This window comes from Schistocerca cancellata, chromosome 5 (assembly GCF_023864275.1).
Source record: "Schistocerca cancellata isolate TAMUIC-IGC-003103 chromosome 5, iqSchCanc2.1, whole genome shotgun sequence".
NCBI classification, from domain to species: Eukaryota; Metazoa; Arthropoda; class Insecta; order Orthoptera; family Acrididae; genus Schistocerca; species Schistocerca cancellata.
This window is the reverse complement of record NC_064630.1, coordinates 484,780,536-484,924,714: the sequence shown is the minus strand read 5'-3', so window position 1 is coordinate 484,924,714 and position 144,179 is coordinate 484,780,536.

Sequence of the window (144,179 nt, the reverse complement as noted above, 5' to 3'; positions counted from 1 at the left end):
AGAGAACTGTATTAAGAAGTCGAGCAGTTATCAGCTAATAATTTTATAGAGCGGCTAGAAAATGAAAACGAGACGCATGGAGAATTGGTTCAAAAGTAATCGCCGTAACTATTAATGCATTTCTGTCACTATGACACAAGACTATAATGCCTTCATGGAAAAATATTTGCGTTTGCCTGCGCAGCCACTATTGTACGCAGGCATGCACCTCGTCTTCCGAAGTAAATCGTCAGCCACGAGTGTCTTTCTTAAGACCTCCAAAAATACGGACGTCGGGGAGAAGGGGAAATCAGGACTATATGGAGGATGTGTAAGGGTTTCCCAGTGAAACTTCTGCAGCAACATGGTGCCAAAGTTGTTTAGATTGTGCTGCAGAAGTTTCGCTGGGAAGCCCTTACCAATACTCCATAGAATCCGAGCTCACCCCACGCGATTTCCATATTTTTGGAGCTCTTAAGAAAGACATTCGTGACCCTCGACTTGCTTCGTACAACGAGGTACGTCATGGTATAGTCTTGGTTACGTAGGCAACCCCAAACATTTTTCCATTAAAGCATTGGCCGTCTTGGTTCACAGTGCGATAAATGTATTAACAGTTATGGCGATTACTTTTGCAATACTAAACAGCTTATTTACTTCTTTCCCATCTGTCCCGTTTCATTTGACTGCGTCTTACATAATTTGTTTCAAAGTCCTTGTGACAGCTGATTCGGTTTTGAAACAACTTTCTCCGTTTAGAGACACTCACTCTTATGGTTTTCTTTTTGAAAATCACTCTATCAGTTTCATGGGGTAGATAGTAGGCCGCACACCTGGTTAGCAGATCTGCTAGCTCGGTGAAGTCTCGTCTTCCCAAGGCCAATGGATATTAAAAAACGCGTAGGCCCGATGGGAAGCGTCAGCGAACAGTACACCTACAACAAAAGTTGTTTCCCATGACTTGATCTATTATTTCCAGACGTTTGTCGCAAAGACTTTGAAATATCCGCATATACACTGAAGAGCCAAAGGAATTAGTACACCAGCCTAATATAGCGAAGGGCCCACACGAATATGCAGAAGTGCCGCAACACGACGTGGCATGAACTCGACTAATGTCTGAAGTAGTGCTGGAGGGAATAGACATCATGAATCCTGCAGGGCTGTCCATAAATCAGTAAGAGCACGAGGGGTGGAGATATCTTCTGAAAAGCACGTTGCAAGGCTCCCAGATATACTCCATAATGTTCATGTCTGGGGAGTTTGGTGGACAACGGAAGTGTTTAAACTCAGAAGTGTGTTCCTGGAGCCACTCTGTAGTAATTCAGGACATGTGGGGTACCGTCTTGTACTGCTGGAATTTCCCAAGTCCGTCGGAATACACAATGAAGATGAATGGATGTAGGTTATCAGACAGGGTTCTTACGTACGTGTCACCTGTCAGAGTCGTATCTGGACATATCAGGGGTCCCATATCACTCCAACTCCACACGCCCCACACTATTACGGAGCTTCCACCAGCTTCAACAGTCCCTTGCTGATATCCAGGGTCCATGAATTCATGAGGCTGTCTCCATACCAGTATAAGTCCATCAGCTCGATACGATGTAAAATGAGGCTCGTCCGACCAGGCAATATGTTTCCAGTCATCAACAGTCCAATGTCGGTGTTGACGGCCCAGGTAATGCATAAGGCTTTGTGTCGTGCAGTCATCAAGGATACACGAGTGGGCCTTCGGCTCCGAAAGCCCATATCGATCATGTGTCGTTGAATTGTTCGCACGCTGACACTTGGTGATGGCCCAGCATTCAAATCTGCAGCAATTTGCTGTATGGTTGCACTCCTGTCACGTTGAACGATTCTCTTCAGTCGTAATGGGTCCCGTTCTTGCAGGATCTTTCTTCGGCCGCAGCGATGTCGGGAATTTGATGTTTTGCCGGATATCCGATGTTCACGGTACGCTCATGAAATGGTTATACGGAAAAATCCCTACTTTATGGCTACCTCGGAGATGCTGGTTCCCATTGCTCGTGCGCCGACTATAACACCACTTTGAAACTCACTTAAATCTTGATAACCTGCCATTGCAGTAGCAGTAACCGATCTAACAACTGCGCCTAACACGTGTTGTCTTATATAGGTGGTGCCGACCGCAGCTCCGTATTCAGCCTGTTTACATACCAGTTTCTTTGGCGCTTCAGTGTATAAGTAGAAGATGAGAGTATAGCCGTACTTCTGTGAGGGGAACTGATGTTACTGAGTAAGATATATGTGAATTAACGAACAGTGTGAGACATAGCGAAAGTTGAAACTGGTTCCGATGAAAGAATCGAGGTAAACTAAGCAGTGGGTTCTCCGAAATGACAAATTATCAGTGTAGATTACAAAAGTGAGGGTATCGAAAAATAAATTAGGAACATTCATTGTTGGGAACCAATAAACTAAGTTTATAGACATCTTGTTGTCTTTTATAACAGATCCTGATCACATGTGATTAACAAGTCGATTGCCATTCATTACAGCCGGCCGGTGTGGCCGAGCGGTTCTGGGCGCTTCAGTCTGGAACCGCGCGACCGCTACGGTCGCAGGTTCGAATCCTGCCTCGGGCATGGATGTGTGTGATGTCCTTAGGTTAGTTAGGTTTAACTAGTTCTAAGTTCTAGGGGACTGATGACCTCAGCTGTTAAGTCCCATAGTGCTCAGAGCCATTTGAACCATTAATTACAGACACTTCACAAACAATTTGCAGACACTTTGTTTCTTTGTAGCACGTGATGCCTTATGAGTCCGATCGTCAGACGACTAAATAAATAATGATATATACAAAATTCAAAAAGGAGAGCTTACAGAAGATACGTGAAATGTGACGATCACGTAAAATCTGTGTTGAGGAAGTTGAATTGAAGACATAGATTTGTTGGTCGAGTTCCAAGAAAAATGCAAAGCATCTTTAAAGGAAATCAGTAACAAGACGTTAGTGCGACCAGTTTTTCCAGTACTAATAGCAGCCATGAGAACAGACATCGTTCGAATTCAGAGATCCGATGCTGGTATCGTAATAGGTCCTTATAGCCCATTATGAACTGAAAAAAGGAAACAGACCCGTGATAAAATGGAACAGGTCAGGAGCAAGAAGCGTGTTTAGCTTCACAAACTAAGAGAATGAATAGACCGAGAGGAAACAAATGAACAACGAGACAAAATTAGAGAAGAGGATCGAGTGACACACTCATCAAGCTGACAGAGAAACAGCTGAAAAAACAAGATTACAAAATAGACTAGCAGAGTTGCAATGAGTGAAGGAATGTGTTGTATGAGTGCAAAAAGTTGATTAGCGCCAGTAGAAGTGTCTCTCTCAGAATTAAAACATGAGTGGAGAAACTCCGGTATCTAAAAATTTTCTACGAAATATGAAAGCATACAATGCTTGCTTTGAAGTGACTTCATTTGGCGCTACTTCCATGAGCAGTGAAGAACATCAGTTCAATCCTGTGTTTTCGATTAAATTAGAAGTCTGTCATAAAATGGGATCATACCAATGCCAAACGAATCCCATAAATTTTTGCATGTACATTTCATTTTCGAGGAACAAACGAAATTTCCAGAGTTTTCTTTAACGTTTTTGATTATTACTTGTGATTGTCTTGAAATGTTCCCCGATGTTTTACAATGTTCTCGAATACTTTGGGATATTCGCGGTGTTCTATAAACAAATAGTGAGTGCTATAATACATTATTTCAATTTAGATTACGGTTTACAGAATGAGATTTTCACTCTGCCGCGGAGTGTGCGCTGATATGAAACTTCCTGGCAGATTAAAACTGTGTGTCGGGTCGAGACTCGAACTCAGGACCTTTGCCTTTCGCGGGCAAGTGCTCTGCCATCTGAGCTACCCAAGCACGACTCACGACCCGTCCTCACAGCTTCAATTCTGCCCCAGTACCTCGTTCCCTACTTTCCAAACTTTTAGATTACTGTTGAATAGGTGAGTGAATTTAAGAGTAATGGAAAGTATTTTTGAGCATTCTAGTGTATTTTTGAGTGTTAGAGACTAAAATTTTATCATTTCTTTGAATGTCCACTTTAACGATGCTCTCAAATGTTTTCGGATTATCTGGAATGGTTTCGGAAAACAATTTAAAATAAGTGCCAAGTGAAAAGGGACCTTTTCAGCTGGTATATAATAAATGCAAGCGCGGTTTGTCCGTGCTTGCTGGTGTAAGTCCGCAACCCACATCTGCAGTCCCGCGCGGATTAACAGACTTGGTAGCTGAAGCTAGACGTATAGGACATTCCATTTCGTAAATCGTTAGAGAACTGAGTATTTCGAGATCCATAGTCTCAAGAGTGTGCCGAGAATACCAAATTTCAGGCATGACCGCTCTCCACAGACAACGCAATGCCCAACGGCCTTCACTTATCAACCGAGAGCAGCAGCGTTTGCGTAGAGTTGTCAGTGCTAACAGACAAGCAACACGACGTGAAAAAACTGGAGGAATCAATGTGGGATGTACGACGAACATATCTGTTAGAACAGTGCGGCGTTAATAGGCTATCGCAGCAGACAACCAATGCGAATGCGTTTGTTAACAGGACGACATCGCCTGTAGCACCTCTCCTGGGCTCACGAAAATACCGGTTGGACCCTAAACGACTGAAAAACCGTGGTCTGATCAGATGAGTCCTGATTTTACTTCGTAGGAGCTCATGGTAGGGTTCAACTGTGGCGCAGACCCCACGAAGCTATGCAACCCAGTTGTCAACAAGGCACTGTGCGAGCTGATGCTGACTTCATAATGGTTTGGGCTGTGTTTACTAGGAATGAACAGAGCCCTCTGGTTATGTTCGGCTACTGAGACCATTTGCAACCATTCGTCATGTTACCAAATAACGATGGAACTTTTACGGATGACTCTGTGCCAGGTCACCGGGTCACACTTGTTGGCAATTGGTTAGAAGAACATTTTGGAAAGTTTGAGCGAATGATTTGGCGACCCAGGGCGCCCGAAATGAATCCCGTCGAACATTTATGGACGTAGTTGAGCGGTGAGTACGGGCAAAAAATCCTGCACTGGCATCAGTTCCCGCAATTATGGACGGCTATAGAGGCAGCATAGGCCAATATTTCTTCAGGGGACTTCTAACGACATGTTGAGTTCATGCCACGTCGTGACGTCACGCTACGCCGTGAAAAAGGAGGTCCGACACGATATTAGAAGATATGCTATGACTTTTATCACCTCAGTGTAAAGGGTTAAGAAGGTTGAAGTTTCCCGTACGAAACGCAAAGGCCGTTGAGAAGAAAGGCCGTACACTGCTGGTAAAGTTGATTTATCAGAACGGCAGCAATAGCAGCGCAGTATGGTTTGAGAGTAAATCGGAGAAAGACGAAGGTAATGAGAAGTAGTAGAAATGAGAACAGCGAGAAACTTAACATCAGGATTGATGGTCACGAAGTCAATGAAGTTAAGGAATTCTGCTACCTAGGCAGTAAAATAACCAATGACGGACGGAGCAAGGAGGACATCAAAAGCAGACTCGCTATGGCAAAAAAGGCATTTCTGGCCAAGAGGAGTCTACTAATATCCAATACCGGCCTTAATTTGAGGAAGAAATTTCTGAGGATGTATGTCTGGAGTACAGCATTGTATGGTAGTGAAACATGGACTGTGGGAAAACCGGACCAGAATAGAATCGAAGCATTTGAGATGTGGTGCTATAGACGAATGTTGAAAATTAGGTGGACTGATAAGGTAAGGAATGAGGAGGTTCTACGCAGAATCGGAGAGGAAAGGAATATGTGGAAAACACTGATAAGGAGAAGGGACAGGATGATAGGACATCTGCTAAAACATGAGGGAATGACTTCCATGGTACTAGAGGGAGCTGTAGAGGGCACAAACTGTAGAGGAGCCCGCATCTCGTGGTCGTGCGGTAGCGTTCTCGCTTCCCACGCCCGGGTTCCCGGGTTCGATTCCCGGCGGGGTCAGGGATTTTCTCTGCCTCGTGATGGCTGGGTGTTGTGTGCTGTCCTTAGGTTAGTTAGGTTTAGGTAGTTCTAAGTTCTAGGGGACTGATGACCATAGATGTTAAGTCCCATAGTGCTCAGAGCCATTTGAACCATTTTTGAACTGTAGAGGAAGACAGAGATTGGAATACGTCAAGCAAATAATTGAGGACGTAGGTTGCAAGTGCTACTCTGAGAGAAAGAGGTTAGCACAGGAAAAGAATTCGTGGCGGGCCGCATCAAACCAGTCAGTAGACTGATGGCAAAAAAAAAAAATAAATAAATAAATAAAAAAAATAGAGGAATAGCGCCGATAGAAAGAGCTGTGAAGAGGCCCCATGTCAATAAATGGGACACAAAATATGATCAAGAAATCTGAAGAAACGGGTGAATTAGGTGGTCCAGCAGGGCCATTTCCATGACGGTAGATGATGACGTTGCTGTAGCTATGGCCGTCCGTGCAGCACATGCTTCAAGTTCTGCAGCCAGTGCTCTAGATGTGTCACTCGAATTGTCACTCTTCTGATCAACAGTTCAAAAGATTCGGTGGCGCATTTTACACTGGTATCCCTACAAGATTAAGAATGTGTACCAAATGAGGTCCCAAGATACGATACCACGTCGTGATGTTTCCCTTCTTTTATCGCATGCATGGGAATGCATGGGTCGTGGCAGGTGAATATTCATAGGATAGACGAGTCTCATTTTACCATGCGCGTTGCCTTGAATGCAGATAACTGTCGCATAGGGAGTTCTGCTTCGTCACGTGTTGTGCAGGAACAGCGACTTCACTCATCTTATATGACAGTGCGGTGTGGCTCCAGAAGTTTCTTTATTCTCAGTCCGCTTTTCTTCGAGGCGATGGCAGCTCGCGGATCTTTTAGGTGTACAGTGACATTTGCACATGGTAGCAGAAAGTGGAAGTATTTTTTTTCTTTCAGCATACTCCGCGAGCGCAACGATTAATGGACCTATCTACGATGCCTCGGCGCCCTCAGTGTATACAGCCCGCACTGCAGCACTCAGAACACCTTCAGTTTAATTTTAACCACCCAGTAAAAGACGATACGACATAAAGAATATTTTTGAGCACTCGAGAGTATTTTTGAGCGTGAAGTATTAAGATTATACGATTTCTTGAATATTCATTGTTGCGTTGTTCTCGAACGCTTTGGAGTGATGTGGAATATTCTCAGAAAATAAATGGAAGGAATCTCTGAGCCGAGCGGGTCTTTTTCAGTTGGTAATAAAGAAAATAGCCTAATAATAATAATAATAATATAGAATACATCACATACATTCAGCAACAGAAAGATTCACATTAAGCAGAAAGGAAGGAGGAAGGGGATTCATCGACATAAAAAACCTACATTACGAACAGGTAGACAATTTAAGAAAATTCTTTCTAGAACGAGCAGAAACTAGCAAAATACACAAAGCAATCACTCATATAAATACATCGGCTACACCACTGCAATTTCATAACCACTTCTACAACCCTTTAGATCACATAACATCAACAGATACGAAGAAAGTAAATTGGAAAAAGAAAACACTACATGGCAAGCACCCGTATCATCTAACACAATCACACACATCGATCAAGACGCATCCAACACATGGCTAAGAAAAGGTAATATATACAGTGAGACAGAAGGATTTATGATTGCAATACAGGATCAAACAATAAACACCAGATATTACAGCAAGCTTATTATTAAAGATCCCAATACCACAACAGATAAATGTAGACTTTGCAAACAGCAAATAGAAACAGTAGATCACATCACAAATGGATGTACAATACTAGCAAATACAGAATACCCCAGAAGACATGACAATGTAGCAAAAATAATACATCAACAACTTGCCATAAAACATAAACTAATAAAACAACACGTTCCCACATACAAGTATGCACCACAAAATGTACTGGAGAATGATGAATACAAATTATACTGGAACAGAACCATTATAACAGATAAAACAACACCACATAACAAACCTGACATCATACTCACCAATAAAAAGAAGAAATTAACACAACTAATCGAAATATCCATACCCAACACAACAAATATACAGAAGAAAACAGGAGAAATAATTGAAAAATACATCCAACTGGCTGAGGAAGTCAAGGACATGTGGCATCAGGATAAAGTTGACATTATACCGATTATACTATCAACTACAGGAGTCATACCCCACAATTTCCACCAGTACATCAACGCAATACAGCTACATCCAAACGTATATATACAACTACAGAAATCCGTAATTATTGATACGTGTTCAATAACCCGAAAGTTCCTAAATACAATGTAACATATACTGTACAGTTAAAAGGAAGCTACGCTTGATGAAGGTCCGCGTCACTTTCCGTTTTTAACCAGACCTAAGGTCTGGGAAAAATAGAAATAATAATAATAATATAGAAGCGACTAAGAAATAAAAGAAAACATTAAATAGACAATAGTGGTTGTTATTTGCACATTAGAAATTAGTTCCAACGCAGTAGCGCTAGAACATGGCGTACCGTTTTGAGGCTTCCAGTGTCCGTAGTGCTGGAAACTGGCGAGGCCATTGTCTTAAGCTACGAGGCTCCTGTGTGCCTCTGCCTCCGGCAGCTCCAGCCCTGCGCTCCCCCGGGTTTTACGTGCTGCTGGGAAAACCAAAGGCGCTCGGCCGTGGAGAGCGTGAGGCGTGACAAGGGCGCGAGGCACGACCGGGCTACGGAGCACGCCTTGATTTGCTGCCCCGCTGGAGCAGCGCTATGGCAGCGGCCTTTGTGTTCAGCTCCGCAGCAGAGCGTTTAGCAGCTCCTAACTACGCATCGGCAAGGAGGTCTGCTTAGTCGGAAAACTGAAATCGCATCCTGTCAAACCTGCTCTTTACAAACAAGACAAATTCGGGCAACTGTTTTGTTGTTGACCACACCGCAATGCTCGTTTCCGACGGGACGTGAAACTTGAATCCGTCTTTGTTTCTTTCATTCTTCCTTCCTATGGAGTCACTGCATAAGGGCCTATCAAGTGATTAAAACAACTTGTCATTTATTAATTGTTCGGTGAGGAAATTGGGGGAGCATTGCACCTGTGCAAACCGTACCCGTTGGCATTACCCGTCTGAAATATCTTTACAGGTGGTAAATACACTCTAAAAGAATAAAATAAGAAAATAAAAAATAATCGGATGATTTATTCAAGAGAAAGAGCTTCACAAATTGAGGAAGTCAACAAAGCGTTTGTCCACCTCTGGCCACTACGCCAGCGGTTATTCAGCTTGCCAATGAGTGACAGAGTAGTCATCCGTGGCACCATTACAGCACACCACTAATTGTCTGGCATTCTGTTCCCCGTTTTGTTGCCTTCATGGCTATCCTGAGCTTACATTTCAGCAAGATAACGCTCACCTGCACACAGCGAGATCTTCCGCTGCTTGTCTTCGTGCTTGCCAAAACCTAACCTTGGCCAGCAACGTCACAGAATCTCTCTCAAATTGAGAACCTTTCGAGCATTATGGCCAGAGCCCTCCAACCAGCTCGGTATTTTGACGATCTACCGTGCCAGTTGGACAGAATTGAGTACCAATCTCTAAAGAGGACATCCAAAAACTCTGTCAATCAATGCCAAACCGAAAAGCTGTTTGCGGAAGTGCCAGAGGTGAATCAATACGTTAGTGACGTGCTCAGTTTGCGAAGCTCTTTCTCTAGTATATATCGTACAATTTTTCTGGAATTGTAATCATTTGTTTGCCTGGACATATACACTACATCTACCGATTTCCGGATAATTCTTTCGTCGTGAATAGTGTTTTCTGTCTTAGAGTGTGCAAGTTGTCGGAATCCTGGGAGTAGCGGAAAACACGTCTGCTCCCACAAGTAAATGGAAATGAGCGTTTGGCGTCATTGGCCGGGAGGCCCCTTTACGGGGCAGGTCCGGCCGCCTTGGTGCAGGTCTTCTTACATTCGACGCTACATTGGGCGATTGGGCGACCTGCGCGCCGGATGGGGATGAAATGATGATGAAGACCACACAACACCCAGTCCCTGAGCGGAGAAAATCCCCGACCCAGCCGGGAATCGAACCCGCGCCCGTAGGACGGCAATCTGTCACGCTGATCACTCAGCTATCGGGGCGGACTGCTCCCACAAGTGGCTGGTAAAGTCTGTAGCGTAGCATTTATTCGCATGCACTTCAGGATGTCCCCCCATATTTCTTCGTTACATCAGTGGAATGGTGACAGATACAAGGAAATCGACACAAGTGATACGTTCTCAGAGTGGAAATTCGTGTACAATGCCCTTATATTCAGTATGGAATAGAAACAGAAAGCCCTCTCTATTCTGTTACAGTAAGCTGTTGAGTTGCACAGTACAAATTACTACATAGGTGCGTTATAATGTGGCTGATGGGAGTTGCAGAATTAAGAATATCGAATGGTATTAACTGCTTTTGGTTTCTGCCAACTAGAGGTAGCAAACAATTTATTCACTAGAATGAGATTTTCACTCTGCAGCGGAGTGTGCGCTGATATGAAACTTCCTGGCAGATTAAAACTGTGTGCCCGACCGAGACTCGAACTCGGGACCTTTGCCATTCGCGGGCAAGTGCTCTACCAACTGAGCTACCGAAGCACGACTCACGCCCGGTACTCCGCTGCAGAGTGAAAATCTCATTCTGGAAACATCCCCCAGGCTGTGGCTAAGCCATGTCTCCGCAATATCCTTTCTTTCAGGAGTGCTAGTTCTGCAAGGTTCGCAGGAGAGCTTCTGTAAAGTTTGGAAGGTAGGAGACGAGGTACTGGCAGAAGTAAAGCTGTGAGTACCGGGCGTGACTCGTGCTTCGGTAGCTCAGTTGGTAGAGCACTTGCCCGCGAATGGCAAAGGTCCCGAGTTCGAGTCTCGGTCGGTCACACAGTTTTAATCTGCCAGGAAGTTTCAATTTATTCACTGTACCTATGTGCAAGAAATCAAAAGTGACGCATGGAGTTAACAGTCACTGGAAAGTAATTTAATATGAAATCATTTATTGACGCCTTAGATACATTAGTGGCAACGGCCTTGCCGCAGTGGATACACCGGTTCCCGTCAGATCAGGAAGTTAAATGCTTTCGAGCGTGGCCGGCACTTCGATGGGTGACCATCCGGGCCGCCATGCGCTGTTGCCATTTTTCGGAGTGCACTACACCTCGTGATGCTAATTGAAGAGCTACTCGACCGAATAGTAGCGGCTTCGGTCAAAGAAAACCATCATAACGACCGGGAGAGCGGTGTGCTGACCACACGCCCCTCCTATTCGCATCCTCAGCTGAGGATAACACGGCGGTCGGATGGTCCCGATGGGCCACTTGTGGCCTGAAGACGGAGTGCTTTTAAATACATTAAACACTACGCTGTCTGCTAGATAAATTTGGTAGCGACCAATAAGCAGCCAATAACGGTCAGTGAAACCCGGCCGTCTCTCAAACTTGGGCGTAGCACGTGAACGATTGTTTCAGACTAACAGTACTGACTACTTCTACAGACGCAATAGGGTCATGCATATTTATGGCCGTGATTACAGTTCAGAATAACACATAAGAACAATACTGAGAGTTAGATACTGAAACACACAATATTTATGTTCTAAAATAATATTTTATTGCTTGTTAAGAACCGGCTTTCGGCTATCTAGGTCGTCCTCAAAGAACTCAATACCAATAAGCATGCAAAACATCAACGAGAAGCTGTAGCTATACAAAAGTTATTTTTCAAAAGATATGGATCTTTTACGGCTGTATATCTATATGAAAAACACAAGTATACTGGAATATAGAAGGAAGCTATAGACAAATAACGCTTATACTGTATCTGAAGATTAAAAGTATGAGAATGTAAAGGCCAAACCATTACACAACTGACTACTGGGACAGATTACATGGACAAAATAATTACATGGACAAAATAATTGGTTAATGTGATGTACAAGGGAAAAAAAACGGGGGCTAGAGAGGAGGAAGGAGTCAGTGGAATGTGGGTTGGGCAACAGTTATACTATTTGCAAGATGCATGTTATCTTATGACAAAAAATTATTAACTTTCTACTGCTACTTTAGCAATGGTGAAAAATGTAACTTTATTTCATCAAAAAAATGGCTCTGAGCACTATGGGACTTAACTTCTGAGTTCATCAGTCCCCTAGAACTTAGAACTACTTAAACCTAACTAACCTAAGAACATCACACACATCCATGCCCGAGGCAGGATTCGAACCTGCGACCGTAGCGGTCGCGTGGTTCCAGACTGTAGCGCCTGGAACCGCTCGGCCACCGCAACCGGCTAACTTTATTTGGTCATTAAGGATTAAGTCAGATCCTCTGATTGGTGTTTATTGATAGCCAGAATTTCAATTAATGTTAGTTTTCTGACTCTAGGGAGAATAACATTTAATGTTATAAGAATGACATTCGTTGAGGACCACGCCGTAGTTCAAGTCCTCTCTCGGACATGGGTGTGTGAGTTTTCCTTACCGTATGTTGAAGTTAGATTAAGTAGTGTGTAAGTCTAGGGTCCAATGACCTCAATAGCTTGGTCCCATGGAAACTAACCAAAAATTATAATTACTGTAAAACAGATATATTAACCATCTCCATCTTTATTCTTCTTGTCTACATATTTATTTCTCAACGTAGTCACCCTAATGATGAACAAATTTCTCCCAACGAGAGACCAATTGTTGATATCGTTATTGTATAGTACCGAATGACTTTCTTGACACAGCCAAAACCTCACCTCCGCTTGCACCGCTACATCGCCATCAATGTGAAATCCTCCGAGGTATTATGTAAGTTTCGGAAACGTGAAAATCGGATGAGTCGAGACTGTACGGAGGATGATTGATGACAGTGAAACCAACACGCTGGGTTGTTGTGGATGTCAAATGGTTCAAATGGCTCTGAGCACTATGGGACTTAACATCTGAGGTCATCAGTCCCCTAGAACTTAGAACTACTTAAACCTAACTAACCTAAGGACATCACACACATCCATGCCTAAGGCAGGATTCGAACCAGCGACCGCGTGGTTCCAGACTGAAGCGCCTAAAACCGCTCGGCCACTGTTGTGGATGTCGCAGCGCTCGTGTGTGGTCTGGCATTGTCACGCTGAAAGAAAGTGTGACAGATGTCCAGTGTCCTCTGTTTCATGTCAAGAGCGAGCATTCGAGGCACCAACCGCGCCCATCGTTTTCTGTACCGCTGCTTTGCAACGACGACTCTCCACGCTCTTCTGGTACGCGTGCTTACCTGAGAGCTGCGTCTGTTTTATCCAGTCAGTACGATTCCGATGGGTCTCGTAGGTTGCCGTAAGCGGTCGCCTACTCCGAGCTCTGTTGCACTCCTTGAAATTAGCACCACCGTTTTCTCGATCACGAGTATGGACAACCCAGCGTCACACATTACCCGTGTCGAGACAATCATCACCGTACACAACATTCATTCTTCTATGATCTTGAATTGGAGGTGCGTCTTCTGCTGTTAGAAACCGGTTACAGCACGCTGTTCCCCACACATCGTGACAGTTGCGTTACACACCGCCATGACACGCTAGCATTCAGAGCCCTACAACAGCAGAGGGTTACAGCTTGCATCAGCGAGGCGGGATTGTCGACCTAGTAGGATGCACGACATGTAATACCTCAACCGATATTGAGAGGAGGAGGAAAACTTCGGAGGCATTACTTTCTAGCACGACCTCGTATAATTTGCCACTTTGGTCTAAACGTGGAATCTTCTCTTTACTTTTGAACAGAATGTGTGCAACAGTCTTCCTAGTACACATAGGCGGTATATATTTCCTCGATTTTAGTGTGTTTCAAAGTGGCTGTAAATTCCTATACCCTCAGACTTCAAGAAGAATATAATAATTCCAATCCCAAAGAAAGCAGGTGTTGACAGATGTGAAAATTACCGAACTATCAGTTTAATAAGTCACAGCTGCAAAATACTAACGCGAATTCTTTACAGACGAATGGAAAAACTGGTAGAAGCCGACCTCGGGGAAGATCAGTTTGGATTCCGTAGAAATGTTGGAACACGTGAGGCAATACTGACCTTACGACTTATCTTAGAAGAAAGATTAAGAAAAGGCAAACCTACGTTTCTAGCATTTGTAGACTTAGAGAAAGCTTTTGACAATGTTAACTGGAATACTGTCTTTCAAATTCTGAAGGTGGCAGGGGTAAAATACAGGGAGCGAAAGGCTATTTACAGTTTGTACAAAAACCAGATGGCAGTTATAAGAGTCGAGGGGTATGAAAGGGAAGCAGTGGTTGGGAAAGGAGTAAGACAGGGTTGTAGCCTCTCCCCGATGTTATTCAATCCGTATATTGAGCAAGCAGTAAAGGAAACAAAAGAAAAATTCGGAGTAGGTATTAAAATTCATGGAGAAGAAGTAAAAACTTTGAGGTTCGCCGATGACATTGTAATTCTGTCAGAGACAGCAAACGACTTGGAAGAGCAGTTGAACGGAATGGACAGTGTCTTGAAAGGAGGATATACGATGAACATCAACAAAAGCAAAACGAGGATAATGGAATGTAGTCAAATTAAGTCGGGTGATGCTGAGGGAATTAGATTAGGAAATGAGACACTTAAAGTAGTAAAGGAGTTTTGCTATTTAGGGAGTACAATAACCGATGATGTTCGAAGTAGAGAGGATATAAAATGTAGACTGGCAATGGCAAGGAAAGCGTTTCTCAAGAAGAGGAATTTGTTAACATCGAGTATAGATTTAAGTGTCAGAAAGTCGTTTCTGAAAGTATTTGTATGGAGTGTAGCCATGTATGGAAGTGAAACATGGACGATAACTAGTTTGGAGAAGAAGAGAATAGAAGCTTTCGAAATGTGGTGCTACAGAAGAATGCTGAAGATAAGGTGGGTAGATCACGTAACTAATGAGGAGGTATTGAATAGGATTGGGGAGAAGAGAAGTTTGTGTCACAACTTGACTAGAAGAAGGGATCGGTTGGTAGGACATGTTTTGAGGCATCAAGGGATCACAAATTTAGCATTGGAGGGCAGTGTGGAGGGTAAAAATCGTAGAGGGAGACCAAGAGATGAATACACTAAGCAGATTCAGAAGGATGTAGGTTGCAGTAGATACTGGGAGATGAAGAAGCTTGCACAGGATAGAGTAGCATGGAGAGCTGCATCAAACCAGTCTCAGGACTGAAGACCACAACAACAACACATGTCATAGAGACCCATTTGTTATCAATATGATACAGTGCCTTCTGAGGATGCAGAAGCGTTGTTACCGTCCATCTCTTCTGTCTGTTACGCATGTTATCGGTTAGGATAGTATATGACCATTGTTGTATGCAGTTTCTTTAATTATTTTTAATTTATTTTAAAAATCTATCAAATAAATATTATTGTGGAACATCAAAAGTTCGTCGCCCAGTATAACATACTAGTTTCCTTCCTTTTTGTCTTATGAGACTCGCTTTCTCAACATGTAACAGCGAGCAGTCTGTGCCTCAAAAAAAAAAAAAAAAAAAAAATTGTAGAATAAGATACTGGGTAGATAAGCGGGTTTGGTTAACAGGTATTACAGAGTGAAGTGGTAGCATTTAAGATATGCAAATATTTATGAGGTTAGTGTTTGGCCACACAATCATGGAATGAAAACCAATGTGAGTACTTATTATTCTCGATACACTGTCCTGTTATTGGACTGGCTCCAGATACACGAACAGGCAACGCAAAAAGTCTGGGAATTTCCCATAGTTGTATTCGACAGCGTTCATCATTTTAAATTTCTCATTTCGTTTGTGACTGCTGCAGTTCGAAGAAACATGGCAGATAATTTAGTAGCGCTTAGCTTTATTGTGTTGCTACCGCCATCTCCACGTCAATTAGCTTTTTAAGGATCTCTACCCACACACTGAGGAATACTAGACAAACATTTGTTGACGAGAGGAAGATCGAAAGAGCTAACAACAATTCAAAACCTGAAATACTGAATATTACCCTGAAATATTAGTAAATCAAGTAATAGTAAGGCAACAAATGTTTTCACCATTCAAACACAGTACCTCCGGAAAAATTAGTCATATAGTAATCAGTCCTAGTAGAGTTGAAAAAGAAAACAGCTGAAATCGCTTAAAATCAAAGGGGTTTCATGGCATGACGGAATACTTATGGGATTCTATACAGATTGTGGGTGTGGATTAGCTCGCTTTTGCTCTTAATGTATCGCAGATCCCGTGAGCAGAGAAATGCTGCCAGCGACTGGATGAGAACATGTAACACACATTCACAGAAAGGCAACAGAAATGATGGACAGAACTCCCATCATGTTTCACTTACCTGTGTTTGTACGACAGTTATAGCGTATTTTCTGAGTTGAAAAATTATCATCTACCTTTAAAAAAAAAAATACCTTATTCATGGCAACCAGCATAGCTTCCCAAAACATCGAACGCGACATTGAATCCGGAGTGGATGATGGTAATCTGGTGGACTGACTGTTTATGTACTTTCGAGAAAGTTTTGATTAAATAACGCGAGGCCGCCTCATGAACATCGTATGAACTAGTCAGCCAGATTCGCGACCTTACTGAAACGCAGCACTCTATCCTGGAGCATAACGGGAAGACATAGGTCTCCCATTCGGGTTTGCAATTCAAATGGCCATTCGGCCATCCTGATATAAGTGTTCCGTGGTTTGCCTAAATCGCTTAAGGCAAATGTCAGAGTGTTTCTTTTAATTTGGACACGGCCGCTGTCGTGTTCCATCCTTCCCCAATTCTAGCCCTAACGATGGGACGTTAAGCCCTAATCTCCCAAATTTGTTATCCTAATCAGGCGGTCTTCCTCATATGCAGAAGTAATATCTAGTAGGACTTGTTAAAAATTTTATAGTTCAATGTTACAGACAAATGTGTAACATTAATAGCAGTTTGAATATGATGCGGGCAGCTAAGAGGTAGTTTCATCAAATAAAAATTGTACAAATAGCCAGTTAGATCTGGACAAAATAGTGGCTTAATGGAAGGCTAGCGATTAGATCCAACTAACTATAATGACTTGTTTAGTTGGGCATTTCGTGAAAAATTAGGGTTCATTATCTTTTGGCTACAAAATTAATGGCTCACAACACACCAGTCATGTCATACAAATATGTGATAGTAACATGGTGTAGGGATATGGAGGGCAATTATTACATAAGCTCAGTTCTGAGTGGAACATACGTACTACGGAAGTCTTCGTTTCACTGATACGGTAGCAGAAAACTGCAGTCACTCTATAAAAAAGTACCTTCACACTGGAATGCAGTTCAAGTGGGATGCAGGTCACGTAGGACAAAAACATACATATGGGGTGATTATAATTAAAGTGCAGCCACTCGCGGAGCTTCAGTGTGGGTTGTAATTATCGCGTGGCAGTGAAACTTAGACATGCTAATGCGTTAATGCGGAACGGATTTGCGCTGAAAAAAAAAAACTAGTTACAATTTTGGTCAGCAAGTGCAAATATTTCGCTGCACGCTGTTTGTATGACCGTATGACATCCACGCTATCGTATGACAAGCCATAACGTGAGTTAACAGCATGGCTATAGAGAAGGGAGACCGTGCGCTGTTAGTGAAATCGTTTTATGTGAATGGCGGCAATTACAGTGCTGCGCTGACAGATTAACGCCGTCTGAAAGGGCTGAGCAGAGGCTCGGCGACGCGAAACAGTTCAATGAAGATAATAATGACATTCGAAAACGAGGGTGAGCTTGGCGTGGTACCTGGAAGAGGAGGGCGTCACATCCCAGTGGAAGTTAATGACGAGGCTGTTGATGCTGTAACTGACCATGCAGCTCGTGCCCTGGATAGTGCCAGTGCTCATGCAGTTTCATGAGAATTGTCTTTCCCATGATCAATAGTGCGGAACGTTTTGCTGTTCCGTACTGCACTAGTACCCGTACAATATCCACGCGGTGGAGCGTCTGAAACCTCTGGATCTGCAGCATTATTCTGAATTTGCTCTTCGGTTTTGGCACGGAGCGAAGTTGAGGATATGTGGAGTTACGAGGCACATTTTACACTGCAGGATGCAGTGAATACACAGTGCTGCCGAATTTTGGGTACTGCTGAACCACGTGCTGGGCACGAAGAGTCATCGCATTCGTCTTATGTGACTGTGTGGTGTAGATTCACAAGCACCTTTATTATCGGTTCTTTCTTCTCTAAAGAGAGCACTCCTAGAGAGCCCATCCGGTGTACCCAGAAGTCTGCACGTTATCGAGACCTCCTTGTACACCAGTGACTGGTGCTTTGGAAGAGCGCAACTGTTGAAAACGACTGTTTTCATGCTAGATGGGGCAACACCTCATGTCACTTGCTCAGTGATCTGATTAATGCTACCTTTCGCGAACGTGTTATCCCCAGAGATTTTCCAGATGCGTGGCCTACAACGTCACCTGATCTGAATCCATATGACCTTTGGGTTTGGGGATATCTAAAATAACGCGTTCACCGGGGATTCGTTTGGTCTCCACCTGATTTAAAGGCCAGTATACAGGATCGCGTTGTTCGGATTCCACCAGAACTGCTGCTAACAAACGATGATCACTTCGTTTCACAGATGCAGCATCCCGCAGCCGTCTCCGGTGCTCATATTGAACAAACTAAGTAAGCGGAGGTTCTGGTTCTCCACTTGTTTGACCTTTTCTGATCACGTCCCGTTCCTAATGCATTACAAATGGAAACATTTCTGTCCGACTTTTTTGCATTCACAGCGCCAGATTTGCACCTGTTGCGCAAACTTTGAACTAGTTTTTTGCTGCATAATTCCTTTCCGCATTGACGCATTAGCGTATCTACCGAGTTTCGCTGCAATACTATTATTACAGCCTTCACGGGACCTATTTGAGCAGCTGCACTTCAATTACATTGCACAGTAGAACGGAACCTCGTAATTACCTCTCATCACTTTGCATAAATTTGAAATTTGGCTTAGAATTGCGTACAACCCTCCTATGCAACGGTGCTAAAGCAGGGAGCCCTGCGATGTCATCCACGGGCTTAGCGACGCTTCAAACAGCAACGTGTCAACACATACTAAGAGCAGGCCACGGCTAAAAAATCCTTGTGAGTTGTAAGATGGGTTAAGGATGTCACGTTGCACCATCTTTCACCAGAAATCTTTCTAACGCCAATGTCAACGTGTCACACTATGATAAGGTCCTCACAGCATCTCTTACCCCATTTCACCCTTTATTTTGAAGCGTCTGCGGTGGAGGTCAGAACCGTCGCAGGGCGGCATGCTTTCACGCCGTTACAAAGGAAGGTTGTACACACCTCGGAGCCAAATTTCAAACTCATGCGTCGTGATAATAGGCGATTAAGAGATTTCGAAAAAGTCGTCCTTTAATTCTGTTGCGCAGTATATAACCACCCGGTATATGCAAAAATGGACATCGCGGGTGGTCAAGAACTTATCAAACTGACGAGCTAGTGTAACAGAAATACTGTAACAATTAACTGAGAGACACTCTGAATTTTTAATTTAATTGAATCGTATGGCTAGGGCCCCCGTCGGGCAGACCGTTCGCCGGGTGCCGGTCTTTCAATTTGACGCCACTTCGGCGACCTGCAGTCGATGAGGATGAGAGGATGATGATGACAGCGCAACTCCCAGTCCCTGGGCTGAGAAAATTCCCCGACCCAGACGGGAATCGAATCCGGGCCCAAAGGTCTGACAATCCGTCACGCTGACCATTCAGCTACCGGGGGCGGACAACATTCTGAATGTCGACCCAAGGGAATACCGACCCAAGGGAGACCGTGAAGATAAAATTGAACAAATAAATCAAGACACAAATGAATTAAAGACATTAGCTGCTAGTGCGCATAGATTTATACCGGACCGGGATTCGAACACGGATGTCCTGCTCACTGGGCAGATACTCTGACCACTTTTTTAAACTCGTTTTGTTAGTTATCCCATGGTACCCGTTCAACATCATCGTTAATCCATTCATTCAGAAGTTTCTTTCTCTCTCTCTCTCTCTCTCTCTCTCTCTCTCTCTCCCTCCCTCTCTGTCTCTCTCTTTCCCCCACTCTCTGTCCTTTTTTTTTGTTTTTATAGAGGACAGCTTGCCCTCCGACCGAACGCGCTGAGCTAACGTGCTGGCCGCCCACTAAGCCACCCGGACACAGTGGTCACGCAACTGCACGGACTACCCTAGCACGCCTCCCGTCAGACCCACATTCTCAACTTATACCGCACACTACTGGTGTAGTGCCTCATCTCAGTTATTCTCATAAGCTCGCAGAATTTCGCCAAATCCTCTAAGATTCGAGCATGGTGTGTATCCATGCTGAATTGATCAATGGTCTTTCTCACCATAATTATACATATGTGGTATCTGTCCTTTCGGACATGTCCGAAGGGACAAACACCACATATACAAACAAATCGAGCTGGCAAACAGTCGTACAAACAATTATTCCTCCCACCCTCCACCCGTTTTGAAATGGGGCGTGAATTGGCGGCCATAGAATGTGCGGCAGCGTTAAGACTACATGCAACGAACATCAAATTGGCAAGAAGCGTGCTTTTGTTGAAGTTTAGAGAACATACATTGACCGAGGAGTCAAGTAGTATATCGCTCCCTCCTACGAATATCTCGCGAAGAGACCATGAGGATAAAATCAGACAGATTAGAGCCAACACAGAGGCATACCGACAATCTTTCTTTCCACGAACAATAAAAGACTGGAATAGAAGGGAAAACCGATAGAGTTACTCAAAGGACCCTCCGGCACACTGCGTCAGGTGGCTTGCGGAGTATGGATGTAGATGTAGAAGTAGATATGCTCGGACATGCAAACGATTATTAGTTTTGAGTAAACATATAAAGTAGATAGGGGTAACGCTATCAGAATCTTGGACATGAAGAAAGATTATGTAGCAGATTTTATGATTCAGAAATTATATTTGAATGGTTGTTGATTGTGAGAAAATTGTGTAATTTCTCGTATAAGAAGGCGAAACTTCTTCCAGTACGAGTCGGAATTCAACAGCGGCAGGATCGTGGCCCATCGAAACTGCGGAGTGCGATTTGTCGTTCTGCGAAATTGTTACTGGCGTTGACCATAGTTCCATGACCGTCATGACAGAATGGAATGAAAAGGTCCAGGAAAACCACACTCAGCACCGTGCAGGATTCCAACTCCATGTTGCAACTAGCGCCCCAGAAGGCAGACGTACTGTTCGCTCGGCAGACCAGGATTGCACAACCACGTTATCCACCATGGCTGAGAAATGAGCTTGTTTGTAGTCAGACAAGTACCCACACGGATAGTCGCACGGCACCAGCAGTATCCCGGACTGACAGCACTACGATCGTTGTTGCTGCTTCCCTTGATGCTGGCAACAGAGGGTGTTGCGCTAAACGACTAAACATTGGACACAAGAGTAGCACCCCTAGTCTTTTCAGAGGAGTTCCGGTTCTGCGTAGAGGATCAGGATGGATATACCCTTGCGGAAGGCTCCGAGGAGAACGATCGTTGCCAGATGGCATTTGTTCTAATTATAATAGATTCCCGCTATTCCGAACTAATTGGGACCGAACACTGTCGCGTTTATCGGGAATTCGGAACAGGCGTATTTCATTAATAATATCAACGTATAGACTTGTTAAGACGTAAATTAAGTGCGGGGTCATTTGCTAATGATCTTCGACGGCTCATCACACAGTCTTCCTGCCTATCCCTCTTTCTCCTGCGTTCCGAACACATTATTGCAAATTTATTGTTAAATTTTGTTTCGTGAGTCTTAAGTTACTTTACCGAGTCACTGTGTCTTTTTATTTATATTCGTTGTCCTTGACGTCAACTCTTAAACATTAAACATTGCAAATAAACGAAGTCGTTCTTCTTGTACTTTAGAACAAAAACTTGAATGTGAAAAAGACTGTAATAGGGAGAAACAGCTACTACTTTATCACTCGAATATGGTGTCGGAAGAGCAACGATTAGCGAGTGGAAAAAAATAACGTTAAAATTGTTTTCAAGTGAAAGAACCCTTGAAAAGTGCAAAAAACAACTGTCTTCATATGAAAAACTTGATGAAGGCTATCCTTGATGTTCACTCAAGAAAGAGAGAAAGGAATCCTCATTTCTGGTCCTTTGGTAAAAGAAAAGGCGCTTTAACTGAACAAGCTTATGGATGGTGACCCATCATTTTCAGCTATCTGTGGTTTTTTGGATCGTTGGAAGGAAACTCATGCAATCAGATAGCTCACTATTTCTGGGCAGAAATTGTCAGCTGACAATGAAGTAGCTGCAAATTACCTAAAATAATTTAAAGACCTTGTTTCTGTTAAAAACTCCTCACCCAGCAAGTCTACAACGCGGATGAAACCGTTCTTAATTTAAGGCGTTACCTACCAAAAGTCTTGCTTCGAAAGAAGAGAAATCTGTCCTAGGATTTAAAGTGGACAAACAACGTCTAATTATCTTAGCTTGCAGCAACGCCCTGGTAACAAACTTCCGATGATGATAATAGACAAATCGGTGAAACGAGCATTCAAAAACATTAACTTTAACTCACTTCCTGTGTATTGTAAGAATAAAAGAAAAGCTTATATGGAGCACGACTTGTTCAAGCAATGGTTCGGGCACCAATTTGTCCCTAAAATGACTGCGTTCAGCAGAGAAAATTGATTGCGTAATCGTGTTCTGCTGTTTATAGACAGCCGGCCGGAGTGGCCGTGCGGTTCTAGGCGCTGCAGTCTGGAGCCGGGCGACCGCTACGGTCGCAGGTTCGAATCCTGCCTCGGGCATGGATGTGTGTGATGTCCTTAGGTTAGTTAGGTTTAATTAGTTCTAAGTTCTAGGGGACTGATGACCTCAGAAGTTAAGTCGCATAGTGCTCAGAGCCATTTGAACCATTTTGTTTATAGACTATGCTGAGTCCCACTCAGAAGAAACGAAACTTTATGGAGACATCAGAGCATTCTTCTGCCACCGAATGTAGCTTCAACTCTTCAGCCTATGCACCAATGTGTGTTCAATAAAAATATAGATAAATGCTGCTTCGCAAATTACTTGAAGGGGATGAAAATGAAATCACAATCCTGCAAAAACTTAAGAAAATTACACTAAAAGATGTGCTTTAGTGATTTGCTGAAGCACGGGATAACATCACAAAAGGCGTATTAAAAGAGGCATGGAAAAATCTCTGGCCTACATTGGAATTTGTTGAAACAACTTTTACACCAGTGAAAGGCTATGACCTTCTTCCACTAGTCAAGAAAATCCCTGGCTGTGAAGACGCAGGACTAAAGCTTTGCTGAGGAGTGGCCTGCTGTTGACGACAATGGCCACCAGGAGTATGGAGACGAGAACGTCGTAGCAATGGTGCAGGGCCCATCAGCTCAGATCGACTCGGAGGAAAGGAAGGAGGAATTGAACGCTCAGACTAAACTCACACACACAAACGTGGCAACTGCTCTTGACCTCGCCTTGCGCTACGTCGAACAGCACGCTTCGTCGACACCGAATGATGTTATGTTCAGGAGGATATGACGAAATATTGAATCCTCAAGTCGATTTAGTGCTCTCCGTCAGAAAAAGAATGACTTACTTTATGTCTCAAGTGTGTGTAAACTGAATACTTTTTGTCTTTATCAGCGATTAAAAATTATTCTACAGAATTGTATAAATGGAGCCGACGGGTACTATATGTACTGTCCTGCAAGTAAGCAACGTTCATTCCAGTAAATTTCAGGCCTTTTCATCAAGCTTAGGATATATATATATATATATATATATATATAATATCCATTTAACCTCTTTGTATAATAATAAATGTACATTTTTTCACAATGTATTTTTAATTTTTCCTGTTCTTCAGTTTAAAAATTCGGTATTTTTTTTTCGAAGTAGATGGATTTTCGGAGCAGCGGCGTTCGGAACAGCGGGACTCTGCTGCATAATGGCCCAGCACGAGGCCTGATGTACGTCTAAATCTGCATACATACCCAGAAGGCAGCATACTGTGAATAGCGGAGGATACCACGTACCTTTACTGTTCATTTCTTTTCCTGTTCCGTTCACAAAAAGTAGAGCAACGGGAAAACGACTGTCTATATACCTCATTTCGTGGTCCTACGTTGCCCGTAGTAGAATCGTTCGGCAGTCAGCCTCAAAATCCACTTCTTTAAATTCCCGCAATAATGACCCGCGAAAAGGGCGTCGTCTTCACTCCAGAAATCCCCATTTGAATTCACAAAGCATGTCCGTAATATTTGTGTGCAGGTCGAAGCTACCGATAACAAATCTAGCTGCACGCCTCTGAATTGCTTTGATGTCGTATTTTAATCCGAACTTTTAGGGATCCCAAACACACGAACAATACTCAACAATGGGTCGCACTGGCGAACTATACGCCGTCTAGTTTGTGAATGAGCTACACTTTCCCAAAATTTTTCCAATAAAACGAAGTCGAGTAATCCCCTTCCCTATTACCAACCTGACGTTCTCTTTCCATTTCATATAGCTTCGTGTGTTACGCCGAGATATTTAATCAGTGTGACGGTGTCACGTAGCAACCTGCTAACGCTGTATTTGAAGGTTACAGGACTGTTTTTGCTGCTCATCAACATTAACTTATATTTTTCTAGAACCGGCCGTTCATCACACCAACTAGAAATTTTGTCTAGGTCGTCTTGTATCCTGTTACAGTCACTCAACGAAAAATGGTTCAAATGGCTCTGAGCACTATGGGACTTAACATCTGCGGCCATCAGTCCCCTAGAACTTAGAACTACTTAAACCTAACTAACCTAAGGACATCAGATACATCCATGCCCGAGGCAGGATTCGAACCTGCGACCGTAGCGGTCACGCGGTTCCAGACTGAAGCGCCTAGAACCGCACGGCCACACCGGCCGGCAGTCACTCAACACAACAGTTCCCCGCACACTACAGCGTCATCAGCAAACATCCTACTCACCGTGTTCATCAATTCATATATATATATATATATATATATATATATATATATACTCATATTCATAAATTAAGGATAATTGCAGAATGTGGTGCCACACAACGTGGCACTAGACAAAACTAGAGCTAATAGCATAGGCACATAGGGAACACACACGACACAGATCTGTAAGTCCACGGTATTGGTGATAAATTGCGAAAACCGTCCCAAAACACATGTGCCACAGAACTGTTTCCTGTGCATGTACTCGACATCAGTATGGGATTTGATCACCACGCACACATACACAGGCCGCACAACGGGTTGACATACCCTGGATCAGGTAGTCGAGTAGCTGCTGCGGTATAGCCTCCCATTCTTGCACCAGTGCCTGTCGGAGCTCCTTACGTGTCCTAGAGGTTTGAAGACGTGCAGCGATACGTCGACCGAGAGCATCCCAGACGTGCTCGATGAGGTTTAGGTCTGGAGAACAGGCAGGCCACTCCATTCGCCTGATATCTTCTGTTTCAAGGTACTCCTCCACGATGGCAGCTCGGTGGGGCCGTGCGTTATCAACCATCAGGAGGAAGGAGGGACCCACTTCACCCCTGAAAAGGCAGACATATTGGTGCAGAATGGCGTCCCGATACCCCTGACCTGTTACAGTTCCTCTGTCAAAGACGTGCAGGGGTGTACGTGCACCAATCATAATCCCACCCCACACTATCAAACCACGACCGCCATTCAGGTCCCTCTCATGGACATTAAGGGGTTCGTATGTGGTTCCTGGTTCAAACCAGATGAAAACCCGGCGAGAATCACTGTTCAGACTATGCCAGGACTCGTCCGTGATCATAACCTGGGACCACAGTTCCAATGACCATGTACTGTGTTCTTGACACCAGGCTTTACGGGCTCTCCTGTGACCAGGGGTCAGTGGAATGCACCTTGCAGGTCTCCGGGCGAATAAACCATGTCTGTTCAGTCGTCTGTAGATTGTGTGTCTGGAGACAACTGTTCCAGTGGCTGCGGTAAGGTCCCAAGCAAGGCTACCTGTAGTACTCCGTGGCCGTCTGCAGGCACTGATGGTGAGATATCGGTCTTCTTGCGCTGTTGTACACTGTGGACGTCCCGTACAGTAGCGCCTGGACACGTTTCCTGTGTGCTGGAATCGTTGCCATAATCTTGAGATCACACTTTGTGGCACACGGAGGGTCCGTGGTACGAACTGCTGTGTTTGACCAGCCTCTACCTCATAACGTCATCAATATGTGTTCTTTGAGCCATTTTCAACACACAGTCACCATTAGCACGTCTGAGGACGTCTGCACACTTACTGGCTGCACCGTACTGGGACATGCACTCTGCGTATGTGGACTGCTGCCAGCGCCACCATGCGACGACCGCAGGTCAAATGCACAGCATGGTCATACCCCGAGGTGATTTAAACCCACAAACTGCCCACCAGAGCGTTGTTTCACCATGTATCACCATTATCCTTAATTTATGAGCGGTTCTATCACACTACCCTGGGGCACTCATGGCGATATCCTTGTCTCTGACGAACCGTCGCCGTCGAGAATGACATACTGGGTTCTGTCACTTAAAAAGTCTTGTAGACACATATTTGGGAACCCAAATTGTGCGCTCGGACCTCCCCAACATTCTGTAATGGGGTACCGCGTCAAACGCTTTCCGAAAATCTAAGAATATAGAATCTGCCCGTTCCCCTCCACCCGTGGTTTGTAGGATCTCATGTGAGGGAAAGAAAAACTGAGTTTCGTACAAGCTCTGCTTCCTACATCCGTGCTGACTTGTGGACAGAATTTTTTTGTGTCTCGAGAAAATTTATTATATTCGAGCTCAGAATGTGTTCAAGAATTCTGCAGTAAACCGATGTTAAGGGTATTGGACTGTAATTATGCGGGCCAGTTATTTTACCTTTCTGATGTACAGCTGTCACCTGCGCTTTTTCCCAGTCGCTTCAGACTTCTCGCTGGGCGAGAGATTAGCGATAAATGGAAGCTAAGTAATGGGCCAAAACTGCAGAGTACTCTCTCTAAAAGCAATTTGGGATTCCATCTGGACCTGGCGACTTAATTGTTTTCATCTCTTTCATTTTGCCTCTCTGCGCCACGGACGTCTATTTCTGTGCCCTTCGCGGGGGGTTGGTGCAACAGTCAGACGACGGTATGTTTGTACGATCCTCCTCCGTCAATGATTTCTTAAACATCAAACTGATGACATAGGTTGCCATTGGTTGCACAACACGATCATCTCTGGTTCGCATAGCGGGCAATTTTGACAGTAGCCGTTAAATTTCAGACGTGGTAAGGCAGGTATCCTGTTTTTCAAGACTCTGTGACATTGTCTTTCAACACAATATAGCAAGACCGCATGTTCCCCATGCTGCGCTGAGATAACTGGGTACAGGTGATCTTCGACTGTTACCCTGCACAATCCATTCTCAACTCACTGAAAACATCTGCTCTGTGGTTGACGAGAGACTGGCACACATCTACCCTTCAGCCACTACGATCGATGAACGCCGCTACAAAGTTGAAACAGCAGCGAATAACGCACCTGCCTTCCAAACCAAAAATCGATGCCCTGCTGGGTTAGATCCAACGTTGCTGCCACAGGTAGAAACTTTTTATATTAAATTTTACAGCACGTGAAACCCTCGGATCAGCTACAAACTTAATAATCTGTTCTTCCTACTGTATCGTATATGATAAAGAACTGAAATTTCTTTATTTGCTCTCTTTCCTGGTGCTGCAATTTTACTGGCCAGCAGCGTAAAAATGATACAGCAGGGAAGGATACTCCACCATATGTTTTATTGTGAACTGCTGAGTGTAGAAGTAGAATCAGAAGTAGAAGTACACGTAGATAATAAGATTTGCCTGCTACGTGTCACTTCAGTTTCATCTGGATAGGACTATCCCAAAACCGGGAGTGTGGATTCTCTGCAAAGGCGCACCTGCTGAAGCATCGTGCTGGGCCACAAACAACATCTCCACCAAGCCTTCCCGCCGTCCCAGCTGCCCCACCTGTTGAAACTCAGCTTCACATTCGGGTCGCTCATAGAGGGTAGGCGGTGGCTGCAGTGCCGCGTAAAAGCTTCGCTTTCCCCATTACTTCTCTGCAGGTTCTGTGGCAAAGCGGATCAATCGCGATTCTTCGTAGAAAAACATTCTGGGCTGCACTTAAATCTCTTCTTGCTTTTTCCTCCCTTTACCTTTCTATCCACTGCCGTCAAGTCTGCACTTTTCTCCCTCCTCCCATTACCTCTTCACCCTTCATTTTTTATCCCTAACGTTCATTTTCTTTTTACCTAACTACCGGGCAATTCGTTTATCAAGGTCGGATCGGTAGCGAAATGGACCAAAGCGAAAATCAAAAATGATTTATTTGCAACAGTTAGCTACACTTTCCGGCTACTTTTTTACATAGTCGCTGCTCCGACGTTAACATCTGTGGTACCGTCGTACAAACTTTCCAATACTCTCGCCACAGAAGGCAGCCACTTGTGCTTTCCACCAGTTCTCTGTGTTGATCTACAGTTCGTTGTACGTGCCAGAATGTTGTCTTCGTGTGAGCAGAGATGTAAATCAGAGGAAGCCAAGTCCGGGCTGTACCGCGGCTATCAAACACTTCTCATCGAAAACGCTGCAGGAGCACCTTCATTGCGTCTGCAGTGTGCAGCCGAGAACTGTCACGAAGAAGGAAATGCATCACAGTTATTTTATGTGGGCTTCATGAAATGTGGCTAAATCTCTCAGCGGACACTCATACTTGGCGGGAGACACTGCTTTCTACGCATCTTTACATATTCACAGTGCGCTCAGAACTAAAATGGGCGACGTGACGCGATCAACGGGCATACTAGAGAGAGAGCCCCAACACACATGTGGAAGGCTTCGCCGGATCTTCGATGTGGTTTCCATTTCGCTGCCGATCGGACCTTAATAATACTCTCGCCTACACTAGCTTACAAATCGTGCAGCTCGAAATGTAATAGTGCAATGACAAGCGAGCAGACTGAGGAAAAATGTGCTGTGCCTGGGTGAAATATTTCGATTGGCAGCATCTTTACCATCTACAGAACTCACTTCCACATACGTTTTTAATTACACAGTTCTAAGAAAAGTCTTATCTGAAGTATTGTTTTGTTGTTCGTTGTAATTATAACCTTATTACGGGATATTAAAACCGAAACTGGTGCGAAAATTGCGTTACAGCCATAATTTACTTTATGTAAGGAACTGTTGAACTTACTAATGAGAACTTTCTGGTTCATAATGGTGGGAATTCTGTGAATTCACTAACCTGTACAAGCTGAATCAGGACACCTCTGAAGAAACTGAAAACTGAGGATTCATATTTCCTGGTGCCACTCAATTCAGCAGTCATCGGTAGTTTTGAACACAAGTTAGATGCAACTTACGAATAACCTAATATTTACAAAGTCAAAGAGGTAGGTTCTCTGTGTTGATTCCTACTTGGACACGCAACAAACATTTGATGTTGTCGATTTGTCCTATGGGCAATCCTTCATTTATGTAAGGGCTCGCTTCAGAGAGTTTTGTAATGATCTGTTTGCAGTTTAGATTATGATGTCACGAAATACCGAAATCGGACTAGATTTATTTGGTGAGCCCACGCTATTGCACTAACGTTTGTGAAAATTGTAACACCCAGAAAAAAATCACCTGAATGATCCCAAAGTCGGAGGAGTCGCAAAACCACTGGGCATTATTAAGATTGCGGATGGATGACAGTGTACACCCTGCAACGTCACCTCTTTTGTGCACGGGAAGGTCAGTGTTACGCCAATCACAGTCAATGAAGAGCCATCAAATTAAGTGGAAACGTGAGTGCTTCCTTGACCAAAAACAGCGGAATATTATCATGTGAACAGACAGTCTGCGAAGTATGACAAATATTCATAAGGCATACCACTAACAACAATGACTGTGGGGTGTCGTCCGAATAGCAGGGTCCGGTGTCGATAGTGCTATCTCACGACGGAACCACAAGTAAGGAGAATCACAGGTTGGCGCTGCAACGAGTGAGAGACGTCGGCGCAAACACGCCCTCCAGAGGTTGCATACGTCACCGCTGCTTGGAGTGTGCTTACGTCAACACAGGGCCCCTCATCCCATTCTGTAATCATCGCCTACGAAGACAGCATCTTTTTAGTCGGACCCAGCAGTGCGAGTTTTATTAGAAGCCAGAACTGTGTATCGAAGTTTGCAGTCCATCGAGCATTGAAATGATACTATTATTCTGTATTGTATCAAGTGATAAGTTATAGAGTGCAGCGACAATAACAAATACATAAGTGACACTCCTGTGGACTTAGATTGTTTCCAAGTCTACTGCAGATTGTTCAAGTTTTAATAAAATGATCTAATATTTTTTGTGTGCTGTAGTATCCGCTCGACCTCCTCCGAAAGTAAATCTAGACTTGCTCGAACCCCCTACAGTGTCGACGCGAATGTAGCAAGTGTTTTTTCGTGCGTCGCTGGAACCTGCGTAGAATCAGTGGACAGAAGAGGATCGTATGCAGCCAAAGCAGGCAGTGTGACTATACCGCAGTTCGCAGCGTGACCAGTATACCGTCGTCTACACTGACAGCTCACTGTTGGAGGAGTACAACAAGTGTTGACCTGTCTGCGTCGATTTTATGCTCCTGACTAGACGGGATGACTCTCAGGCCACTTTGGTAGCTGCCGTTTCCCAGGAATCACAAACACCGCAGCTTGCAATGGCTACTTGACCCCCGTAGCAAACGCGCTGAATGGCAACATGTAGTGGTTTCCGAAGAGTCCCGCTTCAACGTGCTCTGCAGTAACAGTCAGACGCTATCGCGGGGAGCGCATTCCGCCGTCCTGCACTGCGAAGCATACAGTTCCCAAGTGTCCTACTTTGGATGCCTCATGTGACGACTATTGTGTGCCGCTACGTCAGAGCGGCTTTGGAACCCGGTGTATTATCTGTCCTCACGCCACTTCAAATGGCATGCTGCAGCAAGGGAATGCCGGCCGTTTGTGGTGAACAATGTCCAGACAGTCATCGAATAATTTCGATTAGTGCTGTTTCCCTGACTTTGAAGATTCATGTGACATCTCTGTCACCGCACACATCTCCTATACGGTTGATCGGCCAAGTGCTTGTCAAGAGCATCCACACACAAATCTCGTTGAATGTATCTACTCAGGAACGTATACATCATCCCTTTGATTACATGTCATGTCAGCACGTGGGTGCTTTACATAATTGATTTCACGAAACCAGAGAACACGCAGAGTTCTGTAATACTAATACTAATACTAATACTGTCCATTACTTCCCGCATGACTAATAATATAGGGACAATAGTCAGCTATAAGCCGGCCGCGGTGGTCGTGCGGTTCTAGGCGCTCCAGTCCGGAGCCGCGCTGCTGCTACGGTCGCAGGTTCGAATCCTGCTTCGGGCATGGGTGTGTGTGATGTCCTTAGGTTAGTTAGGTTCAAGTAGTTCTCAGTCTAGGGGACTGATGACCTCACATGCTAACTCCCATAGTGCTTAGAGCCATTTGAACGAGGTTGCTCGCTAATTTAATCTCAACTGCCTCCTTCATAACACTGTCCCAATAGCTGGACGTGCATGCCAATATCTCGGTGTTATTATATAACATGGGGTGACCAGTATCCAAGCAATATTCGGCAATAGCAGATTTACTTGGCTGCTGTAATCGTGTGTGCCGTTTATGCTCAGACATCGGTCCTCCACGGTCCTGATAGTTTGATCAATATATGTCATGCCGCAGCTACAAGGAATGCGATAAACACCCGTCTTACGCAGACCAAGATCATCCTTAACAGAACTCAAAAGCGCTCTAATTTTAGATGGAGGTCGGAAAACACATTTCGCGTCGTATTTCTGTCAAATACGACCGGTCTTGTTGGCAGTACTTCCTATATAAGGCAAAAAGGCAGTAGACTTAGGTGTCGACTCGGAATTATCATCAATCACCCCATGTACAGTTGGCCGATAGCGCAACGCACGTTCAACCTGTCTATCACTATAACCATTTTAACGAAATGTAACTTCAAGATGGGACAGCTCAGCTGGCAAAGCCTCAGCGTCAGAAACGACATGTGCCCTGTGTACCGAGGTACGAAGTACCCCTTCACGCTGAGCCGGATGGTGACAACTGTTCGCCTGTAAGTACAAGTCGATGTGATAATGTTTCCTGTAGACTGCATATCCCAATGATCCATCATCCTTCCTCCTAACCAACACGTCAAGAAAGGGAAGGCAACCATCCTCTTCCAACTCCATCGTAAAACGAATGTTTGAGTGGATCCAGTTCAGATGTTCTAGAAAGGCATTCAAATTCTCCCTACCACGAGGCCAAACGACAAAGGTATCGTCAACATATCTAAAGAAACAGGCGGGTTTCAAAGGCGACGACTCCAATGCACGTTCCTCGAAGTCTTCCATAAACAAATTTGCGATCACAGGAGACAACGGACTACCCTTCGCAACTCCATCTGTCTGCTCGTAATACTGGTCATTGAATAAAAAGTAAGGGGGATGTCAACACATGCCGAAAGAGATTAATTAATTCAGCACCAAACCGAGCCTCAATTAAGCGCGACGAATCAAAGGAACACGAGTGAAGAGAGAGACCACATCGAAACTCATTAAAATTAAGCAGTTAGTTGAGATTAAATTAGCGAGCAACCTCATTATCAGGGATGGAGGTTTCTGTTTAAACTCTGTTTGGAACCCAGCTCTCTCCCTCGTCTAAAAACAGAGGGACAGAGTCAATGCTACCTCACCTGCGAGTTCGTAGTCTCACTATCGATAGCTCTGAATTTGGTCATCTTCGGTGGCACGAGTGTTCAGTGGGTTTGTTATCTTTCCTGCATCAGTCCGAGAACCGAGGTTTTAAATTTGCATGTACGTCACCTGTCCGTTGAAGTTTTCCTTAAAAATGATGGGGTGTTGTCCCGCCGAAATATCGGCGGTCGCTGAAAGTGCTACCTGGCTGAATTCGCGGAAGTTATTTGAAAGTTGTATACGCCAGGAGAAACTCAGATCTCAAATAGATAGATGTTTCTCCATCGGCTTCAGAGAGCACACAATCATAAGAGGGAACTGTGATCCTCGCTTATGCACACCTGTGAAACTACATCATGACACCAGTAGCGTTGAGAAATCTTCGAAGGGTTTTCTTCGAGGGGTTTTCATGGTCCAGGCGCTATGGTGTGGGGAGGTATAATGACGCGTGGATGTACTGACATCCGGCTCTTTGAACACGATGCGCTTACAGCTAAGTGTTATTGCGACACTGTACTCATTCCCCATGCGCGTCTTTTCAGGGGTGCATTCGGCCCTGACTTCATTTTTAAGGGTGACAACGTGGGACCGCATCGAACACCGCAGCTGGAGGAGCTCCTGGCATGATAGGATATTCAGCGAGTGGACCGTCCTGCTCGTTCCCCGACTTAAATCCCATGGAGTACGTGTGAGGTGCATCGGGGAGACGTATTGCAGAACGTCCACATTGTGTGGCGTCCCCGCACTCCAACCGCGTGCTGATATTGTCGACGCCGTAGAGCTGCTACTGCCACAGCTCTCGCAGTGGAGTTGAGACACGATGCGCGATGACGTAGGTCTCCGTTGGTGAACGGGAGACAGAAATGCGAACTCGTACGATGGATGCTTCTTCTGATTTAAGATTGAATGATTCATTGCCCGGATATGCAGTAGCTGTTAAATCTTATCTCATCCGCATCGTACACACCACCAATTGCGAGGAAACATTGTAATTATCAGCCTTCTCGTTCGCTGTTGGCTCGTTGCTATGGAGTTGCTGAACCTGTATGAAGCGAGATCCACAAATACTCTCTGATCACTTCTGAGTGAACCTACGCCGTAATGTTAAAAAAAAATGTTCAAAAGTTCTCTTTTCAATTAATGAAGTAGGTATTTTGATATTCAGATTAAATTGTCCCTGCTGAACAGTCGTTGGTTAACTATCATTGATTAAATCACTTAATAATGTAGTACACGCTTGATATTTCACTTGGAACGAACAGTTTATTGTTCCTTGGCCACTAAATACTTTATAACTTTCGCACCACACGCACACGCAGTTGGTTGGTAAAGTCAGTTCTATTCAAATTAAGTTTCTTGACAATTACGACAACTTGACTCTTCAGCGTAATTGTATTATCTTCGTGAAGTCGTGTAACTGTGTCCTACTCGAGACTAATTGAGTGTAGTTCAAAAATGGGTCTGAGCACTATGCGACTTAACTGCTGAGGTCATCAGTCGCCTAGAACTTATAACTAATTAAACCTAACTAACTTAAGAACATCACACACATCCATGCGCGAGGCAGGATTCAAACCTGCGGCCGTAGCGGTCGCTCGGTTCCAGACTGTAGCGCCTAGTTGAGTGTAGTCCTCTGATATACAATCCGCTCTTCTTTTAGTTCCAACTATTTGAAAGTCAAGTCCAATATACACTAATTTCGTCAATTAAGTTCAATTAACCCGTTATGCACTGTTAAACGCGTCTATCAGTTCCTGTCTCTGCTTAGAAAATCAATTTCCGAAGTTCGTGAATCACGTCACGCAAGAAACACTTCTGAACGCAAAACTATCTCGTCGCGTTCCGTACTCTCAATAGCTAAGACAAGAATGGTTCTCGCACGTCTTTACAGGACGAGAGCCAGCAAGCGACTTCTTCTGTGAAAGAGTATTGTAGGCGCATTGAATTTCTTCGTTGCGCTTACAACTCTCTTCCACATAAAAGTTATCTCTGACTAACATCACCTTGGACTTAGCTTTCAAGATATTAATTGCAATTATCACTTGGATATTTGTTCATTAATTAAATCTGAGGTTTCTTCCTCCTCTTTTCATAACAAAAACTCTCAGAGATGTATAATCTTGGTGTTAGCTTATCGACAAAGATGTATTTGCCAAGATAACTCTTCCCTACTTCATATTATGATATTCTGTCTTAATTGACTTTAAGGGGTCGTTAGGGTGTTATAACATGCACCAACGACCATACAGCAGCAGTCAACCGCTCTGGTGGAGGAATTCAACGCTCTATGACAAGAACCCCTTACCAATCTTGAGGCCAGCTTGTTTGTCCATTACAAAGCGTGCACCAGAATTCGTGGTTCTCACACACCCTATTAAGGACCATGGCCCGCGTCTTCTATTATTATTATTATTATTATTATTATTATCGTATGCATCAGTTACAGTAATACACATTTAGCAAAACATAGACATATATAAAAATGAACATGTGAAATTATATACAGTGCAGAAGTTTCAAAACGGCTCAGACTACCCTCGGATGTTGACGTACTCGATCCAGCGGAGTGCCTCGCGGGATGCTTGATGGAGCTTCTCAGTGTCGCCAGGGAAGCGTCTGATTGGACATTCATTCACAATGTGGCTCATTGTTTGGGTGTCACCACAGTCACACACACTGTCACTTGAAAAGCCCGACTTGTGCATGTTGTATTTGCACCTACCCTCTTAAATCCGATATCTGTTTAACTGCATCCACACCTCCCTTGGTTGGTGGAAGCCTGGAACTGGAACTTTTGGACTGTCTACAAGTTCGTAGTTTCGGGTTCTTGTGGCTTGTCACTCACGTTTCCACTCTGCGTCCTGGTCAAATCCTGTGGATAGCATTTGGACTCCAATTTCATATGCTCGTCTTCTAGATTTGAGGCGTTTCCTGGGCAGTGATAGCAAGTCGTCATGAAGAGGTATCGCGTTGTTTTCAGAGACTTTCTGACAGAGGTTGTAAAGAGCAGCCTTTCGACGGAGGTCTGGTCGACAGATGTTTGAAAGCACTGGTAGCCAGCAGGTAGGTACAGACCGGACTGTACCACTAATTACTCTCATAACTGAGTTCAGTTGGACGTCTACTTTCACTAGGTGGGCGCTTCGGAGCCAGACTGGTGCACCGTATTCTGCTGCAGAGTATACCAGTGCAAGGGATGCTCCTCGGAGGACTGATGTGGTTGCTCCCCATGTACTGCCTGCCAGCTTTCTCACAAGGTTCACACGTGTTTGTACCTTCTTGGCCAAGTTGGAAAGATGCTTTTTTTGTATGTTAAAGTTCTGTCCAGAGTGACTCCCAAGTACTTTGGGCTATGTTGTATCTGACTGTGCCAAGAGGGCCAAACTGTGGACTGATCTTTGCTGATGAAAGGCGATTAGAGAGGAACAGGCTTACCTCGGTTTTAGAAACATTTGGTCTCAGTCGCCATGTCTGAAAATACTCATTAAGTTTAGCAAGGCTGTTCGTTAGGTGTTCTTCACATTCAGAAAGGTCTTATTCTCTATGAATAAAAGTGTCATTTCTGTCCCCCACCGCGCATTTCTATCAGTTACCTTGTGCACGATATTTCAGAGTTCCTTTTCTATGTATGGTCCCAGTTTCATCAAGCTTGTTACTTGCCAGTGATACAGCATGCGAAAATTACATTCATCTTTAAGATTTGCACACCAGTGTTCGAGAATCACAATATCGAACTGGAAGTCAAGACGAGGCCTCGCAAAGAAAGTGTTTCTGTGCTTCAGTTCGTACTGATACACACAGGAGAGAGGGAGGATGGACAGTGACAGCTATGTATATTGAAAGCTACGTCGATTAATAGCTATGTCTGTTAACTAGCGAGAAACTTCCTAAATCTGATTACGTCGCTGGGTGTTGAACATCCATAGCTCAAACGAGATGGATAGGTCTGCTAACGTTTGACTGTCTTAACTATAAATATGTGAGCGTCTTTCGGACATACTATACGAACCAATAGAAAAATAGTGTTGAAGTCATTGTAGAATTAGCACGGAACGTAACGAAACGAAACCTTTGTTGCAGTTTCATGTAAATTGTTAAATATGAACTTGCTTAGTTGGAGTCGCTTTCCAAAGACTAATGCGCTCGAGTTTTAAAATCGCTTCCACCATCTGCTTTCTTGCGGAAAAATATGAAATGTGTGTGAAATCTTATCCACCCTTATTCATTATCACAATTGTTTTTTTAACACATGGACTAGTACTGACGCCGATATAGTATAATAGGGACATAGGCTACTGCCGCTGTATTGTGTTACGTTTTGAAGGAAGATTAGAGTTTAACGACCCGTCGACACCGATGTTAGTGGAGCACAAGCTCGGATGACGTCAAATAATAGGGAAGGGAATTGGGCGTGTCCTTTCAAAGGAACCATCCTGCCATTTGCCTGGTGCGATTTAGGGAAATCACTGATAACCTAAATCTGGATGGTCACACTTGGATCTGAAACGTCATCCTCCCGAATGCGAACCTAGTGTGCTGACCATTGCGGTGTGTTGTGTCTTGAGGTAGTTTGATGAATAATCGTGTGAAGTAAATTTAAAATTTGGAAATTTGTGCTAAAAACTTATGGGACCAAACTGTTGATGTCATCGGTCCCTAAGCTTACACGCTACGTAATCTAACTTAAACCAACGTACGCTAAGGACACCGAACACACCTATGCCCGAGGGAGGACCCCAACCTCCGACGCGGAGAGCCGCGCGAACCGTGCGGATTCCCCGCGCGGCGAAGTAAGTTTACTTCGACTCCAAAGCTCTTATTTAGATCCACCCTGTCACTAACATATGTATCAAAGTTTTTACAGTAATTACAACCACATTTTCATGGCGTGTGAATTAAATGAGTTTAGTTATCGAGGGGAATACAGAAAGAGTTCGCAGTAACGTCATATAATTCATATTATTTTGTCTACCCGATTCTCCATTATATGGATTAAATAACCTGCAAAATATAGATTGAGGTCCGATTCCGAGATTAAAATTAACAGTTAAGTGGTATTTCAGTCGTAACTTACGTCATCAATATTATTGTGCATTTTTAAGACAAACATTCTATCTCAGCTTCTCTTTATTCAAAGAAAAGAATACTTACTTTGTGTGTTTCTCATAATTTTACGTGACCTCTCTTCTATTACGTTTCAGTTCAGCAAGCTATACCATTTCTAGAAAATACACTCGTTGTTTTCAATTTAACGAGTGTGTGATGGCGGGCGAAGATCGAGACTGACTGGTAACAGAAATGTGAAATAAACGACAAAGTACTTCAGTTACTAGCAAATTTTCTTCGAGGAGAAAAGAACCCAACGGCATATGGTATCATTAAAGGAGAAGTTTTCTTGCTTCCTTACGTTAAAGGTTGGATGAGCAACCACTATGTCACCTATCCGGGTGATGGAGGAAAATCATACGAAACGGCTATCATTGTAGCCACGTGTAGGACAGAATATGTTTTCTGTGATACAACGGGGCCCGATCTAACCGCGAAAATAGAATGCTTTGTGCAGGAAATGGAAATATATCGCAATTGTATCTGCGAGCGCCGAATGACGTAACTCAGTGCCGGTAAGTGCACATTTTCATCTAACTGTTTTATAATAGCGTTTCGGTGCAGCGTAACAATGTGGTGCAACGGACGCTTCATTTTACTCGCTTCCTCCTACATTTCAGACGCATAATATTTCCACACCAGCGAAAAAGTGCCGTAACTATACGATCTGCAAACGTCACGTCCGATCATGTTTATTGCTGCTGCACCAAGGCAATAACTGCTTTTACCACTGATAACGTGACGCGAATACGTAGCCTTTGCTTCGTCATAACCAATAAAACACAGTCGCGCGATAAATTTGCTGAACGTAGAGGTAACTGTTGAGCGGAACTGTTATAATGTGTATTTTCCAGAAAACTTTACAAAAAAGATTTCTTTTTCCTCTGTTTCGTTCGTAATACAATTTTCATGTGTTTTCCTCAATACTACGTAAGTAGTTATCGTGTAGCCCGCCCGGTTAGCCGTACGGTCTAATGCACGGCTTTCCGGAGTGGGAAGGAGCGCCTGGTCCCCGGCACGAATCCGCCTGGCGGACTTGTGTCGAGGTCCGGTGAGCCGGCCAATCTGTGAATGGTTTTTAGGCGGTTTTCCGTCTGCCTCGGCGAATGCGGGCTGGTTCCCATTAATCCGCCTCAGCTACATTATGCCGGCGATTGCTGCGCAAACAAGTTCTGCACGTACGCGTACACCACCATTACTCTACCACGCAAACATAGGAGTTACACTCGTCTGGTGTGTGACGTTCCCTGGCAGGGGGGGGGGGGAGGGGGGGACAGGGGTCCACCGGGGGCCGAACCGAACAATAACCCTGAAAGAGTGGTTCGGTGTGGGGCGGCGGAGGGGTGAAGTGGACTGCGGTACTCGTCGTGGGTTTGTATACCACTGCGGCTGCGGCGGGGACGGAGCCTCTCCGTCGCTTCTAGGCCCCCGGTTAACATATAATACAATCACCGTTTGAAGATTTCTGAACAACAGAATTAAATAAAGCGGCGCTTACGGAAAACACGCAGCGCCGAAGGTAGTATACAGGGTGCTCATAATTAAACTTTCACTACTTGAGCCCGTGTAGACGGAAAACTATTTACCTTATAGGTCTCCAACTTGACAGGATTGATGCTCAGGCTGTGCGCTGCAGGATTTGCGTGTTAATAGAGTTAGTGTCATGACATGCCGGTAGGCAACATAGTATGGGGACATAGTGGTGTACGAGTAACAAAAACAACAGTTTGCATTACAGTTACAGACAGTCAACGCATGTCTGGACACGGTGAGCAGGTCTTTACTCGTAAATCTGTTTTATCAAAACAACAGCAGTCGTGCTGCTGGTCTTTCAGAATATCGACGCTTTGCTCGTGTGGTCACTCGGTTACTCCGCAACATATTTGGAGAAAACCGAATCACTTGCCGAACTGTAGCCACCAAGATCACCAGATTTGAACCCGTGTGATTTCTGGCTGTGGGGTTAACTGAAAAACAGAGTTTATCGACGGGACACTAACACTTATTGGAGATTAAACATGAACATAGCGAGGTAGGGAGTCAACATCCCTCCTGAGATGTTTCGGGCAGCACTAGAGCGATCTGTAGTGCGGTTACAGTCTGTCGTCGACGGAGCTGTCTGTCGCATTGAGCAACGTTTGTAGCCTGGAACGTAAACATTGTTATCAACTAAGAAATGTTACCCTTTCATGTGGAAATTAAAATATTTTTATAGTTATTTCTTATTCGCATATCACTATAAATGATTTCACAAAGTTTCATTGTTCTACGGTCACTGTTCTCATGGGGGCCCTCTTACGTAGCGAAAGTTTAATTAAAACCAAACCCTGGTCACTATCGGAAACTTTCCTGCATTTTTGATATCACAATTAACTGCTATCAATCGCAAAGCTATGTGTCTGTGAAAAATGATGTAGTTTGGTTTCTATGTTGAACTACTGGCGCACCAGAAATGACGCATTGCGCTTATGTGGACTGTTAAATAATTACGTGATTTTAGTACAGTTTAAAGTGATGAGAGTAGTACGATCTGAAGACCGTCATACGAGGGCGTGATGAACAGCAATGCCTCCGAATTTTTAATGTGACGACTCTTAGAGCTTTTTGAATAAATCAGACATTTTTAACATCTACATCTATATTCTTTATATCTACATATTTATCTCCCAACATTGCCATCCTGGCAATGAGAGACCAGTTTGTTGATACAGTTACTGTAGAATGTTTCACTTTGCTAACGGAGCCACTATCGCACCTCTGCTTGCACCGCTTCATCACTATGAAAGTGAAGTCCTCGAAGAAGTCATATGTAAACGTAGGCTTCCGGGGCCGTTGTCACAGTCAGTAAAATTCTTCTGGATTTGGGGCACCACTGTCAACCATAAAATTCCGACTTTTCGGCTAGTATTGCAAGACGCCTTCCTCAGGGTGTATTGCTAACTGCTGAATGAGCATTAGTTTCATTACTTATACAGGGTGTTACAAAAAGGTACGGCCAAACTTTCAGGAAACATTCCTCACACACAAATAAAGAAAAGATGTTATGTGGACATGTGTCCAGAAAGGCTTAATTTCCATGTTAGAGCTCATTTTAGTTTCGTCCACCTACGCTCAATGGAGCACGTTATCATGATTTCATACGGGATACTCTACCTGTGCTGCTAGAACATGTGCCTTTACAAGTACGACACTACATGTGGTTCATGCGCGATGGAGCTCCTGCACAGTGGAAGTGTTCGTACGCTTCTGAACAACAGATTCGGTGACCGATGGATTGGTACAGGCGGACCAATTCCATGGCCTCCACGCTCTCCTGACCTCAACCCTCTTGACTTTCATTTATGGGGGCATTTGAAAGCTCTTGTCTACGCAACCCCGGTACCAAATGTAGATACTCTTCGTGCTCGTATTGTGGACGGCTGTGATACAATACGCCATTCTCCCGGGCTGCATCAGTGGATCAGGGATTCCATGCGACGGAGGGTGGATGCATGTATCCTCGCTAACGGAGGACATTTAGAACATTTCCTGTAACAAAATGTTTGAAGTCACACTGGTACGTTCTGTTGCTGTGTGTTTCCATTCCATGATTAATGTGATTTGAAGAGAAGTAATAAAATGAGCTCTAACATGGAAAGTAAGCGTTTCCGGACACATGTCCACATAACATATTTTCTTTCTTTGTGTGTGAGGAATGTTTCCTGAAAGTTTGGCCGTACCTTTTTGTAACACCCTGTATACTATGGAGGAGTGCTGTCATTGGATATAAGGGTGAGGGGGAAGGGTATTAGGTGTTCTTTCATTGGTATTTGCATTGTATGTTGTCATAGGCGTTTTCCACTGGAATTTCCTTTATTGCTTGCATTGCTGTAAATCGGCAAATAGGAAATCGAGGGGTGACTGCAGCGTATCTTTGTCTACTAACTGCCTAGTATAGACAGCACTCAGTGTACCGTCCGCGTCTGTAGCCGACTGCGCGCCTGTTGCTTTGCGCGAGCGGAGGCTACACAGAGTGCTGACGTGCCTTAGTAGATACTAGGCAGTTAGTAGACAAAGCTACGCTGCAGCCGCCGCTCGATTTCCTATTCGCCGATTTCCACCAACGGCAAGCATTAAAAGAAACTCCAGTGGAAAACGCCTATGACAACACACAATGCAAACACCAATAAAAGAACACCTAACACCCTTCCTCCTCACCCTCATATCCAATGACAGCACTCCTCCAAAGTACCGTGCGGGATTAGCCGAGCGGTCTGAGGCGCTGCAGTCATGGACTTCGCGGCTGGTCCCGACGGAGGTTCGAGTCCTCCCTCGGGCATGGGTGTGTGTGTGTGTTTGTCCTTAGGATAATTTTGGGTTAGGTAGTGGGTAAGCTTAGCGATTGATACCTTAGCAGTTAAGTCCCATAAGATTTCACACACATTTTATTTTCCTCCACAGTATATAAGTAATCGAACTAGTGCTCATTCAGCGTTTAGCAATACACCCTGAGGAAGGCGTCTTGCAATAGTCGCCGAAACGTCGGAATTTTATAGTTGACAGTGCTGCTCCAAACCCACGAGAATTTTGTTGACTGGCCCTCGAAGGAGTTGTTTAAGTTTTGGAAACAGTGAAACCAAGACGTCGGATTACTGCAGATATCCAGCGCTTGTGTGTGGTCTGCGGTCGTCATGCTGAAGGAAAGAGTGCTCCAAGTGTGGACAAACTCTTCGGATTCGCACTTTCAGTTTTCTGAGGAATCAAAAGAAGACTTCCTTGTTGGCTGCGGAAGGCTGAGCTATATCTTGCTTAGACTAATAATAGCGTCTAAATCGGAAGACTCTTACGTTTGTGGGCCATCGTTTCTCAACTTTCATCGGTGAGGCCGTGAAACAGCCTGCTGTAGTTCTAGCTAACAATGTTGCGGCCGCTGTGACCGAGCGATTCTAGGCGATACAGTCTGGAACCGCGCGACCGCTACGGTCGCAGGTTCGAATCCTGCCTCGGGCATGGATGTGTATGATGTCCTTAGGTTAGTTAGGTTTAAGTAGTTCTAAGTTCTAGGGAACTGATGACCTCAGATTTTGAGTCCCATAGTGCTCAGAGCCACTTGAACCATTTTCCATATTGTAAACGAGAGGGATGTCACTTTTCTGTGAGTTACTCCTCGCCGATTGGACGCACGAGTAGCTTAGCGCCGACTGCAGTCATTTGTACAGTAGCTGCCAGTCACAGCGCGACCACCGATCGGCGCCGCCATCTCACCTAGAGAGTCTGGATTCCGGGAAGTACTTTCAATGGCCGACTGAAGTGCAGTGTCGAATTAACTGGAAAACGTGCAAACTGTGTGCCGGTGCTGTTGACAGCAAGTGAAGCGGCGGCGGCGTGCGGTCACAGCTGAGAGAGCCCTCCGTGACGACTGCGTTAAAAATAAACTCGGCTGGCTGCTCTGTCTCCGCCTGTGTCGGTGCACTGAGCTGAGCTAACGAGGCCCGCACGGGGCGCAACACGCGCCCACCGCACCAGCGGTACACGCCGCGGACACACTCCCCGGCTCAGAGGGCCACCGCCTCGCTAGAAGCTCTGAGTGGCGGAGAGTCCACACCGCACATCTGAGCCTCCTTTGGCTACGAGAACAGGTGAAACAGCCAATTCTGGAAGCCGGCTCTTCGAATTTTGTAATCACGTTTCCTGGAAATATACGACTTATTCAAATTTTCTGTCACTTAGAAAATTCTGCTATTCCTTTCAGACTATTGTCATTCAAATATGCGTGTGACTGTCGCAATACGTTCCCTGTTAGGGAGACCTGATACTCTTCCCACACTTTCCAGTAGTGTTCCTCCATGATCCGCTAAGCTGTTGTTGTTGTTGTGGTCTTCAGTCCTGGGACTGGTTTGATGCAGCTCTCCATGCTGCTCTATCCTGTGCAAGCTTCTTCATCTCCCAGTACCTACTGCAACCTACATCCTTCTGTATCTGCTTAGTGTATTTATCTCTTCGTCTCCCTCTACGATTTTTACCCTCCACGCTGCCCTCCAGTACTAAATTACTGATCCCTTAATGCCATAGAACATGTCCTAACAACCGATCCCTTCTTCTACTCACGTTGTGCCACAAACTCCTCTTCTCCCCAATTCTATTCAATACCTCCTCATTAGTTATGTGATCTACCCATCTAATCTTCAACATTATTCTGTAGCACCGCATTTCGAAAGCTTCTAATCTCTTCTTGTCTAAAATATTTATCGTCCATGTTTCACTTCCATACATGGCTACACTCCATACAAATACTTTCAGAAACGACTTCCTGACATTTAAATCTATACTCGATGTTAACAAATATGTCTTCTTCAGAAACGTTTTCCTTGCCATTGTCAGTCTACATTTTATATCCTCTCTACTTCGATCATCATCAGTTATTTTGCTCCCCGAATAGCAAAACTCCTTCACTACTTTAAGTGTCTCATTTCCTAATCTAATTCTCGCAGCATCACCCGATTTAATTCGACTACATTCCATTATCCTCGTTCTGCTTTTGTTGATGTTCATCTTATATCCTCCTTTCAAGACACTGTCCATTCCGTTCAACTGCTCTTCCAAGTCCTTTGCTGTCTCTGACAGAATTACAATGTCATCGGTGAACCTCAAAGTTTTTATTTCTTCTCCATGGATTTTAATACCTACTCCAAATTTCATAACCAATAAATTGTGATCAAAGTCCACATCTGACCCTGGAAACGTCTTACAATTTAAAGTGAAAAGCTTTCATGATTCTTAAACCAAGTTTTAGCTATGATTAAATTATGCTTTGTGCAAAATTCTACCATGCGGCTTCCTCTTTCATTCCTTTCCCCCTGTCTATATTCACCTACTACTTTTCCTTCTCTTACTATCGAATTCCAATCCCCATGACTATCAAATTTTCGTCTCCCTTAACTATGTGAATAATTTCTTTTATCTCGTCATACATTTCCTCAGTCTCCTCCTCAACCGCTGAGTTAGTTGATAGTTGATATACGTATAAGAATCAGTAGTTCTCCTTTCTGGCTGACTGGGTCGCAGGGGTAAAAGTCGAACAGCAGGCAAGGAATGTAGTGTAACAAATGACAGAAGAAATATTCTTTCGTTTAATATAAGTAAAAAGTAACGATTTTCGGATTTTGTCCTTTACTTGTACTTTGAAACCTCACTTCTTGCCAAATTTCATCATTGTTAGTCAACGTGAAGTATCCTACACGTTATGATGAGTGAGATATTGTCAATAGTAACGGTCCTATCACATTTCCTTGGTGTGCTCCCGATATTATTTTACACCTGTCGGTTTTTTTCCGTTAAGAGCGAAGTGTTGGTTCTATCTGCAAGAAAGTCGCAAATCTGGTCTGTTACTCGGTTAGTTCGTATTTTTCCACTAAGCGGCAGTGCGGGACAGTTAAAATGCTGGAACACGTTATGAAAATCAGCGCCGACGTCTATAGCGCTGTGGATCACATGCAGGAACAGAGCGAGATAAGTTTTGTAAGGTCTCTGTTTGCGGAATCCATGCTTATTTTTATAAAGAAGACTTTCGTTCTCCAAAACTGCCTAATACGAGCGCATAAAACGTGTATCTAAATCCTGCAACAGATTTACGGTTTATTTCCAGTCGCTAGGTATTCTTAGCTGCCTCAGCGACCTACCATAAACTGCACCTAGAAGGGCAGCAAGTTCTTCTGCATAATCTTTGTAGAACCATACCAACCGATTATAGTTGCATTTCTCTCCCTCGATCACTTTCCTCAGTACCTGCAGTTTCGACGTTCGGATGACAATTGAAAGGAAGAACCGTACGACGATCTTCGGAAAACCGAATTCAGTATTTCGGCATTCTTTCTGTATTCTCCTGTTTAGGTGCCACCAAGATCATTGAGTAACTGAATAGATGATTTCTACTCGCTTACAAGTTTTAAGATCAAAATCTCTTAGTGTCTTTAGGCAGATGAATTGGCAAAATTTCCCTTTCGAAGCCACTGAAAGTGTCACTCATTGCTCTCCTTACGTTTATTTCGCTTCTATCAGCTTTTTTTTATTTTGTTTGTTTGATCAGCCAGTTTGTTTTGGCTTTTCTTGAATCTGTGATGCTCTCTTTATTTTTTTCTCTAACAACCCTGTTAATTCAAGGTGTGTATTTTCCATTCCTTAAGACCTTGTTCGGAACGTACTTGTCTAAGGCGTACTGAACGATGCTTTTGAATTTTTTTTCCATTTGCGCTTCACATCTTCGTCCTCACCATTGAATATTTGATGTTGCCTTTTAAGATACTCAGAAATTTTTATCTTGTCATTCTTGCTACACCAAAATATTTTCCTACCTTTTTTAACATTCCTAAAAATTCCCACTGTCAAAGGTGCTATCACGGTCTCATGACTACTGATAGCCCCTTCTACAGTAACTGGTTCGATACGTTCACAGGTCTTTTTGAAGCTACGAGGTCTAAGATGTTGCATTCATGGGTTTATTCTCCGTCTGCTCGAAGTAATTTTCTGACAAGATATCCAGAATAATGTCAGACGTATCCCTGTCTATGGTACCAGTTTTGATCGCATGCGTCTCCATTTCTACACCTGGCAGCTTAAAGTCTCCCCCTATTACAACAGCGTGCTCAGGAAAATTATTCACGAAATTCTGAGTGTCCTCTCTGAAGCTCTATACTACTACATCTGTTGACGCGGACACACTATGAAACGTCCGATTACATTTTTTACCCACCTTTGATGCTTAACTTTACCCAGATTAATTCACATTCAGAAACAACGATAACCTCACAAGATATTGTCAGATTCTTTGCTGCAATAAATACGCCGCCACCTTTAGCGTCTAACCTATCCCTACGATAAATATTCCATTCTGAATTTAGGATTTCATTGCTATTCACTTACGGTTTCATCTAACTTTCAGTTCCTAACACTATCTGGGCATTATTATCTTAAATAAGCGGTACTAATTCCGGAAAGCCGGCGGCTGTGGCCGAGCGGTTCTAGGCGCTTCAGTTCGGAACCGCGCTGCTGCTACGGTCGCAGGTACGAATCCTGCCTCGGGCATGGATGTATGTGATGTCCTTAGGTTAGTTAGGTTTAAGTAGTTCTAAGTCTAGGGGACTGATGACTTCAGACGTTAAGTCCCATAGTGCTTGAAGCCATTTGAACCATTTTTTTGAATTTTGGAAATTTATCACAGATGCTCCTGCAGTTTACTAACATCATAGTTACCTTTGCTATATACGATCTGCAAGGACGAGCAATCTCTGAGAATTAAGTGGCTGATGTTTCTTCGATTTCAGCATGCAATTCATCTCTGATCCCATGTGACCTTGACAAAAAAACTCATATGCACGTCACGTGTATTCCGCTACCCCAGCAACCGCTTCCTGCGTGTATTGCACGGCTGAGCTATTAAAGGGAGCCCTATAATTATCCATCCGATAGCGGAAGCTGAAGAATTCTCATTCGATAGCGTCGAAAAATTGTCTGATCCTCTGGTTTAGACCTTCAATTCTGCCACAAAGCAGAGGCCCGCGATGAACTGTGGCTATGACGCTACAAACAGCTAACCTGAATCCCGCGGGCGTCATTCGTGCCGACGCGAACCACGATTTACAGCCGGAATGATAATTATATCAAGACCATTAAGCTGCCGACAGTCGTTGATACACATCAACGGGGACAGTTGAAAATGTCTGCCCCGAACGGGACTCGAACCCGGGCTCTCCTGCTTACATGGCAGACACTCTATCCATCTGAGCCACCGAGGGCACAGAGGATAGTGTGACTGCAGGGATTTATTCCTTGCACGCTCCCCGTGAGACCCACATTTCCAACTTAATGTCCACCCACTACATTCGTAGTGCCCCTGCCCATTGCACTCATTACTCGTGGCAGATAATCTTACCGAGTCCCGTAAGAGTTCGGGCAATGCGTGTGCATCAGCACAGAAGGATGTCAACGGCCGGTTAGCCTTAATTATATGAAGATGGTACCTGTTCTTCCGGACATGTCCGAAAGAACAGATGTCATCTTCATACACTACTGGCCATTAAAATTGCTACTCCAAGAAGAAATGCTGATGATAAACGGGTATTCATTGGACAAATATATTATACTAGAACTGACACGTGATTACATTTTCACGCCATTTGGGTGCATAGATCCTGAGATATCAGTACCCAGAACAACCACCTCTGGCCGTAATAACGGCGTTGATACGTCTGGGCATTGAGTCAAACAGAGCTTGGATGGCGTGTACAGGTACAGCTGCCCATGCAGCATCAACAGGATAGCACAGTTCATCAAGAGTAGTGACTGGCGCATTGTGACGAGCCAGTTGCTCGGCCACCATTGACCAGACATTTTCAGTTGGTGAGAGATCTGGAGGATGTGCTGGCCAGGGCATCAGTCGAACATTTTCTGTATCCAGAAAGGCCCGTACAGGACCTGCAACATGCGGTCGTTCATTATCCTGCTCAAATGTAGGGTTTCGCAGGGATCGAATGAAGGGTAGAGCCACGGTCGTAACACATCTGAAATGTAACGTCCACTGTTCAAAAACCCGTCAATGCGAACAAGAGGTGACCGAGACGTGTAACCAATGGCACCCCACACCATCACGCCGGGTGATACGCCAGTATGGCGATGACGAATACACGCTTCCAATGTGCGTTCACCGCGATGTCACCAAACACGGATGCGACCATTATGATGCTGTAAACAGAACCTGCATTGATTCGAAGAAATGACGTTTTGCCATTCGTCGTTGAGTACACCATCGCAGGCGCTCCTGTCTGTGATGCAATGTCAAGGGTAACCGCAGCCACGGTCTCCGAGCTGATAGTCCATGTTGGTGCAAACGTCGTCATGCTGTTCCTGCAGATGGTTGTTGTCTTGCAAACGTCCCCATCTGTTGACTCAGGGCTCGAGACGAGGCTGCACGATCCGTTACAGCTATGTGGATAAGATGCCTGTCATCTTGACTGCTAGTGATACGAGGCCTTTGGGATCCAGCACGGCGTTCCGCATTACCCTCCTGAACCCACCGATTCCATATTCTGCTAACAGTCATTGGGTCTCGACCAACGCGAACAGCAATGTCGCCATACGATAAACCGCAATCGCGATAGGCTACTTTATCAAAGTCGGAAACGCGAATGTACGCATTTCTCCTCCTTACACGAGGAGGCATCACAACAACGTTTCACCAGGCAACGCCGGTCAACTGCTGTTTCTGTCTGAGAAATCGGTTGAAAACTTTCCTCATGTCAGCACGTTGTAGGTGTCGCCACCGGCGCCAACCTTGTGTGAATGCTCTGAAAACCTAATCACTTGCATACCACAGCATCTTCTTCCTGTCTGTTAAATTTCGCGTCTGTAGCTCGTCATCTTCGTGGTGTAGCAATTTTAATGGCCAGTAGTGTATATTTACAGCAGGTTACTCGCAGTGCACTCAACAGCCGCCGACAGAATCAGATCCCGGTAAAGCTGCCGAGTGTACACTTGGCGTCCTTTCCCGGCTTACTTGTTGTTTTTTTCTGAGGGGTGCCTTAACCCGTCCAACGCTGAAGCTCCTAATGGCTTCGATCCCGCCCTACGCATTGGGCCGAACCGGACAGAAAAACCAGCCATGGAGAGGCAGCCCGTGTCCGCTTGGAAGGATTATCAACTTTGGGTACCACCTCGCACCTGTCGCGAAGGCGTAATGAGTCAGCGGTGCGGGCTGTTCCCACTTTCGCCTTCTGCCCAGAAACACGGGAAGCTTCTACTCTCGAGTGAAGACGGACCGATCGGATGCTGCGTATCAGAAGACGCAGCCGACAATGGGGTTACGGCACCAGACACGTCGCAAAGTTCGTCACCTGTGTCCCTGCGTCGCTGCAGCTTTGACCGGTAGCCTGAAGCCTGTCGACCACGGACAACACATCTTCCATCTGTTTACGGACAGAGGTCAATTTTCCTTGCGTCCGCACACAACAAGCACAGTCCTGATACGTATCGTATTGCTTAGAAAACTTCATAAATTCTCAAAAATACAAAAATAGCCGTCAGGCCCAACTGAGAAAGAACAAACAGAGCCCTGTAGGAGAGAAAATATCCTTGGCGCTACTGAGGTTGGGATATACATGAAATATAACGAGAGAAATTGACAAAGACTAAAATCAGCTCTGCAGAGTTCTTACTAAACACTGAAATCGCAAGATCCGCAAGCTCTTAAAACAGAAATAAATTTCGTTACTGAAAACCAGATGTGTCAACAGTTACTTTCCGCTAGAAACTCAGCTCACGCAAAAGCTACTGCAGGAAATAAATACACAAGCTCTAAATGTAAATAAACGCGAGAAAGTGGTAGAATAAACACTGATAATGTTCACTTCGTGACAGAAGCTCATGAAAAACAAACGCTGAGCAAAACTAAAGGTTGTGCACTCATGCAAACTGCTGGTGCTATCGATGCTGGACGATACTCCCACCTAGTTAGGCGACCCTAGATATACGGAATCGGACAGAACAAGACCAGGAAATATAATTTCTTTTCAAAATAAACGTCCCGCTTTTCCCGTTGATTGATTTGGGGAGCATGCTGGAAACTTAAATGTGCATGTGTGGATTGGAATTTTAATCAGGGTCTCCGAAGCCATGAATGGAAAGAAGTAGCTGAATTGCAACCCCAATAGACATATAATTCACATCCCTGCTACTTTTATTGAGAAGAGTTCTGCCATTCATGGCCACATAGCACCGCTGTCGTTTTCAGTAAAGGTTAAGTTTAAATGAGACACAAAAAAGGAAAGTGAGCTTTAGTTTCCATTCTCTTAACTTCTGCCTAGAGTAGAATACAGCATAAATTTTATTCATCATACAGTTTCGTGTATGGGTAAAATATTTGCACATATGAATATTGCAGATTGCCATAGAAGATTTCAATATCCTCCTCAAAACAAAGACCAGGAATAAAAAAATTGTTCAAATGGCTCTGAGCACTATGGGACTTAACTGCTGAGGTCATCAGTCCCCTAGAACTTAGAACTACTTAAACCTAACGAACCTAAGGACATCACACACATCCATGCCCGAGGCAGGATTCGAACCTGCGACCGTAGCGGTCGCGCGGTTGCAGACTGTAGCGCCTAGAACCGCTTGGCCACTCCAGCCGGCAAGACCAGTAATAACTATTAAACCTTCTTATCGAAGAGACTGGATCGAAAGTAGGGGCAGGAAAAGCAGTGGAGGCGTTCGCGCCTTCTCACTCGTGTGAGTCGGCAGGACTCAGCCCAGAGGAATGTGGAAGCAAGCCGAGTGAGCGGATTTCCCGCTGCTGTCACTGACTGCCCAGAGATTCTGGAGAGCTGCCACTACATGTGTGGATCAAATTTTGTGGTCGTTCTCAGACAAACAATTACAAATCAGCGTCTACAGAAGTTTTACGCTATCCATGTCCAAGAAGTTGTGAGACATTAGAGTAGTATCCGTAGCGTTTCGTTATACACCACACCCGCCTGAGTCACGCTATGTAGTCCCACAGACTGATCGGCGTTTCTCGGTATTGCAGCAGTCACTTTAAGCATAGTGTTGAATCCTGTAATTACATGCGGCGTTACAGGTGTTGACAGCGTGAGCACTAAGTGACTTTGAACTGAGTCCTCGCTCAGTAAAGATTTCTACCACAAAAGCTTTGATTCTGGCGACCCCGTTACGCTACATTTTTTCTCAAACATCTGCTATGATAAGCTGCATGCACCTTTTTTATTGTTTTTGTTTTTTTATCGGCATTAGTTATACATGGTCTTGTTTCTATTTAAATATACGTGTCCTGTCATCGGCGCTGCTCAACTAAATAAATGAGGTAGTCTTGATCAAGGAGAGCACCATAAATTCAGCAAGATGCAGACTGTGGGTGTCCTGTACAAATATCCCATTGCTCTACGTACACATTCAATCAGTAAGATCTCTACTACTAATAACGATACAGTGGCGTATCTGCTTACTCGTATAGCCTAAGACTTCGTAACGCTTCTGTGTTTAATTCTCCTCTAGATCTACTTTAACTCAATTCACATTTTTTCACAAATTTAGTTTTTATTTTCACTCCTGTTTTCCTGATTCTATTCATTATGATTCTTTCTTTCGTTCTAACTCAAATAAAGAAAGCAAGAACAACTATTTCGAAACTAAGCCCCAGATATTCATTTATAATTCTCGTTCCATAACCTTTGTTGAATTCTCTAGTTAGTCAGTTAAAGAAACGAGGTTTACTTTACGGATGTCCTAATTGTCTTGCCATTTCTGACTCTTGCGACTGCGTGCCTGTTGGTACACTGTACAGCACATTGATTGAAACCGCTCTGTCACGAAATAAATCTATGTACTAACTTAGCCAGACATATGATCGGAATCCTTGTTTAGTGTTGCCTGTGGTACTTCACTTTCACTTATGTCTTGAAAGGTACTAACGGTATTATGAAATACTGAAATATTGTTCTGATGAAAAACATTAGTCATTTATAGGACAGACTGTTTTGCTAGCAAGTGAATGTCAACGCTTGTATTTCCTGTGTTGTCGGAAAAGATTGAACGACTGTCTAGGGTATTTTTTATGTGTATTGTGTCCTCCAAAATTAAATGGCTGTTTCAGATCCCTTTTTTTGCTGCGTATTTCTGCTTATAGAGAGAACAAATTCTCTCACTATATATTCAACTCTTTCCATAGCGAATCGTAGGTTCTGTGGCCAAGGGATTATTTCTGTTCCTCACGATGACCGTACCTAATAGGCCAAACGAACATGGAGCATAACGTGTAACGATCCAGGGTGCATTACAGCAAAACTATACTACATTGTCAGGCCAGAAAGTGCGGAGCCGCCGATAAATATACAAAAAATGAGTTTTAAACTAAAACATATCAGGGAGTATTATCTTGCACTAAGATATCTCACCAAAAAGCTTTTAAACTCCAAAAACGTTACAGCGAAGTCGATTTTAGCTGAAAGACGGAAACAAGAAAGGAAAAATAACATAGAAACTAAATATGCTGGAATAGCATGTAATGTCTTCTGGAAAAACATCAGTAGTGATGTTCTTTCGTCTGACGTGAGAACAGCGTGGTACAAGGTAGTCAATATCATCATCAGCACTAATGAGCGTCTCTTTGCCATCGGTTTAAGTGACACAAACCTCTGCAGAAAATGCAACCTCGTTGATAGTATGCCTCATCGTTACACATGTGGAAATCGGACTATCAACTGGAGGTGGACCATGGAGAAAATTACTCAAATAACAAGAACTTCCGCAAACAAAGTACCGACTAACATTTTCTTCAGACCAGAAGAAATTTACTACCCTCAGGCAAAAAATAACGCAGTGATTTGATTAATCGGCAAATATACAAGTTACATTTTTAACAATATTGGGAGCGATGAATATATTGAATACAAGATGTATATGGAAAATGAATTTGAGAAAACACTTAAGTAACACAATCACAATAAGAAATATGGTAACGTGCTCCGAACTGTCTTCAACAGAATGGGTATACGTTAGGAACTGGATTCCTCGTGGTTAGGGGGTGGGTTGCGTCACGTTCCCGACCCTAACCTCATCTGCAAGTAACACATGAAAAATAAATCAGTAGTACAGCAGGTACAAGAATATGACGGCAGACATCTGGTGTGTGATATAAAGGAAGATCTTGAACTCCCTAAGGATGCGTTCAGATGGCTGGAACTGACAAAAATGACAAGGCAGTGAAGGATTCTGCGATGTCGCTGTTCGGGACTGCTCTTCTGTCCACGTAATTTACCCTGGAAGCAACACACATCAAGGATTTACTGACTGATTAATTTGGGTCTGGGAAATGATGACGAGGAACCTCAGGCTGCAGAAGAAGAAAATGTGCATGCTGAACTGCCACCAGTTGAAGGTGACAGTGAAGGTGCTAAATGTGTGCTACTGCTAAAGACTGAATATCATTCCTCATTCTTTGAATGCTGTAATTTATGACTGCAATTATCTGCCACCTTATTTATGTCTTTTCATTGTAAGCTAGCCATTTTGTTACTGTTTTTGTGGAATAAAAAAAGTAGTAAAAAAAATAGGCAGTACCTACAGTCAGCATTCCGCCTTTCAACGCACTGGAAGAGAAAAGCACATAACGTCATATCAGATTTCTGAGAATTTAGAGGACATATACCTTCCATATAGCCGTATATAATTGTTACTTGGTGCAAAAACCAAAAATACTGAACTGAATCATCAATTAAACATACTTTCTTGATCCACCATCATAATTTTTTACCTTTCTATTATTTTTCATGTCTTTTATTTGCTTTCTTTGTTCTTATCCACTATTCTGCGTTGAGTATGCTGTCCATTCTGTTCAGCAGTTCTTCTAACTATGCTTCACTTTCCACAAGAAGCTCAATGACGTCCGCGTGCATATTGACAACTGATATCATGTCCCCATCCCCATAAACAGAGGTTTCTGTACAGAAGACGGAATGACCTCTATGACGAAGAAGCGTCTCTAAAATAGATGTCGGCCGTGGGGAAATAATCGTGCCAATCATCGACATAACTTATAAATTCAGTAACATGCCGCAAACTAAATACACAGCCATCATTTGGTCTCACGTTAAACGGGAAAGTTCACCTCTGTACCTAACTGGCCGGCGTAAGACGGCAATACGGAGGACCTGGGTTCAGTTCCCTGCACTGTCAGTGATTTATGCTCGGTGAGAGGACTGAAAACGGGTGCCATCAACCTCGTGAGGTCAGTTCAGGAGCTACCTGAAGGAGAAGCAGTGGTTCCAAGGTCTGGAAAGATGATTATGGCCGAGGGAGAGAGAGGTGTATTGTCTCATGGCCCTCCATACCGCATGCTAATGACACCTTAAGGCAGATAATGACGCGGCAAGCTGGCGTCATCGCATGGTGCTCTGGGCCTGATCGCTGAATTACTTTTAAAGTGAAATGCCAGAACCGCTTCGACATGCATGGTGTTGCGAATTGTACACACTGTGATTTCCTACTCAGAGGATCCGACCCGTGTCTTTAAACAGTTTTGTATCTCAGAGAGCAATTATCCATTACGAGTGAACCATAAAAAATAGGTAAGACGCTACACGTTAGGAACGGTGGGTTGGAAAGGGGCTGGCTGTTGCGTGGTCGTAAATCCTTAACAGTACTTAAATATATTTATCAAACAATGTCAACGACTCTGAACGCGTACACAAGATGAACGAGAAAAGTATTCGGCGTTTAATTTACTAAAATGCGAAACTCAATATCTAACACACAGTACACGCAATAAAATAATCTGCCCCTTCAAACTTTACAATAATGACCGTTAGAAATATTGTGTAAAAAACAGCGTAAAAGGAGAACAAGAAAACAAACAATAATCAATCTTAGTCCAGAATACAAAATCCTAAAATATGCCCAACCAAAAGCCGTCGCCCTGACAAACATTAAATAAGCCGTTAACAAGAAAGCGAAAGTAAGCAAAAGAACACACCACTCCAAGTTATCCCCTGGTCGACAATAGGAAAACAACAAAACAGTGAGCTTTATTTTAACAAGAATAAAAGCAATGATTCACAACTAAAGTCCACTGATGTGGTCAATTGCCAGATGACTTGAACACAATTATTTGACCTTTGGTTTAATATTTAACATTCAATAATAGTCTCTTATTATTTATGACAGAGATACAAAATTCTGAAGTAAATACACTATGAGATCAAAACTATCCGGACACCTGGCTGAAAATTACTTACAAGTTCGTGGCATCCTCCGTCGGTAATGCTGGAATTCAGTATGGTGTTGGCCCACCTTGATGGAAGCTTCCACTCTCGCAGGCATACGCGTTCAATCAGGTGATGGAAGGTTTGTTGGGGAATAGCAGCCCATTCTTCACGTAGTGCTGCACTGAGGAGAGGTATCGATGTCACTCGATGAGGCTTGGCACGAAGTCAGCGTTCCAAAACATCCCAAAGGTGTTCTGTAGGATTCAAGTTAGGACTCTGTGCAGGCCAGTCTATTACAACGATGTTATTGTCGTGTAACCACTCCGCAACAGGCCGCGCGTTACCAACAGGTGCTCGATCGTGTTGAAAGATGCAATTGCCATACCCGAATTGCTCTTCAACAGTGTGAAGGAAGAAGGTGCTTAAAACATCAATGTAGGCCTTTGCTGTGATAGTGCCACGCAAAACAACAAGGAGTGCAAGCCCCCTCGATGAAAAACACGACCACACCCTAACACCACCACCTCCACATTTTACTGTTGGCACTACACACGCTGACAGATGACGCTCACCGGGCATTCGTCATACCCACACCCTGTCGTTGGCTCGCCACATTGTGTACCGTGATTCGTCATTCCACACAATGTTTTTCCACTGTTCAATCGTCCAATGTTTACGCTCCTTACACCAAGCGAGGCGCAGTTTGGCATTTACCGGTGTGATGTGTGTCTTATGAGCAGCCGCTCGACCATGAAATCCAAGTTTTCTCATCCCCTGCCCAATTATCATAGTACTTGCAGCGGATCCTGATGCAATTTGGAATGCCTGTGTGATGCTCTGGATAGATGTCTGCCTATTACACATTACGACCCTCTTCAACTGTCGACCGTCTCTAGCAGTCATCAGACGAGACCGGCCTGCACGCTTTTGTGCTGTAGTTGTCTCTTCGTTTCCACTCCACTATCACATCGCAAACAGTGGACCTAGCGATGTTTAGGAGTGTACAGACGTATGATGCAAGTGACACCCAGTCACTCGATCACGTTCGAAGTCCGTGAGTTCCGCGGAGCGCCCCATTCTGCTCTCTCACGATGTCTAATGACTACTGAGGTCGCTGATATGGAGTACTTGGCAGTTGGTGGCAGCACAATGCACGTAATATTCTAACATTCTGCGTGGTGTCTGTTTGTTCTAAGTCGTGTCTCCCTACCACTTTCTCGCAACGACGCTCTGAGCGTGTCTTTTAGGGATTTGACTAGTTTGAATCTGGGACATGTTGCTGGTAAGGAGACGCCAGACCACACATGACATGTAGAGTTCAGAAGAGTTCAGTCAGACTAGCGATGATATAATCAAATACTTAATTATTTCAGCGTCAGCTCCACTGCACTCCCTGTAAAAGAATCTTAATACTAACTAAATTTAGTGGAAGGGGTTCAAGGCTTTCCTATTTTTAGTTAGCTGGTAAAATAAAGTCGGAAAAGCAGTTAAGTTTACCACTGGAAATTTTATTCTACTCACAAAACATTGTTTATAAATTGCACTATTTGCGTTCAACAAAAATGTGAACGAATATTCCCTGAATGGGTTTCCAAGTTCTACAATGGATCGAAGGATGACCTATGCCATATCACATCTATAATCTAGGTTTAAGTTAAGTTCCATAAAAGAGAAAACTATCAAAATGATTTACAGTGACCCTCAATTATCTTTAATTACTTATTTAACTTGTCGTAAATTACAGTGGCTGATGTGGTTTCTCAATAATTATATAACAGAAAAATCATCGCGTTTCAGATTTTTACATCACGTAGCAAATGTAAATACCATGAGCTTTAATTGACGATCGAAACTAGTATTACGGAAAACGGGGGTGTAACAGATGAGACTTCTGCAGTTCTGAGTGAAGCCTTATGCGCTCAAAAATGCGGCATCGCGTGCGTTCATTACCTTGTCAGTGTTTAGGCAGCATCAGGGGGCGGCGGTCGGCGCAGCTCCACGCACCTCGCAACTCTTTTCTAACTTCTCCTTACTACAATTTACCGAAGTTGGTTTAAAAAAAGCTATCTGGCTGTGTTTTCAACTGACCAATCAGGGTCTCAATGTTAACCTTAAGCTCTGCTTACAAAAATTCTGTCTATCCAATGAGAAACGTTATACTTTTCGTGGTGGGTCATTGTTTTTAACGTTTGCAACGTAACAGAGACTCGAAAAAGTCTCACGCTAAAACTTGCAGCTGGTGTGGCCCTTTTAGTGTTATCGTAAGATCTATACTGTTCTTCTGGACGGCTCTATCTTTTAACATGGGCTGGGGGGTGGTTTTGGCGGTCAGCTGGCAACGTGGGTGTCCATCCCTTATCGTAGGGCCTTCTTGCTTAACACGGTTCTACTCTCGGCTTCTGTTCTCGTTTCTTCCCTCGGAACTACGTCTGTTTCACGGTGAGAAGGTATGACATGCATTTAGGCGTTCTTGTGTTAGTCTGTGGTATTCCATTTGCTCACTCGTTGATCGTATTACTTTGGTTAATTTAATGTCAAGATTTATTTGGAGCTATGTGACATACTGCCGGATTTGCTATCATTTCAGGGTTTTCATGGAAGGTGTTGGATTTGCCTGTCACCTTACAATATGAAAAACGTATGTTTTTGGGTGTGTCCGAATACTTTTTGATCACGTGGTGTAAGTTTGGTGTGGCCCACTATCATTGTAGAGTTTGTACAGTATATGTCTATCTCCAGACGCATCACTATCAGGACGACTGTCCCTGACACAACCACTAAAGTCAATAAGAACCGGCAGATACCAAGTCCTGACGTACAGAATCCATGGACGCCAGTGTCAGAGAGGCTGAGATTCGATGCCTGGTAGCTAATTTTATCTGCAGTGCCTTAACGTCTACGTTAGCGTGGTGGTAGGAATTCGGCAGGAACTGATTTCTCCATGGTAGAATGGCATGTGGATATGCTAAGACCTATTTGCTGGCATGTGACAAAGCAGAAGCAATTAATGCCATATTCGGAGCGTCTCCTAGTGACGTTGTGGGTGATACCTATAGGCATATTGGACGCCGCTTGTCATAGAGCCGGCCGCGGTGGCCGTGCGGTTCTGGCGCTGCAGTCCGGAACCGCGAGGCTGCTACGGTCGCAGGTTCGAATCCTGCCCTGGGCATGGGTGTGTGTGATGTCCTTAGGTTAGTTAGGTTTAAGTAGTTCTAAGTTCTAGGGGACTTATGACCTAAGATGTTGAGTCTCATAGTGCTCAGAGCCATTTGAGCTTGTCATAGAGGTTGCCGTCGGAATTGTCCATGTAAACAATCTGACGTTGTAGTTGTCATCTGGAATTTTTATGTGTGAATATCAAACACATGTTCCTGCAGCCTATGTGTCCCAATACAGCACTATATGTTCTGAGTAGTAACAATACCATCATTCTGCCTTCTATTTATCTGCTGCTTTCTCTTTAAGAACAAGATACTAAGTTCTGTTGACTAGAAAGTGTTCAATCCAAATGTAACTCTTTTCTTTTTTTTTACCAGGCTATGAATCAGATCCATATCTATGGATTTGTGGACGTTAAGAAGCACAGAAAGAACCTAAGCTCTGCTGCCTTCTACCATTTACTTCTCATTCCATAACAACTGCTGTTTTCGCAAAAGAAGCTGCGACAGTGTTTGACTAATTTTTTTCATTACTTTTACTGTCAGGTGCAGATTCCAGAAAGAAACCCTTTAGCATATAATCATCCTGTATTTAATTATAATGATGGTAAATAAACATCAGATGACTGCTTTGCTTCTGATACGTCATAATGGTGAAATGGTAGGAGTCGTGATGAGATATGCCCCGGGTATCATCGGAAGTCAGCACAGTAATTGCTACATCCAAGGTATTTCAGACCACGAAACCGTAATCTTACTTTAACAAATATGAGATGTCACCCTCTACCCCCCTCCCCCTGCTGAATTAGTTGATGAATAGAATAAAACAGCCTCCGAAAATGATATTGAGGAACGTCTTGTTATGCCTCAAACATATTCTGTGTCAATTTATGATGATTACTGACTGGAGACTCGTATGGAAGTATACGGCTTCCCATCGCATCCCAGATGTGCTGTATGGTTGAAAAAAAACGGGGGATGGGCAGGTCAATTGAAGATCCGTGCATTTCTCTAGTTGTTTGTGGTGTGAACTGCAACGTGTGGTCTTGCATTATCCTGTTGGAATATGCCAATCAACACCCTGGTGGTGATGAGTATGACCACAGTTTTTGCCGTATTGTCATGTACTGGCGGGCATTCAGCCACCTTCAACAATTACCACAAGTGTTTGTGTAATATCCAACTGCTACCTCAGCATGGCTCCAGAGTAGAAAGGTAAAGGTCTCGAAAATCGCTGCATTCTATGACATTTCAGCAGGTCCTCTGCAGACACACTGATGTCGATGCGACCGCCACAAACAGCGCTGAGACTCATCACTGAGCACCACAGAATGTCTGTCAGTGTGGCAGTTGACTCTGGCAGTGCACGTCTCTGTTGTCCGTGGTATAGTGTCAGCGGTCAACGAAGTCTGGCAGCTAGAGATCTCAACCCACTTCGAAGTAATTTGTTCCCGACAGTACGTGTTGCCCGTAACATTTGCTCAGATTTCAATTGTTGTCTGTCTATTGATCAGAGTCAGTAGAAAAATCGTACTGTCTTCTTGTCATTGTAGAAGGACTTGTGCCTATTCTTCTAGACACACAGTTCTCCTGCGTCGCCCGCATCTCGTGGTCGTGCGGTAGCGTTCTCGCTTCCCACGCCCGGGTTCCCGGGTTCGATTCCCGGCGGGGTCAGGGATTTTCTCTGCCTCGTGATGGCTGGGTGTTGTGTGCTGTCCTTAGGTTAGTTAGGTTTAAGTAGTTCTAAGTTCTAGGGGACTTATGACCACAGCAGTTGAGTCCCATAGTGCTCAGAGCCATTTGAACCATTTTTGTCTCCTGCGTCCATCACGTCACCACTCATTCTGCAGTTACAGGACTACACCCAATGATCTGTGCGATCTCACAGTGCGACGCTCCCGTGTTCCTCACACCACCAATTCGACCTTCTACAAACACCGAAAGACGACGATAAGCTGCATGTGCACTTCCTCTGATCATGTTGTGTTGCGATCTCCACGTGGAAAGTTCCAGTAACGGCAGACACACCCCACATCCACCACCTACTCACACCATTCTTCATCTTTAGGAATGGCTTTTTTCTGCACTGATTTACAGGAGAAGAAGAAACCGGGTCAAACTATCGATGGAGTGGGTATATGAAGGAAGATATCAAAATGAAAAAGTTGGTTCAGAGTTCACATATCACATATATTCAATGTACTGAATACAGACAGATGCGCCCAGGTCGCTGTGTGTGGTCGGTAACCAGTCGTGGCAGGCTGTAAGATGAAGTTAATTTTGTGTCGGAACAAAATCCGAAATAAAGGGTATAGGAGAGGAATCACATGATTGCTACTTGGAAACCGCTACGAGACAGAACATCAAACCTGGAAACTACGTTCCAGGTGGCGATGACTCGTTGACACTTTTCTCTCTCACTCCCTCTGCTGGCTACCGACAATGGGTGCACATCACTTTGCACAGATTCAAATAAACTCCGAGTAAAGCGACACTCCTACTGGCACGTAGGCCTCAGTTAATTACGAGGTGCGACAGTAAAGTAATGAGACTGATGTGGAAAAGAATATTGCTTACCGTTTTAGTCAAGTTTACTGTTGTCTCCTTCAGAGTAGTTCCCTTATGATTGCAAACACTTTTTCCCGCGCTTCTGCCATTGATGGTAACATTTCTGGAACTCATCTTCCGAAATATCTTCCAAGACCCTCGTCACAGCTTTTTGGACATCCTGTGTTGTTTGAAAATGGTGTCCCTTGACCGCCGTTTTGACTCTTGGAAATAGAAAAAAGTGGCACGGAGCGATATCTGGTGAATAAGTTGGCTGTGATAGTAATGAAATTTGTTTTGTGGTTAAAAATTGCTGTACTGACAGAGCAGTATGGGATGGTGCATTATCGTGATGCAGAATCCAATTATCAACAATGTTGGCACGGACACTTAGAACTCTTTTACGAATTCTTTCTAAAATTTCTTGTAGTAATATTGGTTAACTGTTTGTATAGGAGACACTCACTCTTTATGAACAATTCCCTTAGAATCAAAGAAGTACACAAGCATGTATTTCACTTTTGACTTTGACATGCGAGCTGTTTTTGGTCTGCCTTCACTAAACATTTTATGCCAACGAAAAACTTGAGCTCTTGACATAACCTCATCTCCAAAAGCCTTCTGAAGCTTACCGTAAGTTCTCGTCGCGTTTTCGCCCAATTTAACGCAAAAAGAAATGGCGTATCGTTATGTAATATTATGCGGTTTCATTTCCGTTACGAGAGACACAAACATGTGTTAACTTATAACAGCACAACTCACGACTGAGTAGTTGCATCGATGTGCCACTTGGACTAGAAACAGCTTACAGATCAAGGTCAAAGTAATTGTGCCTACGCAAGCCTGCAGGGTTGCCACATCTTGTAAAGAAAATCAGTCTCATTACTTTATTGTCGCACCTCGTATATCTGCACATTATAAGAAAACTGTAAAACGAAAAATTTAAAATAAAGATCAGATAACCTAGGTGATTTGCAAAATGAAACCAAGTAAACATAAGGCTTTATGAAAATGTCCCACACTCACGAAAATACTACAGTTCAGTTTGGTAACCTTCAGTTAAGATGTTCATTATATAAAATTTTTCATTTGCACGAGTGTATTACTAGTACCGTCCGACTTCGTAGCTGAATGGTTAGCAAAGACGGCTGCCATGCAGAGGACTCGGGTTCGATTCGCGACACAACCAAGGAGTTTTCCTTGGCTGGAGGACTGGTACCGGGTGCACTTACCCTCGCGATGCCAATTGAGGAGCTGCTTGACCGAATATTAGCGACTCCAGGATCTGTAAAAGTCTACCAAAACGATCGGAGGAGAGTTGCGTTGACAAGTCTCTCCAAACAGCGGATGGCAGACATCTCTTGGACATTCACTGCCTGACGAGAAGCTCGTATTAGCAGTACTGTGAACATGGGTAATAAGAGTGTTGATGTAATATCTTAGAATATCTCTGTCATGTACTATTGTATATTTATGAAAAGAGGATCCTCCTGTGCACTACTTGGCATTAAAATTGGTACACCACGAAGATGACGTGCTTCAGACGCGAAATTTAACCGACAGGAAGAAGATGCTGTGATATGCAAATGATTAGCTTTTCAGAGGATTCACACAAGGTTGGCGCCGGTGGCGACACCTACAACATGCTGACATGAGGAAAGTATCCAACCGATTTCTCATACACAAACAGCAGTTGATCGGCGTCGCCTGGCGAAACGTTGTTGTGATGCCTCGTGTAAGGAGGAGAAATGCGTACCATCACGTTTCCGACTTTGATAAAGGTCAGATTGTAGCCTATCGCGATTGCGGTTTATCGTTTCGCGACATTGCTGCTCGCGTTGGTCGAGATCCAATGACTGTTAGCATAATATGGAATCGGTGGGTTCAGGAGGGTAATACGGAACGACGTGCTGGAGCCCAACGGCCTCGCAACACTAGCAGTCGATATGACAGGCATCTTATCCGCATGGCGGTAACGAATCGTGCAGCCACGTCTCGATCCTTGAGTCAAGAGATGGGGACGTTTCCAAGACAACAGCCATCTGCACGAACAGTTCGACGACGTTTGCAGCAGCATGGACTATAAGCTCGGAGACCGTGGCTGCAGTTACCCTTGACGCTGCATCACAGACAGGAGCGCCTATGATGGTGTACTCAACGACAAACCTGGGTGCACGAGTGGCAAAACGTCATTTCTTCGGATGAATCCAGGTTCTGTTTACACCATCATGATGGTCGCATCCGTGTCTGGCGACATCGCGGTGAACCCACATTGGAAGCATGTTTTCGTCATCGCCATACTGGCGTATCACACGGCGTGATGGTATGACGTGCCATTGGTTACACGTCTCGGTCACCTCTTGTTCGCATTGACGGCACTTTGAACAGTGGACGTTACATTTCAGATGTGTTACGACCCGTGGCTCTACCCTTCATTCGATCCCTGCGAAATCCTACATTTCAGCACGACAATGCACGACCTCATGTTGCAGCTCCTGTACGGGCCTTTCTGGATACAGAAAATGTTCGACTGCTGCCCTGGCCAGCACATTCTCCAGATGTCTCAGCAATTGAAGACGTCTGGTCAATGGTGGCCGAGCAAATGGCTAGTCACAAAACGCAGTCACTACTCTTGATGAACAGTGGTATCGTGTTGAAGCTGCATGGGCAACTGTACCTGTACCAGCCATCCAAGCTCTGTTTGACTCAACGCCCAGGCGTATCAAGGCCGTTATTACGGCCAGAGGTGGTCGTTCTGGGTACTGATTTCTCAGGATCTATGCACCCAAATTGCGTGAAAATGTAATCACATGTCAGTTGTAGTATAATATATTTGTCCAATGAATACCCGTGTATCATCAGCATTTCATCTTGGTGTAGCAATTTTAATGGCCAGTAGTGTAGTTCAAGTAGCGTATCACTAATTCACCGACTTCTACTTTTTATGTGTTATTGAAACTCTGTTACTGTGGAATTAACTGTTTATTTGTATCATATTTATTTCTTACCTTTCCGATGATCGCATTAGTGTCATAAATTTTTATTTCGTCTTTGTCGTTTAGTGTAGCTCGGTACAGGTACACGAAGGAACGAGTTTATGTGAACACGAAAGGAAATTAATTATCGCCCGTGGTGCAGAGTTTTCCGTGAAATGGCGTACTGGGGAGTGGTGGGGAACGTGCCGCGGGTCACGGGCGCCGCTCTGAACGTGACGATCGCGGCCTGCCGTCGCCGGGTGGGCAGCGACGACATGTGAGGCGCCGGCCGCTCTCAAGTGCCGCGCACCGCGCCCTGGGCACGCCGGCCGCGCTCTTCGCACTGCACTGCTGGCCACTCAAACTGCAACGCTAAGGAGCCGGAGTGCAACGAAAGACAAAGCGTACCATATGCTTACACGTGTAAATGATTCGCATTTCTACAAACCGCGCAGTGTAGGTAGGAGTAACGTCATCTACGAGCTGTGTGAGAAACGCAATGAGACAGATTTTTTATCTATCAACTTTTTCATTTTTCTCAAACAATAATATTGTCCCGGTTAAAGTAGTTCCTTTCGGGAGCTCTACACCGTCGGAGTCGTTCTCAGACTTCGTACCAGCGCTGAAAATTTTCAACTGCTAGGACCTTTTAATGCTGGTCACCTTCTTTGGAATGTTCTCGAAAGTCCCAAAATGACGTCCTCATAAGACATTTTCCGGTTTCAGCAAAACAAAAAAGTCACAAGGACTCAGCTCGTGTGGACAGCAGGACTGTGGAAAAACAGGAATGCCGTTTCAGCACAAAAATTCCGTGGTGTAAGTGGCAGTATGACATGAGACGTTGCCACGATGCAGCATCCACTTGTCTCCAATGTCCGATCGCACTCGATTCACCATTTTCCTGAGCTTTTCAAGGACACCTTTGTGAAACACTTGGTTGAGGGATTGTGCTGGAGGAACAAATTCTTTATGTACGATACCCCTACTGTCAGAAAAGAAAATCAGAATTGTTTTGATCTTTGATTAGCTCATTCGAGCTTGCTTCGGTTCAGAAAATATCTCAGTGTTCCACTCCTCACTTTGCCGCTTTTTCTTAGGATTGTACTCAGAAATCCAGGAGCCATCCATCACTTGTGATCACACGACAGAGCAATCCGTGGACACTGATAGTCATCTCAAGAAGATCAATGCATACGGTTCTTCGATTGTCCTTCTGCTAGGTTGTTAGGCACAATCATTTTGTACGTGCAGAACTCCGGTCAAAATCTGATGTACGGTTTAACTGGTCACCCATCATCTTTACTGCTAAACATCTGTCTGATCTCACATGAGCACACACACGTTCGACGTTTTCGCCTGTTTTTTAAGTTGAAGATCTCCCTGAGCGAAGTTCATCTCAACGTGTTTCGGACTTCCAAAAATGATTTGTGCTGCCAAAAAACTTATGCTCTTGATAAGGAATTCTCCCCATATGCCTGTTTCAACTTTTAAAAGCTCACACTCGCGGATTCCCCAAGTTTGACACAAAACTTGAAAGCATAATGTTGCTCTAAATTCCGCTGTTCCATTTTCGTAACACACAACAAAAACACAAATTAACTGACAGCGCTCTCAAAACCCACGTGATACCGGTATGTAGCTGAAACTCGGGTTGATCATCTGGAAAGAAAGAACACCCCGGTCATTGTTGCCATATAGCTCCCAATGTTGTCGCCTAATTACACCTCTGTAAACCAGAATGCAAAATACTTCTATCATAGCACAAAAAAGGCGAATTCGTCCTGGACAGAGCCAGGGATGTGAAAGAAGAGAACTAGGTTTTCGACTTATCTGGTAGCTTCAGAGACATTTAAATCAAAACATCTTCAAATATTCGATCTTAGAACTTGTTAGTATTAGTACTAAAGAGCCAAAGAAATTGGTACGCCTGCCTAATATCTTGTACAGCCCCCGCGAGCACGCAGAAGTGCAGCAACACGACGTGGCATGAACTCGACTATTGTCTGAAGTAGTGCTGGAGGGAACTGACACCATGAATTCTGCAGGGCTGCCCATAAATCAGTAAGAATACGACGGGTGGAGATCTCTTCTTAACAGCACGTTGCAAGGCATCCCAGATATGATCAATAATGTTCATTCCTGTGGAATCTGGTGGCCAGCGGAAGTGTTTAAACTTAGAAGAGTGTTCACGGAGCCATTCTGTAGCAATTCTAGACGTGTATAGTGTGGCACTGTCCTGCTGGAATTGCCCTAGTCCGTTGGAATGCGCAATGGACATGAATGGATGTAGGTGAACAGACAATGTTCTTACGTACGTGTCACCTGTCAGAGTCGTATCTACACGTATCAATTGTCCCATATCACTCCAACTGCACACGCCCCACAACATAACAGAAACTCCACCAGCTTGAACAGTCCCCTTCTGACAAGCAGGGTCAGTGGATTCATGAGGCTGTCTCCATACCCGTACACGTCCATCCGCTCGATACAATTGAAACGAGATTCGCCCGACCAGGCAACATGTTTCCAGTCATCAACAGTCCAATGTCGGTGTTGACAGGCAGTCATCAAGGGCACATAAGTGAGCCTTCTGCTTCGAAAGACCATATCGATGATGTAACGTTGAATGGTTTGTACTCTGACATTTGTTGATGGTCCAGCATTGAAATCTGCAGCAATTTGCGGAAGGGTTGCACTTCTCTCTAGTTGAACGATTCTTTCAGTCGTCGTTGGTCCCATTCTTGCAGGATGTTTTTCCGGCCGCAGCGATGTCGGAGATTTGACGTTTTACCGGAATCCTGATATTCACGGTACACTCGTGAAACGGTCGTACGGGAAACTCCGCACTTCATCGCTTCCTCGGAGAGTTTGTGTCCCATCGCTCGTGCGCCGACTATAACAGAATGCTCAAAGTCACTTAAATGTTGGTAAATTGCTATTATAGCAGCGGTAACCGATGTAACAACTTTGCCTTTTTTTTCCTTATTGAATTTAGATTCCCTCCAAAGGGGACGGGCTGGCAGCTTCTTAGTACGCCGCTCTTCAGCCTACAGAATTTTTAAACCAGAAGAAGAAAACAATAAACAATAAAGGCAGGCGATAAAAATGGTGACTTAAATCGTAAAATGGCGGAAAATTGTGGAAGGTAAAACATAAAACAATGGGGCGATGCTAACATAATACACAGGAAGCAGACAGGTAAAATAGTAGACAATTAAGAAAAAAAGGAACAAGGCGACAGTCTGGTTTCTGTTTGCAAGAGATATAAAAATCACACCCAGCGACATTATGATTTCTGTTCCCAACACTTCGGAAAAGTCGCACAACACTGAACACTCACTTAAAACACTGTACTAAAATGTGGGCACGAAGATGTCACACCACAGCCAAGGGCAGATTGGGAGGGGGGGGGGGACCTGGACAGATGAAGGGGGAAAAAGGGGAAGAGAGGAAAAACGAGGGGAGGAACCGACGGAGGAAGCGGACTCATAGGGTGGGCTGGGGGGGGGGGGGCAAACTGCGACAGACCCTTGTCGTATTTTATAGGCGTTGCTGACCGCAGCGACGTATTGTGCCTGTTTTACATATCTCTGTATTTGAATACGCATGCCTGTAGCAATTTCTCTGGCGCTTCAGTGTATAACGCCTCGTGTCAAGCAAAGTAACACGATACGTGATGTAGTGTCGTAGAACATGATACACGCCATCCTCTCGTGTTTATCATGGCTGCAGAATGTTCTGGATTTTGGGCCCAGGAGCAGGGACTTCAGCCTATAAAATGCAAGGTGTAGTTGCGGAAACACCTAGCAGCTAAGAGAGTCCATTACGCTGAAGATGTAGAGTTAACTCAGAAAAAACTGCGAATAAGCCAAAATGTTTTGATTTAAACGTCTTTCGAGCTGCCAGATAAGTCGAACAGCTAGATACCTTCTTTTAAATCTCTAACTCTGCCCACGACATATTTGCCTTTTTTATGCTATTTTCATTATACCGGATGCAGATTTTTGTTGATTCGGGTGAAAACTGATTCAGTACAGGTTTTTTAATGTCTTTCGAACAGCCGGCCGTTGTGGCCGAGCGGTTCTAGGCGCTTCCGTCCGGAACCGCGCTGCTGCTACGGTCGCAGGTTCGAATCCTGCCTCGGGCATGGATGTGTGTGATGTCTTTAAGTTAGTTAGGTTTAAGTAGTTCTAAGTCTAGGGGACTGATGACCTGAGATGTTAAGTCCCATAGCGCTCAGAGCCATTTGAACCATTTGTCTTTCGAACAAAGTTGGTTCTACCGTGGCAACGGATAAAGCTTTCATAAAACAACAGGACTGCCATTAATTACATGTATTTGTCTACCTTCTTTCCAAATTTTAACTGATTCCAACAAGTCTGAAACGCAGATGTATTGCGCGTGAAATACCTTGTACATAAAATCCTAATTAAGATATATCTTTAAAGTTTAAGTTTTGTAGTATAATGTACTTTTTATTTATTTGGTTCACTTTAAACCATTTCCTAGTATTCAGTTCACCTGAGAACCAATTTTTCATACTACATGTAGTTCGAATTAAACCATCGAATCTCGATAACGGAAACAGATTTTCGTTTTGTCTTCATCCATTTATCTACCTTTGTGCAACGTTTGAACCGATTCTACAAGTCTGAAGTAAGGAAGCGGCACGTTTCTAAACCCTTCCAGAAAAACGTGTTTTTGCATGTTTTACATGTTTTTGCACGTAAAATCCGAATGGTGCACATACAAATGGTGCCAATAGTTGAGCAATAATTTCAGCCGAATTAAAATCTTTTACAGAAGGAATTAATCTACTTGCACAATTTTCCTGGGCGCCAGATACGGTTCGTCGTTGAAACATTATTTAATATACTGTAACATAGCTACAGTAAGACCTATATTCGAATGGCTATACAAATGGTCGCTGGTCCGGGCTGAGCCAAAAACATTCCTTCCTATGTTCCTAGCTCAAGTAGGTAACGAGTACCAAGACTCTCCGCCCCCTCCCCCTAAAACCCGACTCTGAGCGCGGCCTTCCCAGACACATTTCTTACACCGCAGAAGCGCTGTAACGATGCGTGCAAGGAACTGGCGACCGACCCCGACTTCGCGCGGGAAACGCGTAGTAGCTCTGAGCACTATGGGACTTAACATCTGAGGCCATCAGTCCCCTAGAACTTAGAGCTACTTAAACCTGACTAAACTAAGGACATCACACACATCCATGCCCGAGGCAGGATTCGAACCTGCGACCGTAACGGTCACGCGGTTCCAGACTGAAGCGCCTAGAACCGCTCGGCCACAACGGCCGGCGAAGCGCGTAGCATAAGCAGTCGGATGACTATCTCTCGTAGAGGTAATATTATTTAGTGCCATTCCAAAGAGTTATCGAAGAAGAATGTTACGTAACTGAATATCAACAATTTCATATAATTTAAACGATTTAAGCAACACAGGCCACCGGCCGGCATACTGCGGCACTTGAACGTGTACGCGGACTGCCAAGTAGCTCATCTGTCGGCAGGGCGGCCGTGCCGGTAAAAATCGCTACAGTGGATTCTGAGAACACCTTCTTTCCAGAGACAGGAAAAACACGGTGGACTACTATAATTCATCATAGTTCAGTCAATATGTATCAAACATGTATGAATTATGTGCACGAAGCTTCCACATGAACCAATGTACCTATCACTGAATGTTGTTGTTGTTGTGGTCTTCAGTCCTGAGACTGGTTTGATGCAGCTTTCCATGCTACTCTATCCTGTGCAAGCTTCTTCATCTCCCTGTACCTACTGCAGCCTACATCCTTCTGAATCTGCTTAGTGTATTCATCTCTTGGTTTCCCTCTACGATTTTTACCCTCCACGCTGCCCTCTAATACTAAATTGGTGATTCCTCGATGTCTCAGAACATGTCCTACCAATCGATCCCTTCTTCTAGTCAAGTTGTGCCGCAAGCTCCTCTTCTCCCCAATTCTATTCAATACCTCCTCATTAGTTATGTGATCTACCCATCTAATCTTCAGCATTCTTCTGTAGCACCACATTTCGAAAGCTTGTATTCTCTTCTTGTCTTAACTATTTATCGTCGATGTTTCACTTCCATACATGGCTACACTCCATACAAATACTTTCAGAAACGAAATCCTGACATTTAAATATATACTCGATGTTAACAATTTTTTTCTTCTTCAGAAACGCTTTCCTTGCCATTGCCAGTCTACATTTTATATCCTCTCTACTTCGACCATCATCAGTTATTTTGCTCCCCAAATAACAAAACTCCTTTACTACTTTAAGTGTCTCATTTCCTAATCTAATGCCCTCAGCATCACCCGACTTAATTCGACTACATTCCATTATCCTCGTTTTGCTTTTGTTGATGTTCATCTTATATACTCCTTTCAAGACACTGTCCATTCCGTTCAACTGCTCTTCCAAGTCCTTTGCTGTCTCTGACAGAATTACAATGTCATCGGTGAACCTCAACGTTTTTATTTCTTCTCCATGGACTTTAATACCTACTCTGAATTTTTCTTTTGTTTCCTTTACTGCTTGCTCAATATACAGATTTAATAACATCGTGGAGAGGCTACAACCCTGTCTCACTCCCTTCCCAACCACGGTTTCCCTTTCATACCCCTCAACTCTTATAACTGCCATCTGGTTTCTGTACAAATTGTAAATAGCCTTTCGCTCCCTGTATTTTACCCCTGCCACCTTCAGAATTTGAAAGAGAGTATTCCAGTTAACATTGTCAAAAGCTTTCTCTAAGTCTACAAATGCTAGAAACGTAGGTTGGCCTTTCCTTAATCTTTCTTCTAAGATAAGTCGTAGGGTCAGTATTGCCTCACGTGTTCCAACATCTCTACGGAATCCAAACTGATCTTCCCCGAGGTCGGTTTCTACGAGTTTTTCCATTCGTCTGCAAAGAATTCGCGTTAGTATTTTGCAGCTGTGACTTACTAAAGTGATTGTTCGGTATTTTTCACATCTGTCAACACCTGCTTTCTTTGGCATTGGAATTATTACATTCTTCTTGATGTCTGAAGGTATTTCGCCTGTCTCATACATCTTGCTCACCAAATTCTAGAGTTTTGTCAGGACTGGCTCTCCCAAGGCCGTCAGTAGTTCTAATGGAATGTTGTCTACTCCCGGGGCCTTGTTTCGACTCAGTATCGTATCTCCCATTTCATCTTCATCTACATCCTCTTCCATTTCCATAATATTGTCCTCAAGTACATCGCCCTTGTATAGACCCTCTATATACTCCTTCCACCTTTCTGCTTTCCCTTCTTTGCTTAGAACTGGGTTTCCATCTGAGCTCTTGATATTCATACAAGTGGTTCTCTTTTCTCCAAAGGTCTCTTTAATTTTCCTGTAGGCAGTATCTATCTTACCCCTAGTGAGATAAGCCTCTACATCCTTACATTTGTCCTCTAGCCATCCTTGCTTAGCCATTTGCACTCCCTGTCGACATCATTTTTGAGATGTTTGTATTCCTTTTTGCCTGCTTCATTTACTGCATTTTTATATTTTTCCTTTCATCAATTAAATTCAATAATTCTTCTGGTACCCAAGGGTTTCTACTAGCCTTCGTCTTTTTACCTATTTCATCTTCTGCTGCCTTCACTATTTCATCTCTCAAAGCTACTCATTCTTCTTCTACTGTATTTCTTTCCCCCATTCCTGTCAATTGTTCCCTGTTGCTCTCCCTGAAACTCTGTACAACCACAGGTCCTTTCAGTTTATCCACGTCGCATCTCCTTAAATTCCCACCTATCACTGAAACTGTTATCAAAATTCCTACAGTAGGTAGTGATGTTATCGTTCATACGTAGGTACACAAAGACGGAAGGGGACTTTAATTTATGGGATGTATAGAAGGAGTATGGATGTATAATATACATATCTTCAGCCTCGGACGAATAACTGAGAGAGCCTATTCTAAGGGCCAGCGAGAACACCAAATATTTGTGGATTCAGAAAAAGCCTATCTTTCTGTTCCCATCAGCTCACCATGGGAAGCGGTGGAGCATGTAGATGTAGAAGCAAAACAAATATCCCTAATTCGGAGAATATACCACGAATCTTACGCAGCAGTTAAAGTACGGAGAAAGTTGAGTGAGACATTCCAAACATGGACTTAGGCAGGGCTGCTGCAGTATGTTGACGACACTGTTTAAAATGTATATTCGTTATATATTGGAACGGTGTAATCAGCCACGCGGAGTTATGGCAATCCGTTTCCAGTGTGGTACTATCTGCTCATTAATATTTGGCGATGATCAAGTACTGATAGCACAAATTCGAATAGAATAAGAAGATAGTCAGGACAGGACAGAGAATAACTGAAGAAATTAGTGAGGTAACGGTTAAGGAACAACCAGTTGTGCAAAGAACTGAGTTTCAACGGTATGGCCAAGTACGGAGAATGGAGCAAGGATGATGGCCAAAAGCAATCCTGGAATGATCGGCGCCAGGCCGGCCGTGGTAGCCGAGCGGTTCTAGGCGCTATAGTCTGGAACCGCGCGACCGCTACGGTCACAGGTTCGAATCCTGCCTCGGGCATGGATGTTTGTGATGTCCTTAGGTTTAAGTAGTTCTAAGTTCTAGGGGACTGATGACCTGAGAAGTTAAGTCCCATAGTGCTCAGAGCCATTTGAACCTTTTTTTTTTTGATCGGCGCCAGGGAGGAGGCAGCGTGGACGGCCGAGATTAACACGGAGATGGGAATAATTGGGACGATGGGGAAGACAGATCTGAAAGAGAAAGACTGCCATGATTGTGAAAGCGAATGGGAATGGGAATGCAGGGCAGCTACTGAAGAGTGGAGAAACCCTTAATAGTAAAAGTAAAGTGGGCGTCCTGAAAAGTAATGCCTCAAAATTTTCTATTCTGTTTTCAGTATCGGTTATCATGTAATCTACTCGATCGGCTTTCCCGCTTCACTGACGCAAGTTACAATCCTCTGCCGCTGCAGGGTTCCGAATTGTAGCGCGTAACATGGCGAAGTATAACGTAACTGTATAGGCGCGTGAGAAACAGCCTGCTGTTATCGAGTTTCTAGCCGTAGAATCATTAGAATGCCAGACCACAAAAAAAAAGGTTCAAATGGCTCTGAGCACTATGGGACTTAACTTCTGACGTCATCAGTCCCCTAGAATTTAGAACTACTTAAACCTAACTAACCTAAGGACATCACACACATCGATGCCCGAGGCAGGATTCGAACCTGCGCCCGTAGTGGTCGCGCGGTTCCAGACTGTAGCGCCAGACCACAAATGAGCGCTGCGACATCTGCAACAAACCAACGTCTTTGGTTCACGGTGAACGACCAGCATCCTTACAAGTACCGACTTGACCTCATCCGCTTTTCATCTGCTTCCAAAACTTGAACAACATCTCCGAGAACTTCACTTTGATAGTGATGAAGCGGTGCAAACAAAGGTGAGGTTGTCGCTCTGGCAGCAAAGTAAGACATTCTGCAGTGACGGTATCAACAAACAAGTCTCTAGTTGGGAGAAATGTGTGCGTCGCCAGGGAGAGTACGTTGAGAAATAAATACGTAGACATGAAGAATAAAGATGTAGAATGTTATTACCGCACGTTTTATTTACAAATCTCGAAGAACTGCCATAAACATAATTCGAAGGCATTACTTAGCTCGCCCTCGTACTTTATGGTAACAGTAATCGCCTGGAACACAATGTCCTGGGGCAATAATTTCAGTTGGACGTCGGATCAGCGGCTTGCATCTCCCTCGACAGTTATGCCATCCGGAAAAGGCAACTTACAGTTTAACGCGGAATCGAAAACACGTTTCGTTCCTGGCGAATAAACACATCACTGAGAAGCGAATGCTACCTTAAAGACAGCGAAAAATGCGTGGTCCAATCGGGATACATTCTGGCAGAAGCGAGAAAGAAACTTCACTTTAAAATATATAGCGAAGTGAAGAGAAGAATACGAAGCGGATTTCTCATTCAGAAATCGCACTGGATGTTCGGTTAGGGAATGATCTCGATATTCTTGCGGGTCTGCAGCCGAATGATACAATCATCGAGATACAATATTTCAGCGATCCATCTGGCCACTGCCGGCCTGAGAGGCCGAGCGGTTCTAGGCGCTACAATCTGGAACCGCGCGACCGCAACGGTCGCAGATTCGAATCCTGCCTCGGGCATTGGTGTGTGTGATGGCCTTAGGTTGGTTAGGTTTAAGTGGTTCTTAGTTCTAGGGGACTGGTGACCTCAGATGTTAAGTCCCATAGTGCTCAGGGCCATTTGAACCATCTGGCCACCGTCTTCAGGTGAGAATGCTGTTAACGACTCTCACCAAAACAGTTTCCTACCTTGAACAGCGACACTTTTATACACCGCAGGAAACGCCACTAGAAGGCTTTGCATCTTTCTTACAGTTTATAATTTATCTTAAGAAACTCGTAAAAGCTCTGAACAGATAATAGCGGCACTTTACACGCATCGTGACGCAGCTCAATTGGCTACTGCAGCAACGAAAAAAAGTAGAATAAAAAGAAATTCTCAACCTCATCTACTTTTCTGAAACCGTCCGCCCGTCCGCTGTGGCGGTGGCTGTGCACACATGCAATGTGATGAAGTTAATTACCATCTTCTGCAGACCATGACGGGTAGCTCCGACTCCGTACTTTGTTGGTCGATTATCTTGATTTATTGCGTCCTTGATATAGAATTACATATTTTCAACAACATGAACCAGATCCATTAGTACGTATATAGTCACTGGCACAAACCTTAGTATATGGACACAAAGTAGTGCAACGCTCTGGTCCATTAGCGCTGGAAATCAAGTCATTTATATTTTTGTCACCCAAGGGTCAGAGATTCGCCACAGTCTCCCAGGTCCCTCACTAAATTTCCATCTTCCGACCTGTACATCTCCCTCTCCTCCCCACCCTCTGCCTATTCTCCCCATTCTTCCCACCTCTTCCCTCCCTCTTCCTGCTACACCCACCTCTCCTTTTCGACCTACCTCTCACCTTCTGCAATCACTTTCCGTCACTTGCGAAATTGTGTAACAGGAGAATCGCTGTGCCTTAAGCTGTAAGAAATTTAACTATTAATTATTATTTGCTCTTGATTATTTGAGCACATTGCTTGCAAGTGCTATTCTGAGATGAAAAGTTTGGCACAGGAATGGAATTTGTGGCGTACCGCATCAAATCAGTCAGAAGATTTTTAAAAAAAAATTAATGTTTAAAAAAACCACCTCTGTATCATTCGATACTTCTAGCGCAATGTGATATTTCCTGCGACATAATATTGTTTTTGGGAGGTTGGCATGGATGACGAAATCGTAAGTATTGAAACCAAAATCTCGATACTTTGTCATTCCAGTAATATCAGGATGTGCCCGTATAGGCCTCTCACACGTTGCTGAAACCTGATATCTGGAAACAGAAAACTTGTGTGACTGATGTCAAAAGGCAAGGGAAGGTGGTTATTATGAGCAGAAAACTAGATACCGTTCATATTCCTTCAAGAAATTCATACTTAGTAATAAGCACGAACAGTGTCGTTAAGTTTTCAGTGTACTTGTTAGTTATGACATTCGCTTTATACTCTGTCTTGTGAATAAGGCGCACAGTGACACGCTAATCCAGAAAATACAGAACAGTGGTAATGAGGGGCCACAATGGACTTTCCGAAGTAATGCGAAATGCGCATATTACGGGTGCTTGACTGCAGCAATCCCTTCTAGACTTTTTTTTAGAAACTGCTACAGCAGTGTGTGTTGTAAGATTATTTTAATAACAGCCATGAGTACTGGTCGCGAAGGGAGTCGCTTCAAGTACAACTACTTTAGCGAAATACTATTTAACCGACCCCTACCATGAAAAATTCCACAAATTCTGATGAAGTATTATGTTAACACTGAACAATCTCTCTTCATTTTCTACTGTAGGGCTGATCTCAACCCAAAATTCGTACCCATCATCGTGAAAGATTTGCCTACGTTTACAAGCTGTATTCCCACGTTGTTAAATTAGTTTTAAATCTGACGTCACTTTCGAATCTAATCCCTGCTACAGGTCCTCAATTTTCCAGTCAGTAAACAGCTGAAGACAGCACAGAACGCATTGAAAAGTTCCTCGGATAAAGAGGAATTTTCATCGTTGTTTAAACAGTATCAGCTTTACACCTCATAATCAATTCTCGTATGTAAAAATTACTATCTACTTTAAAGGACATCATATTAGCCGTTTACTGCAGAAATTGTTTATTTCACTATTGCAACTTCGACTTTTGGGCTCTTTTCAAGTGGAACTCCAAAAGCTAAAAGACTACAGAAATGAAGCACAGAGTGTACTCGCATACACAGATCAACAGAAACAAGTCGTGTAGACAGTTTTTTGAGTGATGAGTCTTCTGACTGGTTTGATGCGGCCCGCCATGAGATCCTCTCCTGTGCCAACCCCTTCATCTCAGAGTTGCACTTGCATCCTGTGTCCTCAAATACCTGCTGGATATATTCCAAAATCTGTCTTCCTCTACAGTTTTTAACCCCTAAAGCACCTTCTAGTACCATGGAAGCTACTGCCTGATGTCTCAACACATGACCTATCACATTGTCCCTTGTTCTTGTCAGCGTTTCCCAAATACACATCTTCTCTCCGATTCTGTACAGAACCTCCTCATTCCTTCCGTTATCAATCATCTAATTTTCAACGTTCGTCTGTAGCACCTCATCTCAAATGCTTTGATCCTCTGCTGTTCCGGTTTTCCCACAGGCCATGTTTCAATGCCACACAATGTTGTGGTCCAAACGTACATTCTCAGAAATTTCTTCCTCAAATTATAGCCTATATTTAATACTGTTAGACTTGGCCAGGAATGCCCGTTTCTCCAGTGCTAGTCTGCTTTTGATGTCCTCGTTGCTCCGTCCGTCATTGGTTATGTTGCTGCCTAGGTAGCAGAACTTCTTATATTCATCTACTTCGTGACCATCAGTCCTGATGCTAAGTTTCTCGCTGTTCTCATTTCCGCAACTTCTCATTACTTTCGTCGTTCTTCGATTTAGTCTCAGTCCATATCTGTACTCATTAGACTGTTATTCCATTCAGCAGATCGTGTAATTCTGCTTCACTTTCACTGAGGATAGCTATGTCATCAGCGAATCGTATCGTTCATATCCTTTCACTTTGAATTTTAATTCGACTCCTGAACCTTTCCATCATTGCATCTTCCGTGTGTAGATTGAAAAGTAGGGGTGAAAGACTATATCCCTGTCTTACACCTCTTTTAATCGGAGCACTTTGTTCTCGGTCTCCCATTCTCATTATTCCCTCTTGGCTCTTGTGCATGTTGTGCATTACCCGTCTCTCCCTATTGTTTACCCTTATTTTCCTCAGAATTTCGAACATCTTGCACCATTTCACGTTACCGAAAGCTTTTTTCAGGTTGATTTCTTTTTTAGTCTTGCTTCCATTATCAACCACAACGTCAGAATTGCCTCTCCTAGTAGCTTTATGTTTCCTAAAGTAGTACATTATGTATGTATGCAGACAGAAGTACATTACAAAATGGTAAAAATAATACATCACTTACATTTTGTTTCAACACCTGTCAGACTTTAAAATTCTGCGACATGTATACTGCAATATAAATAATTTCTAGTCTACGGCGAATATGATGCCCTTTAAAAAATTCTAGGTGATTGTGAACCCGATCATGAGACGTGTTCTACTGTAATTCCGTTACACCTGCTGCATCCTGAGAAGCGATGATCCACAGATTAGCTGGAAAACTCAGGAGAACGTTTTTATGGCAGCACGTTTTTTTTCCAGTTGTTTTCTGTGACGATTATCAAATTACACGTCAGTTTCACGTTGGAGCTACCTGTCAAGTTGATTAATATGACGTTCTGTAAAGCACACTCCTGACAGGCGAGCTGTGTACTGCCAGCCCACGTCCGTAGCTTTGTTCACAGTCGCACAGGCTCCTCTCTCCCTTCAGTCGTTCCCACGTCGAAAATTGGCACTCTACAGAGGCATTCGACATCAGTACAGCATGTGTAACGACAGACAATTTTTACTCTGCAGATTGCATTCCAATGGCGTTTTCTGTATCACACATGTCTGCAAATTTAATGATTTTGCTTTGTGTTTCTTGAGAGGGGTACGCGATGCACACGTCCGTTTCTTCTCATCCCTTCCGTTCTTTTGTCTACTCGTCCTCATTTTAAAAAAAAAAAAAAAAAAAAACATAATTCCACATGTAACAAGCATTTATTGCCCTGACAGTAGTGTCATGGAGCAGCACACGCTAGAAAAGAAAAATTATGTCCACAAGCCGTACTCGGATCACGCCGTGCCACTTAAACAGACGTATCATTTCAGTACCAGTCTGGAGAAAGGTGGAACTTAACAATGGATAACAAGTGCAACTACTACCACTTGTTGTGAAATCTGAAAACTATTTTAAAATAGGGATACATTTTATTAATAATATTCCTTCTTCAGTTACAATATTTTTCTTTTCTTAATACTGCCCAGCGCGTTTCGAATCTACAGTTCCATTTTCTGAGATTTTGTAAACATAATGGGCGATACGCCTACTTCAATTTTTCACCTGACGCTAACAGATCCATATAGATTTAACGAGACAGGATTAACGAGAGAAATTAAGTATTGTAGTATTATATGCGTTTTATCACATAATATTCGTCTTCTGCAGTTGTGAAAAACTTCCATATTTGCAACTACATTTTGAATTATTTAGCATGTTTATGAAAATTCTACTTGATTCAAATGCCACATATTTAACCAATGCTACAGTGATGTGATGAAGTATTAAATTTCATATTATTTCCTTTTACATACATTGACAAAATAAAAAATTATGCAGAGGAGTGAAATTTAATAATTTTGTTCTACATTTTACATCGTTATTAAGATACAAAGTGAAAAAGATACGCATTACGATTTACTCTTTATATTGCTAAGTGTGTAATTTATACTTTTTGAGATTGTAGCACGGTTAGTTAGACATACAAATGAAATGAAACAAACTACTGCAAAGTGACAGTGATTCGACAATCTGTTATTTCAGACACAGACAGTTCGTATTTTCTTTAACATTGCATCACGGTGCGCCTTGAAGTAGACGCTCATCCTTCACAAATTATGCTGTACGCAGAGAAAAGATGATGCTGTCAGTTTACAACGTGTCAGCAATTTAGCAATTTGAAACAAAAATCCATGCAAGCGTAGCACATTAAATTACAGAAAAATTGTTCAGATGGTTCTGAGCACTATGGGACTTAACATCTGAGGTCATCAGTCCCCTAGAACTTCGAACTACTTAAACCTAACTAACCTAAGGACATCACACACATCCATGCCCGAGGCAGGATTCGAACCTGTGACCGTAGCGGTAGCGCTGTTCCAGATTGAAGGACCTAGAACCGCTCGGCCACACCGGCTGACCATTAAATTACAGGTTCATCATATTGTAACAACGTAATTATAATTTTTTAACAAACTGATAAAATAGAATGATCCTGTACATTTCACTTGCAATTGTGCAATACCCCAAGGATCTTTCATTACACTTGTGCAATACTCCGTGCGTTTTCTGCTGCTTCCATATTGTCAGTTCATATTTTCAAGAGTGAGGTGTGTAAACGTAATTTTGGCAGCACTCCGTCTTCAAGCCACAAGTGGCCCATCGGGACCATCCGACCGCCGTGTCATCCTCAGGTGAGGATGCGGATAGGAGGGGCGTGTGGTCAGCACACCGCTCTCCCAGTCGTTATGATGGTTTTCTTTGACCGGAGCCGCTACTATTCCGTCGAGTAGCTCCTCAACTGGCATCACGAGGCTGAGTGCACCCCGAAAAATGGCAACAGCGGATGGTGGCCTGGATGGTCACCCATCCAAATGCCGGCCACGCCCGACAGGGATTAACTTCGGTGATCTGACGGGAATCGGTGTATCCACTGCGGCAAGGTCGTTGCGTAATTTTGACAGGAGCAACGGATTAGAGCGCTAAAATGACAGGATCGAGCGTGTTGACGTATATGAATCAATATTTGCACCGTGGCAAACAACAAGAATGGTACAAAATAAATAAATAAATCTGAAGATTCTGTACTTTTGCATCTGCTTCCAGTTAAATGGAAGGGATATGAGTTTACTTTCAGGATGTGATACTGTAAGGGGCAGTCAAATAAAAATGGAAAAAAGTAAATAAACTATTTACGATTTCAAAAGTTATCACCGTAAGTTTTTATATACTTATCCAAACGTGAGACAAGGTGAACAATACCTTCATTTAAAAATGTTCGCGGTACACAGGCGTACAGCTCTTCATCCGAAGAAAATCTACAGCCACTAACACCTTTCCTCAGGGTTCCAAAAATATGGAAATCGCATGGGGAGAGGTCGAAACTGTACAGAGGATGTGTAAGGTCTTCCCAGCGGAACTTCTGCAGCTTAGTGGAAACAACAGGCACGCCAGCTCCTGAAAAGCCATGATGACCATTTTCTGTGACTGCAAGGGCCCGCTGCTCATTGACTTTATGTAACACGGTGCCAGAACTAGCGCGTAGCGGTACGTGGGTACGTCGTAAAAACTGAAGTACGCCATGAAGTACAAACGCCCAAGAGTGTTAACGGGTGGTATCCTCCTGCTGGAGGAAAGTGCCCGGTCACATGTTGCCAAGTTTGTTTCGGATACATTGCAGAAGGTAAGCTGGGACGCCGTTACAGGTCCTCCACACAGTCCCGATCTCTTACCAACGTGATTTGCATATTTTTGGAGCCTTGAAGGAAGAATTTCGTGGCCGTTGATTTGCTTCGGACGGAGAGCTGTACACCTCGCTGCAATCATAGTTCCATAGGCAACTGCAAATACACTCCTGGAAATTGAAATAAGAACACCGTGAATTCATTGTCCCAGGAAGGGGAAACTTTATTGACACATTCCTGGGGTCAGATACATCACATGATCACACTGACAGAACCACAGGCACATAGACACAGGCAACAGACCATGCACAATGTCGGCACTAGTACAGTGTATATCCACCTTTCGCAGCAATGCAGGCTGCTATTCTCCCATGGAGATGATCGTAGAGATGCTGGATGTAGTCCTGTGGAACGGCTTGCCATGCCATTTCCACCTGGCGCCTCAGTTGGACCAGCGTTCGTGCTGGACGTGCAGACCGCGTGAGACGACGCTTCATCCAGTCCCAAACATGCTCAATGGGGGACAGATCCGGAGATCTTGCTGGCCAGGGTAGTTGACTTACACCTTCTAGAGCACGTTGGGTGGCACGGGATACATGAGGACGTGCATTGTCCTTTTGGAACAGCAAGTTCCATTGCCGGTCTAGGAATGGTAGAACGATGGGTTCGATGACGGTTTGGATGTACCGTGCACTATTCAGTGTCCCCTCGACGATCACCAGTGGTGTACGGCCAGTGTAGGAGATCGCTCCCCACACCATGATGCCGGGTGTTGGCCCTGTGTGCCTCGGTCGTATGCAGTCCTGATTGTGGCGCTCACCTGCACGGCGCCAAACACGCATACGACCATCATTGGCACCAAGGCAGAAGCGACTCTCATCGCTGAAGACGGCACGTCTCCATTCGTCCCTCCATTCACGCCTGTCGCGACACCACTGGAGGCGGGCTGCACGATGTTGGGGCGTGATCGGAAGACGGCCTAACGGTGTGCGGGACCGTAGCCCAGCTTCATGGAGACGGTTGCGAATGGTCCTCGCCGATACCCCAGGAGCAACAGTGTCCCTAATTTGCTGGGAAGTGGCGGTGCGGTCCCCTACGGCACTGCGTAGGATCCTACGGTCTTGGCGTGCATCCGTGCGTCGCTGCGGTCCGGTCCCAGGTGGACGGGCACGTGCACCTTCCGCCGACCACTGGCGACAACATCGATGTACTGTGGAGACCTCACGCCCCACGTGTTGAGCAATTCGGCGGTACGTCCACCTGGCCTCCCGCATGCCCACTATACGCCCTCGCTCAAAGTCCGTCAACTGCACATACGGTTCACGTCCACGCTGTCGCGGCATGCTACCAGTGTTAAAGACTGCGATGGAGCTCCGTATGCCACGGCAAACTGGCTGACACTGACGACGGCGATGCACAAATGCTGCGCAGCTAGCGCCATTCGACGGCCAACACCGCGGTTCCTGGTGTGTCCGCTGTGCCGTGCGTGTAATCATTGCTTGTACAGCCCTCTCGCAGTGTCCGGAGCAAGTATGGTGGGTCTGACACACCGGTGTCAATGTGTTCTTTTTTCCATTTCCAGGAGTGTATTTATCCGTGAAGGCGTTCACCGTCTTGTCTCACAGTGGTATAAAAGTTGAAACAGTTGCGGTGATTACATTACTTCTGAAATAATAAGCAGTTTACTTACTTTTAACCATCTGTCTCCTTTCCATTTGACTGCTTCTTATGAAGTGCTTAGGTCTGTTAACGTGGTCCCTGCAGCCCAGCTGCATTATCACAAAGCACTTGGTTCACGAGCGATAGGATTCAACTACTAAACTCCGTGCAAAGCGAAAACCGTTTAAATAGCGAAAGTCGTCGAGAACCGAAAGCACACAAGTACAGTAAAGTCCGTGGTGAAACAGGGTCGGTGTGCTGCTAATGTTAAGCCGCGCGACGATCAGCTCCATAGGTCAGCAGCCACAGGCTTGTTCGTGTGCGGCCGCGAGAGGTACAGAGCGCTGAATAACTGCCACGTCTATTCAGTGCCGTTTCCAGGCTGGCAGAGTATTACATCTGTCCCCAACAAGCCGTCTATTTCTGTACGTTGTGATACTGAATGGAGTGCAGCATATCTCCCTGTGGTCTACACGCTCGACTGCTGGTGGTCTACATACATTTTGAGACGGAACTGGTTGTTCCGCCTCATTTCTTTGCCTCATGACGCGCTGTGTTCTTTACTATCGGTAACACATTGGTCGTCTTCATATTTTCGTTCAGGTACCGAGAGCCTCGATGGACACGACTATGTTTATTTATTTGTTGCCTTTTCCCATCCCCATCGCGCTGCTACCAGTTATGAAATGAGTGAGTGTTTTAATCGTGTTTACGTGATTAGAGCAGCTGTAGTTCAGTGATACATGTTCAACTTGGGTTTTGCTGCCACCAATATACTACGCCTTCCATGTACTCGGAAAGGATCGACCGTAGTCATCACGATGTAGTATTTCTGCTTTTTCCAGAAGCGCAAAACATTGCCAGCCCTGAGTGAGGGTGCCAGGGTTTGTTCTCCAGAACCGCTCCTCTCTCCGCGGCGAGTCTTTGTTTATTTACGCTTATGATCGCCTGCCACTTGAAAGTATGCACACTAAAAGTAGGATCTCCTTATGGAAAAAAAATTATCATTCCAGTTTATTCCGTTAGCAGAGATGCGACCGGAACGAAGGTCGTCACATGGGACCCCGCTTTACCGTGTGCATCTGCTCGTTCGTGCATTTGTAATGGATAATAAATTTCGATTATAATAAGTATGTGATCGACATTTCAGCGCGTTGAAGAGTAGGCCCATCCGCCAGCCAACAGTAATTCTTTCACTAGTTCTGTGTATTCGCTGTGTTGTCTCTGCTAGAGGTACTAGATATGATCAAAAATTAACAGTTTTTTATTTGACAGTCTTTATACAACCGATTTTCGGATTTTTTATCTTGTTAGTATGCGTTTTTCTGATCTATCTTGGCATTTTCAGCTGATTCGAATATTTAGTTTATTGCTCACAGTCAAAAAGCTTATACACGTTCTCAAGCGATCAGCGATTTTTTATTTTCGAAAAAGATGGATCCAAGAATTTGCATAAGATTTTGTTTGAAAAATGGAATAAAGTGCAGCACCGCATTCAAAACGTTGATAGTGGCTTTTGGCAAATTTGCTATGAGTAAGACAAGACTGGTATAAACAGTTCAAAGACGCTCGAGAAGACGTTGAAGACGACGACCGATCTGGACACCCTAGCACATCAATTACTGACGACAATGTGAAAGGAGTAAATAAAATAGTTCTGAAAAATCGCCGAACCAGCATTAGAGAGCTTGCTGATGATGTCGGCGTATCCTCTGGATCATGCCAAGCAATTGTTCATATGTTTTAGGAATGAAATGTGCAGCAGCAAAATTTGTTCTGAAACTGTTGAATTTCGACCAAAACCGACTAGCATGGGCATTGCTCAGAAATTTGCGAATAAGGTCGACAATGATCCATAACTTCTAAAAAAGGCTGTAACAGATGTCGGAACATGGGTATACGGGTGTGACTTGGAAACCAAGGTCTAATCGTCCCAATGGAAATTGCCAGAAGAACCAAGAACGAAAAAAAAATCCGACAAATTCGATCACGTGTGAAGGTTCTTCTCACTGTTTTCTACGAATAGAATGGGATAGTGCATTATGAGTTCCTGCCTTATCGTTGTATACTCAATAAGGACCACTGCCTGGAAGTTATGCGCCGTTTTTTTGAAGCAACCCGAAGAAATCGACGAGAACTGTGGCAAAATGAAACGTAGAAATAGCATCACGATAATGCTACCGCTCATACCTCGATGCTTGTTAGTGATTTTTTTAGCAGCCACCGTATTCGCCGGACATGCTCCCCCCCCCCCCCCCCCCTGCAAGTTCCTTCTATTCCCCGAGGCTGAAGGAAACTATGAAAGGACGTCGTTTTGCCACCGCTGATGAGGTAAAAACAGAATCGCTGAACAGTGAGTTACAAAAGTCCTTCCAACACTGGAAAACGCGCTGGAACAAGCGTATTGAACCCGAAGGGGATTGCTTTGAAGGGGTAAAGTTGATACTGATGAATAAATAAAGATTTTTTAAGAAAAACAAAAATTCCCGCTACTTTTTTATCACACCTCGCAATGTGCAGAGCCTTATAAAGCGTGGCTGGCTGCACGCTAAGAACACTATATCTGCATCTATATCCACACTCTTCAATACGACTGTGAAGTGCATGGCAGAGGATACTTCCCATTATGCTAGGCATTAGGACTTCTTTGTGTTTCATTCATGTATGGAGCTCGGGAATAACGAATGTTTACATGCCTCTGTGTGTACTTTAATTAATCTAACCTTGTCCTCCGCTCCCCACGGGATCTATATGTAGGGGGTTGTAGCATATTCTTAGATTCATCATTTAATGCAGGTTCTTGAAACTTTGTAAGTAGGCTTTCTATGGAAAGCTTGCGTCTATCTTCAAGAGTCTGCCAATTCAGTTTCGTCAGTATCTCTGTGACACTCTCCCAAGGGTCAAGGTAACCCGTGACCATTCGTGCTACCATTCTCTATTTACGATCAATATCCCCCGTCAGTCCTAACTGGTGCGGGTCCCATACACTTGAGCAATATTCTAGGATAGGTCGTTCGAGTAGTTGAAGTCTTCTCCTGTGTGGGCTGTTCGCATTTCCCTAGTATTCTACCAACAAGCCGAAGTTTGCTACAACTCAACCTCTGTGATCGTTCGTTTCGTATCCCTACAATTGATTTTATACTCATAGGATTAAGGGTACTAGGTTTTGAGTTTTGTGAAGTACACAGTTTTACATTTTTGAACGTTTGAAGGAAATTGCCATCTTTGCACAACAATGAAATCTTATCAAACCTGAAATCTGTATCACGAACTTATCTTATTCGAGCTATATCTGCGCAGATACAGTTCCAGTTCAGTACCAAGAACAGAGGATCAAACAAAATCTGAATCTGTGATCTGAGGCTTACCCAGCTTACATGCTGCTTCATTGGTTTTCGGCTGTACTGATGCATCCGATCGTCAAAGGTCCACGGTATTTCTGCGACCGGATCGGGCAGCACACTCGAGAGCCATGGAAGCAGTATTAGAAGCGATCGCATTGGTAAAACGTTCAGGCTGTGGTTCCCAGCCTTTTTTGGTTCGCGACGTCCTTAATATTGTATGGCAGAGTTTCTCCACAGTAGTCTAAGCAATAACGTTCTCTGCCAATAACATGGCAAATATCAACAATGCACAATCACCTCTAATGCATTCATTTTGCTAAAACGTTTAGGTTCACCAACTTTTGTCATAACAAATGCCGACTTTGAGGGTACAGAAGTCAGTGAGTTAGCATTTTCGTTCAGCGATGTTTTATGAGATATTCACATTGATGATGATTGACAAGCGTTCGAAATTAGGTCAAAATAGATTCGCCGAATGCGAAAAACTTGGCGTTAGCTGTATTAGGCAGAGATGTTCTGCCTGTTAGTGGTATACGAAAATTTGTGTAGAACAGAGACTCAAACACGGATAGCCTAATGGAAGGGCGACGGCCGGAGTGGCCGAGCGGTTCTAGGCGCTACAGTCTGGAACCGCGCCACCGCTACGGTCGCAGGTTCGAATCCTACCTCGGTCATGGGTGTGTGTGATGTCCTTCGGTTAGTTAAGTTTACGTAGTTCTAAGTTCTATGGGACTGATGACCTCAGAAGTTAAGTCACATAGTGCTCAGAGCCATTTCAACCATATTTTTAATGGTAGGGCAACCGCTCGCGATAAGCGGGAGATCTGGGTTCGAGTTCCGGTCCGGCGCAAATGTTCATGTCTCCGGTATGTAGAACATATTACTTAATACAGATGATGCCAAGTTGTTCGTATTCAGCGAATTTCTTTCGCTCTTACTGAATAATTTTGGGGGCAACTCCTCACTTGGGCATAGACTATTCGTTGCACACAAAAAAGTAGCTAATTAGGTTTATGTGTTGTGTTCACACACGTATATCTTCCATGCATCTATTTAAGCAGCTGGCAATATTAACCGCAGCCTCACATTACGTTTATTCACCTATGAAATTTGTTATTAACAATCTAAATTTGAGAGTAATAGAGAGATTTACAAGGACAGCATTAAAAAGAAGAATAATCTGCTTTCCCCTGTAATGAATGTAACTTTGGCACAGAAAGAAGGGAGACATATGCAGCTATTAAATTCACTGGCAATCTAGTCACAGAAATAAAATGACTGACTCATAGCACAAGTGTCTGAAATAATTAGCAATTTTTTTACATAAAAAAGCACAAAAGCCATTAAGGCATATAAATAGTCTTACGTCCAATAGATGTGTATGTGTGTATGTGAAAAATGATCCAAAGTTAGTTACATGTTCCTCAGATCATTATCGATTGTTTTATCGAATTGATGCGGAACAAGTCAGTTTACGTGATATGTATAGATGATTAGTGTTAAGATTAATGAACGTTGTTTTCTACTCCTACTCTTGTAAGTATACTTTTTCTACAAGCTACCAGTTTTTAAATAGAATTCGTCCATTGAATAAGAGCTGCCCAGTAGAAATGATTTTAGGTCAGATTTAAAACGTGCTTTGCTACCTGTCAGACATTTTATGTTCTTCCGAAAATAATCGAAAATTCTTGTTTCTGCAGATTGAACTCCTTTCTGAGTCACTGGCAGCTTTAAGAGTGGGTAATAAAGGTCATTTTGCGTCAAATGTTGTAGGTATGGGCGTCACTATTCTTCCCAAATTGAGGTGGAGTATTCATGTTGAATTTCGTTAGGGAATATACAGATCGATTCCGGAGGAGCTCCGTGTATAAGCACGACATTGCAGTGCCTGTGAAGTGAAGTAGTACGATAGCAATATTGCATGGTACTTCTTCACATGTGTGCATGTCCAAAGGAACACTCCATCGTATTTCTTCAGTGGCGTGCATGTCTGAAGGAACATTGCACCTTACCTCTTCACAACAAAAGCACTGCAATGCTGTATTTATAAGCCGATATTGGGCCTGCGTCTTGCAAATAAAATATTTCCCCTATATGGGAATAACATTAATGGAATGTATGATTACAGTTATGACATAGGACGACGACATACGGAAGTTTGGGTCTAGCTGTGGTCGTGCTTGGATAGCCAAGGCGGAGGCGACCGCTACCGATAAGTGGGAAATCTAGGTTCAAGTCCCAGTGTGGTACAAATTTTCAGTGTCGTTCATCAGTTGCACGGCTGATGGTTGCCTATATTCGCGACGGGGAATACTTTTCATGTATTTCATAGTGGATGTAGCTGCCACAGTGCCCGTTTCTTTGGACACACATTCATGTCGGAAGGAATATCGCATCGTAATCCGGAATAACACAGGCACTGCAATATTGTACTGTATTGTGTCTTCTAATGAACTGTCTGTGCGGCTGGTCCCGGCGGAGGTTCGATTCCTCCCTCGGGCATGGGTGTGTGTGCTTGTCCTTACGATAATTTAAGTAGTGTGTAAGCTTAGGGACTGATGACCTTAGCACTTAAGTCCCATAAGATTTCACACGCATTTGAACATTTTTCTAATGAATTGCGCAGCCAACTTCCCGACGTTGGGTGGAAGTAAACATGAAAATGTAAACACCACACAGATATTCACTGCGCCGAAGTTTTAGATCGCGGAAGACACGAATCGAATGAGAACTAACATAGGACGATATTTGTAACAACAATAGTAAAGAGACACTATCTAGAAATAACGGAAAAGAACTGTAATGTATCCACAACAACACTTAGCATTCTGCACTGATTGTGCTGGTGTCAGATTGCTTAGAGCTTGCTACTGGCCGCCACGATTGTCAACCGTCGATCTGTGTCCGGACCCGGGTAGTACAGAAATGACTACTAGATGACATGAGAGGCGGACCCGTCAATATAAAAAGATGTGGGGAGCATTGTGTTGTCAGTAGAAAGCTGTAACAGCAGAGTGGCTTCGAATGTGGACTACCCATTGTTTATTACCTGAGGAAAAAATGGTTCAAATGGCTCTAAGCACAATGGGACTTAACATCTGAGGTGAGCAGTCCCCTAAACTTAGAGCTACTTAAACCTAACTAACCTAAGGACATCACACACATCCATGCCCGAGGCAGGATTCGAACCTGCGACCGTAGCGGTGGCGCTGTTCCAGACTGAAGGGCCTAGAACCGCTCGGTCACAAAGGCCGGCTTATCACCTGAGACATTTCATGCTTTCTAAATCCGCCTTTGTCGTCGATGATGTGACTGTGGCCAGCAGTCCAGCTTGTACTTCGATTGTGCGTAGAGAGATAAAAAGGATGGGGTAAAACAGTCGAGCAGCTACTCATAGCCACACGTTTCTGTAATCAGTGTTAGGCCGTCCGTGGTGGCCAAGCGGTTCTAGGCGCTTCAGTCTGGAACAGCGCGACCGCTACGGTCGCAGGTTCGAATCCTGCCTCGGGCATGGATGTGTGTGATGTCCTTAGGTTAGTTAGGTTTAAGTAGTTCTAAGTTCTAGGGGACTGATGACCTCAGCTGTTAAGTCCCATAGTACTCAGAGCCATTTGAACCATTTGTAATCAGTGTTAAGCGACGCTTGATGTGGTGCAAGAGCAGCGCCACTGGACAGTGGCTGACTGGAAAAAAGTGATGTGGAATGATGACTCATGCTATATCTACATCTACATCTACATTTATACTCCGCAAGCCACCCAACGGTGTGTGGCGGAGGGCACTTTACGTGCCACTGTCATTACCTCCCTTTCCTGTTCCAGTCGCGTATGGTTCGCGGGAAGAACGACTGTCTGAAAGCCTCTGTGCGCGCTCTAATCTCTCTAATTTTATATTCGTGATCTCCTCGGGAGGTATAAGTAGGGGGAAGCAATATATTCGATACCTCATCCAGAAACGCACCCTCTCGAAACCTGGCGAGCAAGCTACACCGCGATGCAGAGCGCCTCTCTTGCAGAGTCCGCCACTTGAGTTTGTTAAACATCTCCGTAACGCTATCACGGTTACCAAATAACCCTGTGACGAAACGCGCCGCTCTTCTTTGAATCTTCTCTATCTCCTCCGTCAATCCGATCTGGTACGGATCCCACACTGATGAGCAATACTCAAGTATAGGTCGAACGAGTGTTTTGTAAGCCACCTCCTTTGTTGATCGACTACATTTTCTAAGGACTCTCCCAATGAATCTCAACCTGGTACCCGCCTTACCAACAATTAATTTTATATGATCATTCCACTTCAAATCGTTCCGCACGCATACTCCCAGATATTTTACAGAAGTAACTGCTACCAGTGTTTGTTCCGCTATCATATAATCATACAATAAAGGATCCTTCTTTCTATGTATTCGCAATACATTACATTTGTCTATGTTAAGGGTCAGTTGCCACTCCCTGCACCAAGTGCCTATCCGCTGCAGATCTTCCTGCATTTCGCTACAATTTTCTAATGCTGCAACTTCTCTGTATACTACAGCATCATCCGCGAAAAGCCGCATGGAACTTCCGACACTATCTACTAGGTCATTTATATATATTGTGAAAAGCAATGGTCCCATAACACTCCCCTGTGGCACACCAGAGGTTACTTTAACGTCTGGGGTATTCCGATGGAAGGGCTTGGTTCCGGCGAATGCTTGGAGACTGTTACCTGCCATCATGTGTAGTGCAGTCAGCGAAGTAATGAGGTGGTGTTGCCAAATAGGATTAATTTTCGTATTTAGGGTTTGGTCCGCTTATTGCGCTTAAAAAAACAGGATATGAACACTTTTTAAAGTATTGTGTACTACTTACAGTAGATGAACAGTTCGGAGACGGTAACTGCTTGTATCAACTTGACAGTACACCTAGCCGTAAGACAGCATCTGTGAGGCAATGCTGCGTGGACAGTAACGTTCCTGAAGTGGAGTGGTCTCTCCAAAGTCCCAGCCTGATCCTAATGGAACACCTCTGGATGAAGTAGAACGCTCAACATCACTACCATCTCTGGTTTTGAATCTTAAGGAGGAATGGTCTGTCATTCCTCCACAGACATTCAGACAAACCATTGAAAGTGTCCCTAGTAGAAATGAAGCTGCCGTAGAGACGAAGGTTGGACACACCCCATGCTAATGTCCACCGACAGGTGCCCGGATATTTTTGATCAGATAGTGTAATCTCTTTATAATAGACAAGGCAAGGTAGAAGGAAGGCGACAACGTAACATCTCCAATACGCCCGTGACTAGTGAAGCAATCTAATGTTCAAACCAACCTTCCAATTGTGGGCAACATTAAAATTAAAATAATCAATGAAAATCTCTCAAGCAGCTCCGTCGGAGCCGGGTCTCGTCAACAATTTAATTTGTTAATGCAACATTATTTTTGCGTTCAAAAATTTGTTGTCCAATAGCGTGGAGTTGTGGCTGTATGTGGCAGCGTAAAATAAGAAAGATGATGACTTGCACCTCTTAAATGGGAAAGAGCGCGGCCATCTGTTAAAGCCGCTCCTTACTTAAAACCGTCAAGAAATGACACTGTAACATGCGCTCTCGATATTATTTGCTTGGACGCAAACAGCCAGCAAGGCAACAGTGTCGGACAGGTGCTCCCACAAAGGAAGGGCTAGTAAAGTACTCGACATGATGGTAGCAGTCTTCTGCTCTCGAGTGGCCAGCCACTCACTGACATATTGACCCTTCATTTCTTGGCACTAGTTACAACGATGTTAATTGCTCCCTGCTGTAGGATTTGGCTCCCCCAGCCTCAACACTACCGCGGCTTAATTGTCGGGCACTGCGCGAGACCTCACGGCTCATCACGGGCGCTACATCCCGTGTGCTTGCTGATTTATCCTCCCAAATTATACGCCGGCAGTAACGCATCACAGCGTAATGGGCGACAGGCTGAAGTCGCCGGCCGCAGATTAACACTGGCGCACCACCCCGTCGTTGATACAAACGCATCAAGTGGCAGACTTTCCGGCGCGGTGTGCCGCTGCTGCGGTAACGACCACCGGAGATGGCCGGTAATAGGCCAGCGCTTGGACACGCCTGCCATCTGGCGCCGGAAGCGGCAGCTGGCGCCGGGGACTTGCGACTATGGATTTGAGCACGAAACAAATTATTCTACCTTTGTTAGTTCACGTGTGGTAAGCCTGATGTTTTAATTGCCACCTCGATTTTTTTGTTTTTGTTTTTATTTATTTATTTACTTTTTTTTAGCTACATGACTGCAGACTTGTTACATGTCGGTATCTTCGCGCCACACTGCCTTAGTACTCCGCCAGAGTACTTTCAATCCGGCTCGCGAAAGAAATTCTTGGGGACAGAGACTGTTATAGAAACAACCCATGCCTACGCGATCAGTCATCGCAAGTACTTTTGGACATGTTTGCTAATGTGATTGTGATAGTTAACACACTAAATTTCGAACACTCGAATAAGCTACCTGTAGTTAAAAATCGCAAAGTTACTCCTAAATAATATTAGAAAGGAAAACACTTCCTGATGTTCTGTAGCCGGCCGGTGTGGCCGAGCGGTTTAGCCGACACGGTAGCTCAGCGTGTTCGGTCAGACGGTTAGCTGCCCTCTGTAATAAAAGAACTGAGTGAATGGATCAATAATGAACTGCAACGGGCGTCAGGGGACGTCCGCCACGAACAATTGCAACGAACTATAACGAACAAAATGAGATTAAAAAAAAAAGCGGTTCTAGGCGCTTCAGTCTGGGACCGCGCGACCGCTAAGGTCGCAGGTTCGAATCCTGCCTCGGGCATGGATGTGTGTGATGTCCTTAGGTTAGTTAGGTTTAAGTAGTTCTAAGTTCTAGGGGACTGATGACCTCAGAAGTTAAGTCCAATAGTGCTCAGAGCCATTTGAGCCATTTTTGATGTTCTGTGAAATTACATTAATTTATTCACAAACCGGCTTTTGGCTTCTCAGGTGACTTCGGGTGACAGTTGGATACATTACTACAGTATTTAAACTCACAACATAAGAAAATTCAATTTACAGTAGAGATGGCAGGCTCTTCTATACATTTCTAGGACGGTAATATAGATACTAGTACAAGAAAACACAAATTTAGCACTTACAGAAAAACCACAGCTACTGATACAGTAATCCCTGCAAGTTCCCAGTATCCACACAGCCACAAATATGCAGCTTTCCAGTCAATGGTGCATCGCCTCATATCTGTTCCATTATCCAAATCAGCCTTTCAAACAGAACTACAAACGGTCGAACAAACTGCCTCCAGCAGTGGCTATTGCACTGCTGTGATGGATAATATTCTGCGGAAAAAAATAAATTAAATAACACCACTTCAGTACACTGAACAACAGCTACTCAATAGTTCCAAAGCCTGATGCAAAATACCATATTTCAGAAACATTCCAGACACTCTTTCAAAAACGTTAAATCTCGCAACTAAAACTTCAATTTTATAATATCAGTAATATATCAAAATTTTTATTCAGTGTTAACGACAAACTGCAACACTTGACATAGAGTGGTGTATATAAAATCACTTGCAAGCAGTGTGTAAAAGTGTGTATTGGACAGGCAGGCAGACTGCGGAACTTAGGCTACGTGAATATCAGAGATGCTGGCTATTAAGGAAGAAAGATTCGACCTTTGCTGATCATCTTTTAGCAGAAAACCATTCGTATGATGCAGAACGTGAAGTTTTACGTTCTGTCAAAAAGCAAGCAGAAAGATGACCCTACTGCAAATCCTGAAAATCAACAAACACATGGCACAGAATGCCTACCAAATATTAAACAATCAGCTTCAATATCCTTTTTCTCCTTTGTTAAATTAAATTTTTGTTACAAATACTACATTCAAACTGTAACTTCATTTTATTTCTCATCATTTGTTTTATGTATCCCTACATAAAAACTTCGTTTACCACCCCTTTTTTTACTTAATCTAATTATTGTAATATTTTCGTACGTAAACTGTCACTTCTGTATCTTCCGTCCGAATAATACCTGTGTACATCGCACATCATTTTTATCTGTGTTTGCGACATTCAGTTTTCACCTGAAAATGACCTGAGAAGCCAAAAACCGGTCCCCGAACACATAAATATAATTTTGAGAACATTAGGAAGTGTTTTCCTTTTCAACATTAACATGTTCTGTCAAGCAATGACGAAAAATTCAGTTCATATTATCCCCAATTCATTGTTGACTGGAATGGCCTATCTCATTTCCATGTTTTGTTTTTCTATCACTTCTCGTATTAACATTAATAGATAGTTCTTGTTCGTTGTCATAGTATTAGAACACTGCAACTGTTGAAACTGGGGGTAATTTATAATGAATTAGCTACGACTAGTTGCTTTTATAGAAGCACACGTTTCCAAGATGACACTGCAAGATGCCGGCCATCTGTAATGCTATATTTCACGTTGTATATCCATCAAGAAAAGAACGATAAATTCAGTAGTATGGTGCAAGGTTGTCTTTAGTGCCATAAAACACCTTTTCTCGTCGCAATATTGAGAGTTTTGTAGCCAAATATCGTGTTTGGGAAACAGTCAACTTGGTGACATCTGACCGTCTAATTGTTATCGTTCGTGCAAAAAGTCAGCTTTGCATGAAAATAGCAAAGTCAACTGAACTTCATTAAAACATGTAGAATGCAAGCTTCAGTGACGTATGTAGCAATTTCAACACAATGGCGTGGTGATAGCGCGCCATCGTTGCTTCGCCAGACCAACCGCTTCCAACCAATTTAACAGGCTGAAAAATATATAAGAATTTATGTTAGTTGAATGCGGTTTTACATCCAACTCTACTAAATAAAACAATGCGTTTTAAGCACTTCGTTAATATTATTGATAAAATTACGCTAGCAAAATATGAGGACCTTGCATGTGGAAGCTAGAGGAAGAGAAAGACAATAGTCTTTTTAAGACAAGAGAGAAACGAAATTCTGATCGATAGTAGAATACGCATTAGACGTAAAACTTCGACAGCTATTAAATACTTGACAAGCACCCGGTTTACATGGAGCCCCCACAACCGGATTTCGTAAACCGATTTCCCAATACCGCTTCTGGGTGGTCATGTAGACACTTCAAAATCTATATGTGAAGATAGTAACTGTTCTCCAAAGAACAGATACCACTGATGACCGTGCAGCTTCTCTGGACAGCTGCCGACAGGTGGTGTTGATACACTTCGGTGGCTCAGATGGGTAGAGCGTCTGCCATGTAAGCAGGAGATCCCAGGTTCGAGTCCCGGTCGGGGCACACATTTTCAGCTGTCCCCATCGAAGTATATCAACAACATCTGTCGGCAGCTGAGGGTTTCAATTAATAATGATTTACTTCGAAATCTATTCTGAAAACCGCTTCTGGTTGCCGGTTTCTCAATTCCGCAATCGATTTTCGCTCCCACGTAAACGCAACCAGTTTTGAAACGTGCGTGAGCTTTCAGGTTTCGTGTTGTTTTTAAAAATTTTCGGCTAATATGGACAGAGAGCCTTTTTGTACGGTGAAGGCTGGCTCTGAGCACTATGGGACTTAATATCTGAGGTCCTGAGTTCCCGTAGAACTTAGAACTACTTAAACCTAACTAACCTAAGGACACCACACACATCCATGCCCGAGGCAGGATTCGAACCTGCTACCGTAGCGGTCGCGCGGTTCCAGACTGAAGTGCCTAGAACCGCTCGGCCACAACGGCCGGCGTACAGTGAAGGATAAGCAGAAATATTAGACGGAAGCTGTTTACTCCTATTCTAATTGAAGCTAAATAGCGATTGTGCTCACTAAATCACAAACTGTAACACTTGTTTTCCAGGCGCCACATTTAACTGCACTAGCAAATCAGCTTCAGGCCATCACATGTAAACGTGACAGCCAAGAGCGGTTTCCGAAATTCGGTTTTCGTCTTCCGGAAGATGTGTCGTACTGATTGTGTCGTAACGATGCGCTACGCATTCTGTCTTCAGATGTTTACATTTATTTAAATGTCGTGAACGAAGTTTCTTTATTAATGGCGTTGCAAAATTTTGCAACGGAAGTTTTTAAGACAGCTGTCGTAAATTGTCGCAAGTGAAGAAACGACACGTTAATAAGTATAAACATCTACAGGGTGTTACAAAAAAGTACGGCCAAACTTTCAGGAAACATTCCTCACAAACAAATAAAGAAAAGATGTTATGTGGACATGCGTCCGGAAACGCTTAATTTCCATGTTAGAGCTCATTTTAGTTTCGTCAGTATGTACTCCAACGTGATCAAATTATAAATTTTCACAATCAACATGTGTGGGCTGACGAGAATCCGCACGCAGTTGTGCAATCACGTCATCAACACAGATTTTCTGTGAACGTTTGGGCAGGCATTGTTGGTGATGTCTTGATTGGGCCCCATGTTCTTCCACCTACGCTCAATGGAGCATGTTATCATGATTTCATACAGGATACTGTACCTGTGCTGCTAGAACATGTGCCTTTACAAGTACGACACAACATGTGGTTCATGCACGATGGAGCTCCTGCACATTTCAGTCGAAGTGTTCGTACGCTTCTCAACAACAGATTCGGTGACCGATGGATTGGTAGAGGCGGACCAATTCCACGGCCTCCACGCTCTCCTGACCTCAACCCTCTTGACTTTCATTTATGGGGGCATTTAAAAGCTCTTGTCTACGTAAACCCCGGAACCAAATGTAGAGACTCTTCGTGCTCGTATTGTGGACGGCTGTGATACAATACGCCATTCTCCAGGGCTGCATCAGCGCATCAGGGATTCCATGCGACGGAGGGTGGATGCATGTATCCTCGCTAAAGGAGGACATTTTGAACATTTCCTGTAACAAAGTGTTTGAAGTCACGCTGGTACGTTCTGTTGCTGTGTGTTTCCATTCCATGATTAATGTGGTTTGAAGAGAAGTAATAAAATGAACATGGAAAGTAAGCGTTTCCGGACACATGTCCACATAACATCTTTTCTTTATTTGTGTGTGAGGAATGTTTCCTGAAAGTTTGGCCGTACCTTTTTGTAACACCCTGTATAGATGGGGTGAACGTAAATTGAACTTACTCTCGAAAAAGAAAGTTTGTTGAGGCATAATTTTCTAGCGTGGCGTGTCAGGAAAATGGTACCATTCGTGGAAGTGTGTTACTCCTTAAACATTAACGTCATGTCCATGACGTTAACGTTTCGCTTTTAAGCACTAGGAGCGTTGCTGTTGCGTCAAGTGACGAGGCGGTCTCCGAGCGGAAGGAAGTATGTGAATCAGACTGCCTGTTGTACACTAAGGCGACAAAAGTCATAGGATACCTGCTAATACTGTGTTGGGCCTCCTTTTGCCCCGTGTAATGCAGCAACTCTACTACGGTGTGGAGTCAAGCGCCAGCACCCCAGTCGGGAACGATAGATAAAGAGATGACTATGAGGAGAGGTCAGCCAGTCACACTGACCGGACCTCCCTCCAGGACGACAACGCGACAGCAGTGGTCTCTATGTGGAGAGGACATAAGCGGCGCGACCGACTGGCGACGCCCCATTTGAATAGTAACTTCAAAATTAGCGAGTTCTTTAGCAGCATCGACACTAGTTACTATGCTTGTAATCTCTATGTAGCACAGACTTGGAATTTTTTATACTGAAGAAGATTGATTATTTTGTATGTCGCCCTTGGCTTGCGACGCTTCTGTGTAATTGTCAAAGTTAACTATTATCATTTACTTTTTGTAATAGAACTCATTAATACGATTTGTTGGAATGTTTGTCTGGCGAACCCAGTAAGCAGGTTTACCAGACACCACAAGGACAAGCAAGGAAACATAATAAACGCGACGTGGCATGCATTCAAAAAGTCGTCGGAAGTCTCCTGCAGAAATATTGAGCCATGCTGCCTCTATAGCTGTCCTTAATTGTGAAAGTGTTGCCGGTGCAGGATTTTGAGCACGAACTGACCTACCGATTATTTTCCTTAAATGTTCGGTGCTTGATCAAATCATATGCTAGAATTGTCCGCCAAACCAATCGCGAACAGTTGTCGCCCGACGATATGGCTCATTGTCAGCCACAAAAGTTCCGTCGTTGTTTGGGATAATGAAGTCCATTAATGGCTACCAATAGTCTTCAACAATTTCCAGTCAACAATCGCTTCAGTTGGATCGGAGAATCCAGTCCACTTCATGTAAACACAGTCCACTCCACTATGCAGCCACCACTATCTTGCACAGTGCCTTGTCGAGAACTCGGGTCCATGGCTTCATAGGGTCACCGCCACATACTCACCTACCATATACGGAATCATGTGACCAGATGGCGGTTGCCCAGTCGTCCAGGGTCCAGCCGATATGATCACGAGCCCAGGAGAGGCGCTGCAGGCGATGTCGTGCTGTTAGCAAAGGCACCCGCGTCCGTCGTTTGCTGCCACACCAAATAAACGCCAAACTTCGCCGCACTGTCGTAGCAGAAACGTTTTTCGTACGTCCCACATTGATTTCTAAGGTTATTTCACGTAGTGTTGCTTGTCTGTTGGCACTGACAACTCTACGTAAACGCCGCTGCTCTCGGTCGTTAAGGCCATACGCCACTGCTTTGTCCGTAGTGAGGAGCAATGCCTGAAACTTGGTATCCTTGTCACGTTCTTCGTGTTGTGTATATCGGAATATTGGATTCCCTAACGCTTTCAGAAACGGAATGTCCCATGCGTCTAGCTCCAACTACCAATTCCGCGTTCAGTGTCTGTTAATTCCCGTCGTGTGGCCACAATCACGTCAGAAACCTTTTGCGTATTAATCACCTGAGTACAAATGACAGCCTCGCCAATGCACTGCCATTTTATACCGTGTGTACGTGATACTACCGCCATATATATATATATATATATATATACACATATATATATACACATATATATACACTCCTGGAAATTGAAATAAGAACACCGTGAATTCATTGTCCCAGGAAGGGGAAACTTTATTGACACATTCCTGGGGTCAGATACATCACATGATCACACTGACAGAACCACAGGCACATAGACACAGGCAACAGAGCATGCACAATGTCGGCACTAGTACAGTGTATATCCACCTTTCGCAGCAATGCAGGCTGCTATTCTCCCATGGAGACGATCGTAGAGATGCTGGATGTAGTCCTGTGGAACGGCTTGCCATGCCATTTCCACCTGGCGCCTCAGTTGGACCAGCGTTCGTGCTGGACGTGCAGACAGCGTGAGACGACGCTTCATCCAGTCCCAAACATGCTCAATGGGGGACAGATCGGGAGATCTTGCTGGCCAGGATAGTTGACTTACACCTTCTAGAGCACGTTGGGTGGCACGGGATACATGCGGACGTGCATTGTCCTGTTGGAACAGCAAGTTCCCTTGCCGGTCTAGGAATGGTAGAACGATGGGTTCGATGACGGTTTGGATGTACCGTGCACTATTCAGTGTCCCCTCGACGATCACCAGTGGTGTACGGCCAGTGTAGGAGATCGCTCCCCACACCATGATGCCGGGTGTTGGCCCTGTGTGCCTCGGTCGTATGCAGTCCTGATTGTGGCGCTCACCTGCACGGCGCCAAACACGCATACGACCATCATTGGCACCAAGGCAGAAGCGACTCTCATCACTGAAGACGACACGTCTCCATTCGTCCCTCCATTCACGCCTGTCGCGACACCACTGGAGACGGGCTGCACGATGTTGGGGCGTGAGCGGAAGACGGCCTAACGGTGTGCGGGACCGTAGCCCAGCTTCATGGAGACGGTTGCGAATGGTCCTCGCCGATACCGCAGGAGCAACAGTGTCCCTAATTTGCTGGGAAGTGGCGGTGCGGTCCCCTACGGCACTGCGTAAGATCCTACGGTCTTGGCGTGCGTCCGTGCGTCGCTGCGGTCCGGTCCCAGGTCGACGGGCACGTGCACCTTCCGCCGACCACTGGCGACAACATCGATGTACTGTGGAGACCTCACGCCCCACGTGTTGAGCAATTCGGCGGTACGTCCACCCGGCCTCCCGCATGCCCACTATACGCCCTCGCTCAAAGTCCGTCAACTGCACATACGGTTCACGTCCACGCTGTCGCGGCATGCTACCAGTGTTAAAGACTGCGGTGGAGCTCCGTATGCCACGGCAAACTGGCTGACACTGACGGCGGCGGTGCACAAATGCTGCGCAGCTAGCGCCATTCGACGGCCAACACCGCGGTTCCTGGTGTGTTCGCTGTGCCGTGCGTGTGATCATTGCTTGTACAGCCCTCTCGCAGTGTCCGGAGCAAGTATGGTGGGTCTGACACACCGGTGTCAATGTGTTCTTTTTTCCATTTCCAGGAGTGTATATATATACAGGGTGTTACAAAAAGGTACGGCCAAACTTTCAGGAAACGTTCCTCACACACAAATAAAGAAAAGATGTTATGTGGACATGTGTCTGGAAACGCTTAAATTTTTAGTTAGAGCTCATTTTAGTTTCGTCAGTATGTACTGTACTTCCTCGATTCACCGCCATGATTTCATACGGGATATTCTACCTGTGCTGCTAGAACATGTGCCTTTACAAGTACGACACAACATGTGGTTCATGCACGATGGAGCTCCTGCACATTTCAGTAGAAGTGTTCGTACGCTTCTCAACAACAGATTCGGTGACCGATGGATTGGTAGAGGCGGACCAATTCCATGGCCTCCACGCTCTCCTGACCTCAACCCTCTTGACTTTCATTTATGGGGGCATTTGAAAGCTCTTGTCTACGTAATCCCGGTACCAAATGTAGACACTCTTCGTGCTCGTATTGTGGACGGCTGTGATACAATACGCCGTTCTCCAGGGCTGCATCAGCGCATCAGGGATTCCATGCGACGGAGGGTGAATGCATGTATCCTCGCTAACGGAGGACATTTTGAACATTTCCTGTAACAAAGTGTTTGAAGTCACGCTGGTACGTTCTGTTGCTTTGTGTTTCCATTCCACGATTGATGTGATTTGAAGAGAAGTAATAAAATCAGCTCTAACACGGGTAGTAAGCGTTTCCGGACACATGTCCACATAACATATTTTCTTTCTTTGTGAGTGAGGAATGTATCCTGAAAGTTTGGCCGTACCTTTTTGTAACACCCTGTATATATATATATATATATATATATATATGTGTGTGTGTGTGTGTGTGTGTGTGTGTGTGTGTGTGTGTGTGTGTGTGCATTCGCTACCCCATGACTTATGTCACCTCAGTGTAGGGTACGATGCAGTAACCCGCTTTCTGCACCTGAAGCGGAAAAACGCTGCTACAATCCACGCTGAGTTGAAGGTAGCGTAGGAGCAGCAACACACCATCACGTGATGCATTGGTTGGGGCTCCAGACGCACCCGGCTGGTCAAAGAAGTCTGAAAGAAAAAAATTGTTCACAATTGCTGAAAAATACCAAGACCCTACAATAATAGGGCAAGATGGTACCGAGCGCTTTTTGAGATTGCCATGGCGTGATGCTAACACATTAGTCTCGTAATGGGCAAACCGTCAGAGCACCATACAACCGAAATCTCTTGACCAGGTAACTGGAGGCTGTCGAAGCTCGAGGGAAACTGTCCGGGTCGATAGTGTTAACCACGATAACGGTCCACTTCTTTCTATGTAGGAAATAGTCATGAATACAGCTTCTTTGGGTTATTCGATTTTAACTCCCGTATTCTCCGGACTTGAGACGCAGTGACTGCTTCGTCTTTCACATTTGAATGCCATTCATTTCCAAAACCACGACGAGGTGATCTTAGGGATGGCAAATTACACATCTTTGGGGGAAAAAAAATGCTATACTGAACTGTGAAAATGTGGAAAGCACTGATGTCACCGAGGCTCACTGTCGCAGCTTTATTTTTTCGAGGTAACAATTACAATTTTACTATAACAATACGTGGGACAAAATAATATAAATATATTATCGTTTATGTATTGACTCAAAAGTCTCTACTGTTGCGATGCATTCGAATTCGCGTGCCGAGGGCAGTGTGACTGTGGCGCCTCATAAACGAAGCTGCCTGCCGTCTGTTGTGGCGTGACGATAGTAGCTGTCTTCCCCCACCAGTTTTGAACCTGTGTTGACCTTCGACGGAGGCCTCTCCGATGGAGCCCTCTGGACTTTTTTGTTTTTTTTTTTCTAGCTCTGTATCGTCAACGGCGCCGTCTGCCATCGAGAGATGCAACGTGCCGATGGTCATCTGTTCGGGGTCGTGAACCATGGTTTACCTCAGCGCATGTGCAGAAGTACTGTGTGGCCTTATTTTTTACCCCGAAAGTCTCTGGTCATGCTTCAGAAAACTGTTGGCGTGGCTGGCCTAAGCAAGTTGGCTGTCTTATGTTTATCAGAGCGATGGTTCCAGTCTTATTGGTTTGCTGTATTTAATCAGAGCTCAGTGATGGGGCAAGATATAAGTTTTATTAACTGTTTTGATAAATGACGACGGTCATTGTCTACGTAAAAAGAATTTTTTACTTTGACGCTTAACGCTATTCACGTCACCGCAGTATTTTACATGCGTGGATAATGCGGGATTTATAAATTTGTTTTATGAAATTTGTTTCATGACTGTGGCTTCTCTTAAATTTTTGTAATTGCCTTATATCATTGCTGAGGGAGTACTGGAGGTATATAAATCTTACCGTTTTTCATATTAGGTGCATTGTGCTGCCACCTACTGCCAGGTACATCGTGAGAGAGCAGAATGGGGCGCTCCGCGGAACTCACGGATTTCGAACGTGGTAAGGTGATTGGGTGCTACTTGCGTCATACGTCTGTACGCGAGATCTCCACATTCCTAAACATCCGTAGGTCAACTGTTTCCGATGTGATAGTGAAGTGGAACCGTGAAGGGACACGCACAGTGCAATAGCGTACGGGCCGGCCTCGTCTGTTGACTAACAGAGACAGCCGACAGTTGAAGAAGGTCGTAATGTGTAATAGGCAAACATCTATCCAGACAATCTCACAGGAATTTCAGACTGCATCAGGATCCGTTGCAAGTACTGTGACAGTTAGATAGGAGGGGAGAAAACTTGGATTTCATGGTCGAACGGCTGCTAATAAGACACACATAGCGCCGGGAAATGCCAAACGTCGCCTCGCTTGGTGTAAGGAGCTAAACATTGGACAATTGAACAGTGGAAAAACATTGTGTGGAGTGACGAATCACGGTATACAATGTGGCGATCCGATGGCAGGGTGTGGGTATGGAAAATGCCCGGTGAACGTCATCTGTCAGCGTGTGTAGTGCCAAATGTAGAATTCGGAGGCGGTGGTGTTATGCTGTGGTCGTGTTTTTCATAGAGGGGGCTTGCACTTCTTGTTGTTTTGCATGGCACTATCACAGCACAGGCCTACACTGATGTTTAAAACACCTTCTTGCTTCCCCTGTTAAAGAGCTGAAGCCTATGGCGGAGTGGTTACTCGACAATAACATCCCTGTAATGGACTGGCCTGTACAGAGTCCTGACCTGAATCCTATAGAACACCTTTCCGATATTTTGGAACGCCGACTTCGTACCAGGCCTCACCGACCGACATCGATACCTCTTCTCAGTGCAGCATTCCGTGAAGAATGGGCTGCCGTTCCCCAAGAAACCTTCCAGCACCTGACTGAACATATGCCTGCGAGAGTAGAAGCTGTCATCAAGGCTAAGTGTGGACCAACGCCGTATTGAATTCCAGCATTACTGATGGAGGGCACCACGAACTTGTGAGTCATTTTCAGCCAGGTGGCCGGATACTTTTGATCAAATAGTGTGTGTTGCCTTAAATTAATTGAATGATAGTTTTGAAGATTGTTTTCATTTTAGTAGGTGTTCTTTGAAATAAAAAGTGAAACATGTTTGGAAGACGAGTATCACATCCTCCTCAACCAAACCTAGCAGGCCGGCCGGAGTGGCCGAGCGGTTAAAGGCGCTACAGTCTGGAACCGCACGACCGCTACGGTCGCAGGTTCGAATCCTGCCTCGGGCATGGATGTGTGTGATGTCCTTAGGTTAGTTAGGTTTAAGTAGTTCTAAGTTCTAGGGGACTTATGACCACAGCAGTTGAGTCCCATAGTGCTCAGAGCCATTTGAATCATTTGAACCAAACCTAGCTATAATGGAAACTTCTAGCGCTACCTTTGATTCTGTTGATATAAATTTCTAATGGTAAGGTTAGGCAAACTCACCAACTAGCTCTTGTCGAGCGCTGGCGCTCAGATAATTTCGACTAATTAGCTCCTGGAATTCATAAAAAGACAGTTCCCGCTGCGTGGCCTCAGACAAAGCTTGCCCCCACAGCCTGCCTACACTGGGGTCCAACAACTGACACAAATGTCCAGTACTGGTTCTGAAATTAACAAAAAGAAAAAAAGAGGGATCTGTCCTTCCTCAGTACAATCTACTAACAATATACCTAACGCCAAGGAGAAATTTGGAAAGGGAACTGAAATTTTCCGTTTGTTGCTGACATTACAGAAGACGGCGAAGGACTTGGAAGATCAATTGAACAGAATGGACAGTACTTTGAAAAGAGGCTGTAAGATGAAACCCAACAAAAGTAAAGCAAGAACAATGGAATGCCGTCGAATTAAGACAGGTGACGCTGAAGGAACTTGATTAAGAAGTGAGGCACTAAAAGTAGTAAGTGAATTTTACTACTTGCGCTATAAATTAATTGATGAACGCTGAAGCAACGAGGATATGAAGTTTAACTGGCAACAGCAAAAAATGCATTCGGTTTCTGAAAAACAGACATTTTTAAACACGAAATATAAATTTAAACGTTAGGATGTCTTTTCTGAAGGTATTTGTATAGAGAGTCGCCTTGCATGGAGGTGGAATGTAGACAACAAAAATTTCAGACAAGAAGAGAATATAATGCGTTTGAAACATGGCGCTACAGACGAATACTGGTAGATTGGATTACTAACGAGGAGGTAGTAAACCGTTCTCAAAAAATGATTCGGTGGATATGACGTGTCCTGAGTTATCAAAGAATCGTCGGTTTAGTCTTGGAGGTGAGTGTCGGAAGTGAATATTGTACTGCGAGACAAGCCTTGACTACAGCAAGCAGTTTCAAATGGACGTAGGCTGCACTAGCAACGCAGAAATGAACAGGCCTACACAGGGTAGGCTAGCGTGGAGAGTTGTAACAAACCAGTCTTCGAACTGAAGACAACAGCAACAACTACCATAACTACTACTACTACTACTATAACTATACTACAACGACAACAATGCTTTCATGTTTACATTCATCAGTCTTGTAAAAGTATACTGGCTTCAGCTGGCTATCGAAGGGCCTCCATTGTGACGTCAAAGCCGCACAAATTCGATTCTGTGACGGTAGTGTTTCTAAAACTTACATTCGTTATGTGATGATAGAACATGTACAGAATTACAGTAGAATCAATTCAAACTTTTTTTTAAAATTTGCAATGTACCATATCAGTGACGCATCTCTCTCACGATATTTAGACTTGTACATGAGCATACAGAGCTACCAAAGACGTCACTACAAATTGTAAAGTACTCCTCAGATTGGATGGATATTTTATTTTTCTAAAATACTTCATTCCAATGAAATTCGCAACAGAATACAGGTACCTCATACACTTATCAGCCAGAGCATTATGACTGTCGTCCTGCTATCGATATAAAGCCCTCCACGCGATAACAGGTCATCTGACGAGAAGTCACACACATACGCACTGTGCGCATAGTATCAATGAACATGCTGTCCATGTGTAGAATGGGTAGGGCGCGCGAGGTATCTGCGTTCGACCGAGGGCTGATTGTGGTGGCCTGGAGTCTCGGCACGATCATTTCGGATGCTTCACGACTTGTCGGGTGTTCGAGGAGTGCTGTGGCGAATGTCTTCAACACGTGGCAAAACCGAGATGAAACCGCGCCCAGACGTCGTGCGGTGGGTGGTCACCGCCCAGTACAGATGTCAGCCGTCGTAGGCTGGGCAGACTAGTAAAGCAAGACAGGCAGCGAACTATGGCGGAACTAACATCTGAGTTTAATGCTGGACTGAGAACGAGCGTGTCTGAACACGTAATGCGCCGAACACTCCCAAAGACGGGCCTCCGCAGTCGCAGCTGACAACCCAATTTTAACATCACGACATCGGCAACTACGACTGAAATTGGCACGTTATCATCGACAGTGGTTGTTAGCACAGTGGCAGAGTGTTGCACGGTCTGATGAATCCCGATACCTTCTTCATCATGCCGATGGGAGAGTGTGAATCCGTCGTCTTCCGGGGGAGCAGCTCCTTGACACCTGTACTGCGGGACGGAGACAAGCTGTCGGCGGCTCCATTATGCTCTGGGGAACATCCATGTGGGCATCCATGGGTCCAGTGGAGCTCGTGCAAGGCACCGTGACGGCCAAGGGGTGTCGTGCAGTGGTTGCAGACCGCGTACACCCCTTCATGATAATTGTGTTCCCCGACGGCAGTGGTAATTTTTCAACAAGATAATGCGCCATGTCACAAGACAGGAGTGTGATGGAGTGGTTCAAGGAACACAGCGGCGAGTTCTAATCGATGTACTCGACAAATCTGAACCGGATCGTACGCATCTGGGACGTCATTGGACGTGGCGTCAGAGATCACCGCTTCCCCGCCAGTATTTACGGGAAATGGGTGACTTGAGTGTACAAGTGTGATGCAAACTCCCTCCACTAACTTACCAAGGCCGCACTCCTTCACCGCTGTTATCCGTGCCAAGGCTGGACATACCGTCTGTTAGGTAGGTGGCCGTAATGTTCTGGCCAATTCGTGTAAATTTTTATCAAAATCTGCGTATTTTCTGCAGTAATTATGAGTACATTCAACATAGGGTTATTTATCGAAATTCAGGTTTTAAAAAAGTGCTATAATCTCCTACAGATACATGTAGACATCAAATTAATGACATCTTGGGTTGTCGGGTGTTCTGCCGGATATCAGCGTCGTACTTGCACGATATTTCGGTCACGTAGCTCGTGGCCTTCATCAGGTGCGACCTGAGACTGCTCCTCGAGTTTTTTTTAATATTTTTTTTAATAGAGTTGGAGCCCCTCCACGCCCACACCGGCATGATGGCCAACACAAAAGGTCTACTGCCATCTCTGCATAAGGCTTAGTATTCACTAAAGTGAGGTGTCGCAGGATGTGGGTACTGCGATGTTTGCGTACGTCTGGTTAGGATTAACCATTAATACGCGCTCATCTGGAGACAGATTGGTCGAAATCTGACGAAGGGTAGCGGTTTGAAGGGCAGAGGAAAAAAAGTGCCAAAGCAAGAGCCAAGGGAAAAAAACCTCTGCGAAAGTTAGGACGGGCGGCAAGAGCAGTAGCGGTTGTCTCGCTGCCTGCGATAGGTTGTGCAAGGATAGGCTTTGTTAGTAGTGGGTATCATGCATGTCGATACCTTGACGTTGTGCGTTTGTGCTGCTCGGCGGCTGGCGCTGGGTGCTGGTACAGAGTCCTCGTTCAGCGTCCAGCAACCTGCAACAGTTAGGTTTGTTATCGGTCTTGTGTCCGATAGGTCATATACCGGAGGCACAGTGTGGGGGAGTGTTGGCAGATTGTTCGTGCGTCTGTGGGCGAGCTCGTCGGTGTCCCTGCTGTGGCCTGTTGGTCGGCTCTAATAGCAGCTGGTAGTTGCCAGTCAGTGTTGCTGATATGCAGGGACTTACCGACGTTTGTCGCTGTTTGCGTATGTTAGTTTACCATAGGTGGTTATGCCCTAGCTAGCAGTGTCTTTGGTCGCTTGTGTTTCCACCTGTGGTTGTGATCGTAGTTTCCCAGAGTGAGGATGAAAGGATTGTTCGAGTGTCTCGAGTTCCTGTATAGTCGTGTGGCGTGTTTCTTGAATATTTCCTTGAGGGTATCAAGGCGGTATTCATGGCGAAGATCCACGGTGCGTGTGTAGCGTGGAGCATTGCTAATGATTCGTAGCACTTTGTTCTGTATGATCTGCAGGCGGCGCAGTCGTGTGGGAGCTGCATATCCCCAGACGGGAGCTGCGTACGTCATCAGAGGTCTAATCAGTGTCATGTATAAGGACCTCGACGCCCTCCTATTCAGTGTGCTTTCCCTGTTGAGCATTGGGTAGAGCTGTTTGAGCCTCGCGTGCGCTCGGTTGGCAACGTATTCGATGTGGTCCCCCCATGTAAGTTTCCGGTCCAGCCAGACACCAAGGTATCTGACTTTCTCTCGAAAACGTATTGGGCGTGTATGTAGTGTTATCGGTTTACAGTGTTGGTGTTTGCGCAGTAGTTTCGGTCTGCGTGTGAACAGAACTGCTTCGCACTTGTCGACGTTTACTTTAATACGCCATCGCTCCAGCCAAGGCTCAGCTGTTCTGAGTGCTGTCTGTATTCGTGAGTTGATGTTCGACGGTTTCCAGTCTTGCGCGAGGATGGCTGTGTCATCCGCGTAGACGGCTAACGTCGTGTTTCGTGTCGCTGGGAAGTCATTAATGTACAGGTTAAACAACATGGGCCCTAGGATGCTTCCTTGGGGTACTCCAGCTTGGATACCGTGTTGTGTTGATTGTTTATCCTGCACGTTAGTGTTGAAACATCTGTTCGTGAGATATGAGTGTATGAGACGTACGAGTCCGTCCGGGAAACCAGCTTCGCTTAGTTTGCGTATGAGTCCGTTGTGCCAGAGACGATCGAAAGCCTTTTAGATGTCTAGGAACACGGCCCCTGTGGCTTTGTTCATGTTGTAGCCGTGTGTTATATGTTCGACTACGCGGAGGAGTTATTGTGTTGTCGAGTGGTGATTCCTAAAGCCGAATTGCTCCGGTCTTAGGGTGTCGTTGGCGATGCAATGCCTAGTGATACGTTTTAGTATTACCTTCTCAACAATCTTGCTGAGCGAGCACAGCAGACTGATGGGTCGGTAATTTTGTGGGAGGGAGTGGTCTTTCGCTGGCTTCCTGAACATCAGGACCTTGGCCGCCTTCCAAAAGTCAGGGAAGTGTTGGTGTGTCAGGATGGCATTCGTTAGGTGTGTGAGGTATTCTACGGCTTTATCCGTGAACTCCTGGAGGACACGGTTTTGAATGCCATCAGGCCCAGGGGCTTTTCTAGCGTTGGTGTGCTTGATAGCCCATGTGACTTCATTTGTGCTAGTACGTCTTATTTCGTCGCGCGAGGGCTGGGCTACAAGTCGTGTAACCTCCTGGTCCGTTTCAAGCGTGAATGCTGGGTCTGAAGGAACCAGATTCGGCATGAAAGACGCTGCAACTGTTGTGGCCATAAGCTCTGCCTTCTCCGTCGCGGAGTAGGCTGGGCCGTCTGGTCCTTGTAACGTGGGAATGTAATGTTTCTCCCTGGTGAAGTGTCTGGCCAGCTGCCACACGTCAGGACGTGTGGTATCCAGCCCAGCGAGTTTCTGTCCCCCTTGTTCGTTTCTGAATGTTTGAATTTTATTCCGTATTATGCCCTAGAGTCTGTTGACGTGCAGTTTATAGAACGGGCGCCTGGTACGCTGCCAGTAACTCCTGAGGCGGTTCCTCATTGAGATAAGGCCCAGGATTTCCTGGGGCAGGGCCGTCGAGTGTTGTCTTGGTGTTGTAAATGGAATGGCGTCAGTCATTGCGTCTTGGACGGCAGTTGTGAGAGCCTCCACAGCCTCATCGATTTGCTGTGTGTTGTTAATTTCGTGGGTGTCAGGAATGCGACTATCAAGCGTTTCCTTGAACAGTGTCCAGTTCGCACGCTTGTAGTTAAGCATCCTGAGTGGTTCGATGTCCTGCAGTGTCTCTTCCATGTGCAGTAATACAGGCATGTGGTCTGAGTCCAGATCGTTTTCAACCGTCAGGTTGAGTGTGCATGTGATGCCCTTTATGAGGGCTATGTCTAACACGTCTGGCCTATGTCGGGCCTGTGTTGGCACGAATGTGGGAGCGTCCGGTCCAAGTATGGACCTGGTCCAGTATTTATGCCTATGGCCTTCCCCCTCCACCAACGGCTGCAGGCGCTTCCTCTGTAGTCCGCGCGCGGGGTGCGGGGTGGAGGCAGGAAGGGCATCTGGCCATTCCCTAAGACTAACATTGCCAAATCCATAGTAACAAGGCCGACCCCGCGTTGAAGCGGGACAAAGGCCCTAAGAAAATGATGATGATACTCCATGATTACGCTACATTGCACACTGCATGCGTCATCAGTAACTGAGTACAGCGGTGAGTGTGGAAAATCCTCCCCCAGCTACCCTAACCACCAGACCACTGTCAATTCGATTTCAGCCTCCTTATACAATTGAAGAAACCATTGCGCGGGGGGCACTTTGCAAATAGGGCGGATCCTCACTGCACTTTCGCGATAAGTGTCGCACACTGAAGACAATGCCACTGGAATTCAGCGCCTTCCCCATCGCTTGCAACGTTGTGTGGATGCGCTGGGGTACTATTTTGAAGGACAGTAGTTGATTTTGATTCCGTTTTCTTTCATTTGTAGAAGTGCACAATAAATTTACATAGAGTTCCAATACGTGTGTTTCATTTCAAACTTTACCGTGACTTATTTTATGTTGGCATTCAGATACACACTGCCTTGCTGGGCCAACTCACATCGTGGAATTCCCATGTTACCGCATTATCGCAAGATATACCATAGTGACCATGACTTACGGAACGACCGATGTACAAAACCGTGATACAACCCGTACACTACTCTGCCAATGTCGCTGGCGACCAGTTTCTGTCGTCCCCTCCACGTCATTGAGTCCCTTGCACACTGATTCGTTTAGCGCATCCGCTTACCCCCCTGTACTCCAAGTCTTTGCAAATTCATCAAATTTCCTGCTCTCCCAACCTCACTGAACGTTTCTGTACATCTCGATTTCAACAGTCCTATCGTCTCCGTTTTCGTTACCAGTTCTTATATGCTGCTGAGCCCACGCCAAAATATCCCACTCAGCTTATACTTACACACACTCCATACCACTTCCCAACGTAACTTCAACGGCCTTTCCCTCCCAAATAGTAAAATCTGAAACTTCCTGGCAGATTAAAACTGTGTGCCCGACCGAGACTCGAACTCTGGACCTTTGCCTTTCGCGGGCAAGCGCTCTACCATCGAGCTACCGAAGCACGACCCACGCCCGGTACTCACAGCTTTACTTCTGCCAGTATCTCGTCTCCTACCTTCCAAACTCAGATGGTAGAGCGCTTGCCCGCGAAAGGCAAAGGTCCCGAGTTCGAGTCTCGGTCGGGCACACAGTTTTAATCTGCCAGGAAGTTTCATATCAGCGCACACTCCGCTGCAGAGTGAAAATCTCATTCTGGAAACCTCCCCCAGGCTGTGGCTAAGCCATGTCTCCGCAATATCCTTTCTTTCAGGAGTGCTAGTTCTGCAAGTTTCGCAGGAGAGCTTCTGTAAAGTTTGGAAGGTAGGAGACGAGATACTGGCAGAAGTAAAGCTGTGAGTACCGGGCGTGGGTCGTGCTTCGGTAGCTCTGATGGTAGAACGCTTGCCCGCGAAAGGCAAAGGTCCCGAGTTCGAGTCTCGGTCGGGCACACAGTTTTAATCTGCCAGGAAGTTTCATATCAGAGCACACTCCGCTGCAGAGTGAAAATCTCATTCTAGTGAAATCTGACTTGACATTTATTCCTCCTATTAGATCTAACTCACTGGCCCCTACCCTTTGTCACATCGATGTTCCCTCATACTTTCCCAACCTGTCCTTTTATTGCATCTCTGTTACTATGACTCCTTCTCACTCCTACTTAGACGTGTCCAAAATACTATGTATTCCAATGCTGTCTGACTACACATTACCACATACCTACCCACTAACTACATTATCACCCTACTCCTCTCGCCAACATTTAACCATTCTACTCCCAAAATACTCTACCAACAGCAGGTTTTAGCATATTTAGTACAGTGCAATTAACAGCTTGTTCTCATTATAAAGGCTTCCGTCAACAATTTTTATATGACAATAATAATTTCAACATCAGAAATTTACAACCACATTTTAATGTTTTTATGGAAATGTAAATATTACATAACTTAAAAATTTTTAACTGTCTCTGAAATTTTTAAAAATGTACGCTGAATAGCGATAAATGTATTGCTGTCAGCGCATCCTCGCTTGTCGAGATGGGGGAATGAAATTACAATAAAGGATAAACCCGTAGATAAATATTCTATGTTTCACTTTCCATTAACAAGTTATTTTTGCTGCGTGCTTGTGTGTCGTCATCCACTGTCAGTACTCATATAACTACCTCTTAGTGCTATCATACGTTCTAGTGTTTATTCTTTTGACTTCTGTTCTATTTTGGTTTCTCCTTTATGTTTCAACTACTGAGGTTTCAAACTGATCAGTACTGCAGAATAAACCATGTATTCCAACCGAACAGCTACAATGTAAATGGCTGTGTGTATCATTGAATTTCCAAACATTCTTTTTCCAAATTCTATGCAAAAACGAGCACACTGGAAGTCTAGGGAACGCGAACGTTGTTTTGGGTGGCTATTACAGTATCCTCAATGTCTCACAGTGTGCTTCAGAGCCGCGCGAGATTAGCCGAGCGGTCTAGGGCGCTGTAGTCATGGACTGTGCTGCTGGTCCCGGCGGAGGTTCGAGTCCTCCCTCGGGCATGGATGTGTGTCTTTGTCCTTAGGATAATTTAGGTTAAGCAGTGTGTAAGGTTAGGGACCGATGACCTTAGCAGTTAAGTCTCATAATATTTCACACAATTTGAATTTTTTTTTGTGCTTCAGACTTTATTGTGTTCCATGTTCCGTTAATTCTCGAGCAAAAGTCATTTAGTGTAAAAATAAACGCTAGCCATAATCTTCTGGCCGACAGAGTTTGACATGCTTTAAAAAAAAAAAAGATTGGCGAGAAGGAGTGAGCGAACGCCGTTGGCTGCTGGGTTGTCTCCGCATTAGCATAGAGAAGCCACGTCTCATAGCCGGTCACGACTCTGTACAGGCGGCCTTCTCCTTCAACATCGTAACGAAAAGGGAGGTCCAGAGACACAGTCATGACTTCAGTTTGTTCCCAGAGATATCTTTCTGGAACCCAACGAGCAAAGAAATAGAAAATGCAATAGCTTAAACTTTTAGTCAATGTACCATGAAAAACATTCAGATATTTGTGAAATGCTGTCTGGCAGTTGAAATGTTCGGATTTATTGGTCCATTTTATGCACCAGTTGGTTCCTGATCACAGACAGGCAACCACTAACGTCCTCATCATAAAAGATTGTTTCCCTCAGCTCTTAAAAAAGTGCAACTAGTGATGCAAAACACCTTCAGTTATCACAATGGGTTCGTATACACCAAAAATTTCGCAACGAATGTCAACTACTCTAAAATAATGTGTGCAGTTTTCAAGTCACGCAGAGGCTGAAAAACCTATGCAGCCATCTGTAATCACGTTTTTTTTCTTTATTTTCATATAAGGTAAAAAAGTAGCTTCTTCTGAGATGTTATTTCGTTAACTTAGGCACTAACTTCAAAAAATTTGGAAATTTATGGTAAGGTCTTATGGGACCAAACTGCTCAACTTAGTTTACACACTATTTAATCTAACTTACACTAATGACGACACACACACACACACACACACACACACACACACACACACACACTCATGCCCGAGGGGGGGGGGGGGGGGGAGCCGAGCGGAGCGTGACAAGACACCACTTGCTTCACTTTTACAAATAATGTCTTCCCATTATAAAACTCCAATAAAAACTTTGACTTCTATCTACTCTAGGTCATATATACACTGAAACTGACCAAGCGATCGCGTTTTTATTACTCTCTTTTTCCCTAAACTGGAAGAGTGCGAATAGGTTCCAGCCTTTAACCCTCAGCCCTGTTATTGGCAAGCAGAAAGGACAGTTACGTGATATTGCAGGGGCTTATATGTACAGATGCTTTCGAAATTTACTTCAGCGGACGTTAAAAAGTAGAAGTGCTTCATGTTAGAAATTTACATAGTTGAGAGTTTTGGATAGAACAAAGATCCGGGACACTCTACGTAGGTCAAGCAATGAAGGCTTTCAGAACCGTTTCTCTCAGTTGCAGGTGAATATTCTGGGTTGTACGGAGATTTCGTTACTTTCCATTCGTTCAAACCTGCCCCTTAACAGGGCTCCTAGATCCGCTACGTCTTGCCTTTGTCGAGCACGTTACATCACTATGTGATCAAAAGTATCCGGACTCCCCAAAAACATACATTTTTCATATTAGGTGCATTGTGCTGCCACCTACTGACAGGTACTCCAGCGACCTCAGTAATCAGACATCGTGAGAGAGCAGAATGGGGCGCTCCTTGGAACTCACTCACTTCGAAAGTGGTCAGGAAACTGCACGTCACTTGTGTCATCCGTCTGTAGGGAGATTTACACACTCCTAAACATCAATAGGCCACTGTTTCTGATGTGACAGTGAAGTGGAAACGTGAAGGGATACGTACAGCACAAAATCGTACAGACTAGCTCGTCTGTTGACTGACAAAGACCGACGACATTGGCAGATGGTCGTAATGTGTATTAGGCAGACATCTATTCAGACCATCACACAGGAATTCCAAACTGCATCAAGATCCACTGCAAGTACTATGACATTTAAGCGAGAGGTGAGAAGACTTGGATTTCATGGTCGAGAGGCTGCTCATAAACCACACATCATGCCGGTAAGTGCCAAACGACGCCTCGCTTGATGTAAGGAACGTAAATATTGGACGATTGAACAGTGAAAAACGTTGTGTGGCGATCCGATGGCTGTGTGTGGCTATGGCGAATATCCGGTGAACGTCATCTGCCAACGTGTGTAGTGCCAGCAGCAGAATTCGGAGGCGGTGGTGTTAGGGTGTGGTCGTGTTCCTCATGGATGGGGCTTGCACCCCTTGTTTTGCGTGACACTGTTACAGCACAAGCCTAAATTGATGTTTTAAGCACCTTCTTATTGAATAGCAACTCAGGGATGGCGATCTATGACCTGTTCATAATATACGACCTGTGGCGGAGTGGTTACACGACAATAACATCCCTGTAATGGACTGGCCTGCACAGAGTCCTGACCTGAATCCTATAGAACACCTTTGGGATGTTTTGGAACGCCGACTTCGTGCTAGGCCTCACCTACCGACATCGACATTTCTCTTCACTGCAGCATTCCGTGAAAAATGGGCTGCCATTCCCCAAGAAACCATCCAGCACCTGATTGAACGTATGCCTGCAAGAGTGGAAGCTGTCATCAAGGCTAAGGGTGGGCCAACACCATATTGAATTCCAGAATTACTGATGGAGGGCGCCACGAACTTGTAAGTGATTTTCAGCCAGATGTCCGGATACTTTTGATCACATAGTGTAGGCACCTCTCAGAGATTTCGACATCAAAACAGCCTGGGAACTGCTCTAGCGCTTGAAGATAGGCAAACCGCATCCAAGGGTGTCTCAAGGGATGCCTAATCCACAGGCGTTGGAGCAGCCATCAGGATGACTTGTTTCGTAATTACCGACAGGTACCTTTCTAATGCGCTCAGCAAAGGCGCTTTGGTGGCACCTAGTGTATTGTCGGAATGGGGAGTCTTTGAGGGACCCTTTGCCGTTTATTTCACGCTCATGTTAATGTCACAATCCCGCGTGGTCACGCCACAGGTCGGAAAACAGGAGAGTTGAAAAAGCATAAGCACTCTTCACCGCTTATAATCACGTTCAAATTTCGTCTAATGGTTTTGAACGGTCCCTCATGGTTCCAACCTGTGCCCAAGAACAAAAATTGCCTCCGCGCTGCACTTCAAAGGCGTGTGATCGCTTTCAATGGGGTACAGCCCACAACGTCCTTTCAGAAGGGTTGAAACGTTCGAGTATTTAGCAGTATGATAGGATGTCAAGGATATGTTCCTCATCGCACTGCCAACTGTCGTTTTCGATCGTGAAATGTGTGAGAATCAACACCCGCAAGGTGAGATGTGGTGTCATTGACGCCCTTTTCATGTTGATTCTGAGCGTCGGTGCGTCTGAAGCGTTTCCCTCGGCCACCCTTAAGAAATGCGCGTGATTTCAACGGTGGGTGTCGCGGTTCTGACTTTCATTGCAGGGACGTCAAAAGGAGGAGCGAAATGTGGGTATGAGGGGCTGTGACGACCTTCTCCTCGTGTGACACGTCCACGGTGGCGTTGGCCAGAATGGTGATGATGAAATTTGGTGCCAGTGTGACGTCATTAACACACCTCACAGTTCACGTGAACTTTTGAGCTGCGGCATCGTTCTTCGCCTGCGTCGACACCTTGCTTCTTGAAGCGTTGACAAGACCGAGGGTGACGTCACAGGGTGCCACACTTTTGCACCGTTAAATAGGAAAGTTGTAGGCACCTTTGAGCCAAATTTCAAACTTACGCGCCGCATTAGGAGACAACTACAGGGTTTCGAAAAAACGACCCTTTAATTTTGGTGCGCTGTGTAGAATAAAACACACACACTCGCACTACGTACGTAGGTCCTCATCTACACACATTCACCCACGGACTCACGTAACCGTGTAGATTCTCTTTTCTCGAAAACTAGCTTACCGGAAGCCAGAAACATCAATACTTCCTTAAAAGGACTGTAAGTAGCCTGTTTGTATGTTGGCAGCGCTATAGACTGCGTTAATATAGCTGACAGTGCTCTGCGCCCTGGGCAAGAGACTCTATTCTTGGACCGACTAGCAGTTAACGAGTGGATAGGGAAGTGCGTGGACATGATATTCTTAGTGGAGACTGTGTGCTAGTAGGACATGCATTGTAAAGTGAGATGAAACGATGTGTTTATAAGAAAATAGGCAAGGAAATGTATGATGATGGATGTTTGGTTGATCATGTTTGGGCAGTGGAATTATTGACAACTATGTAATTTCTGGAACCGGATGTCACATGAATAAGGTAAAATGTTCTAAAAACATTGTTTGCTCTTCAATAAAATCTTTCTTTCGCTAACAGGATGCCTCCTAGTAGTAAAAGTCTATAGTAGTAAGAATCTTTTTATTTAGCTGGCTGTAGTTGCTACCTACTGTAATTGCTGTAGTTCGTGACATGAAGATTCTCTGTGAGGTAGGTGACTTATGAAAAAGAATGGGGTTTGCACTGTTGGGATTCGTGACTCAAATGAGTTTACCAAGTTAACAGAGTTGAAGGTAGTTTCATATTTCTTTGATTTCATATTTTTTTATTTGTATTATTGTTAGGATCAACCCCCACGAACCATGGACCTTGCCGTTGGTGGGGAGGCTTGCATGCCTCGGCGATACAGATAGCCGTACCGTAGGTGCAACCACAACGGAGGGGTATGTACTGGGAGGCCAGACAAACGGGTGGTTCCTGAAGAGGGGCAGCAGCCTTTTCAGTAGTTGCAGGGACAACAGTCTGGACGATTGACTGATCTGGCCTTGTAACACTAACCAAAACGGCCTTGCTGTGCTGGTACTGCGAACGGCTGAAAGCAAGTGAAACTACAGCCGTAATTTTTCCCGAGGGCATGAAGCTTTACTGTATGGTTAAATGATGATGGCGTCCTCTTGGGTAAAATATTCCAGAAGTAAAATAATCCCCCATTCGGAACCTGCGGGCGGGGACTACTCAGGAGGACGTCGTTATCAGGAGAAAGAAAACTGGCGTTCTACGGATCGGAGCGTGGAATGTCAGATCCCTTAATCGAGCAGTTAGGTTAGAAAATTTAAAAAGGGAAATGGACAGGTTAAAGTTAAATATAGTGAAGTTCTATGGCAATAGGAACAAGACTTCTGGTCAGGTGAATACAGTGTTATAAATACAAAATCAAATAGGGATAATGCTAGAGTAGGTTTAATAAGGAATTAAAAAATAGGATTGCGGTTAAGCTACTACAAACTGCATAGTGAACGCATTATTGTGGCCAAGGTAGAAACGAAGCCCACGCCTACCACAGTAGTACAAGTTTATGTGCCAACTAGCTCTGCAGGTGAGGAAGAGATTGATGAAATGTATCATGAAATAAAAGAAATTATTCAGATAGTAAGGGAGGCGAAAATTTAATAGTCAAGGATGACTGGAATTCGAAAGTAGGGAAATGAAGAGAAGAAACGTAGTAGGTGAATTAATTCGACTACATTCCATTATCCTCGTTTTGCTTTTGTTGATGTTCATCGGCGAACCTCAACGTTTTTATTTCTTCTCCATGGACTTTAATACCTACTCTGAATTTTTCTTTTGTTTCCTTTATTGCTTGTTCAATACACAGTTTGAATAACATCGGGGACAGGCTACAACATTGTCTCACTCCCTTCCCAACCACTGCTTCCCTTTCATGCCCCTCGACTCTTATAACTGCCATCTGGTTTCTGTACAAATTGTAAATAGCCTTTCGCTCCCTGTATTTTACCTCTGCCACCTTTAGAATTTGAAAGAGAGTATTCCAGTCAACATTGTCAAAAGCTTTCTCAAAGTCTACAAATGCTAGAAATGTAGGTTTGCCTTTCCTTAATCTATTTTCTAAGATAAGTCGTAGGGTCAGTATTGCCTCACGTGTTTCAACATTTCTGCGGAATCCAAACTGATCTTCGCCGAGGTCAGTCAGCTTCTACCAGTTTTTCCATTCGTCTGTAAAGAATTCGCGTTAGTATTTTGCAGCTGTGACTTACTAAACTGATAGTTCGGTAATTTTCACATCTGTCAACAGCCGCTTTCTTTGGGATTGGAATTATTATATTCTTCTTGAAGTCTGAGGGTATTTCGCCTGTCTCATACATCTTGCTCACCAGATTGTAGAGTTTTGTCAGGACTGGCTCTCCCAAGGCCGTCAGTAGTTCCAATGGAATGTTGTCTACTCCCGGGGCCTTGTTTCGACTTTAGCCTTTCAGTGCTCTGTCAAACTCTTCACGCAGTATCATATCTCCCATTTCATCTTCATCTACATCCTCTTCCATTTCCATAATATTGTCCTCAAGTACATCGCCCTTGTATAGATCCTCTATATACTCCTTCCACCTTTATACTTTCCCTTCTTTGCTTAGAACTGGGTTTCCATCTGAGCTCTTGATATTCGTACAAGTGCCTCTCTTTTCTCCAAAGGTCTCTTTAATTTTCCTGTAGGCAGTATCCATCTTACCCCTAGCGAGATAAGCCTCTACATCCTTACATTTGTCCTCTAGCCATCCCTGCTTAGCCATTTTGCACTACCTGTAGATCTCATTTTTGAGACGTTTGTATTCCCTTTTGCCTGCTTAATTTACTGCGTTTTTATATATCTCCTTTCACCAATTAAATTCAATATTTCTCCTGTTACCGAAGAATTTCTACTAGCCCTCGTCTTTTTACCTAGTTGATCCTCTGCTGCCTTCACTACTTCATCCCTCAGAGCTACCCATTCTTCTTCTGCTGTATTTCTTTCCCCCATTCCTGTCAATTGTTCCCTTATGCTCTCCCTGAAACTCTGTACAACCTCTGATTTAGTCAGTTTATCCAGGTCCCATCTCCTTAAATTCCCACCTTTTTGCAGTTTCTTCAGTTTTTCCATTTAACTCATTATTTGGCTGGAATAATTGGCTTCTGGTTAACAAACATCAATTGTGAGATTTGGTAGACCTCCTAGCAGAGTCAATGGGCAAAAACATAACGGACGACATTGTTAACAACACAATACAATTAGTATGAATATGCTCCCGTAATTGCTGCAAACGCATGCAGCGTCAATTTGGCACGGTCTTGCAGCCGGCCCATCGCAAAGAAGGCGGAACTGCAAGTTTTCCCGGCGGGAGGTGTCGGCTCGGATTCATTGTCTCTCGCAGGCGTCGACTGGGAGTGGCGCGCTGGGAGGTGGGCGGTGGGTGGTGGGAGTATCAAAGGGCGGCGCCGCAAAGCGCCTGTTAGCCGCGCGGACACCGGCCCCGCTGTTTGTCGACAGCGCCGACACAGTCCCCCGGCGCCGCGCTCAAAAAGAACGTCTCGAGGAACACGGCGCTACCAAAGACTCTCCCGTGCTTCACATTGTAGCTTCTTGCTTCCCTGGAGCATTTCACAGCAGCGGCGGAGAACGTTATTTTGACGAAGTGCTTTACGGCGGTTTTTTTTTTCTTTTACATCAGCAGAGTGCACCTAAGTGTCACGGTACGCCTCAAACACCGCGCAAATTTATTTGTAAATTCTGTTGTAGTGATCCTCAGTTCGAGAAAACTGTCTTGATGGAGCTGCCTTTGCTAGTCTTCCTGTGTAAGCCTCTTCATTTCTGTATAACTACTGCAACCTGCATCCACGTGACCCAGCGTGCTACAGCAAGCCTTGGTTTCCCTCCACAATTTTTACCCCCTGCACTTCCCTTCATTATCAGATTGACTATACCTCGGTGCCTCGAGATGCATTACTTCAACTATTGCTTTCTGCTAATCAGATTGTGCCGTCAATTTCTTTTTCATTCCTCATCTATATCTGTACGGGGTGATGCAGCTGCTCCTGCCGCTAGGTATAAAGCTACGCCTTCAAATATCACGCGCAAGATTTTCATATTCTCTCGTCAGCTATGCCCAAACTATTATTTCTACAGAAAAAATGAACAGAACCTTTTTGTACGAAATTTAATGCAGTTAAACTAATTACTGGGATACGTTTTCACTAGAGGCCGCTATTTTCGAATTGTTAAAGAAAAATGTACAAAAGTGATCTTAAAATGCGCTTCTCTTAAACAACTCGAAAACATTGGCTACCAGCGAAAACGTATCTCTGTACGAAATCTGATTACATTAAGCTTCCTACAAAAAGGTCCTTTTCAATTTTTTATGTAGGACACACCGTTTGTTCATAGCGAGGAGAGAATATGAAGATCTTGCATGTAGCTTTTACAGGCGTTGCTTCTTGCATAAAGCAGATCTGTAGGTGCGGCTGAACTACCCAGTACTCAGCAGTCCACGAGTGGCCTAACGGGACCATCCGACCGCCGCGTCATCCTCGGTGGAGGATGCGAATAGGAGGGGCGTGGGCTTAGCACACCGCTCTCCCGGTCGTTATGATGGTATTCTTGATCGAAGCCGCTACTATTCGGAAGAGTAGCTCCTCAATTGTCATCACAAGGCTGCGTGCACCCCGAAAAATGGCAACAGCGCATGGCGGCTTGGATGGTCATGAATTACCCAGTACATAAAATGAAATGTCCAGACCTAGTCACTGACTCATCATCGCTAACCTCAACCGCTAAGGATAGAAACATGAAATTTGTCGAGGGTGTTGCTCTTATGCTGCCGACGTCATTCAGGAAGTAATTTTTTCGTATATTCCATTCCTAGGTGTATGAAAGAGGGGTGAAAGACTTCGTGAAAATATGTCGCTATTAAGGCAATAACGAAATCAAAACTACGGAAAATGATAGTTGGTTTCAAGGTCAGAGATAAAAAAAATACGGATATCAGCATTCCTAGAAAATCAACCGCTAAGGGAGTGAAATAGGAGATGAAAAGTTTTATGATATTATGTCGTTACGAAATTATTTTCAAGCCTAAATCTATAATTCAGTCGGGGCAGAAATAGGAGACAAAAATATTTTTAAAAAATATTAAAAAATATTTCGTTATGATGAAAAATTTTTAAAGTTAAACCTATGAAGGCCAGTTTTTCACTTCTCCGTTAGATACAAAGATACACACTATGTGATCAAAAGTGTCCGGATACCTGGCTGGACACGATTTACAAGTTCATGGCGCTCTCCATCGGTAACGCTGGAATTCAGTATGGTGTTGGCCCACCCTAAGCCTTGATGACAACTTCTACTCTCGCAGGCATACGTTCAATCAGGTGCTAGAATGTTTCTTGGGGAATGGCAGCCCGTTCTTCACGGAGTGCTGCACTGAGGAGAGGTATGGATGTCGGTCGGTGAGGCTTGCCAAGAACTCGGCGTTCCTAAACATCCCATTCTATAGGATTCAGGTCAGTACTTTGTGGAGGCCCGTCCATTACAGGGATGTTATTGTCGAGTAATCACTCCTCCACAGGCCGTGCAATATGAACAGGCGCTCGATCGTGTTGAAAGATGCAATCGCCATCCCCGAATTGCTCTTCAATAGTGAGAAGGAACAATTTGCTTAAAACATCAATGTAGGTCTGTGCTGTGATAGTGTCATGTAAAACAACAAGGGGTGCAAGCCCCCTCCATGAAAAACACGACCACAACATAGCTCCACAGTCGCCGAATTCTGCTGCTGGCACTACACACGCTGACAGATGACGTACACCGAGCATTCGCCATATCCACACCCTGCCATCGGATCGTCACATTGTGTACCGTGATTCCTCATTCTACACAGCGTTTTTCCATTCTTCAATCGTCCAGTGTTTACGCTCCTTACACCAAGCGAGGCGTCGTTCGGCACTTACCGGCGTGATGTGTGGCTTAACAGGAAGATCTGCAGCGGATAGGCACTTGGTGCAGGGAGTGGCAACTGACCCTTAACATAGACAAATGTAATGTATTGCGAATACATAGAAAGAAGGATCCTTTATTGTATGATTATATGATAGCGGAACAAACACTGGTAGCAGTTACTTCTGTAAAATATCTGGGAGTATGCGTGCGGAACGATTTGAAGTGGAATGATCATATAAAATTAATTGTTGGTAAGGCGGGTACCAGGTTGAGATTCATTGGGAGAGTCCTTAGAAAATGTAGTCCATCAACAAAGGAGGTGGCTTACAAAACACTCGTTCGACCTATACTTGAGTATTGCTCATCAGTGTGGGATCCGTACCAGATCGGGTTGACGGAGGAGATAGAGAAGATCCAAAGAAGAGCGGCGCGTTTCGTCACAGGGTTATTTGGTAACCGTGATAGCGTTACGGAGATGTTTAACAAACTCAAGTGGCAGACTCTGCAAGAGAGGCGCTCTGCATCGCGGTGTAGCTTGCTCGCCAGGTTTCGAGAGGGTGCGTTTCTGGATGAGGTATCGAATATATTGCTTCCCCCTACTTATACCTCCCGAGGAGATCACGAATGTAAAATTAGAGAGATTAGAGCGCGCACAGAGGCTTTCAGACAGTCGTTCTTCCCGCGAACCATACGCGACTGGAACAGGAAAGGGAGATAATGACAGTGGCACGTAAAGTGCCCTCCGCCACACACCGTTGGGTGGCTTGCGGAGTATAAATGTAGATGTAGATGTAGAACCGCTCGACCATGAAATCCAAGTTTTCTCACCTCCCACCTAACTGTCACAGTACTTGCAGTGGGTCCTGATGCAGTTTGAATTTCCCGTGTGGTGGTCTGGGTAGACGTCTGCCTATTACACATTACGACCCTCTTCAACCGTCGGTGGTCTCTGTCAGTTAACAGACGAGGTCACCCTGTACGCTTTTGTGCTGTACGTGTTCCTTCACATTTCCACTTCACTATCACATCAGAAACAATCACCCGACTCAATCACTCAATCACCTGACCACGTTTGAAGTCCATGAGTTCCGCGGAGCGCCCCATTCTGCTTTCTCGCGTTCTCTAGTGACTACGGAGGTCTCTGATATGGAGTACCTGGCTGTAGATGGCAGCACAATGCACCTAATATGAAAAACGTATGTTTTTGTGGGTGTCCGCATACTTTTGATCACATAGTGTTTGTGTTATGGGATGAAAGTTTCTTTGGAAATATCACCACAAGGACGTAAAAGGCATAATTAACAAGAACGACGGACACCAGCTACTGAAATCGCACTTTGATCAGAAGTGCAATAGGAAATGTCATGCTTCTATTGCCTTAATTAGCGTAAAAAGTTTAGGACGTTTTGCAGTTTGTGCACTACATAAAAATTCGATTGAAGAAAAACAAAATCTGTGTAGACCATACAGTGTACGCTAGCCAAGCAGCAGACGCTAAGCTATTCTCTTTACACAAAAGGAACTGTCCTGATTCATTCACCGACTCATCATCGCCCGAACCGAAACCGCTAAGGACAGAAACCTGATATTTGCAGAGGGTGTTGATCTTATACAGTAGGCGTCGTTTAAGAAGAAGATTCTGAAATTTGGGTAAAAAGTTTTTTTGAAACTACGTCGTTACTAAGGCAATATCGAAACCAAATCTACGAGAATTGGTAGCTGGTGTCTCGGTCAGAAATAAAAAAAATTCCTGTTTCATAATTTTTGGAAATTCGATCCCGAAGGGGGCGAAACAATGTGTGTAAGCTGTTTTTGGAAAGAAGCCAGTATCAGAGAGCTACTACAGCATTTTTAATGCTACATCTACGAAAACTGTTATTTGACTTCTCGGTTAGAAATAACATATACCGGTACGTGATTCAGTGATTTTCGAAATTCAGCCCCTAAAGGGGTGAAAGTTTTTAAGGAAAAAGTTCATTATGAAAATATTTTTGAAGCTATACATTTCCAAATACATCTGCGTCTATACTCCATTAGCCACATTACGGCGTGGTGGAGGGCACTTCTGCCACCACTGTCCCTGTTCCCCTTCCCTGCTCGAGACGTAACCCTTGCGCGAGGTATACGTAGGAGAAAGCAATGCAGTGGCTGATCCTTTTAGGAACGTCCACCGGGAACTTTAACAGCAAACCACTTCTTGACGGACGGCCGGAGTGGCCGAGCGGTTCTAGGCGATACAGTCTGGAACCGCGCGGCCGCTACGGTCGCAGGTTCGAATCCTGCCTCGGGCATGGATGTGTGTGATGTCCTTAGGTTAGTTAGGTTTAAGTAGTTCTAAGTTCTACGGGACTGATGACCTCAGCAGTTAAGTCCCATATTTCTCAGAGCCATTTTCAACTTCTTGACGCAGGATGCCTCTCTCAAAGCGTCTACCACAGAAGTTGACTGAGCACTTCCCTGATGCTTTCGCGCTTACTAAATGATACTGCTGCTATTCTTAGGAAGTTATATACTTCTATATTTCCTTTCTGGTAAAGGTCCCAGACTGACTAGTAATATTCGAGTATTGGTCGAACGAGAATTTTGTAAGCTACCTTCTTTGTAGGTGGACTGCACTTCCTAAGGAATTCTTCCAATGAATCCCAGTCCCACATCTAACCTACTTGCGAATACTTTTATGTGGTCGTTCCACTTTCAGGCGCTCCGTACGTGTACGCCTAGGTATTTTGTGAACGAGGCTGCTGTTTCCAGTGATTGTTCTACAATCGTGTAATCACACGATAATGAGTGTCTTCATTTTTACGCGCAACGTGCTACATTCTTTATATTGAAGGTCTTTGCCTGTACCAGTCAACGTCCTTCTGCAGGTCTTCCCGCATTTCGCTACGATAGTCTAGCTCTGTTACATCTTTGTACCAGTACCATCACACGCGAAAAGCATCATGGAACTTCCGACGCCACCCACTAGGCGACTTGTACATATTTAAAGAATTAAATTTTTAACCGTAAGCTATACAAAAAAACCTTCATTCTTTACTGGTTTCGGTCTCTCAGACCACCATCGCAGGAAGAAAAGGCAAAAACATCAAATGGAAAAGCAATTCAACTTTCTCTTAGATGAATGAAATTTTCACTCTGCAGCGGAGTGTGCGCTGATATGAAACTTTCTGCCATATTAAAACTGTGTGTCGGACCGAGACTCGAACTCGGGACCTGTACCTTTCGCGGGCAAGTGCTCTACCGACTAAGCTAACCAAGTTTGGAAGATACGAGACGAGGCAATGGCACAATTGAGGCTGTGAGGGCGGGCCGTGAGTCGTGGTTGGGTAGCTCAGTCGGTTGCCGGCACGGTAGCTCAACGTATTCGGTCGGAGGGTTAGCAGCCCTCTGTAATAAAAAAACTAAGTTAATGGATCAACGCTGTCATAGGACTTCCGCCCCGAACAAATACAACGATCAGTTACGAACAAAATGGGATCAACAAAAGAACAGTCGATGGAGCACTTCCCCGCGGAAGGCAAACGTTCCAAGTTCGAGTCTAGGTGCGGTACCCAGTTTTAATCTGCCAGAAAGCTTCTCTTAGATAGTTCGAAAGCCCACAAGCGAAAAATGGCTTTTTCATCAGGTGTTTTTAAGCTTTCTTCCTAAAATACGTAAATTCAGCTGTGGCAACGGTTGATTTCATTCGGCTTCATTCTGTCTATCATGATGTGGTACGACAGTAAGTTCGATCAGCTGCGCAGTGGCGGCCGTTGTCGGTAGATGTTCGACACACTTCCTAAACAACCACATAGGGAGGCGTTGTAAAACACGGGCGTATGGTAATACACGATATACGTTATACTAGTGAGCAGCCGCGCGGGATTAGCCGAGCGGTCCAAGGCGCTGCAGTCATGGACTGTGCGGCTGGTCCCGGCGGAGGTTAGAGTCCTCCCTCGGGCATGGGTGTGTGCGTTTGTCCTTAGGTTAATTTAAGTTAAGTGGTGTCTCAGCTCAGGGACTGATGAACTTAGCAGTTAAGTCCCATAAGATTTCACGCACATTTGAACTAGTGAGCGCTTGAAAATGACACATCGCAGTAATCATCTAATCGTGTCACAACCCATGTGAAAAATAGAACTATCTTTTACTAAAGTTTTGTTACCAAACTCCAGTTTATGCAGTGCAGTTCGTAGTACGTGGCACCAGATGACAAGGCAGCAGACGCGTCTTCTGCAAACGCGGCGGCGAAAGTGCCTTGTTTCTTACCAAAGTTTCTACTTGCTTTGGGCTGAGCAGAAGCTCGAGTCACCACACTGACCTATCCTACCGACATAACGAAATCAAAACGAGAGCACGGTCCAGTCTCAAAGACCTTCTTCCTTTGAAAGAATCGGTAGAGAAGAAGTAAATATCTATTTATTTTAAAACACAGATATGTCAAAACAGAGGAGCAATGATTAACGTATCTATATATATATATATGTTTCCAACCTTTTAATTTCATGTTAAATATCAGTGACGAGAGGTTTGTACACGTGCAGCTATGTTTCATCAGTGTTAACTGCTTGCACAACAGCGTAAACGGCAGCGGAGATTCGCTGTTCTACATCTACATACTTACTCTCCAATTCACAGTTAAGTGCCTGGCAGAGGGTTCATCGAACCATCTTCAAGATATTTCTCTTATTTTATCATGGTGATTATTTGTCCCTATGTAGGTGGGTACCAACGAACTATTTTCACACTCTGAGGAGAAAGTTGGTGATTAAAATTTCATGAGAAAGTCCTGCCGGAACAATAAATACCTATTTTCTAACGATTTGCACCCCCCACTTCCCGTATAATATCCGTTGCATTCTCTCCCATATTTCGCTATAATACAAAACGAACTGCCCTTCTTTGAAGTTTTTCGACGTCTTCCGTCAATCCCCCGCCGATGAGGATCCCATTCCACGAGCGGTAATCTAGAAGAGAGCCGACGGGTGTAATGTAAGCAGTCTCTTTAGAAAACCTGTTGCCTTCTCTAAGGGCTCTGCCAATAAATCGCAGTCTTCGGTTTGCTTTTACTACAGTATGTGATCGTTACAATTTAAGTTATTCGTTATTGTAATCTCTAAGTATATAGTTGAATTTACAGCCTTTAGATTTGTGTGATTCATCGTGTGACCGAAATGTAGCGCATTCCATTTAGTACTCCCGTGAATGTCTTCACACTTTTCATTGTTTATCGTCAACTTCCGTTTTTAGCACTAAACAGATATCTTGTTTAAGTCATTTTAAAATTTGTTTTGATCGACCGATGCCTTTACAAGATGGTAAATGAGAGCATCATCTTTCCTAAATCGTTACTATACATCGGGAACAACAAAGTGTCTATAACACTACCTTGGGGGACGCCTAATGTTACTTCTGTTTTACTCTATGACCTTCCCTCAGTTACCACGAACTGTGACCTTTCAGATAGGAAATCACGAATCCAGTCGCACAATTGGTTCGATAGTCCAAAGGCACGCAATTTCTTTAGAACTCGCTTTTGAAGAACGGCGTCAAAAGCCTTCTGGAAATCTAGAAATATCGCCTGTCGACAGCATTTATTACTTCGTGTTTTCACAAGAACGATACCTTCTGAATCCAGGTTGGCTGTTTGTCAATAAATCGTTTCCTTCCACGTAGTTCTTAATGTTGAACACAGTACAGGTTCTAAAATCCTACTGAAAACTGACTGTAGCGATATGAGTCTGCAATTCAGCGGATTACTCCTGTTTCCTCTCTTGGATATTGGTTTGACTTGTGGAACTTTCCACAGTTTCAGTACGAATCTTTCGACGAGCAGCAGTGGTGTATGATTGCTAAATATGGAGCTATTACATAAGGTTATTACTTCGTCTTGTTTGGTGAAGGAATTTCGAAAAGCTATCTGCAAGGTTAATGAATGCGAAGCCAAAGTTGTTCCTTGAAAATAGCAGGGTGTGTTCCTGTCGAAATATCGACGGTTGTCGACGACGTCACCCGGCTGCATTCCCGTAAATTATTTGAACAAAGTTAATGAACAATGACAGCTGTGTCAGCCAGTCTCCAATTGCTTTTTCTACATGAGGAATTTGAGGGCAGGAAGTTCTCGTAACTGCATGTGTAACCTGTAGAGAGCTTGTATGTGGGGAGCAGCAGCAGAGGCAACTGAGAACAGGGAACGATATGAGTAGGGGCCAATAAATGCTGAGTGCAGTGACCTGGCTGTGCGAGCGATTCTGGGTAACAGTTTTCGGTGGTTCTTACCTGCAGAGGGACTTCTCGCTGAAGCCCTCTCCTCCTCCTGCTTAGGATCGGGCAGGTGGGTGCCGGTTCGCAATGTGGGCCAGGTGCCAGTCTGTCTGGATGACTGAGTGTGGGTGGAGGAAGCCATTTAAGAGACACTGCTCTAAACTGAGCTTTTGTGCAAATTGAGGGAAAGTCATAACACTCAGTGCACTCTCATATTGGAAGCTGGTACGATACGGACAGAGCAGCTGGCGTATGAGCTTAGTGGAGCTAGGACTATAACCACACAGACACCAGGAAGTCGCCAGGTTTTCTTAGTGATCGGCAAAAACATATTTCAGGGGTATAACTATCTGGGAAGCTTAACAGCCTTGTTACAGAAATTGGCAATGGACAGCCCAGAGAGATGAGATCTCTCCATAAATGAGAGAGTGTGGTCCAACCTAGGTAGATGTTTTTTGACAAAATATAGTCATGCTTATAGTGAGAACGACGCCTCCCTAGGCTGAAGTTTTTTTTTTTTCGTGCAAGAGAGACATGGAGACGCTGATTGGCTCCTCTCATTGTGTGCAAAGTAGAGTGGGAACCGTAATGCTGTGACTGGATTGGCTACCAGGCAGACATAAGTCAGGAGGGGAGATTCAATGAGTAGAACACAGTCCGATTGGTTTGTGCAATGTGTGGGCGGTTTCGATTTTGCTAATTTGGCTCCCATACTGAGGTTTGGTGGAAAGTGGTTGTGATTCTTTGAGGTCATGGCTTTTTCTGATCCTCCCCTGGTGGGGAACTTAAGGTTTTTCCCTAGTGTGTCTGCATCTTGTGGTAAACAGAGCCTCTGGCAGTATCCAACTGTACTAACAGTGAAAGTGCATATCATATTGGACATAGGCCTATCTTGTGTCACACAGGTGAACGTATCCGTCTTGAGTCGGCCATCTGACGTCTGACAATTACAGCACACACCGTCATGGTTTTGTCATATTGAAATCTGACCAGACTGCAGCGCTCTGACAGGTAAGTTCCCACGTTCTGATAATCAAATGTATGCATATTTTCGTGGACGCATCAGAACAGTACAGCTGCCGCAGCGCGCCGCTTCTGGCCCACAGTGTGTCGTTTCCTCCTGCCGCTTCAATCAAGGTGAAAGAGCAAAGTACTGCTGCACTGGTGTAGGGTTCTTAAATGATATTCCAGCTCCCTGTTCTCAGGTGAACCATAGTTCATGGTATAGCTGATCGTAGTTGATTCCATTTGAACAGAGTTGGGTCTCGCAGTGGATTAATGTAGACAATGTTAGACTGTGTTGTAAAAGGGATTAATTCAGCGGACAATTTGTATAGCTTGCATTTCAAAGTATGCTTTGCCTATCTAACACTGTGAGCGACATGTGGGTGCTATTCTGTCATTCTGCGCAACGGATTAATCTAAGATGTACCCTTTGCCCTGTGGCTCCTGCAAGATGCAATTTCAACTCCCACACTACTACAGAAGTCAGACAGACGCTCCTAATGTTCTGAGGAGAAATGCCTGAAAAACTTTCAGCAATAAATATCTTCTGGAGTCGTCCGCTGTAAGGAAATGACACAAAAATTCACAAAATTTCTTACGTAATTAGTGGGATACTTGGGTACTGGAGTACTGCTAGTTAGTGTAAGAAAAACATGAAACTAACGACAATTATTATTTTTTTTTGGAAAAATTCTGAGAAATCACAATGGAACTTTTAGTTATGAACTGAACAAATTATTTCCGGGTTCTTTTCGGTTTGTGAAGTTACCTCTCAAGGATAAGATTCGCTAATGAAATTTCTATACAAAGTTTTAGATTGTTATTGACTTGGCAGAATGGCTGAGAGCCGCGCCTACTCAACATGAATAATTATCCGTTAGAATGTTGCTAAGTACGATCGAGGCTGTCGCGTGTGAAATGCAGTGAAGTGTACTGTTGTGGAGGAAATATGGGGCCCGCAAGAGCTGTAGCACACAATACAATAAGCTGCGATGACTGCTGTCTGCGCCGCTCGCTGCTGACAAATAAGTTAACTCTCGATCTATCTAGATTGGCCTTCGCCAATCAAACTCTCCCTAAGCCTTGATGAAGCCAAGGAATCTTATTCGCCCCTAGTCTATTGGCGTGGTACACCGGTCAGATCGCCAGTCCACCGCGATGGCACTCAAAAATTTGCTCGCAGGCGTTTCACTATAACTCTGTCCATTCACACCGCACAATAAGTGTGGCAGTCAACACAGTGAACAACGTTTAATCGCAAGGACTCAGTATAGAGTTGCACTCTGATTCACTCTTGACAGAGTTGCTCTCCCAGTGAAGTACTGAGGAGACACTTGTTCCTCGCTCTTTGAGTACACGTACGAGCGCACACGCTCTCGTTGCGTGTTCTCGCTCCAAGAGCGACAACGGAACGGCCCCTCTCCATGCCAGTCGTGAAGGGGTATATCTTTTGGTCTCTTCCATTACTCCTTCAGCTCAAGGCGTCAGGAATATCGTCTGCCAATAAGCATTGATCTTCTAAAACGGGAGAATGACGTTTCGTTTAAGGCGACCAATCCGGAAATCTGTAGCATCAGCGTTTGGCGTTTGCTGTCTCTCTGTGAAAACTTCTGAAACTGCGTGCTATGTTTGTAAAGAATGCGTAGGCTGGGCACTCCCACACAATGTAGTGGCATTTGCTTTTAAGCCGAACACGGGGTCATTCTCCCTTTCACTAGAGCAAACGCTGTCTGCTCTATGGGCGGTCGCCGGCTGACATAGGTAGGCTGATTCGTCCTCTGAAGGGACCGGCCTCCTGGCATGCATTTTGCCTCTCCCGAACTAAAAGCTTTTGTGACTGTCGTGTCTTGAATGTGTGTGTGCACGGCAACCAGCAGCCTCGAGTATTTCAACCTCAGTGCGCAATTGCGATTTACTTGTTATTTGCATATCATTTACATGTAGCCATACAACATTGACTTTATCTTATCGAGTTTGGGTTCGAATGAAGCGTCTTGATGTGCGGAATATGACTGTGAGGGCGGAATATGTAAGCAATGAAGGTCAGGAAACCACGACGTCTTACAACACCACTCCTCATATAGTTTCTGTTTGTGATTTTTGTGAAAGATTTATCAGCTAGTTGTAGGTAAAAGTTTAATAAAGCTTGTCATTATTTTGTAAACTTAAATATACCACTGTTCTCATTCATACTCCCTCTACTATCCACTGGATTTATTTTATTGTGAAGGTACATGAGTAGCATTACTAAGACATATATTCATGATAAAAGCGAGCGACAGCTTGCAGGGTTACATATCCAGCTACTTTTACACCATCAGATGCTGCCCAATAGGGTGAAATGCGTCACTGATATTTAATAACTCCGCAGCCAAGACTGTTTTTGTTCTGAAATGTTCTTTTTTCCCCTGTGACAGCTGCGTTATAAGCCATGACAGTTGACAGCACAAAAAAAAAAAAGAAAACGGCCAGATGAGTGAAAAAATTGTTGACCAGACGGGAAACTTATTTCTGCGAAAATAACTTCCTTGATAGGTCGAATACCTGAAATTAAAGTAGGATGAATAAGGACAAATATCGTTTCCTACTGCATCTTTCGCAAAAGAAATTAACGAAGCAGCAACTGTCGTGAGAGAAGCAAAAACTTCTTCCGAGGAGTTCCCATGACAATGTGACTCGAATTACAATTTCAGAAAAAGTTGGATGATTTATTCAGGAGAAAGAGCTTCACAAATGGAGCAAGTCAATAACGCCGTGGTCCACCTCACCTCTGGCCTTTATGCAAGCAGTTATTCGGCTGGGCATTGATTGAGAGAGTTGTTGGAAGTCCTCCTAAAGGATATAATGCCAAGTTCTGTCAAACTGGCGCGTTAGATGGTCAAAATGCCGAGCTGATTGGAGGTCACAGCATATAATGCTCTAAACGTTCTCAATCTAGAGATATTGAACGGTTACCACAATTTTTCGTTATTATATTTCTCTTCCTCTCTTTCATTCAATCTATGTTAGAGAGTGCTGGATGCGTATGTGTGCCAAGACACCTCATATAGACGCTGCTTACCCGCTTGGTTCAATGTTCGGAAGAATTCATTTAAAGGGGCCTGCCAGAAATCAGTACTCGAATGATTTTATGATCATTATATTAAACTTTCGTAACGGATAACGCGGGGGAGTGCTCAAGCAACCAAGTGGTCAAGTAACTAAATACGACGCTCTAACATGACCTATATTCTCTACCCTGTTTAATTTTCCTTCCCGCCAGTTTATCACGAATCCAATTTAGCACCAACATTGCTCTCTACACAGGATGGAGGTGTTATAATCAATGAATCCATGAAATCAAATTTATATGGTACATTTATTATATGTATACTCAGAAATTTTACAAAAGTTATAATTGCGGTTAACAAAGCCAAGTCGAATTAAATTCTATTTTTGGCCTAGCACTGAAGGCACCCATATTAGCAGGAATCCATTCAATACCCTCTAGCACTGAAAGTGCTTAAACTGTCAGGCATCTCGTTTTGTAATCATGCACTGGGAAAGAGGAGGGATCTACGTTGCTGCCTCTGTAGTCCGTTTGCTTGGACAGTGATCGAAATACGCACCCCAGGTTGCTAATTGGACCGAATAGCCAAAATTATAACAAAGATTCTTGGCGAGAAAACGGGGGAACAAAGCAGACACAAGCATCTCCCGTATACATAAAAAAACAAATTCTTTAAAAATAAAACATCCTGTGAAATTTGGCACACGCAAGCATCATCACCTTAACTAATTTTCAAGAACGAACTGGTAGCTCACTGGCAGTGCAATTCGACACCACGTGGGTGATCGACACCAACGGCTAATTTCTTTGTACTCACCCCTCTGTTCGTTCTTGTTTTCCATTCCATACAATAATTCATACGCACAACCTATTATTTACCAAAGTAGTTAGGACGTGCTGCATGCAAATGGGGTTATCATGAATCAAAAGATCCGTGAACAAAAGTTATGTGATGGCCTAAAAATTACATCACACGCTTAGAACCTCAAGTAACTCACAGAAGACACACGCATATCCTAGCAGGTTTCACACGGAATCGTCGCCTAAATTACTCATCAGCAGTTACGGCAACGTGTTAAGCTAACTAGGCGGGGTGAGGCCCCAGGTTACTTTAAAATTGGAAAACGCTGCTGCTAAGATGGACCTATACGATTTTTTGTGCTATTGCTGCTCTCGTGTTCTGAAGGCACCAACTGATTGCAGCGCTATACATTGACAACGTGAGCCGCCATGCTCACTTCTGGAAAAGAAACCCTAACTGAAAACATTAATTGTACAGCCAAAATTTCTCAAAAATGAATGGCCGTAACGACACGCTAACTAATTCCATCCTGAAAAAGAGAGGGTTAAGAAAAGCGTAACTCATAATACCTCATCCCACAGTAACGTTGGCAGCAAAGACGGAGACCGCCCTCGATTCCGTCCGCTCAGTTCAACAGCCACCCCCACAGAGACTCTATCATGGCGGCTCTCAATAGCCGTTCTGTTACATGGAGGGGAGGGGAACTTGTTACCAACCCCGAACCACCCCTGGCAAACAGGTGCATCATCGCTGCCTTCACTCCAAGTTTGTGTTGGCAGTAACAGACCTACAACGTGACCACATCTCTGCCTTGACACTACCAGCAGACGAACTCCTAATACAAACCCCACAGTTGATTAACCCAAGGCAACGTAGAGCGATTACGGAAAGGAGGTGCATTTATGTAATTATGAATTAAATAAACAGGTAGTCCATTTCTTCACTTGAGTTATAATATTTCTTAAATTTAAAAAAAAAATGGTGAAAGTATCATAAACATCTACAGTATTCCAAATAACGCAACAAAAAAACTAATTAAAACTAATTATAAAGAGATGGAACAAGCTGTTTCCTCTCAATATCTCTACATGTACTGCCCAATTGGCGTGTTAGATCGTCAAAATGGCGATATTCCTGTAGCTCCTTCTTGTGTAAATGCAATGGGATTGCGGCTGGCCAAAGACCTGAAGTAAATAAACACCGATAACCGTAGTTTTAATAATCATTTTACCTGGTTACCGGTTTCGGTGCCTCATTGTCACGATTTTCAGGTCCCTCTACACGTAGCTAGATAAGTCATCAAAACGTCTGTGCTACTACGAGAATCACTAATTTCAACTGGCTTCCGTGGATTTCTAAAAATACTCTGTAGACAGGGACTGAAAATGTATGCAATGAGGAGGTTCTCCGGAGAATCGGCGAGGAAAAGAATATATGGAAAACATTGGTAAGAACGACTGAGGGATGGTGGGACATCTGTTGAGAAGTCGTGGAATAGCTTCCATGGTACTAGAGGGACCTGTAGAGGGTAAAAACTGTAGAGGAAGACAGAGATTGGAATACATCCAGCAAATAATTGAGGACGTAGGGTGTAAGTGCTACTTTGAGGCTGGCACAAGTGAGGAATTCGTGGCGGGCCTCGTCAAAACCGTCAGAAGATTGATGGAAAAAAAAGAAAGAAAGAAAGAAAAGAGACTCCCACACTTCTAACGATGAGTCGTTAGAAGATGGTGCCAATAAGGCACCGAAACTGGTAGTCAAATAAAATAATAAAATTACGGCTATCGCTATTCATTTTCATCAAATTCCGAGGTGGCTGGAGGGCAGTGTCCATAATGCTCCAAATGTTCTTAATTGGGGAGAGCTCTTGCGGACCAAACTAGGGTTTGGCAAGCACTAAGAAAAGCAGTACAAACGTTGGCCGAGTGTGGGAAGGCTTTATCTGTTGAAACTTAAGCCCAGGATGGCTTGAAGGGCAACGGAACGGGATGTAAAATATCGTCGACGTACCGTTTTACTGTAAGGTTGCTGTGGATGATAGACCACTGGGTGCTGCTGCGAAATGTAATGGCAACCCAGTCCCTCACTCCTGGGTGTAGGGGCTGTACAGTGGGCAGCAGCCAGGCTGGTATCCCACCGCTGTCTGGAGCGGCCCCAGACACATCTTCTCTGGTCATCGGGATGGAATTCAAAGTGGGACTCATCACTGAAGGCAATTCTACTCCAGTTAATGAGATTCTATGCTGAAAGGGCCCTACAACATTGCAAACGCGCTTGTTGGTGTACAGTTGGAGCGAAGGGCACTGTGAGCTCAGACCCGTTCTATGAGCCGCACATTAATGGCAGCTGTCGTCACTGAAGCACCAGTTGCACGTCATATCGATGATAATAATGAATCCAGGGCCAGGGCTCTGAGCGGCTCTCTGACGATTGCTCGGGCCTCACGTTCTGTAGTCTCTCTGGGTCGACCACTTCCTTCTTAAACATCGTCGAGTAGTGGCATTGCTTCTTTTCAAATGTCGAGCTATTCACCTATTACTCCCGCCGGGTTGTTTGAGCCCAACTGCGCGTCCTGTCTCAAATGATGACATCTGCGTACACTGTTCACGCGCCTTTCTGCTGGACTTAGTTACTGTCCAACTGAATACACGGAATGAGATTTGCAAAGTCTTTATGCCCTGGTATCGACATGTCCCCTGTTTTCTGTCCTTGCCAGCTGCGCGACAAGTTACGCTACAGCGTCTCACATTCATTCACCGGCCGCCAATGTTCACAATTCTGCATTTCCGTCATTTAACGTGTAGCATAGCTCGTTTGATGCTGTGTCACGTTCCTTCCATTTGTGACAATCTTTAATTCTGATGTCTGAAAAAACATAGCTTCGTCTCGCGCTGCTGAAATTAGAACACGTATTCTCTGCACCAAGCTGTCCTTAGCAGTCTCATTTCTTCTCGAAATCACTTTTTAAGTGCGCTACGGAAGCACACTTGCGAGTAAACACTTCTGCTCCTAGCATCATCGTATCCGTTTCTCCCTAGGGTCAGATGCGACGGCCAACGATCAGGCGCAGCAGCTTCTCCTGGTTGATCAGTGTAGATTTAAAGCGCGTGGCAATGCAATCATCTCCTCAACCTCTTCTTTCATTACCGAACGAGGTCGCGCGATGAAAATACACCAGACACACATTTTGAAGCACGGCGCTTGTAATGCTCACGCGGCCATCTACTTTTAGGATTTCCATTATTTCACTAAATGTCCTCAAGCAGGGGTCGGCAACATTTTAGTTCCTAAGGAGCGAGAAAGCCAGTGTGCGCTTCATGTACGTATCAGGTGGAATCTTTCCAGGTGTGGAACGGATCCTTCCGAGTGGCACGAAGAGCACAGGGTGCAGCCAGCTGAAGTGGTAGCTCACTTCGGTCCAGTGATCTGTGTCTCTTTGAATCGTAAGAGATTCTCTCTGTTTTCAAGCCGCTATCTGAAGTGGTAAAGGCTGCCAGTCTTGCTTGTCAGATGAATGTAGAGCTCACCATTTTCGTTATAGTCGACAGGACCGACTGCAGATCGCTGGTATAAATTCGAGTGGAGGGTCTAAATCAGAGGCTCATTCTTGGCAACCGGAATATAATAATAGTTGGATCCTTTTACCGAGCTCTTAACTCAGGATGATAAGTTGCTGAAAGGTTCAAAGGAAACTTTAGTCTAATTTCAAACACGTACCCGACTCATAAGTTTATAGTTGGTGGAGACTTCAGTTTATCCCTCGATATGTTAGCGAAAATACATGCTTAAATCTGAAGGTACGCATAAAACATCATCCGAAAGTGTGCTGGGCTCATTCTCTGAAAATTATTTCAAGCAGTTAGTTCATGAGCCAGTGCGAATAGTAAACGGTTGTGAAAACACACTCGACCTTCAAAATGGATCCAGGTGTTAGTGAACACAAAGTTTTTGTAGCGACACTGAATAGCGTAACTCCCAAATCCTGCAAAAATAAACGAAAAATGAATGTATTCAAAAGAGCAGATAGGAATTCGCTTGACGCCTTCCTGAGAGTCAATCTGCAGTCCTTCCAAATTAACAATGTAAATGTAGACTATATGTGGCTTGAATTCAAAGAAATAACGTTGACAGCAATTAAGACATTTATACCAGATAAATAAACAAATGCCGGAGCTGATTCCCCTCGGTACACAAAACAGGTTAGAACACTGTAGCAGAAACAATGAAAAGAGCATGCCAAACTTAAACGAAGGCAAAATACTCAAGATTAATAATCTTTTACAGCACCTCGAAATGTAGTGCGAACTTCAGTGCGGGATGCTTGTAACAGTTTCCACAACGAAACACTGCCCCGAAACTTGGCAGAAAATTCAAAGAGATTCTGATGTATGTAAAGTATGCTAGCTGCAAGATGCAACAATGTATTTTTTGCCCGATAGCAATTGAAATACTACCGATGACAGTGCTGCTAAAGCAGAGTTACTACTTTGAATTCCGAAACCCATTCACCAAAGAAGACGAAGTAAATATTTGAGAATTCGAATCAAGAACAGCTGAAAACATGAGTAAAGTAGAAATGACGGGGTGTGCTCTCGCCGAAATATCGGCGCTCGCTGTAAACATTACCTGGCTGAATTCCCCTAAGTTGTTTGAAAACTTAAATCACTTAATATAAGCAAGTCCTTCGATCCAGACTGTATACCAATTAGGCTCCTTTGAGAGTATGTTGACGCAGTAGCTGCGTACTTAATCTTAAACAACCGTTTGCTCGACGATATGTCCGTACCCAAAGACTGGAAAGTTGCACAGGTCGCACCAATATTCAAGACAGGCAGTAGGAATAATCCACTAAGTTGCAGGCAGATATAACTAACGTCGATATCCAGCAGGATTTTCAAATATATATTGTAGTCGAACACTATGAATTACCTCGAACAGAGCGGTCTGCTGACACAAATCAGTAAGGATTTAGAAAACAGCGTTCTTGTGAAACACAGCTAGCTCTTTACTCACAGAAAGTGTTGAGTGTGCCAACATGGTATTTCAAATTTATTCCGTATTTCTAGAGTTATAGAAGACTTGTGACACCGTACTTCACAACGGGCTTGTAATCATATTGTGTGCTTATGGAATATTGTCTCAGTTATGTGATTGGATTCGTGATTTCCTGTCAGGAAAGTCACAGTTTGTAGTAACTGATGGAAAGTCATCGGGTAAAACAGAAGATATTTCTGTCGTTCGCCAAGGTAGTGTTACAAATTGAATCCAGTTCAAGTATAATGTAAAACATCAGTTTCCGATTGCATGTTACCAATACTGTCGGTGTCCTATTGTCTACCTCCACTCTGAAGTAAAGTACTCCATAACTTAGATATCGATATCGAGATACGGTTCGTAATTTTTTTCGAATCGAAGAAGATATTTTTTCGAAGCTACTCATAATCATTGAACAAGATATTTACCGGTAAGACACAAACATGAACTAGATCATAAAATCATGGAATAAGTATACGTCTTTAACACAAACTTGTATAACAGCAAAAACCTCTAGTGTGTAGCTTGTGTTTACTCTCTGACGTACACTGTCGGTTACTTTTCCCCACTGGGGAAACAAGAAGGGTTCAAGTGGCTCTGAGCACTATGGGACTTAACATCTGTGGTCATCAGTCCCCTAGAACTTAGAACTACTTAAACCTAACTAATCTAAGGACATCACACACATCCACGCCCGAGGCAGGATTCGAACCTGCGGCCGTAGTGGTCACGCGGTTCCAGACTGAAGCGCCTAGAACCGCATGGCCACATCGGCCGGCTCCCCATTGGGGAAACATTCCAGTCATTAGCCTAGGCAAGAGAAGCAGCAGCAAACACATCATTTACAATAAATAACAACGAGTATTACATATCACCTTCTATTAAACTAATAACGTCCAGAATAATTTAGAGAACTTAAGGTGAAATAGACTGCTGGTAGCCAGAAGTGAACCAGTTTATGACGTTGTCGTGAACATGCCCACATGATGCCAAGTTTGTTTCGTCTGCTCTGTAGAAGTTTCGCTGGGAAGCCCTTACGTATACATCACAGATATCTCCCCGTACTGTTTCCATATTTTTTGGAACCCTAAAGACATTCGAGGCTGTCGATTTGCTTTGGATGAAGAGGTGCACATCGAGGAATAATCATGGTCCCGTAGACAACCGCAAACACTTTTCCATGAAGGCGTTTACCGTCTTGTTTCAAAAATGTATTAACAGCTATGACAATTACTTCTGAAATAATGAACAGTTTGCTTACTTTTTCCTATGTGTCACATTTTCATTTGATTGCCGTTTATATAGCCCGAGGCAAAAGAAACGGCTCACAGCAATCTTCTTTTATCCAGTTCTTCCAATTATTTACTGTAACGCCTTCATTAAAGCAAAAAAGAGAACACGCAAAAGCAAATACGTCACGATAATTATTAAGAAACCTATTAATTTCCTAGCACTAAACCGGATTAGAGCCTTAACAAATCATTTCATTTAGCACTTGTTCTAATCTGAAATTTTGAAATGCTAGCTTTCACTTCTATACGAAATACCTCCTTGGTTTTCTTATTAACACAGCTAAATTATATTTGTAAGCAGGTTACACGTACTGAAAGTAAAGGATCTCTTGCAACGAGAACTTTTACGTTCGTTTTAGAAGTTAGGATCCCGACAGTCCTACATTTTGGTACAAGGCGTAACTGTGAATATTCCAGTGCGGACACTGAGTTATCATTACACATATTAAATTTTTGTATTTACGACACACCGTTTTCCGTAATGAGAAACGCAGTAGACAAATTTCACACAGAATTCATTACTCGTGAAAGCATCATAAACATGCAAAAATTTTCTCTGGCGCTTGCACACAATGTTGTTTAGTAATGAGATCGAATTTCCAGTGAAGGCACACGAAATCAAATGCGTTAGGGAGATTTACTGTAGGTAGAAACGAGCGATCAAAAAATCAAAAAGCAATTTCTACGGAAATTATCAGAAGCTCGCGGAAGCTGGACGGTAAGTAACTATATTAATTGGTAATTAAAGTATGAGGCCTGTTTGGAAAGTAAGATCCGATCGGTCGCAAAATGGAAACCACTGTGAAAATCACAGATGTTTTATTTGCAGCAGTTAGCTACACCTTCCAGTTACTTCTCTACACAGCCTCCGCTCCGAGTTAGGCATTTGTCGTAGCGTTGTACCAAATTTCCAATACCCTCGACATAGAACGCAGCAGCCTGTGCTTCCTACTAATTCTCTACGCTGGTCTATGGCTAGTTGTCTGTGCCAGAACATTGTCTTCATAGCCAGCGGTTCATGTGGCAGAGATGAAACTCAGGGAGAGTCAATTATGGACTCTATTGTGGGTGATCAAACACTTCCCATCTAAAACGCTGCACGACCATCATCATCGCACCTGCAGAATGTGGCTGAGAATTGTCACGCAGAAGGAAACGCATGACGGCTATGTTATGCGGGCTGCATGACATCAGGCGAAATCTCACACCAGGGCCTCTCACTTGGCGGGGGACACTATAGTTCTAAGTATCTTTACGTGCTCACTGTGTGCTCAGAACTGAAAACAGGAACGTGACGCGATCAATGAGCATACTACAGGCACTGCCCAATGCATCAGTGCAAAGCTTCATCGTATTTTCACTGCGGTCTCCATTTCGCACCCGATTGGACCTTACTTTCCGAATAGCTTTCGTATATTATTGGATACATGAGGAACAAACGTAATTAGACGGCTACCTTGCTAATACTATTTCTGTAATATGGATGTATCGTTTCTGGGACACGTCTTCCTCTTTAGATTCTTATGCTGAACTAATTTGGATGGCCGCGCATGGTAGCCATGCTGTCTGAGGCGCCTTGCCACAACTCGCGCGGCTCCCCCCCGTTGGAGGTTCGAGTCCTCACTTGGGCATGGATGTGTGTGTTGTCCTTACCGTAAGTTAGTTTAAGTGTAGTGTGTAAGCCTAGGGTCCGATGACCTCAGCAGTTTGGTCCCATAGCACTTACCACAAATGTCCTAATTTGGATGCCTGAGTGTTCTCTCAGAGTTCTTAGTTCTGATTAGGTCCATTTTATTTTAAATGCAAAAAATTCTACAAATCGTGGCATGGAATGTGTTCCTCTGAGGTTTCCAATGACTCTTCTAATGCACACTATCACCCATCTGCTCAACTTATAAATGTTTCGCCGAATTCCCGGACGCAGTTAAAGAGCAAACTGACAAATAACGTAGCGGCTATGATCTTTAAGTACATTTCATCCGGTAGTAGAGATTGCGGGCTTCATTACATACAGTAGAATGTAAAATGTACTGTCTTTTTTCATGTCGTGGGAATTTTTATATACGTTAGCCGGTCTCCACTTCCTAGGTGTCAGGATGCCGGTTTTGGTACACTGACTTTATATGGGCTTGAGTGGGGATTCAAGAGCCTAAGAAGTTCGTGCACCTATCTCGTCCTTCTTCATTACTGTTTTTCAATTCTTATCATATTTGACCTCTTAGCACCGATATTTTAGGTATTTTGGAGTGAAACCGTAGAGCTACTACTTCTGTAATATCGACAGCCGATACACAATGTCTTAGATGACACAGTTTTGCGTATATTGTGGTACTCTTCCTTGTTCATCATATGGGCTGAGGATACTAGGGTATTAAATGCCCTCTAAATCTAGCGTTATTGTCATCACCATTATCAGTCTTTTAGCGTCCACTATTGGATAAAGGCCCTCTGCGGACTTCGCCATCCTGCTTTTATATGTTTTCTGATGTCAATAACACGTCTCCCATTAGATCATTGTCTCTCTCTCTGTACTTATCTTCTTTGGTTGAGTGAAAATCTTCTTGGTCGTCCTAACACCCAGTCAGCTGGCCACATGTCGTTAGAGTCCTAAATATATTTTCCAACCCAGTCACTTTTGTGATCGACTTCTTTGTCATGCCGTAGCTTGAGAGAAACTTCTTCGCACGGTTCTCGGATCACTACCAAGTGAAACTAATTCCTACTGTCGCGAACACTGATGCTTATATTACTGAACACTACGACAGCAACGGATAGCGATTCTCCATGTGGTCTCTAATATAGAGCAGGAAGCAACAAGTTTCTGTCTCCGGGAAAATAACTCATTCGGAAGTATTCAATTAGCACACGAATCAAAGAACAGGGAGAAAAATTGCTAGAGAGAAAACTGATCAAATAAGTGCAAAAGGCGTTACTTTCGTCGGTACCCAATGGGTTCGCGAGAATTAAAATTGAATAACGGACAAAGCACGAACACAAAGTTCAGAACGGCTAGAAACTAAGTGAAACGTCCCCTTAGAAAAATTATACAAGACTATGCTTAAACTGACACACAATATTTTTAGCGCAACGCAATCTGACTTTCAAAAATCCCTACAAAATAATGGCCCTGACTAACATTAACCTATACCTTTCACAAATCACTTACCTCACAAAAATCTTCATTACTCGGACTACTGCAATATAGCGAGCGCCACTACTGCCAGCTAAATAAAAGATTCAAACTACGGAAGGCACTAACTACTGATAGGGATAGCAAATGAAAGATTTTAATAGAGAACAAACAATGTATTTACCTTAATAGTCATAATATATATAGCAGTTCATGACATCCAGTCTTACAAATTTCAGAACTCCGCCATCTCTCTCCCCACATCCACCACTGCTGGCGGCTCACCTCCAACTGCGCAAGGCTACGCGCTGTTCACATCCAGCTGGCCAACACTACAATGGCAGACAACAATGCAAACTAGCCACAGACTGCACACAGCACAGCCAGTAATTTTCATACAGAGCGCTACGTGGCGTTACCAATATAAAAACCTGAACAGCCTACTTACATAAGTACCTCTCACTGGCAATAAGTGGGAATAAACGCCAAGAATTTACAGATGAACAAAAAAGTGCCGTTTCTTTCAAGTTTACTGATATCTAACTCAAACACATCGCGCTTAATCTGATTTCGTGTCCACACATGCTTGCCGATCAAGGGCTCCAACACAACTCCACAACACATAGTCATCCTCTCTTCTTGATCCGAGCCGAGACCGAATTTTTAAGGGTAGGGAGGTAGTGACCGCTCAACTAGCCAATGGGATGGGCAGAAAAGTCGCTACAGCTACTTGCTGTTTTAGTAGGCGACTCGAACGACCCAGGAACGACCGTGATTCGTTGAAGCTGGTTCAAGGAAAACCTCTTTGCGACACCAAAAATACATGAAAAGCGAAGTTCTTAAGGTTGGTACTGCTACTTGGGAGCATAAGTAAAGGGAGTTCTTTGGTTTCTACAAAGCATTCAAACCACTCACCCGTGTTTTCAAACTAATCGGTCAAAGCGGAAAAAGGAAAGCATTGTGGCTACTTGAAAGAGACTGCCGCATTTAAGTGAAAATAAAATACCATGCTCCCATCCTATGTCAAGTATCAGAGTGGTTTTGATGTAGCAGGTTAAGAGCAACAACATCATGCCGTCGCAAGATTAAAGAAATGAAATAAATTATGAAAGGAATGCGAAACAACCGCCCGTCTTTCAGCTTAAAAAATCGAGGAAGTAAATTGTATGAAGTTTTATCCTTTCAGACCTACCTTTT